This window comes from Budorcas taxicolor, chromosome 6 (genome assembly GCF_023091745.1).
Source record: "Budorcas taxicolor isolate Tak-1 chromosome 6, Takin1.1, whole genome shotgun sequence".
Lineage (NCBI taxonomy): Eukaryota > Metazoa > Chordata > Mammalia > Artiodactyla > Bovidae > Budorcas > Budorcas taxicolor.
In genome coordinates, this window is record NC_068915.1 from 112,667,649 (window position 1) to 112,793,851 (window position 126,203).

Consider the following 126,203-nt stretch of genomic DNA (forward strand, 5'->3'; position numbering starts at 1 on the left):
TGAGTAGTAGTGATGAGAGTGGGCACCCTTGTCTTGTTCCTGACTTTAAGGGAAATGCTTTCAGTTTTTCACCATCAAGGATAATGTTTGCTGTGGGTTTGTCATATACAGCTTTTATTATGTTGATGTATGTTCCTTCTATTCCTGCTTTCTGGGGGGGGGGGGCGGTTTATCATAAACGGATGTTGAATATTGTCAAAGGCCTTCTCTGCATCTATGGCACCCCACTCCAGTACTCTTGCCTGGAAAATCCCATGGACGGAGGAGCCTGGAAGGCTGTAGTCCATGGGGTCGGTGAGGGTTGGACACAACTGAGCGACTTCACTTTCACTTTTCACTTTCATGCATTGGTGAAGGAAATGGCAACCCACTCCAGTGTTCTTGCCTGGAGAATCCCAGGGATGGGGGAGCCTGGTGGGCTGCCGTTTCTGGGGTCGCACAGAGTCAGATAAGACTGAAGCGACTTAGCAGCAGCAGCATTGAGATAATCATATGGTTTTTATCTTTCAATTTGTTAATGTGGTGTATTACGTTGATTGATTTGTGGATATTGAAGAATCCTTGCATCCCTGGGATAAAGCCCACTTGGTCATGATGTATGATCTTTTTAATATGTTGTTGGATTCTGTTTGCTAGAATTTTTTTAAGGATTTTTGCATCTATGTTCATCAGTGATATTGGCCTGCAGTTTTCTTTTCTTTTCTTTTCTTTTTTTTTTTTTTTTTTTTGTGTGGCATCGTTGTCTGGTTTTGGTATTAGGATGATGGTGGCCTCATAGAATGAGTTTGGAAGTTTACCTTCCTCTGCAATTTTCTGGAAGAGTTTGAGTAGGATAGGTTTAGCTCTTCTCTAAATTTTTGGTAGAATTCAGCTGTGAAACCGTCTGGACCTGGGCTTTTGTTTGTTGGAAGATTTCCGATTACAGTTTCAATTTCCGTGCTTGTGATGTGTCTGTTAAGATTTTCTATTTCTTCCTGGTTCAGTTTTGGAAAGTTGTACTTTTCTAAGAATTTGTCCATTTCTTACAAGTTGTCCATTTTATTGGCATATAGTTGCTGATAGTCTCTTATGATCCTTTGTATTTCTGTGTTGTCTGTTGTGATCTCTCCATTTTCATTTCTAATTTTGTTGATTTGCTTCTTCTCCCTTTGTTTCTTGATGAGTCTGGCTAATGGTTTGTCAATTTTATTTATCTTCTCAAAGAACTTTTAGCTTTGTTGATTTTTGCTATGGTATCTTTTCTTTTTCATTTATTTCTGCCCTAATTTTTAAGATTTCTTTCCTTCAACTAACCCTGGGGTTCTTTATTTCTTCCTTTTCTAGTTGCTTTAGGTGTAGAGTTAGGTTATTCATTTGACTTTTTCCGAGTCTGAGTGAACTCTGGGAGATGGTGATGAACAGGGAGGCCTGGCGTGCTGCGATTCATGGGGTCACAAAGAGTCGGACACGACTGAGCTACTGAACTGAACTGAACTGAACTGAAGCCTGTAGTGCTATGAACCTTCCCCTTAGCACTGATTTTATGGTGTCCCATAGGTTTTGGGTTGTTGTCTTTTCATTTTCATTCGTTTATATGCATATTTTGATTTCTTTTTTTATTTCTTCTGTGATTTTTGGTTATTCAACAGCATATTGTTCAGCCTCCGTATGTTGGAATTTTTAATAGTTGTGTTTTTTTTTTCCCTGTAATTGATGTCTAATCTTACTGCATTGTGATCAGAAAAGATGCTTGGAATGATTTCATTTTTTTTAAAAATTTATTTATCAAAGCTAGATTTATGGCCCAGGATGTGATCTATCCTGGAGAAGGGTCCATGTACACTTGAGAAAAAGATAAAATTCATTGTTTTGGGGTGAAATGTCCTATAAATATCAATTAGGTCTAACTGGTCCATTGTATCATTTAGGGTTTGTGTTTCCTTTTAATTGGCAGTTTTAAGTTCAGAGAAATAAGTGAATTGCTCAGGCCACATTATTCATCAGCCATGGAGAAAGGATTCAGTCACCACCGATGCAATGTCAAGGTCACCATTTTCCCACAGCAGGATTACACTTCTTGTGAGACTTCCAGGGCTCCTTCGCAAGACTCCTGCAGATAGCTGTTCAGGTTGAACCTCACCCACGGGAGAATTGCTCACATCTATCCCATCCTCCACTGACCTCTTGTGGCCTGATCCCTGCAGATGCTTCCACCAGAGAAGATGCTTTTTCTTCCTGTTCACCAAGGTGCCTGGCAGACTCACAGCACCTCAACCCAGTCCATGAACAATCAAACTGTTAATCATAATATTACTTTATGACATTGGTTATCAGGGTTACAGTCTGTGATCTACTTCCTGGTAGTCAGTAGTTTTTTCTGGTGTTGGTGGTGTTGTTCAGTTGCTAAGTCATGTCTAACTCTTGTGACCCTATCGACTGTAGCACCCCAGGCTTCTCTGTCCTTCACCATCTCCCTGAGTTTGCTCAAACTCATGCCCATCGAGTTAGTGATGTCATCCGACCATCTTATCCTCTGTCATCTTCTTCCCCCATTGCCCTCAATCTTCCCCTGCATCAGGGTCTTTATCAGTGAGTTAGCTCTTTGCATCAGGTAGCCAAAGTATTGGAGCTTAAGCTTCAGCATCAGTCCTTCCAATGGATATTCAAGATTGATTTCTTTTTGAATTGACTGGTTTAATCTCCTTGCAGTCTAACGGACTCTCAAGAGTCTTCTCCAACACTGCAGTTCAAAAGCATCCATTTTTCAGGGCTCAGCCTCCTTTATATTCCAACTCCCACATCCATACATGACTACTGGAAAAACCATAGCTTTGACTAAACAATGCACGTCATGAAATATCCTTCCTGCCCTTGTTGTCTGTGCTCCACAAAGGAGGGAATTTTGTGAGTTTCTCTCTGCTCTTTCCAAGTTCTTGCACAAGCAGTTCCCTGATAAACACTAAATAAACTATGAAGTAAGTTATTGTACACCTCAGATTTGTCCCTGAATGTCTGTACTGTGATGGGTTAAATTGCGTCCTGTCCCAAATTTGGATATTAAAATTTCAATGCCTAGTGACCATGTTTGAAAATAAAGTCTTTGCAGATTTAATTCTTTAATCAAGGTCTTGAGAGTGAGTCCCTAATTCAATTTGACTGGTGTCCTTACAAGGAGTGGAAATTTGGACACAGGCCTTGGGAAGATGAAGGCACAGAACAAGTGATGCTTGTTGCAAAGATGGCCCATTCATCTCCAGAAGCTGGGACAGAGGTGTGGGACACATTATCCCACACAGACTCAGAAGGCAGCTGCCCTGCTGACCCTTTGATCTGGTCTTTTCTATGGCTTAACACACCCAGTTTGTGGCTTTCTGTTATAGTAACCACAGGAAACCATTATACGAATATCTGTTGACTGATTGATCACTCTCTAGGTTAGGTATAACTTGCACACAATTCCAGATATTGAATTTTGTTATCATATGTTTTATCATCATCAAACACATATTGTGTAGAAACCCTGGCATTAAAGAAAAGCCAGTGAAGCACCAATACGAAATTCCATATAGTGGCTACCTTACATAGTGGGGTGTGTGAGATCCTGATACAGTGTGATATGGTATCATAGACGGCTTCTAATATACTAGAAAATTTACCAATTCTGGACATTCTTCTAAACATGATTCCACAGTATGCATCTTTCGTGTCTGCCTTTCTTCACTAAGTACCGTGTTAGGAGATTCTTTGTTCTTCTTAAGGTGGTGTAACGTTATGACCAACCTAGACAGCATATTAAAAAGCAGAGACATTACTTTGTCAACAAAGGTCTATCTAGTCAAAGCTTTGGTTTTTCCAGTAGTCATGTATAGATATGAGAGTTGGACTGTGAAGAAAGCTGAGCGCCGAAGAATTGATGCTTTTGAACTCCGGTGTTGGAGAAGACTCTTGAGAGTCCCTTAGACTGCAAGGAAATCCAACCAGTCCATCCTAAAGGAGATCAGTCCTGAATATGCATTGGAAGGACTGATGCTGAAGCTGAAACTCCAATACTTTGGCCACCTGATGTGAAGAACTGACTCATTTGAAAAGACTCTGATGCTGGAAAAGATTGAAGGCAGGAGAAGGGGATGACAGAGGATGAGATAGTTGGATGGCATCATCGACTTGATGGACATGAGTTTGAGTAAGCTCCGGGAGTTGGTGATGGACAGGAAGGCTTGGTGTGCTGCAGCGCATGGGGTCGCAAAGGGTTGGACACGACTGAGCAACTGAATTGAATTGAATGGTGGTGTAATAGTCCACTGTGTACATAACGAAAGTTTTCCAGTATCTAGGTATCTTAGATGGGCACTTGAGTTGTGTCGACCTTTGGTCATTGAGAATAATGCTGCTGTGTATATGCATGAAATAGCTTCTGGTGGTTGAATGCTTTAAACCTTTGGGCACACTCCTAGGAGAGGAAGTTGCACTTTTCTTATCATTAATAATTCTCATACTAAATGTCCTCCATTTCACATGCTGTGGTTTTCTTTCATCTTTTGGTGGCCCGAGTTTCAGGGCCTTCTTGCTGGACAGGTGTGCCTGGGGCAGGGGAAGAGTCTGGGGTTGGACTCCCAGCTTGATCCACACACCAAGCTGGCACAGAAGCTCCCTTCACTGTACAGTAGGCAGAGCCAGGCCCTTGCAAGGGTGTTGCCACCCTGAGGTGGGTGCCCAGCATGCAGTAATGGACTTGCTGAGATCTGGCAAGGTTGCAGGCCTTTTGGTGTCACTGGGGATTATTCCTTCTGTCTTTGGGAGAACTTTCTGGCTTTGACTCTTGCAAGTGAAGCAGGAGTGTGAGCGTGTGTGAAGCTACCTTCTGTGACAGGAGAGGAGAGAGAGGGCTGGCTCCAGTGGGCAGAGGAAGACATAGGTCCTTAATGCAATTTTATTTAAGAAGTCAGAACACCGCCTATCCATCCATTTCCTGCCCTTAGCCCACCAGATTGGCAGCTTTCCCCTCATCCCTCTAGGCTGCTTTCCTGTGTCCTGGGAGCAAGAATCTGCCAAGGGCTCAGTGCTCTTGAAAGTGAATGAAGAACGTCCGGATCTCCTTCGGGTAGATGGTGACCTCGGGGCTTCCTGGCGATGGCGAGGGCCGACTGGAGTTGCCTGGGAGCAGAGAGGGTCTGTCCAGCACGGCCCCTGGACCACCTGCTTCCCCAGGTCCCCTCCTCCCAGAATCCCCCTGGCAACACAGCTCCTGCTGCGTCTGTAGCTCCCACTGTGGTCACAGCCTTCAGCGGTCCCCTCTTGACAGGACTCCACTTCTGGAGGGCCTCTTTCATTTCTGGCCTCCCCTGAGGGCACAACACTTTGAAGACATGTACAGGGGTCCTTGCCCCACTTGGCCTCATATTTCCATGGGTTGCAGCACCATATATGTGCCTAAGAGCCTTCTCACTGAGGCCATGAGGGGGCCCTGCCCTTGATCTCAATGGGCTCTCCTTAGACACACCCTGGGGTTTAGGCTTCATGCTTGGGATGGAAGTATTTCATCCATTCATCCACACCTGCTGCCATCCATCTGTCCATCCATCCATCCCTGAATCCAATTCTTCCACCCATCTATTGTTGTCACTGCATCCAAACTTCAGTCTTCCATCAACCATCCAACTTCTTTCCATCCATCCTCTCGTCTATCCACCCATGCATACATCATCCATCCATGTTCCTTCCTTCCTTCCATTCATCTTTCATCCATCCATTATCCAACCATGTATCTTCCTGCATCCATACTTTCCTTCCTTCCTTACATCCTTTTTTTCCAACTAAATACCCTTAATTCCATCAGTCTACAATACGCTGGCTAGGTGTCTACCAAAATCACTGCAGATGGTGACTGCAACCATGAAATTAAAAAACACTTGCTCTTTAGAAGAAAAGTTATGACCAACCTAGACAGCACATTAAATAGCAGAGACATTACTTTGCCAACAAAGTTCTATCTAGTCAAAGCTTTGGTTTTTCCAGTAGTCATGTATAGATGTGAGAGTTGGACTGTGAAGAAAGCTGAGTGCTGAAGAATTGATGCTTTTAAACTCTGGTTGTTGGAGAAGACTCTTGAGAGTCCCTTGGACAGCAAGGAGATCAAGCCAGTCAATCCTAAAGAAATCAGTCCTGAATATTCATTGGAAGGACTGATGCTGAAGCTGAAACTCCAATATTTTGGCCACCTGATGTGAAGAACTGACTCCTTGGAAAAGACCCTGATGCTGGGAAAGATTGAAGGTGGGAGGAGAAGGGGACAGCAGAGGATGAGATGGTTCGATGGCATCACTGACTTGATGGACATGAGTTTGAGTAAGCTCTGGAAGTTGGTGATGGACAGGGAAGCCTGGTGTGCTGCAGTCCATGGGTTTGCAAAGAGTCAGACGTGACTGAGTGACTGAACTCAACTGCAGTGTCTACCTACATACCCAGACTATGCTGTGGTGCAGTAGATAAAGAAGAGATAAACAGGTCAGAGCCAATTGATGAAGGAGGAGCAGAGGAGGCACCTGGCTCAGACATGAACCTGAGGGAGCCTGACTAGGAGCTGGTCCAGATGAAGATCAAAGGCAAACCAGGTGGAGGGGGGAGCAATGGTAAACGCTGGGAGGCAAGAAGTAGCCTGGGATTCACAGGAGTAAATGTCGGGTGTGCAGTGTAATGCACACCATGGAGGGTATCACAATCCCTCGGGGTACACATGCAAATCTTGGGTTTATCTAGACCTGGGTGGCATGTGTGGTCTTGAACACACATGTGCACAAACATTCACATAGCCACACACACATAGACACATACATTCTGTGTGGAGCCCTGGCAGAAGGAAACTGAACTGGAACTTAAGAGTCTACGATCTTCTTTGGTTGATTCAGGAAGACTGAGACCCAGAGAAGGAGGATGGTCAGCTCCAGGTCACACAGGACTTAGGGGCAGAGCTGGGGTCTGGCTGGGGGTCAGCCTGGGGACCCGGGGCAGGGTCAGGACCAGAGCATCCGAACCTCTGTGGCGGTGAGGGTCCCCCGTGCTCCAGGTCCAGCGATACATCTCGTTCACATCCCAGGTCCCTGTGAGTGAGCGCTCTTCCACAGACACCATGGAGCCCAGTCCCCTCAACACAGACTGCAGGACAGAGCACAGGGAGGGGTGAGCACCCGGACCCCAAATCTGAGCAGAGAATTCGACAGCAGCAGGGCGGCCGCACCAGGGCCCACGGCCCAGCATCCCCCACATTCATTGTAGTGCAAGTCCGTGCAGGAGGAGGGGCAGTCCCATTTTACAGATGAGGAACTGAAGCTGGGGTGGGGGGTGGTGGGGAGCTGACCACCCAGGGCTGAGGTGGATCAGGACTCCCAGCAGGTGACAGGCACGTTGAGCCACTCCAACATCGAGTGTCTGTCTCTCCGTGATGCTCCCAGGAGCCCTGCACGGCCCTGGCATGATGTCAGTTATGTTCCGCATCCCCTTGCCCCGAATGAGCATCAAACCAGCCTCCAGGCTGAGAGGGGAGGTGGGTGAACACTCTTCCTGGGAAGGAAGGACAGGCAGCTGCCCTGAGAGCAGGGGTTGTTTTGCAGGAGCTTTCCTGACCTGGGTGAGGGGAAGGCATGGAGGGCAGGCTCCCTGTGCTGCTTCTATCTGCCCTCTGCCTTTACATCTGCTCCTGAGGGCCATGCAAGCTTGAGAGGACAGGGGTCTGGGACACTGACGCCCATCAGGTGTGCTAAGTGCCAGGCACCTGTGTGCACACAGTCCCACCCCAGCCTCTCAGCATCCCTGTGGGCAAAGACTCTCTCCTCCCCATTTACAGGTGAGGAGACTGAGGCCCAGAGCCCATGGGCCCATGAAGCCCAGAGGAGGCATGCAGACTTGCCCCTGGACTGTGTGACTCTGATCGCCCACTAGAGAGTCTGTGCAAGAATCTGTTCACTTTCTTATTAAGCATTTAACTTCTGTGTTGTGTAAGAAGATGTACTACAAGAAAAAATGATAAACAAAATACATATGTGCTACATGATGGTAAATCCAGAAGACCACTGTGAGGGAGGGTGACGGACTCCCAGTTCCTTTGTGAGACCACCCTGATGCGGTGTTTGCCAGGTGCCATCTGAGTCTGGAGCAGTGGCTGCACTTTGCTGGAGCAGCCGTGAAGAGATACCCCACGCCCAAGGTAAGAGAAACCCAAGTAAGATGGTAGGTGTTGCAAGAGGGCATCAGAGGGCAGACACACTGAAACTATACTCACAGAAAACTAGACAATCTAATCACACTAGGACCACAGCCTTGTCTAACTCAGTGAAACTAACCCATGCCCTGTGGGGCCACCCAAGACAGGCAGATCATGGTGGAGAGGTCTGACAGAATGTGGTCCACTGGAGAAGGGAATGGCAAGCCACTTCAGTATTCTTACCTTGAGAACCCCATGAACAGTATGAAAAGGCAAAATGATAGGATACTGAAAGAGGAACTCCCCAGGTCAGTAGGTGCTCAATATGCTACTGGAGATCAGTGGAGAAATAACTCCAGAAAGAATGAAGGGATGGAGCCAAAGCAAAAACAATACCCAGTTGTGGATGTGACCAGAAATAGAAGCAAGGTCCAATGCTGTAAAGAGCAATATTGCACAGGAACCTGGAACGTCAGGTCTATGAATCAAGGCAAATTGGAAGTGGTCAAACAAGAGATGGCAAGAGTGAATGTTGACATTCTAGGAATCAGTGAACTAAAATGGACTGGAATGGGTGAATTTAACTCAGATGACCACTATATCTACTACTGTAGGCTGGAATCCCTCAGAAGAAATGGAGTAGCCATCATGGTCAACAAAAGAGTCCAAAATGCAGTCCTTGGATGCAGTCTCAAAAATGACAGAATGATCTCTGTTTGTCTCCAAGGCAAACCATTCAATATCACACTTATCCAAGTCTATGCCCCAACCAGTAATGCTGAAGAAGCTGAAGTTAAACTATTCTATGAAGACCTATAAGACCTTTTAGAACGAACACCCAAAAAAGATGTCTTTTTCATTATAGGGGACTGGAATGCAAAGGTAGGAAGTCAGGAAACACCTGGAGTATACAGGCAAATTTGGCCTTGGAATGCAGAATGAAGCAGGGCAAAGACTAATAAGAGTTTTGCCAAGAAATTGCACTGGTCATAGCAAACACCCTCTTCCAACAACACAAGAGAAGACTCTAAACATGGACATCACCAGATGGTCAACACCAAAATCAGATTGATCATATTCTTTGCAGCCAAAGAAGGAGAAACTCTATACAGTCAACAAAAACAAGACCAGGAGCTGACTGTGGCTCAGATCATGAACTCCTTATTACCAAATTCAGACATAAATTGAGGAAAGTAGGGAAAACTGCTAGACCATTCAGGTATAACCTAAATCAAATCCCTTGTGATTATACAGTGGAAGTGAGAAATAGATTTAAGGGCCTAGATCTGATAGATAGAGTGCCTGATGAACTATGGAATGAGGTTCATGACATTGTATACGAGACAGGGATCAAGACCATCCCCATGAAAAAGAAATGCAAAAAAAGCAAAATGGCTGTCTGGGGAGGACTTATAAATAGCTGTGAAAAGAAGAGAAGTGAAAAGCAAAGGAGAAAAGGAAAGATACAAGCATCTGAATGCAGAGTTCCAAAGAATAGCAAGAAGAGATAAGAAAGCCTTCTTCGGTGATCAATGCAAAGAAATAGAGGAAAACAACAGAGTGGGAAAGACTAGAGATCTCTTCAAGAAAATTAGAGATACCAAGGGAACATTTCATGCAATGATGGGCTCGATAAAGGACAGAAATGGTATGGACCTAACAGAAGCAGAAGCTATTAAGAAGAGATGGCAAGAATACACAGAACTATACAAAAAAGATCTTCATGACCCAGATAATCACGATGGTGTGATCACTCATCTAGAGCCAGACATCCTGGAATGTGAAGTAAAGTGGGCCTTAGAAAGCATCACTACGAACAAAGCCAGTGGAGGTGATGGAATTCCAGTGGAGCTATTTCAAACCCTGAAAGATGATGCTGTGAAAGTGCTGCACTCAACATGCCAGCAAATTTGGAAAACTCAGCAGTGGCCACAGGACTGGAAAAGGTCCGTTTTCATTCCAATCCCAAAGAAAGGCAATGCCAAAGAATGCTCAAACTACCGCACAAATGCACTCATCTCACATGCTAGTAAAGTAATGCTCAACATTCTCCAAGCCAGGCTTCAGCAATACATGAACCGTGAACTTCCTGATGTTCAAGCTGGTTTTAGAAAAGGCAGAAGAACCAGAGATCAAATTGCCAACATCTGCTGGATCATGGAAAAAGCAAGAGAGTTCCAGAAAAACATCTATTTCTGCTTTATTGACTATGTCAAAGCCTTTGACTGTGTGGGTCACAATAACCTGTGGAAAATTCTGAAAGAGATGGGAATACCAGACCACCTGACCTGCCTCTTGAGAAACCTATATGCAGGTCAGGAAGCAACAGTTAGAACTGGACATGGAACAACAGACTGGTTCCAAATAGGAAAAGGAGTATGTCAAGGCTGTATATTGTCACCCTGCTTATTTAACTTCTTTGCAGAGTACATGATGAGAAACGCTGGACTGGAAGAAACACAAGCTGGAATCAAGATTGCTGGGAGAAATATCAATAACCTCAGATATGCAGATGACACCACCCTTATGGCAGAAAGTGAAGAGGAACTAAAAGCCTCTTGATGAAAGTGAAAGAGGAGAGTGAAAAAGTTGGCTTAAAGCTCACCATTCAGAAAACGAAGATCATGGCATCTGGTCCCATCACTTCATGGGAAATAGATGGGGAAATAGTGGAAACACTGTCAGACTTTATTTTTGGGGGCTCCAAAATCACTGCAGATGGTGACTGCAGCCATGAAATTAAAAGACACATACTCCTTGGAAGAAAAGTTATGACCAACCTAGATAGCATATAAAAAAGCAGAGACATTACTTTGCTGACTAAGGTCCGTCTAGTCTAGGCTATGATTTTTCCTGTGGTCATGTATGGATGTGAGAGTTGGACTGTGAAGAAGGCTGAGCGCCAAAGAATTGATGCTTTTGAAGTGTGGTGTTGGAGAAGACTCTTGAGAGTCCCTTGTACTGCAAGGGGATCCACCAGTCCATTCTGAAGGAGATCAACCCTGGGATTTCTTTGGAAGGAATGATGCTAAAGCTGAAACTCCAGTACTTTGGCCACCTCATGTGAAGAGTTGACTCATTGGAAAAGACTTTGATGCTGCTAGGGATTGGGGGGAGGAGAAGAAGGGGACAACAGAGGATGAGATGGCTGGATGGCATCACTGACTCGATGGATATGAATCTGAGTGAACTCTGGGAGTTGGTGATGGTCAGGGAGGCCTGGCGTGCTGCGATTCGTGGGGTCGCAAAAAGTCAGACATGACTAAGCGACTGAACTCAATTGATCTGAGTCTGGGTAGTCACACCAGGGTTTGTCTCCTGAGGGTGCCTCCTCCTGGGGGCCTGTCTCAGTGATGTCGGAGTGGGACATGGGAAGGGCAGGTTACCCGCAGGTTCACCGTCACAGGCCGAGACAACACCGGGTCCTGGTCCACCTCATACAGGTGCTGGAGCCGCAGCAGGACACGGTGGAGGTCTGCCTTGGCCTCGTCCTTTTGGTCTTGGGGACAGAAGGAAGGTGGCATGAGGACACAGTCTTGGCCTGGCACTTTGCACTCTCACCTCCCTTTCACATCTTCACCCTCCCTCGGAGGCAGCTAACACAGCCCCACTTTGCAGATGACCAAACAAGGCTCAGAGAGAGGCAGGCACTTGCCCAGACACACAGCTGGTGTGCATAAAGGAGGGGGGAGGACTCCAACCCAGGTGCAGCCAAAGTGGTCACCTCCCACCACCCACACTGGGGCCGTTGCTGAAGTGTGGAAAGTCTTCGTTCTTATTCACTGGTGAGGTCCTCATTGGGCCTGTCCCTCCAGCCTCCTGTTCTCTGGAAGATTCTCTCTGCCTCAGCCCCTGTGAAGCGGGGTGTCCTTGTAACCCTGAAGATGAGGCACCATCACAAATGTGACTGTACACAGTCCCTGCAGTGTTATTTCTGCCACCAAGACATAGGAAACGTGTTATAATACAGCCTCCATCTTCTGGTCCTTTGAGACCAGATGAGGAGGGCAGTCCTGCCAATCCCACAGAACACGGGGACAAAATGACCTATGCTGTGGGAGAACAGTGATGCCGTGGGCTCCTTGTTACTGCAGCCTAAGAGGTCTGCAAATTCTCTTCTCTCCATTCGTAGAGCCAAGGTTAGGGACTGGAGCTCTAGAATCAGGGAAGGACTTCTCGGTGCAGAACTTGAAGTTGACGAGCATAATGGTGATGAAGATGGTGGTGACAATAATGATAATGATGTCAGTGATCATGCTGGTGGTGATTCCTTGAGGTTTCAAGCAACATGAGGGGCAGCAGGCCTCACCGCATCCCTTGTGGCTGTGGCTCCCCTGGCTCAGTCTATACCAATCTCTCTCTAACAGGATGGACTTGACCAGCCCAGCCACTTTCATCTACAGAGTTGAGCCAGCAACTCAGCAACACCCCTCTATCAGGAACAAAGATGACCTTTGGCTTCTGCCTCTTTTTCCTCCTGCTCATTCCACAGACACTTACACTGGAGGGTGACAGCCCTTGGTGGGTCTCTGAGAGCAGAAGGCAGATTGAGGCATAGTGAGCCATGCCATTGAGATACATGCAGTGTAACAGAGCAGGTACGGTGGAGCAAACACCTTGGTGATATGAATAATGGGTACCTGGCAGTTGTTTCCTCCTCCAGGAAGCCGTCCCTGATCACCTGCTGGGGGCTTCCCTCTGTACACAGTCACTGCATCTGTTATTATCCAGACCCACCTTGTTCCTGCTTGCTGAGTGACCTGCCTCCCTGTGGGCCTCAGATCCCTCATTGGGCAGATAAGGAAACCAGGTGACCTCACAGAGCCTGGACGACTCTGAGGAGGGCCCTTTGTCTGGTGAAGGGTTTGGGGACTGGGCTGACATGGGGAGGCAGGAGTGAGTCTGGACACCTGAACACCTGCTGCACCTTTCTGGAGAGTATGCAGGTGCTCTGTGTGGTTTGAGCTGTACTTCCAGCTGGGGATGCTGAGGATCTGCAGGTGGACGCCTGGGGGCAGCGTCACAGCCTTTTGCTTCCAGGGATCTGAGCCACGTGGGGCAATCTCTGAAAGGCAGATGGACAACAAGGAGATGGGCCAAAGTCTCCTCCTGACTCTCACAGCTTGCCACACTAAGTGCCCCACTTCATCTGATCTCACTCCCTCCCACCTGTGGCCCACACGGCAGGCAGCCTGAAGCACCTGTTGGTGCAAAGGCCCCAGCCTGCCTTGAATCTCTGGTCCAGTCAGTTCAAACTGCAGACTGGGAGATGGGAGCAGAGAGAAGACGCCATTTCTTCAAGAACTTGCAGGAAGTTCACACAGAGACCTGCTCTATGAACTAGGTCTCAGACGCCAGCTCCTGTGCTGTCATCTATCGCTGCCTCTGCTCAGAGGGACTCAGCCGTCCTCCTCCAGGAGATGCTCTGTTCAACTCTGGGCTCCAGCTGGAGCCGCCATCTCTTGACAACTCCCAGGCCTCAGTGGTCAGGCTTGGGTAACATGATTTGATCTGGGCCAATCAGAACCTCTCCCTGGCATCTCTGCTCTTGAAACAGGAGTCTCAAGACTCCTTCCCTGGGGCTTCCTTGGTGGGTCAGACGGTAAAGAAACTGTCTGGAATGCAGGAGACCCGGCTTCAATCCCTGGATCACGAAGATCCCTGGAGGAGGAAATGGCAACCCATTGCAGTATTCTTGCCCAGAGAATTCCTTGGACAGAGGAGCCTGGTGGGCTACAGTCCGTGGGGTCGCCAAGAGTCAGACACAATTTAGCGACTAATACACACACACACTCAGCTGTATGACCTTTAACGAGTCATTGAACCCTCTTTGCACCTCAGCTTGCTCACATTTAAAATGAGAGGCCTGCATCTGAGGCCCCTGGTCACTTCCTGCCCCATAGTAGCCCAGATCCCTGCGGGCACCAGCTCAGCCCCAGTGATAGACAGGTCAGCTCACCCAGGGCAGTGATGACAGGTGCACTGAAGGGACCCCTCACCTCACCGTTCATCTCTCTGAGCATCACGACAGGCCGGTGCTGCAGCGCCAGCCCACTCCTCTGGTGCAGACCACTGGTGAGGGCCCTGGATCCCAGAAGGAGCCAGAGCACTGGGTGGACGACCGAGGTGTTGTTCAGTGTGAGGTTGTTGCCCAGGGCATCCTTGTCATTGTTCCACAGCCGCCGGTGGAGCATGACCTGCAGGGGACAACTGTCTGACTGGGCCTGCCTGGGCCCTGGGGTCCCCGAGAGTGACCAGCAGGGCCTCCTCCTACCTCCACCTGCCCGTTCCTTTGGCTGGAGACGCCGTGTGCCTGTGTGGAGTGCAGCACCAGCCTGCTGCGTCTGTCCTGGATGAAGGCTGATTGGACCATGGGGTAGTAATTCTGTGGACAGAAACATTGGCAGGTTGGTGGTGGGGGCAGTGGGCCAGGTGAGCCAGCAGGTCCGGGGTCTCCCTCTGGCCCCAGGTGGCCTCCTGCATGGGCGCAGCAGCAGCCCAGGGTGGTGTGGTAGTGAGGGGAGGGGCTCGGACTTGTGAGATGGACACACTTGGATTCAAATCCAGCTCCACTGCTTCCTGGCCTTATGCCCTGGGGGACTCAGCCTGCCAAGCCTCAGTTTTCACATCTGTAAAATGTGCCCCCAAGGTCCCCCTAGTGCAGGGAGAGAATGAGACATTTGTGCCCATCCAGCCTGGGATGCCCCCAGCCAGTGGTTCCCAAGTAGAAAGGGGCTGGTGTCTGGGCTGGAAAGGGCTCATACAATCTTTTGTTCTATTTGTTTGTTCTATTGGAGCAAAATGACCTGCGTTGATGGTCCTGGACTCTCTGGATCCCAGACCACAGTGGGTGAGGACCAGCCACAGAGATGAAGGGACAGAAGCTCACGGAAGACACAGCAGGGAGGAACCACACCCCTTCTCAGGGCCCCGGTGGAAGGAGAGACAACTAACAGGGACAGAGGCTCAGGAGGCGCCCAGCACGGCGCTGCCCCTGGATCATCCCAGCACTCAGCACAGATCTGGGGGAGGTCACTGGCTTCCCAGGAGAGCACCAAGGCCCAGGGACACCCTGGGACGCACCCAAGGTCACGCTGATGGAGGGCAAGGCCCTGGGAGCTGATTGAATTTGGAATTCAGCCCCTGCTCAGCTCTCCCTGGAAGGCAGGCTGTGGCTCAGCTCAGAGCAGCCAGGGAGGGTCACACCCTATTCAGGCCTAGACAATTACCATGTGCTTAATCCTCAAGCAACCCCCAGTAGGTCACCCATTGACCGAAGAGAACCTGTGGGGCACCCAGGAAACCTCAGGGACACACCTCATACGTGGTGGCTCCAGAACTCTGAGACCAGGTCTGAACACGCCTGGGCCACAGGCCTGAGGGGCAGACACCCTAGGGGAGATGCTCTGGAGCTTAAGGGATCTCTCCTGCCTTCTGAAAACCTGCCATCAGGACTCTATCTCTGGCTGCTGTGCCCCCAGGACAGCTCAGGACGTACCCGAGCGATGGTGTTGCTCTTGTAGTGCCTGTAGGGCCTGCGCTGCACCTGGTAGCCATTGTTGTCCGAGTAGAGGACCCGCCTCGTGTCCAGCTTGGAGCTTGTCCTCAGGATGGCCTCGCGGTTCAGCTCCAAGGGGCCCACCTGGTACTCCTGCTCTATGCGATGGCAGAGCAGCTCCCCGTCAGAGCCCTGGGGTCCATGGGCCAGCCGGGAGTAGATGGCGAACGTGGACTCACTGTCGTTCACCTCCCTGGAGGAGAAGCAGGACAGGTAGGTCAAGCCTGAGGAGTCTTCTGGATGCCCTGCCCTTCTCCTTTCTTCCTTCCTCTCCTTCTGTTTTCCCCCCTCCATCCTTCCTGTAGGTTGGGGGCCAGGTAGCCTGCTTGGGCAATAGAACAGGAGGGACCCTGTCCTCTGAAGACTGGTTACCCGACCAGGCCTGGGGGCTCTGTCTGTCCTGCTCATGAAAACACAAGAACTGCTCTCGTGTCTAGGTCACTGCCACCGTGGGCTCCTGTCCCGCCTCTGGACTTAGGTCCCACCAAGGTGACACAGCGCAGGCAAGCAGAGCAGGACGGCAGAGACTGGAGCAGCTCATGACTTCATCGAACTTCCATGGAGGAAGAACCGTGTGCCAAGCCCAGGTCCAGGAGCTGGGTGTCTGAAGCATGACGGGCCCTCATTTCCTCATTCCCCTGCCTGTGAGCACCTCCATGAGCTGAGCACAAGCAGGGGGCCGCCCTCACCTGTAGAAGTACTGCCGGATCTCAGTGACCAGCGGCCCCTCCACGATCTCCATCCTCACAGCCTCCCATGCTGGCTCTGCTCTACCATTGGGTGTAAACACATAATTATCTGAAATGGGGCCGTGATTGACATCACTCTTCACATGATACTCCATGAAACTCTGGGTCACCAGTACTGTTCGGTTACTCTGCCTGCACAGAAAGGAAAGAGAAAAGAGTGTCATCGTCATGGACGATGTGCCATCCTTATGCTAGAACCAGGCTCACAGAGCCTCTATGGACATGCCAGCCTGGAACCAGGGGTGGACACAAACAACCTCCTCAGCTCTTCAGTGACAGCTATGAGGTCACTGAGTGAAGTCCACACACTTGGCTTGGAGGAGAGCTGGCTGGACCCACCAGAGCCCACGCAGCATCAGACCCTATCTGTGTCCAGGACTGGATTCCACAGAGGAGGGCACACAGGCTTCAGTGCAGGCTCCTGAGGATACAAGTAGAGTGTATCATGTCTGCAGAGGCGTTGCCTTCATTAGCCAGGCCCCATTATCCTAGATGCCAGCAGGGGGATACCTACTCCTTCAGGAGGTCATCAAGCCAGGACATCGTGGAAGTCTGTCACACTGGTGCTGTCCCCATGTCACTTGCCAGGGCCTTCAGTTAACCCTTCATCCTTTTCTCTGGACCCTCAGAAGTAGGGATTATGAACACATCTCAGGACAGAGGCATAGCCCTCTGGGAGATGCGACCTCACTTCCTGAGATCCCACACACAGGAAATGCCAAGAACTCAAAGTCACACTCCATTCTCACTCCCTTAGGTTAGGACTGGTGGCATGGATACACTGGGGATAAGGGAGGAATCGGCTCAGAGCCTTGCACACATGGGTTTGCGCTGTCGCCCTGGGTGTGGCCTAAGCAAAGACAGCTATGCACTTATATCCCAGCTGGCCCTGTCTGGCAGCAGGGGTTGAAGAAGTGACATGTCTGTGCTCCTTTGCGGATTTCTGTAGGGTTCTTGTGGCCAAGGAAAAAAGAGGTCTTGGAGGAGTGCCCTCCTGAGCTCCTTAGAAGAAGGGAGCAGGAAAAGAACCCTTTTCATTAGTCTGGCACCCAAGACTTTCTCATCTGACCCCAGGCCCCCACCCCTGGCTTCCTTGCATAAGAGGTCCTCTCAGTGCCATGTTGAAACTTGCAAGTCAAGCCCCACTATGGGAGACATTCCCAAGTCACGCACCTGATGATGGATGTGTATCTAAAAATAGGAAGAACTCATATTGTTGTTGTTCAGTTGGATAATACATGTCCAACTCTCTGTGACCCCATGGACTGCAGCACAACAGGTTCCCCTGTACTCCACTTTCTCCCAGAGTTTGTTCAGATTTATGTCCATTGAGTCAGTGGTGCTATCCGAGCAACTCACCCTCTGTCACACCATTCTCCTTTTGCCTTCAATCCTTCCCAGCATCAGGGGCTTTTCCAATGAGTCGTTTCTTCACATCAGGTGGCCAAGGTATTGGAGCTTCAGCTTCAGCATCAGTCCTTCCAATGAATATTCAGGGTTGATTTCCTTTAGAATGGACTGCTTTGATCTCCTTGCAGTCCAAGGGACTCTCAAGAGCCTTATCCAACACCACAGTTCAAAAGCATCAACTCTTTGGCACTCAGCCTTCTTTATGTTCCAGCTCTCACATCTGTACGTGACCACTGGAAAAACCATAGCTTTGATATATTTTGGACTTCCCTGGTGGCTCAGATGGTAAAGCATCTGTATATAATGCAGGAGACCCGGGTTCGATCCCTGGGTCAGGAAGATGCTCTAGAGTACTCTTGCTTGGAAAATCCCATGGACAGAGGGGCCTAGTAGGCTAGAGTCCATGGGGTCACAAAGAGTCAGACATGACTGAGTGACTTCACTTCTACTTCTTCTTCTTGATATATACGGACCTTTGTTGGCAAAGTGATGTCTCTGCTTTTAATACACTGTCTAGGCTTATCAAAGCTTTCCTTCCAAGGAGTAAGCATCTTTTAATTTCATGGCTGCAGTCACCATCACAATGACTTTGGAGCCAAAGAAAATCAAATGTGTCTTTACTTCCATTTTTTCCCCTCCTATTTGCCATGAAGAGATGAGACCAGATGCCATGATCTTAGTTTTTTGAATGTGGAGTTTCAGGATGGCTTTTTCACTTTCCTCTTCACCCTCATCAAGAGGCTCTTTAGTTCCTCTTCGCTTTCTGTCATTAGAGTAGTATCATTTGCACATCTGAGGTTGTTGATATTTCTCTCAGCAATCTTGATTCCAGCTTATGATTCATCCAGCCCAACATTTTGCAAGATACACCCCGTATGTAAGTTAAATAAGCAGGAAACAATATACAACCTAGATGTACTCCTTCCCCAGTTTGCAACCAGTCCATTGCTCCATATCCACTTCTAACTGCAGCTTCTTAACCTGCATACATATTTCTCAGGAGAAGGATAAGGTGGTCTGGTATTCCAATCTATTCCAGAATTTAAGGCTTTAATGTAGTCAATGAAGCAGATATTTTCCTGGAATTCCCTTGCTTTTCTATGATCCAATAAATGTTGGCAATTTGATTTCTGGTTCCTCTGCCTCTTCGAAACTGAGTTTGTACATCTGGAAGTCCTTGGTTCGCTTATTGCGGATGTCTGTCTTGAAGGAATTTGAGCATAACCTAGCTAGAGTTGGTGCAAAATAATTGTGCCTTTTGCATTGTTGAAATTTGCTGTTTGATACTGGAATACATTCTTTAATGAATGAAGTTATATGTCATTTCAATGTGGATTTCTCACTTTATGCTTTTCTGCTAATGACGTTACTTCCTGTTTGTTTTATATTTATTTTAGGCTACAGAAATGATGTTAGATAAAAAGCAAATTTCAACGATTTTCTTATTTGAGTTCAAAATGAGTTGGAAAGCAGCAGAGACAACTTGCAACATCAACAATGCATTTGGCCCAGGAACTGCTAACAAATGTACAGTAATGTGATGGTTCAAGAAGTTTTGCAAGGTAGATGAGTGTCTTGAAGATGAGGAGAATATTGGCTGGCCATCCAAAGTTGACAACAACCAATTGAGAGCCATTATTGAAGCTGGTTCTCTTACAACCAGCCAGAAGTTGCCAAAGAATTCAATGTCTGAAATCTATCATCATTCAGCATTTGAAGAAAATTAGAAAGATGAAAAAGCTTAATAAATGGGTGCTGGCAACCCACTCCAGTACTCTTGCCTGGAAAATCCCATGGACAGAGGAGCCTGGTAGGCTACAGTCTATGGGGTCGCAAAGAGTCGGACACAACTGAGCAGCTTCACTCACTCATGAGCTGACCAAAAATTTAAAAATCAGCCTTTTGAGTCTCATCTTTTCTTATTCTATGCAACTACGATGAACCAATTCTCAATCGAATCATGAAGTGTGGCGAAAGTGGATTTTGTATGACAACCATCGATAGCCAGCTCACTGGTTATCCGAGAAGAAGCTACAAAATCTTCCCAAAGCCAAACCTGCACTAAAAATGAAAAGTCATGGTCAACGTTTGGTGGTCTGCTGCCCATTTGATCCACTACATCTTTCTATATGCCAGAGAAACCATTACATCAGAGAAGTATGCTCAGTAACTCTCAAATGCTTCCACAACCAGCAGGAGACAGAAAATGCTTTCCAAGAATTCATGATATCCTGAAGCACAGGTTTTTATGCTACAGGAATAAACAAACTTTTGTTCTCATTGCCAAAAATGTGTTCATTGTAATGGTCCCTATTTTGATTAATAAAGATGTATTTGAGCCTAGTTATAATTATTTAAGGAGCTTCCCGGGTGGCACTAGAGGTAAAGAACCCACCTGCCAATTCAGAAGATGTAAGCCACGTGGGTTAGATCTCTGGGTTGGGAAGACCATGTGGAGGAAGGCTCGGCAACCTACCCCAGTATTCTTGCCAGAAGAATCCCACGGACAGGGGAGCCTGGCAGGCTATGGTTCACAGGGCCGAAAAGAGTTGGACATGACTGATGTGACTTGGCATGCATGCACGCACATAAGGGATTTAAAATCCACTGTCTGAAACCGCAAATACTTTTGCCCCCCAAAAACGAATTGTTTGTGAAATGAGCACAGTTGTACAGTAGCGGGAACATTCTTTGGCATTGCTGCTGTTAGGGACTGGAATGAAAACTGACCTTTCCCAGTCCTGTGGCCACTGCTGAATTTTCCAAATTTGCTGACATATTGAGTGCAGGACTTAAACAGCATCATCTTTTAGGATTTGAAACGGCTCAGCTGGATTTTCATTACCTCCACCAGCTTTGTTTGTAGTAATTCTCCCTACGTTGAAAGAACTTTTACAACTCCATAATAAAGAACAACCCAGTTTTGAGATGGGCAAAGGATCTAAAAACACATTTCACCAGAGGAGATGGACAAATGGCCAACAGGCCCATGGAGAGATGTTTAACATCTGTAGTTCTCAGGGCATGCAAATCAAAGTCACAATGAGATGCCACATCATATCCACTAGCATAGCTATATCCAAAAGGCAGATAAACCCAAGTGTAGGTGGAGATGTGGAGAAATTGGACCCTCATACACTTGGATAAGAATGCAAAATGGTGCAGCAACATGGGAAACAGTCCAGCCGTTTCACAAAGAGCTTAACATAAGAGTTTCCTGTGACCTAGTAATTCCACTCCTAGGAACTAACCCAAGAGAAAGAAAAGCTTTTGTCCACACAAAATCTTGTACATTCATATTCACAGCAGCCTTTTCCACCATAGCCCCAGAGTGGAAACCACCCACATGCTCATGAGATGAGGACTGGACAAATGAACCAAGGGATATCTGTCAGAGGAATATTATTGGGCCCTGAAAAGAAATAGAGTTTCACTCACACTGCATTGTGGATGAAACTTGGAAAAGTCAGGAAGATAGACAGCAGGACATGAGTTCTCCTCCTGGGAGGCAATGTGTGGGGTTGTGGCTTAGACGTGAGGCATCTGAAGGTGGGCAGGGAGGGGTTGGGAGCTGAAGCTGGTCTTTCAGGGGTTCTGCAAGAGGGGCATGGGGCCTGAGAAGGTGGGCAGGAAGGGGTTGGGAGCTGGAGCTGGCCTTTCAGGGGTTCTTCAGAAGGGGCATAGGGCTCTGATGACAGCTCAAGCTGGCCTGCAGACTCCATCCTTCCCTGCCAGACACTGGAATGGGGTAGCACTCAGAACCTGCTGCAGTGAAACCCCATTTCTGCTGCTCCCCCACACTCTCTGCAGTCTATCCTGCCTCTGTGCCTCATGCCCTCTCAAGAAGGACTTGTGGGCTGACTGGAAGACCGAGCCCCATCGGGGGCAGGGGTGTCCTGGTCTGTTCTTTCAGACTGCTGACAGATGACGGGGCTGAGCTCCAGGTGACACTCACTTCACACCAATGCACCCTGCCTTTCTCCCCTTCTCTGTCTGCCTCTTCCTTCTCTTTCCTTACCTCACTTTCTGCCAGATGCTCCCCCAAGCTTCCTGTCCACTCCCCCCACCCACAGACTTCTGCTTTGTTAGGAGACCACATCAGGAAACAGATGTGGATGTGTTGGGCAGGAAGCTGAAGAGGAATAGAAACTGCCTGGGATGAAACCTGAGCATGCACAAGGAGGCTTCAAACTCTGGGGAGACTTTCCTGGGCTCAGCTGCCAAAGAGTGCTGGTGAGTGAATAAATACTTGAGTGGATGAATGGATGGATGGGTGGATGGATGGATGGAAGGATGGATAGAAGGATGGATGAATGGATGGATGAACAGGATGGATGGATACATTGATGGATGACGGATGGAAACGTGCAGGGTTAGGTGCATAGATGATTGGGTGGGTGGGTGCATAGATGGATGGGAGTGTGGGTGAATAGATGGATTTTTGTGGCTCTGAATATTAAAAAGTAGATAATATGACTATTACCAATTCCCAGGATGTGATTTGCAATGCCCCATTTTCCGTGAATCAAACTCTTTGGAATAAACAAATTCAAGAACGGCTATATGGATCTGGCCTAGATTCTCGCTACTAAACATACACCTGATTGCACTGCAGGGAGCTTCCCCACCATCACACCGTCACTCTGCAGCTGAGGAAATGGAGACCCAGGAAGGGCATTACTTGCCCAGGTCCCAGGGTCCTCCTGGCCTCAGAGGCAGCAACAACTGCACCTCACCTCTCCCAGATGCTGTGCATCAAGTTGGTGTCCTTGTCTAGGAATACGGTGTAGCAGTCATTCTTCACAGGCACTAGGCTTCCGCCCACCCGCTTGCCACTTCTCCTGAGTCTAAGTCCAAACTGCCTGGAGCTGGCCAAGGAGGTCACAGGCTCCCCAGTGGGGGAGCCTCCCTCATGGGGCCTCCTGCTGGCCTGGATGCTGTAGTGCCTGTAACTGAGTCCTGGGATCGTGGTCAGCACGTGCAGGTCATAGGCAGAGGGCATCTCCTTTGATCTTTGGAACTGAAAGGCATGAGGGACAAGATGAATGATGGATGTCAGATATGGAAGATGCCTTAGTCTCCTTGGAAACCCTGGGCTTACACACCTGGTGAACGGAGTGCTTGCTCTGCACAGAGATAGCTGGGTCGTCCATCACTGGGCTGAGCTGCTTTCCTCTCCTGCATCTTCTCTGCACAACAGAATCAGTCCTCTTCCCCCTTCTTCCTTCTCCAGCAGGGCTGCAAACCGCAGTGTGGGCTCCTCCCACACCCCTTCCTGTTCCTGCCTCTGAGCCTTTGCTCATTCTGTTCGTTCAACCTGGAAGCCTCTTCCTTGGAGGGTGGGCTCTTGTCTCTTAATCCTCCAATTTCCCTGAGGAGGGAGGCTTCCAGGTCACCCCTGCAGGCCTTTCTCCATCTCCACGTCATCGGATTCAGGCAAGGGAATTGGGTGACACCACTGAATCCACGTGGGGAGTGGGGGATGGGGCTCACTCGATAGGGAACAGATGTCATCTCTGGGTCCTGTGGCGAGGATTTACGGAGCTATGAGCAAATTCATGTTGCTTCTTACAGCCTCCAGCCTGGCCTTTCTCTGAACTAGCAGACACCCTGTCCCCACCCCACACGCCATACCTTTCCTGAAGGTTTTCCTTCACCACACTTATTATCTGTCCCTTTCTACACTTTCTTATTTTCTTCCTGCCTGGATCCCCCACTAGAATAGGAGCCCCCCGAGGGCAGGGACTTTTGTCTACTTGGTTGTTAAAGTTTCTCCAGTGCCTAGAGTAACGCCTGACACATAGTAGGTGCTCAAGAATATTGAAGTGCATTGACACTTAGAGAGTGCTGCCTTTGGGTGGGGTGGGGGATGTTTCGTGTTGGGTCAGCTCAACCCACCCCCTCCCCACACCTGACCACAACAGAGGAATCTTCCTCTGCTGTCTCAGTTAAGGACTGCTGCCCTGGCCAACAGGTCATCACTCCACACTTCAGCTCTCTATATCTGTGTCTGTTCCTTGAATTCCATGGGGACTTCAGTGTCAGGGACAAGCACTCAGCTAGGGGCCACACCAGAACAGACATGCAGTCGTGTTTACTGAATGGCTGACTAATGGCATCACCTCCTCCACCTCATCTGGGAAGGGCTGGCTGGGTGACAGTAGGGTCACCTTTAGACAAGTCTAGCTCCAGGTCTGGGAAGGCCATGGGGAGGGACAACACAGGATGTGGGTGTCTTAGAGAGGCGGTTGGGCCCTACCTGTAATACAGCACCTCCATAAAGATGCACATTTAGGACTTCTGATAGACTTCTCATGCAAAGTGGATATTTTCCTGAGAGCATATATGCTCTCCATGTATCCCAGACCACTGTGAGACCTTATAGGGTAAGCACAGCAGAAGGGACTTCTGGTCAACTCAGATGCCCAAAGCCTAGGGTCAGACCCATGGGTGGATCCACTGACCCTGATGGTGACTCACCCCATGACACTGTCCTCACAGTGAGGGCAGCGTGTCACATGTTCCCTTTAGACACCCTATGTCTGGGGGCCCCACGCAGAGCAGGGGCAGCAACAGGGCATGCACCATAGGCGGGATGTCCCCCTCACCTGTGCAGGCACAGGGTGGCCTGACTCGTCTGTGATGCTGACATTGGGGAATTCCACAGTCAGGGTGATGATGGTGACCGTCCAGGCCAGCGGGTTGTAGACCACTGCAAAGTGTCCCCCACACTCTGGGCCTGCACACAAAGAACAGGCTCTACTGACTGCTGGACCTGACCCACATCTCATCCCTGATGCCCCTCAGAACAAGAGAAACTGAGGCAGGTGAGCCTGGCCTGCAGAGTCCAGAGGGAAGGACAGGCAGACACATGGGCTCCCACGTGCAACTTCCTCCTCATCTGTTCAGGCTGTGTCCTGGATCCCAGGTGGGGTGGGGGAGGCATCCCCCAGAGATGAGCTCCTCACTCATCTCTTCCTGTCAGCCCACTTTACTGGTGAGGACACAGGTCCAGAGCAAATGGTCAGCTGTCCAAGGTGACCCATGTCCTAAGGCATGGCTCCAAAGCTTGAGTGCTTGGCAATGTAGACAGAACTCTCTGGACCTTGGAGGGTCAGGGTCAATCACCAAAGTCAGCACTGGAGCACTCTTTGGTATGAACCTGGTTTCCCTTTCCACTCCTTCCCCACCCCATATGCCCCAGGCTATGACCATGTTTGATGACCTCTGGATCTGGCCTCTGCCCAGGTAGTTCCCATGGCTGGATGCCTTTCTGGGGTCTCCACCTGCCCCTTCCTTGGGGAGCTGCCCCTGTGAGCTCATGGGAATGGCTGGCCTCACCAGACACTGGAAGGACCCAGTTCTACCTCCATTTCTATGCCCATCATCCCCTCCCCACCCCAGTCCCTGTGGACAGGATTCCAGCCTGCTGCACTCCTGACCCCAGGGCTCTTCCAGAGTCTGAAGGTAAGATGGGACTGTACACAGAGCAGAGGGCAGAGCTGGGCAGGTGAGGGGAGGGGTAGGGTGGGGAGGGCACAGTGAGAGAGCAGGGTGAGTGTGGACCCTGGGAAGGTGGGCGGCCCACATGCTCCTGCAGGGACAACAGTTGTCTCTGTTGGCCCAGGATTTTCAAGGATGAAGCCCGTCAGCTGCAGGCGAATGGGGTGATACTCACTCTCCACCTGTGTAACCCTCATAGACAAAGAAGCGGTCACATGGCCGCCCAGATGTGATGTGCCTCCAAGCTGAGCTCAGGAGGGAGTGCAGGGGCCAGACTGGCCAAGGTCCCTGAGAAAACTGCATGCGGTCTGCAGAGCTGGGGAGCACTTGGCTAAGGGTCCCAGTCCAACCTGTCTGACCCTGGGCAGGGCCATGAGCTGTGTGTTGTGCATGGGTCCTCAGCTATGAAGTGAGGACAGTGACCGTTTCAGCTTTCAGGATGTGTGATTCCTGTTAAGTCGCTCAATAGTCACACACTATTGAGACCCCATGGACTGCAGCATGCCAGGCTTTCCCATCTCTCTCCATCTCCTAGAGCTTGCTCAAACTCATGTCCACTGAGTTGATGATGCCATCCAACCGTCTCATCCCCTGTCATCCTCTTCTCCTGCCCTCAGTCTTTCTCAGTACCAGGCTCTTTTCCAATGAGTCAGCTCTTCACATCAGGTGGACAGACTATTGGAGTTTCAGCTTCAGAATCAGTTCTTCCAAAGAGTATTCAGGGTTGCTACCTTTTAGGATTGACTAGTTTGATCTTCTTGAGTACAAGGGACTCTCAAGAGTCTTCCTCAGCACCATACCATAGTTCAAAAGCATCCATTCTTTTGCACTCTGCCTTCTTTATGGCCCAGTTCTCATATCCGTACATGAACACTAGAAAGACTATAGCTTTGGCTACATGGACCGTTGTCAGCAAAGTGATGCCTCTGCTTTTTAATACCCTCCCTAGGTTTGTCAAGGCTTTTCTTCCAAGAAGTAAGGGTCTTTAAATTTTATGGCTGCAAGTCACCATCTGCAGTGATTTTGGAGCCCAAGAAAATAGTCTTCCACTGTTTCCATTTTTCCCCATCTATTTGTCATGAAGTGATGGGACCAGATGCCATGATCTTCATTTTTTTTGAATGTTGAGTTGTAAGCCAGCTTTTTCACTTTCCTCTTTTACCTTCCTCAAGGAGCTCTTTAGGTCCTCTTCACTTTCTCCCATAATGGTGGTATCATCTGCATATCTGAGGTTATTGATATTTCTCCTGGCAATCCTGATGCCAGTTTGTGCTTCATCCAGCCCAGCATTTCACATGACGTATTGTGCATGTAAGTTACATAAGCAGGGTGACAGTATACAGCCTTGATGTGCTCCTTTCCCAATTTTGAAGCAGTTCATTGTTCCATGTCCGATTCTAAATGTTGCTTCTTGACCTGCATGCAGGTTTCTAAGGAGGCAAGTAAGGTGGACTGGTATTCCTATCTCTTGAAGAATTTTCTGCAGTTTGTTGTGATCCACACTGTTAAAGGTTTTAGTGTAGTCAATGAAGCAAATGTAAATGATTTTCTGGCATTCTCTTGCTTTTTATGATCCAAGGGATGTTGGCAGTTTGATTTCTGATCCCTTTACCTTTGCTAAATCCACCTTGTACATCTGGAAGTTCTCCATTCACATATTGCTTAAGCCTAGCTTGAAAGATTTTGAGCATAACCTTGCTAACATGCAAAATCAGCACAACTGTGTGGTCATTTGAACATCTTTGGCATTACTGTTCTTTGGGATTGGTATGAAGACTGACTTTTCCAGTCTTGTGGCCACTGCTGAGTTTTCCAAATTTGATGGCATGTTGGGTACAGCACTTTAACAGCATCATCTTTTAGGATTTAAAAGAGCTTAGCTGGAATTCAGTCACCCCCATTAGCTTTCTTCATAGTAATGCTTCCTAAGGCCCACTTGACTCACACTCCAGGATGCCTGACTGTAGGTAAGTGATCACACCATTGTGGTTATCAGGTCATTAAATGTTACATTTAATTGTGCAAACAATATGTTGGCAACATCCAGAATGTGTTAGCATTTTTTCCTCCCTCTAGGAACAACAGCCCTTCCTCAATCATAGAGAGGAAACAGGGCTCAGAGAAGTGAAGGCACCTGCCCAGCTCACACTGAAACGAGGGCCTCCACTGAACGGGACTTGAGTCTGACGTTCAGATATCCTGGTCCATCCCCTGACCCTCAGGCTCTCTTCTCAGAATGGGGCAGATGCCTGCCATGGCCCACTGTGCCCCCAGGGGCCTCACTTACCCGAGTGGGCTGGAGACCTGTCCTGGAGGATCGAGGCCATCAGCTTGTGCACCCCTTCCATCCTGGTGCTCAGGTTCTCTACAAACATGTCACCAACCTTGACAGCGTGAGTCCCAGTGACGGCGTCGTGGTGCTGGACCTGGGCCCCCACCAGAGCAGAGCAAGAGTGGGGTCAGGCCGGCCTCTGCTCAGCACCTGCTGTCCTGATGCCCACTGGGCCCTGACTCCCCTTCCCTCTCAGCAGCTGCTGCTGGAGAATTGGGGTTTTCTCATCTGTAAAGTGGACCTGTAGTGACCAGGGACTTGGAGGTGTGCTGGGTTGGGAAGGGGGAAGCACACAGCCCAGGAGGGTCCAACCCTGTCCTGTCTCTACGAGGCATTGCGTTACCTCGGAGACTGCCCAGTGGAGCTGCTGGAGCTGCTGCAGGCCCCAGGCCGGGTCCAGGAACCGGTGGGGAGCCAACAGCATGTAGCGTGTGAACACGGACTCCCCGGCGTACAGCAGGGCGCTGGCTCTCCTCGCCAGCCCCTTGAGACCACTTCGGGAGGTGTAGAATCCGGTCCAGGCGTGAAATAAATCTAGGAGCAAAAGGCCAGGAATGGGTGTCAGGTCCTGCCCACGGAGGCCCCTGAGCCCCATCTGGGAAATGCTGAGGAAGATGAGGTCAGAGATGGATCTGCCTGGGTTCCCGTAGATACAGTCTAGGCCTGGGATGATCTCAGGGTTCCTGGTCCAGCCAAGTTAGCAATGGTACAAGATCCCTGGAAGGCCTGGGCAGCTGGTAGGGTCAGGCGGGGCTGGGGCAGGCCTGGAGAATCCCAAGTGCTGAAGGACTGTGGCAAGGACAAGACACCCAGTGTGCACCTGGGCCCCTGGAATGGCCTGTGGGGAAAGGCCCTGGAATGGGGGATGATGGCAAGACCCAGAGGGAAGGGCTGGAGTGTGGCAGCCCTGTATACCTCTGAGGACAAAAGAGATCCTTTGCTGGCCTGCATCTCAGTAGGTCCCTCTGTCTGCCTATCAGGAATGAATGGCAGGGGGGGTGGGAGCTGGCACACACCTGTAGCTACTTCCCTGACCCTGGACAGAGTTCAAAGCAGGATTGGGAGGAAACATGCCAAGCACATGAGGTCTGAGCTGTCTCTCAGCAAGTGTTTCATCTCCCACTCTTCTCAACTCCTATGGCTTCTGCAGACTGTGCTGTGCCTTCACTTCAAACACTCTCTTGCTGAGTGCTCCCAGTTAGGCCCTAGTGTTGGGCAAAGGTGGCTGGGTGGCAGGGCCTGGTCAGGGTCCCTGGGCTGCCCTGGCTCATGGAGTCCTGGCCACAGTCTCTCCCCACGCCCACACCCCTTAGCTCCTCTTTCTCTGCAAAAGGGAGCAGGACTACAAGGATCTTTGTAGGATTCTGGCATTGTATGCAGTAAGGGTTTCAGATGTTCAATAATTTCACCAACACCTTCCCCCGCAGATGCCCTGAGCAAGGGCTGGACTGGGCTGTGGAGGGCATTTCTGTCTCCCCAGCTGTCAGTGGGAGGCTGTGTGTGCATAATTCCTGTCTGGCTTACAGATAGCAGAGCTGGACCTTCTAGAGGGTCTGCTTGGAGGTGGGTGGGGCTGGACAGGGAAGAGGCACTGATGCTGGGCTTCCTTCAGGGCAATCAGGCCCCGGGCTAGCTTCCTCAGCATGGAGTGCCCACAGCATGTCCAGGATGGCACCTGGCCTCCCAGGATGGAGATGCTGCTGTCAGTGTTAACAGCTGCATCTGCTGAGCTCTGGCTCTGGCCCAGGCACTAGGCTAAGGGCTCTCCTCATCTCACTTCATTCTCACACTGGATGCGCTAACCAAGATGAACGTCCCTGCTTTCCTGACACAGAATGGTTCCACGGTGCACACAACCCACCACAAGGCTCAGTCCACGACCTTTCACCCTGAGCCTTGCTGGCCACAGCCAAACCCGTCCTGGCCTCCAGGACACAGGCTTGTGGGAGACAAGGTCCCCCAATAATGCCTCTGTGGCAATAGGTGAAAAGCAGGGCCCTGAGGGGAAGAGGAGACAGCCGATCGAGACTTAAGGTCAGGAAAGGCTTCCTGGAGGAGGTGACATGCATGCATGTATGCTCAGTCGTGTCCGACGCTGCGGCCCCACGGACTGTAGCCCACCAGGCTCCTCTGTCCATGGGATTTCCCAGGCAAGAATCCTGGAGCGGGTTGCCATTTCCTCCTCTGAGGGATCTTCCCTACCCAGGGGTCCAACCTGCATCTCCTGCGTCTCCTGCATTGGCAGGTGGATTCTTTACCACAAGCACCACGTGGGGATCAGAGGAGGCGACACTACAGGACAATCGGGACTTTGCAGGAAGAGGAGGTGGGCACGGGCCAGTCCTCCAGCAGCACTGCAATAAAAGGCAGAGACGGGACCTGCTGCGTGTGGACAGCGTGAGAGGCTCCGGGAGCTAGGAAGTGGGCAGAGTGTGGAGGGCGTCAGGCAGGAGGGTCAGGGCCTGTACCTCCCCCAGGGCCCCTAGCAGGCTCCAAGCAGAGGCCTGAGCAGGCACTGAGTTTGGGGGCCCCTTTCCTCCCTGGCACCGAATCCCTCCCTGATCCCCCACCAGAGGCTCCTACCTGAGGAATAAGGCAGGAAGTCTTGGTGGTCTCGGACCTTCCAGGAGAGCTGGTGAGCATGCACAGCCTGGAAGTAGTTGCCCAGCGTAGCGTGCTGCACCGAGATGCCGTGCTGGTATGTGAACTTGTTGACCTCCTCCATTACATGGTCCATGTTGGTGAATTGCAGTGAGGCGTTGAAGAACTGCCTGTCACATCCCTGCAGGCCCGGGGACAGAAGCAACGCCCTGCCCTTCTGGGTGCAGAGCCCAGCCTGCACGCGGAGAGCCCCTCCTATCCCCATGACCACCCGCACTCCCCACAGCGGGCACGGATCCCAGGCCCTGTGCTGGGTGTGTCTGCCTCTCTGCCATGTTGAGGGTGTTTCCCTGGCACTGGCTTGTCTTACAGCTGCAGGTTTGTACCCTTTCACAACATTCCCCAATTCTGCACACTCTCCAGGGCCACCTTTGGCTGCCGAAATCTGATCTCTTTCTCTATAAGACTTGTGAAATTCCGCATGTGAGATGATTCAGGTTTTGGCTTTCTGTGTCTGATTGACTTCACTTCTTGACTGTTTCTTAAACCCCAGGACATTACTAGATATTAATAACCTTAATTATGGTAAGATACTAAACGTGAATAAAAAGGATAATGGCTTACTTGAATTTACTGACCTTAATTACATCCTCTGAAAGATACCAAAGTATAAAAACCAATAAATTCTTGGAAATATATAATCTAAACTATGCATAAATAGAAAGAATGAACAATGGATTCCTAGTAATAAAATTGAACCTGGATTCAGATACCTCTCAAGAAACCAATGATCAACTCTCAGTGGAAATTTCTATCAACTATTGAAGAGGAACTGATACACATTCTTGTTAGTCTGTCCCATAAACTAGAACTGGACAGAAAATTTCAATATAATTTCTTGGTCAAATACAAGGCCAAGATCACCCTGACATGAAACTAGGCAAAGAAGCCTCAATATCTCCCAGGAACATAGACACAAAATCAACAATACATTAGCAAAACAAATTCAAATACATGAAGACAATATTATACCATCTTCAAGCAGGATTTATTCCAGGAATGCAGGGACTGTTCAACATCCTCAAATCAATCCATGTACTACAGCACACTAAGAAAATGCAAGATAAAAATTGTATGATCATCTCAACAGATGCAAAAAAAGCATATGACATAATTCATCTTCCGTTTATGATAAAAACTCTCATCAAAGTAGAAGTGAATGGGAAGTATGCCATCATTTGAGAGATCGTATATGACAGCTGACAACTGACCTCAATTCAAGGATGAAAAGATAAAACCTATTCCTGTGAGAGCATGAAAAAGACAAGGGTGATCCCACTCACCACTTATTTAACATGGTTTTATAAAGCATAGAGAGCAGCAAATAGGAAAGGAAAAACATGTAAATTGGAGCAGAACCAGTAAAACTCTCACTAATGGCAATTAATAGAGATCATATAAAACCCAAAAGACAAATCTTGAATGAATAACAGCAGTAAAGTTGCAAGATAAAAATATCAATGCACATAATCACCTGCTGTGGTGTTCCCACACACTAATAACTAATCATCAGAAAGAGAAATGAAGGAAACAATCCTATTTATAGTTATATCAAAAAGGTAAAATACCTAAGAATACATTTCATGGAGCAGGTGACAGCCCTGTACACTGAAAACTAGATGACACAGTGATGATAGAAATGGAGGAAGACACAAGTAAGTGGGAAAACACTTTGTGCTCACGGCTGCAAGAAGAGGGCCTCCTTTTCCAAAGCCATCTACAGATTCAATGCAACACCTATGAAAATTCCAAGGACATTTTTCACAGAAAGAGAACAACCAATCCTAAAATTTGTGAGAACCACAGAAGACTCTGAGTAGTCAGAGCAATCTTTAGTGGGAAGAACAAAACTCGAAGCATCGTGCACCCTGATTTCAGACTTCACTGCAAAGTCACAGCAAGCCAAATAGTCTGGCACCAACAATAAAAGATACAGATGGATCAATGGGATAGAATAGAGAGCTCAGGAACAAAGCCATGTGTGTATGGTAATTATATTACAGCAAAAGGGCAAGAATATAAACTTGGGAAAGGACATCTTCTACCAGAAATGGTCTGGTGAAAACTGAACATCCTCATGTGTAGAATGAGGTGGGACCACTGCCGGACACGGTACTCAAAGAGTAACTCAAGTTAAGCAAAGACTTGATTGTAACTTCTGGAACTATAAGGGCTTCCCTGGTAGCTCAGCTGGTAAAGAATCCACTTGAAATGCAGGAGACTCTAGTTCAATTCCTGGGTTGGGAAGATCCACTGGAGAAGGAATAGGCTACCCACTCCCATATCCTTGGTCTTCCCTGGTGGTTCAGCTGGTAATCTGTCTGCAGTGCGGAAGACCTGGGTTCGATCCCTGTTTTGGGAAGATCCCTTGCAGAAGGGAACGGCTACCCACTCCAGTATTCCGGCCTGGAGAATTCCATGGACTGTGTAGTCCAAGTGTTCACAAAGAGTAGGGCATGTGAAACTTTAAAACCTCCAGAAGGAAGTGTAAGCAGTAAATTCCTCATCCCTGGTCTTGATGATGAGCTTTTGGATTGGCACCACGTGGACAAGCAGACTACATCAAACTAAAAGCTTCTGCACAGCAAAGAAACACCATAAATAAAGACAATCTAGGAAAGGAGAGAAAATATTTGCAAGTCATAAATCTGAAAAGGGTTAATATCCAAAATATATAAAGAACACACACAAATCAGTAGTAGTAATGCAAACAAGTCAGGTAAAAAATGGACAGAGGTCTTGAAAAGACATTTGTCCAAGGAAGACATGGAGATGCCAACAGATGTGAAGAGATGCTGAACAAATAAAATTAGACAGAGGTACAACCTCACAACTATTAGGACAGCTATTGTTTATGAGAAAAGAAACAACTGACATATGTCAGGATAAGGAGAAAAGGAGACATTCATGCGCTGTTGGCTTGAATGTAAATTGGCCCAGCCATGATGAAAACAGTATGGAGATTCCCCCCAAAATCAATAAAAGAGCTGATTCAGCCATCCCCTCTCTTCATACTTATTCAAAGGCAACAAAAATACTATTTTGAAAAGACTTTTGTATCCTCATGTTCACTGCAGCATTATTTATAATAGTCAAGGCGTGGAATCAACCAACCATCAATGGATGATCAGATCAAGAGAACGTGCTTTACGTACACAGTGTTATTCACCATCAAAAGAGGAAATGCTGCCATTTGCAACAACATGGGTGGAACTTGAGAGCATTATGCTCAGGGAAACAGTCAGACAGAGGAAGATGAAATACTGTTGGTGTCATGCATATGTGAATTAATGGAAAAGAGAAAACATGTGAAAAATGGGTTCATGTACAGAGAGAACAGATTGGTGGATGCCAAAAACAGGAGGGTAGGGTGGATGCATGATGGAGGCCGTAAGGTACAAATTGCCATCTACAAAGTTAGAAGGTTGTAAGGTTGTACTGCACAGAATGGAGGCTGTGGTGAGCAATACTCTATTGTTGAATTGAAAGTTGTTAAAGGTAAATTTTAAAGTTTGCATTACAGGAAAAAATTGTGTAACTATTTGTGGTGACAAATATTAATGAGATCTTTGTAGTGATCATATTATAATACATATATATGCATACATAAAAGTGAAAGTCAAAGTGAAGTTGCTCAGTCATGTCCGACTCTTTGCAACGCCATGGACTGTAGCCTACCAGACTCCTCAGTCCATGGAATTTTCCAGGCAAGAATACTGGAGTGTGTTGCCATTGCCTTCTCCAGGGGATCTTCCCATCCCAGGGATTGAACCTGGGTCTCCCGTATTGCAGGCAGACGCTTCACCGCCTGAGCCACCAGGGAAGCCTCATAAGCATACATACATAAATATAATTCTTGAGACAGTAAACATTTCACTGTTTCTTTTTTTAACTGCCTACATATATGCCTGTCAAGCTGCCAAATATTAATATATTTTGATTTAAGTTATCATACCAGTTTGCCTGTTTACCTAATATATACAATTTTGGTCAAAAATTTATTAATATTTGCTCATATATACTGGAGTAGGAAATGGCAAACCACTACGCTATTCTTGCCTAGAGAATCCCATGGACAGAGGAGCTTAGAGGGTTACAGTACACAGGATCACAAAGAATTGGCCACAACTGAGTGACTAACACATACATACACACACACACACACTCATATATTAAAAATAACTTAACTCCCCCCCCCCCCAAAAAAAAGAGACAGTTGTATGCAAGGAAAGCAGGCTATATAGCTTTTCTGATGGCCTGAGCACAAATTCCACTTTCCTAGCTGCCCTGCTAAGTACCTGTGTGGCGTCAGAAAGATTCCCTAACCTCTCTGGCTCTCGGTTCCTTATGAGTAGCAGACAGGGCACCATAGGGCCTGCCCCTGTGCCCAGTTGGGCAGAGAAAATGGGGGAGACTCATGCATCCCATAGAAGAGTACCAGGCACGCATTGGGTGCTCCATACAGTTTAGCTGTGACAACAGTGGTGACTGGGTGTTGGGCACTGTCCCCTGGGGGTGTCTTTCCCATCTTGACCTCAAATCCAGCCTATGAAGCAGGTCCTGTCATCATCCCCATTTCACAGACGATAAAAGTGAGGCCCAGAGGCTCCCAAGTCTCACAGCCCCTGAGTAGGGAGCCAGGATTCAGGCCCAGGCCTCTGCTGCCAGCATTGAGAAGGAGAAAGGAGGGGAGAGCTGGGGAGAGGCTGGAGCCTGCGTCGGGGAGGGGATGCCTCAGAGGCGGAGGTGGTGGGGGTGATCCAGGGTTGGGGGAAGAGCTGGTAGACTGGGTGAGGACTTGGGAAGGAGGACTGAGCTGGGGCTGGGATGGCCCATTGCCTGGATGGACACTGGCCTGGCTAACACTGAGCACCAGTCCCGAGTGGACCCATGTGCTGAGATCGGACGCATGACAGCACGCCCTGGGCAGAATTGAGGAACCAGGGCCTGGTTGGGTCCCCAACTTACCCAGGGCCAGAGGAGGTGTGGTGTCTGGAACCAGGTGGCTCGTTCCCCCATGTTGTACAACATGGCCTCAACAAAGGACTGGAGTCTTTTCTGAGTGACAGGTAATTGAATGTTGGGGTACCAGCCATCCGCAGGTGGATGTGGGAAGATGGGTTCACCATCCCAGTAAAATCCTTCACTGAGAGAGGGAGAGGAGTGTTAGGGGGCCCAGCCCTGAGAAGGGCAGCAGCCTGAGGTCTGGGAGACAAGCAGAGCTCAGCAAGGTCAGAGCATTGGAGCTTCTGTTGCAGACAGGGTGGTGGTAGGCAGATGAGAGCTATGTGGACAGAAGGTGCCACATTTCAGTCCTGCAGGACCTTGGCCACATTACACTGAAAGGCCCATGATTTTTCAGCTGTTCTGTGGAGCACACACCCTCTGCGCCCCAGTTCCTCCACATGAATCAGGATTCATGTGATCATTCATTCTTTAGGTGACCTCTGGGTCCATCAAATCTTATTCCAAGAACCCCGAGCAGGGCTGTGACCTAAACGACGCAAGTGAGATATTCACCTTTGCACAAAACTTCACACTTGCAAAAATCTCAGCATCACCATGATGAGATTTTCACACTTTTCAAATAAAATATAATGAAAAAACATCATGATGAACAGAATCACAAAATTCTATACAAAGATAGAGCAGTAGCACAAAATCCTCAGACTCCAATATAGCCTGGGAGGCTCTGACCCCAGGAAGGAACCTCAGGGCTCTGGACAGCCACCGGTGAGGGTCTCGCCATTCATGCTGGGCAGCAAGGAATCACATAGGAGGGCCCATTGACCAGCCCACAGGAATGACCAATTTGAAACACTGTGAACCTCAGTCTCCTGATCATAGAATGTATGAAGATCACTAAGAGGACTGAGTGAAAGCACTGGTGGAAAAGCTGAGAAGCAGTGCCAGGTGCAGAATGGAGCCCAATGTCAGTAACCTGCTAGTGAGTCCCCCCAGGTTCTTCTCCAAGCTGCCCCTTCATCCCACTTCCCCTGTTCATGAGGGCTCAGCCCCTGCCCACAGCCTCTCAGGCACAGAGGGCAGAGGGGACTGGAGGTAGGGCTGCCCACAAGACAGCCCACAGGGGGGCTGAGGACACAAAGGCCTTGATACTGCCTCCAGAGCCCAGTGCAGCTGCCCCATGGCTAATGCTGCAGGACCTTGGCTGCACGTCCAGGCCTCAGTTGTTCTTTCTGTAAGATGGGTGCTCAGTGCGTGCCCTCAGGGCTGGCCATGAGGGGTGTGGCTGAGGTGGTCCAAGGAGGGTGCTGGGATGGGGACTGGCCCGAGGCAGGTGCTCACAAGCAGTAGCCGAAATGGTCCAGGACGTGTGTGAAGATTTCCTGCTGCGCCGACAGGGATCTGGACCCTCGCCACACGAACTGCAGCTGCTGCAAACCCGGAGGGATGGAGTGAGTGCCCAGGAGCAACATGGCTTACAGCTCCCCCCATCCAGGCCCAGCCTGAGTTTCATCGCTCACTGCCCCCACTGCTCTCAGAGGTTCAGGTCAAGATCCTCCTCTGCTGCCCCTTCCTCAAGGTTCCCCCTGACCTCCCAAAGCCACAGGAGGCAGAGGAATCAGCCCTCCAGATGCTGCCTATCTGCACCTTCATCTGACCCTCCTCAGGGCAGGACTCTCTGCCAGGGCCTGCCAGCCAGGCTGTCTGTAACTCGGCTTGAATGTCCCCAAACATTGTGGAGCTCATTATGGATCATTATAGGTGCAGAAGTGTTTTTCAGTTCTGATGGTTAGAACGTGGATGAGTAGATGCAGCTCACGACTCACCTGGTTAATCTGCATGGCCTCCTTCAGGTCGTAGTCAATCCTGGAGATAACATGGGCATTGAAGCCCGCCAGGGCAAAGAGGGTGGGGGTCGTGGCAGATGCACCAAATGGGTCGACCTGCCAGGAGAATTGTGGTCGAATCCCAAATGTTTCATAGAGAAAGCTGTGTCCTTCTGCAAAGAGATAAAGCTCCTCAGTGACTGAATGGTGGCAAATCACCCCCTCACTCTCTCAGGCTTCGTGCCCTTCTCCAGGGCTGAAATTCTATTCCAGACTAAGCAGGGTCTTGGTGAAACAGATACGAAGTCAAATGGCCCATTCCAGAATTACCTAAATATTCATCTATTTATTCATGATTTTCATGGCATCCTTATGTGCAGAGATCAAGGTGACTGCAGAAGTCCCCAGATTTGAGAATCTATTGGTTAAACTTCCCAAAGATGCTCCTGAAATATAATACCTGAATACTCTGAGCTGGGGCTAAAGTCTGCATGTTAGGATGAGAGAACAAAGCCTCAATGAATTCAAGTGCCTGGTGCCAAGTCAAACTGCCCTTCACTGATGAGCTTACCAGTCTGGGACACTGGCTCTGGCCCAGAAGATTCCAGGGTTCTGGGGCAAAAATGAGATCAGATCCACAAACAAGGCCCAACCAGGAGATGGGTGACTGCTGGGAGGCTGGGGGGAGCCTGGAGCAGACTTGGGGTCTGGTGAAGAGGAGGTGATGAAATCCACCAGGTGGCTGGACTTGGGGCGGGCTCTGAGGACTCAGGGACCAATGGGAGCAGCATATGGTGTGTATGAAACAGAGGAGACCAAGAAGGAGCAGCTGGAGAGGAGGGGGAAGACCTGGGGATGGTGGGTCTGAGATTGGGGGGTCAGTAAACTGTGTAGAGCACACCTTGACCCCAGATGGTCTGTCTGAGGAGGGCAGGCCCGATGGGTGTTGATTTGGTGGCCCCTAATTCCACATTCTATTCTTGTCTGGAGAATCCCATGGACGGAGGAGCTTGGTGGGCTACAGTCCACGGGTCGCAAAGAGTCGGACATGACTGAGCGACTTCACTTTCACTTTCACTTTCAATTCCACCTTCAGAGTCTTTACTTCCTTCAGGGGACACAAACCCAGTCTAAAGGGATGACTTATCACTAGTCTCATAGGTCATGGCAAGATCATTCACATCTGCCAGACTTTAAACACAAAGAACAAATATTAAAAGCAGCAAGGGAAAAGCAACAAATAACACACAAGGTGTTTCTCATAAGGCTAACTTCACATCCTTTAACAGAAACTCTGCAGACCTGAAGGAAGTGGCAGGATAGACTTAAAGGGATTAAAGGAAAAAACCTGCAACCAAGATTACTCTACCCAGCAAGGACTGCATTCTGGAAAAATCAAAAGCTTTCCAGACAAGCAAAAGTTAACACAATTCAGCAGCACCAAAGCAGCTTTACAACAAACGCTAAATGAGCTTATCTAGACAGAAAACACAAGAGAAAGAATAGACCTAAAAGAAACCCAAAACAAGAAAGTAAATGGTAATAGGATCACAGGTATCAATCATTACCTTAAATCTAAATGGACTCAATGTTCCTACAAAAAGATAGGGACTGGCTGAACTGATACAAAAACAAGACCGCTGTGCATGCTATCTACAAGAGATCCACCTCAGACCTAGGGACACACACAGACTGAAAGTGAGGAGCTGGAAAAAGATACTCCACACAAATGGAAATCAAAAGAAAGTGAAAGTAGCAATACTCATATCCAATAAAATAGACTTTAAAATAAAGCCCTTTACAAGAGACAATGAAGGATCCCACATAATGAGCACGGGGCCAATCCAAGAAGAAGCTACAGCAAGTATAAGTATATACGCACCCAACAGAGGAGCAGATCAATACATAAGGCAAAGGCTAAAACCTGTTAAAGGGGAAATCAACAGTAACACAATAACAGTGGGTGAATTTAATACCCTACTCACACCAATGGACAGACCATCCAGACAGAACATTAACAAGGAAACAGAAGCCTTAAATGATACATTGGACCCTTTGAACTGTTTCATCCAAAAGCAGTAGTTTTCACATTTTTCTCCAGTGCACATGGAATATGCACAAGATAGACCACGTCCTAGGTAACAAATCAAACCATGGTTAAGTTTAAAAACCGAAATCATTTCAAGCATCTTTTCTGACCACACGCTATAAGAATAGATATCAATTACAGGGGGAAAAAAAATCTATAAAAACACAAACACATGGAGGCTAAACAATATGTTTTGAATAACTAAGAAATTACTGAAGAAATCAAGGAAACATAAAAAAAAAAAAATACCTAAAAGCAAATGACAATGAAATCATGACAACTCAAAGCCTATGGGTTTCAGTAAATGCAGTGCTAAGAGGGAAATTTACAGCAAAACAAGAAACAAGAGAAAAAGAAAAAAACAAGAAACAAGAGAAACATCAAATAAACAACCAGACCTGACATATAAAGCAAATAGAAAAAGAATAACAAAAAATACTCAAACTTAGTAGAAGGGAAGAAATCATAAATATCAGAGCAGAAACAAATTTAAAAAGAAATGAAGACGGTAATAACAAAGATTAAAAAAAAAAAGACTAAAAGATGATTCTTTAAGAAGATAAACAAAACTGACCACCCATTAGTGAGACTCATCAGGGAAAAAGGTGAGAAATACAGAGACACATATACCCCAGTTTTCACTGCAGCACTGTTTACAATAAGTAGGACATGTGAGCAACCTGATGTCTGTCAACAGATGAAAGGATAAAGATGCTGTGGTGCATACATACGATGGACTATTACTCAGTCATAAAATAGTGCATTTGAGCCAGTTCTGATGAGGTGGATGAACCTAGAGCCTATTATACAGAGTGAAGTAAGTCAGAAAGAGGAAACCAAATATATATTAATACACATATATATGGCGTCTAGAAAGATGGTACTGATGATCCGGTTTCCAGAGCAGCAATGGAGATGCAGACATAGAGAACACACCTGTGAACACAGCAGAGGAAGGAGAAGGTGCGGCGAATTGAGAGAAGCACTGAAACATATACATCACCATATGCAAAATTAGATAGCCGGTGGAACTTTGCTGTATGATGCAGGGAGCTCAAATTCAGTGTTCTGTGACAACCTAGAGGGGTAGGAAGGGGTGGGTGCATGGGGAGGGAGTTTCAAGAGGGACCAGACAAATGTATGCTCATTAATGTTGACATAAGGCAGAAATCAATGCAATATTATAAATCAATTAACCTCTAATAAAAATTAAAACTTTTTAAAAGACATGCCTGAGAAGCCATGCTACAGCAGCAGAAGGTCACAGGCCTGTCCTCTCCCAACAAGATCCTGCCCATTCTGACCCCTACCTGAGAAATCATCTTGACCTTAGACTGAGCCCATGTTGACCTCCTTGCTTCATTCTTCCTGTCCAGAGCCTGACACTCAGCAGGGGCTCAACAAAGGTGAAGAGGAGGGAATGGATCCAGGACCAGTGAGGTGTGGTCCAGCATGACCCACCCATAACATCAGAGAAACATGGCACACTGTGGATATAACCACAAGTGGTGGTCCAGGAAATCAGGGATGGTGGTTTAAAAAGGTCCCACTGAAAGTAAGATGTACACCCCTGCCCCTACACACACACACACACACACACACACACACACACACACACACACACTCACTCACTTGGGGGCACAAGTTACACAGCAGGACCAGATGGGCCCGGCTAGAGTCATTTGACTGCTGGCTGCATGGACGTCCTTGCAGCTCTCTGTGCCTCAGTTTCCTCATCCTGAAAACGGGGCTTGAACACCACCACCTGCCACCAAGCTGTTCAGAGGCCCCCAGGAGAGAACAGATAGGCAAGCACTTGCTTCACCCTCCTGAGAGAGGGGCTGAGCTCTCAAGCACATTACTGACTGGGCCAGGCTTGGTCAGAATGAGCCCCTCACCTGCTGGCAGCAGGACTCGGGTAAGACTCAGCAACTTTTGAGCCTCAAATTCGACCTCAATGAGTGGGAGTTTGTAAGACCCCCTCATCTCTAGGACTGCCTCTTGGACTGAAGGACCGAAGGAATTAAGTGAATGCCTTGTTCTTAGAACAGGAGGTCATCACGAGATGAAGTCAGACCCATCCTCTAGGGTCCCGGCAGCCTGGCTGGTGTTGGAAATGGAGCCCCAAAGAATCCCCTGGGGAGGATCCAGGGGTCCACATCCCTTCCTGTCCCAGTCATGGGAACTCGACTTTGCCTGAATTCTGGCTGCTGTGGTTAGGCCAGCAGGGTCAGCCCTGGGGTGTTCAGGACGGTGGGCATCATGGGCTGAGATCAGAGGCGAGGGATGCTTCTGCTGTGGGCACCTGGATGAGGACGGCTCAGTGCTTACTCCCTCCCTCTGTGCCCACCAGCCCTGGTCAGCCCTGGACTAAGTCCTGGGGACCCAGAGAAGAATCAGACTCTGGTCACTGTGGAAGCAACCTGTAGTTCATGGTGAAGACGGGAGGTGCTCGAGTATTGTGGCCCCAGGGAGAGAGCCTGGACCATGAGACTCATCAGCTGAGTCTGGGTGGAAGCAACAGGAAAGCTTGTTCTGAAAGCACAGAAGACTCTGATATGGGAGCTGGTCAAGGGAAGCAGGAGGCAGAAGGAACAGGTGGTCAGAAAGTGATCCCTGAGGCTGCATTTTGCAGGCTGGGGAATTCATATGATAAAACTTAAAGCTTCTCTTGGAAGAAAAGCTATGGCAAACCTGGACATTGTATTAAAAAGCAGAAACATCACTTTATCATCAAAGTGCCACAAGTCAAAGCTATGGTTTTACCAGTAGTCAAATACAGACGTGAGACTTGGAGCATAAAGAAGGCTGAGCGTCAAAGAATTGATGCTTGCAAATCATGGTGCTGGAGAAGACTCAAAAATCTTGGAAAGCAAAATCAGATTAAACAATCCTAAAGGAAATTACCCTGAATATTCATTGGAAGGACTGATGCTGAAGCTGAAGCTCCAATACTTTGGTCACCTGATATGAAGAGCTGACTCATTGGAAAAGATCCTGATGCTGGGAAAGACTGAGGGCAGGAGGAGAACGGGGTGACAGAAGAGACGGTTGGATGGCATCAACGACTCAATGGACTCAATGAGTTTGAGGCAACTCCGGGAGATGGTCAAGGACAGGGAAACCTGGTATAATATGGTCCATGTAGTCGCAGAGTCAGAAACGGCTGTGAGGCTGAACAATACAAACTCTACTCAGTATGCTCTGTTTGAATTATCCCAGTTTAATCTTCATAACACTCCTTTGAGATAGATCTTCCATCACCATCAAGCACTTTCACAGAGGAGGGAACCGAGCCCTAATGAGGCTGCATCATGTGCCAGGGTCACAGGGTTGGGAGTTAGCAGAGTCAGGAACCAGCCAGGCTGGCTCGTCTAGAATCCACACCCTCAGCCCCTGCACTCAGGCACACATGGGCATGGCGCCAGCAGTCACAGTGCTGACTGGTCAGTCTCCCGCTGAGAGGGGAAGATGGACTCCAGGATGAGGGCTCAGACACCCAGTCCCAGCCCCGCAGGAGGCCACAGGGACCCTGATCTGGGGAACGGTAATCGAACCTGTGAGCTGGAGGATCTGGTCATCAGAGTGGGTCACGGCCTCATTGTGCATGACCTGGCCTCCAAGGACAAACTCCAGGCGACCTTCGGCCACGAGCTGGCGGACCTTGGCATAGTGGGCAGAGAGAAAAGGCCAGGTTACACCTCCCAGGCTGAGCCAGTTGTATTTTCTGGGCACATGTCCATAGCATCTCATGGTCCTTCCTTCAAACTCCACAGCCTCATTTATTCTGCAAAAGCAGAACGCTGTCTGTCCTGGTCAGCACTGCGTCCAGCTCCGAGAACAGCACCCGTCCCTGGCTGCTGCTTCGTCAGGCGTATACACAGGTACATATGTTCACAGCTTTTGCTTTTGAATGATGCCAAGATTATGGAAAACTTGCAGGAACTGTACCAAAAAAACTCCCATAAATCCTCCAGATTATCTCATTGCTAATATTTTTTACCTCTTTATGTTAACACTCCCCCATGTCATTACACACAGTAAGTTTTTTCTAAGCCATTTGAAAGTACAAGTTAGCAACTGTATGCCTTTATCTGAATAGTTCAGGTCATTTTTGAAAGAAAAAGATCATTGCAACTGCTCTAGAATGATCACCACTCAGGCTATTTCACATTAGTAACGTGAGCATGCATTCATGCTCAGGTTCTCAGTCATGTCTGACTCTTTGCCACCCCGTGGACTGTGCCCCACTGGGCTCCTCTGTCCATGGGATTCTCCACGCAAGAATACTGGAGTTTATCCTCTAATTTCCAACACTTCCTGAGCATTTCTGTTTCATATTTTTTATGGTTTCAGGCTAGTACGTTTGTAGAATGCTCTTCAAATTGCATTTGGCACATGCCTTCCTGGCAAATATTTTAGAATGCAGGAATGAATGAAATTTCGTGGGACTTCAGTGTGTAGGATGCACTTTCAGTGCTGAGGATGTGACTCTGATCCCTTCTTGGGCTTCCCTGGTGTCTCAGGTGGTGGGGAATCTGCCTACAATGCAGGAGATTCAGGTTTGATCCCAGCGTTGGGAAGATCCCCTGGAGAAGGGAATGGCTATCCACTCCAGTATTCTTATCTGGAGAATTCCATGTACATAGAAGACTGGCGGAGAAGGCAATGGCACCCCACTCCAGTACTCCTGCCTGGAAAATCCCATGGACAGAGAAGCCTGGTGGGCTGCCATCTATGGGGTCACACAGGGTCAGATACGACTGAAGTGACTTAGCAGCAGAGAGAGAAGACTGGCAGGATACAGTCCATGGGATTGCAAGGAGTTGGACATGACTGAGTTGCTTTCCTTTAACTAGGGAGCTAACAACCCACAGACCTCATGGTACAAAAATAAAGTATATCGATGAAAGAAGGGAAGAGCGGAAGCATAAATACAGTCAGAGACCGTGACACTGAGCACACCATGCTCCTGGCAGACTGTGGCGTGGATCTGATCTGAAAGGACTGTCTTTGCAGACCATTCGTTTGAGAAATGTGGAATGACACCTGCTGCGTACTGTTTCAAATGTGCACCTGCTTCATGTTGGGCCCCATCCAGGACCTGGAGTCAGTCCACACAACTCACGGAAAATTGCTAGTTTCCAGGGACTTCCCTGGTGGCTCAGACGGTAAAGTGTCTGTCTACAATGCAGGAGACCCGGGTTCAACCCCTGGGTTGGGAAGATCCCCTGGAGAAGGAAATGGCAATCCACTCCAGTACTATTGCCTGGAAAATCCCATGGACAGAGGAGCCTAGTAGGCTACAGTCCATGGGATCGCAAAGAGTCGGAGGCTACAGTCCATGGGATCGCAAGGAGTCGGACACGACTGAGCGACTTCACTTTCACTTTCAGGGACATATTGAATTTCCTGTCTAGGTCTTAGCCAGCACACCTAGCTGTGAGAGGAGGATAAAGGGACTTGTGTCTGGGCATGTCCATATAAAGAAGGAAGAACTGCCCAGTGGACACCAGAGAGCTATGCTTTGATTGACAATACTGACCCAGAACCCACCTGTCAGGTATAAGCTGTGTGACCTTGAGCCAGATGCCTGCCCTCTCTGAACCTGGACTAGCTCTGTGCAGTAGGATAAGGGTCCTCACCATGCAGGCTGTGGGGAGGAGTCACTAGAGTAACCTGTACAAACCTGAGCCCAGCACCTGGCCCACGGCAGAGCCCATCAGATGGGAGGCTCATCCTCTCGGCTCCACAGGCTGCAGGGTCACATCCCCTCTGGGGACCTGGTGGACACCTGGCTTGACCGTCTGAGCTCTCTGCCTTGAGCAGGTGGCTGAGCCTCTGAGTTTCACCATCAGTGACTGCTCTGAGGGCAGGTGATGCCTGGAGGGGACCATGTCCCAGGCACCCTAGGTGCTTACATCCTGGGCACACTCTGGGCACAGCCTCTCTGAGGAGGGAGGACACTCTTGCTTCCAGATGTGGGACATGCAGCTGAAGAGACAGCCCCACCCCTGACCACACAGGGACTGGGGAGGACCTGGCCCCAGGCTGCCCCTCCATGGACCAGGGCCTCTGATCCCCTGTGATATGGAGTTAATCAGCCCCAGAGGCTAATCCACAGGGATTCCTGCACCCCTGGTTGGTCCTGGGCTCTGGTGCCCATGGGGGCCACTCAGATCCACAAATGAAGTCAGAAGGTGTGGACACGGGGTCACCCCAGAGCACGCAGTGTCAGAGGTGACCCCATTCACACCACCTGAGTGCCTGGCTCGGCTGCCAGAGCTTCAGTTATTCAGGAGAAACCAGAAAGGCAGGATCAAACACAAACCTGTCCCCTAGGCAAGGGGCTGACCACAAACCTGTACTAAATGGACCCTGGAAACAGCTAAGCCAGGTTGGGGCCTCCTGGTTTATGCAGCCCCACCCTGGACTCATGGAGCACAACCTAGGAGCTTCCTGAAGGGTCATCCCCGGGACTCCCAGGGCATCTGCTCTCAGCTGCCTGGTGAGGACGCCCTGAGGGCAGCATTACCTGGCCTTTCTGCCCATCTGAGGCGACGCCATGCCACCACAGCCGGAAATACTCCTGCTCCATGGCGATGAACCTGAGCCTCCTCTCAAGGGTCAGTGCCTCCACCACGGAGTTGTAGACACTGGTGACATAAGCCTGCATGCTCTCCTGGGGTGGGGAGGGGGAGAGACCATCACTCCAGACCCGTGGGGGAAACCACAGGGCGTGGACCAGGGACCGAGGGGGAACGTCCAGGGAGACATGGTGTCTGGGGGCCACCGGCGCTCCCCCCAAGCCTGTCCAGGCCCTGCAATCAGCTCCCCCTGCTCCTCAAACAAGGGAGCCTGGTGTCCACTCTGTGATGGACACATGGTGAGCCCTGCACTAAGACAAGGACCCAGGCGGACCCCCTTTGATGGGAGCCTGCCCCTGAGGAGCGTCATGAGGAGACAGACACTCTATGTGACAGACGGTTGTGCCAGTCCAGCCAAGGCCCCGGGCCAGCCCAGAGGGGCGTGCTGCCCATTCCTGCCGTGGAGGACAGACCAGTCGACAACAGGGCCCTGGGAGTGAGGTCCAGGGACCCTGATGGGCCTTCTTGGGATGAAATGATGGGGAAGCATGTGTCAAGGGCTGAGGCTGAGAGGAGCTGACAGCTCGAGCATCTCTCTGGATCGATCTCCCCCTGCACCCCGAGGCAGGGAGTCCCCAGGATGGAGCTCTGTCTGCTCCCATCTGGATCAGGCTGGCTCAGCATGGTTCCCAGAGATGCTGATAAAAGAATGCAAGGAGCCTTGGGAGGGGGTGAGCGGGCAAGGTGGTGATGTGTGCTGACTTGGGCAGCACCCCAGCCCAGGCTACACTGTCCCTTCTCTAAACTGGGGGTGACAAGCATGCTTCCCTGCATGTCAGCAGTTCCACACACAGGTGGGTGACCATCCACAGAGGCTGCCCAGTGAGCCGGAACGAGACTCAACCCTCAGCCTCAGGGCCTCTTGCTGCCCGACTCCCTTTAAAATGAGTGCCTCACTTATTAACGTCTCATGGAAAGCATTGTATCCATGATCACAGAGTGGTCGTATTCACTTATTTCCTTCCTCCTTCCAGAAAAGAGCTTGGGCAGGCCTGGGTAATCATTTCAGTTACCTGCCCCAGAAACTTATGGAAATCAGTCCTGACCTCTTTTCCTCTGCTCTGTTTCATTCGTTCACTCAAGGAATATTTGAGGAATACCTTCCACCCATTGCAGCAGGGGACACATTCTCACCCCTGCCCACAGCCAGCCCATGTGAGTTGCTCATCGTGTCCAACTCTTTGTGGCCCCATCGACTATATCCTGCCAGGCTCCTCTGTCCATGGAATTCTCCAGGCAAGAGTACTGGTGTGGGTTTCCATTCTATTCTCCAGGGGAACTTCCTGACCCAGGGATCAAAGCTGGGTCTCTGTCACTGTAGGCAGATTCTTCACCATCCGAGCCACCAGGGAAGCCCTCAGCCAGTCCATAGCCCAGTAGTGATGGATCCCAGGCTGAGACTCCTGATGGCAGAGACCCAGGACACAAACCCACTCTGGAGTCCAGATGGAAAAAGAACTGCAGCTTCAAGAGGTGTGCAGGGGTCACTCGGGGCACCTACCTGTACGGTGTGCAGCCAGCCCACGTCCATGTGGCTGTGGGGAACCACAAATACCCTCAGTCGGGGCTCAGAAAGAGCCCCCAGGGGCCACATCAGGCCCAACTGCAGGAGCAGAGGCAGCCAGCCCCGCGGCTTCATCTCCTCGGCCAGCTCAGGGGCTGGAGGACGTCTGCCTGCCTGCAGGGTCCAGCCTCCTGCCAGCTGACTGGGCCTCAGCCTTTGGTGGATGCAGTGGGAAGGAAACCAGGAGAGACACCCACACAGATGCTGTCACCTGAGCAGTGCAGGCAGGTGGCACTCGCTCACTGCCTGGCAGCGCTCTGCTCCCATCTGCGGTTTCCTGACCATCTGCCTTTAGACAAACCCCAAATACCACCTCCCCTGGGGGGACTGCCAGCTTCCCTCTGGCAGGGCCTGGCTCTCCTCACCCCAGTCCTCATGCCTTTCCCTTAGGCCTCTCCTGGTATTTCCCACTGGACATCTTACCCTTCCCTGCCCCCAACCCACTGCACTGGCTCCTTGACACTGCCCTGCAAAACGTAACACTCAGTGTGGGGCCTGCCACCACCAGGATGCCCACCGTGATACACTCTCCTTCACATGAAACCCCAGACTGAGCCTTTCAATAGCAATTGTAATATCTCTTTTAAGGAGAAACGTTGGCTCCCACAAATAGGACCTGACTACCCAAGGATGCAATTACAAACAAAGCTCAAACTACCGCACAACTGCACTCATCTCACCCACTGGCAAAGTCATGCTCAAAATTCTCCCAGCCAGGGTTCAGCAATACATGAACAATGAACTTCAAGATGTTCAAGCTGGTTTTAGAAAAGGCAGAGGAACTGGAGATCAAATTGACAACATCCACTGGATCATGGAAAAAGCAAGAGAGTTCCAGAAAAATGTCTATTTCTGCTTTATTGACTATGCCAAAGCCTTTGACTGTGTGGATCACAAGAAACTGTGGAAAATTCTGAAAGAGATGGGAATACCAGACCACCTGACCTGCCTCTTGAGAAACCTATATGAAGGTCAGGAAGCAACAGTTAGAACTGGACATGGAACAACAGACTGGTTCCAAATAGGAAAAGGAGTATGTCAAGGCTGTATATTGTCACCCTGCTTATTTAACTTTTATGCAGAGTACACCATGAGAAACGCTGGGCTGGAAGAAGCACAAGCTGGAATCAAGATTGCTGGGAGAAATATCAATAACATCAGATATGCAGATGACACCACCCTTATGGCAGAAAGTGAAGAGGAACTAAAAAGCCTCTTGATGAAAGTGAAAGAGGAGAGCGAAAAAATTGGCTTAAAGCTCAACATTCAGAAAACGAAGATCATGGCATCTGGTCCCATCACTTCATGGGAAATAGATGGGGAAACAGTGGAAACAATGTCAGACTTTATTTTTGGGGGGCTCCAAAATCACTGCAGATGTTGACTGCAGATATGAAATTAAAGACACTTACTCCTTGAAAGGAAAGTTATGACCAACCTAGATAGCATATAAAAAAGCAGAGACATTACTTTGCCAACAAAGTTCTGTCTACTCAAGGCTATGGTTTTTCCAGTAGTCATGTATGGATATGAGAGTTGGACTGTGAAGAACGCTGAGCACCAAAGAATTGATGCTTTTGAACTGTGGTATTGGAGAAGACTCTTGAGAGTCCCTTGGACTACAAGGAGATCCAATCTGTCCATTCTAAAGGAGATCAGTCCTGTGTTCTTTGAAGGAATGATGCTAAAGCTGAAACTCCAGTACTTTGACCACCTCATGCAAAGAGTTGACTCATTGGAAAAGACTCTGATGCTGGGAAGGATGAGGGGCAGGAGGAGAAGGGAAAGACAGAGGATGAGATGGTTGAATGGCATCACCTACTCAATGGACATGAGTTTGGGTGAACTTTGGGAACTGGTGATGGACAGGGAGGCCTGGCGTGCTGCAATTCATGGGGTTCCAAAGAGTCGGACATGACTGAGCGACTGAACTGAACTGAACCCAAGGTTGCACAGCTAGTGGAGGGGCAAAAAGGCCTGAAACTCAAAATTACATCTGGATCAGGGATAGTGACCTTGGCAGGAAACCTAAGCTCTCTGGGTCTCAGCAGCCCATCTGTAAAATGGGACGCCCTTACAGGAGCTGGGGCCCCATGAGGGAATGCACATGAGATGACAACCACAGGATTTCCTTACTGGAGGACAGCTGGCACGGAGGTGCACCTGCAGGGTCCAGAGTGTTGCCTGGGGGTCTCTGTACCCCTCGCTCAGGAGCAAGGGAGTGGGCTCTTCTGTCTGATATGCAAATGCCTGAGTGGCTCTTAATACCACTGCCAGACCTGAGACTCACTGTCCCTTCTGGCCACCGTGTCCTCTCCCCCAGCAAATACATGTGGAGAACACGGTCTCCAAGCAGGTCTCCATCCTCTCTCTCCCATCCCCTCCCTGGCACCCACCTGACCTGATTTGACCTGCACTTTCCTCCCGTTGAGGGTCTTAAACAGTAGACATGTATTATCTCACAGATCTGGAGACCAGAAGGCTCCTGGAGAGTTAGGGCTTAGGGCAGCTTCTGTAAGAACCTCAGGGCTCGCTGTGCTTCACTGGGTGCTTGCTAAATCTCTTTAGTCAGGTCCAATTCTTGGGGACCCTATGGACTCCAGGACCTCTGTCCATGGGATTCTCCAGGCAAGAATATTGGAGTGTGTTGCCATGCCCTATTCCAGGGTATCTATCCAACCCAGGGATCAAGCTTGAATTGCTTGTATCCCCGGCATTGACAGGCAGGTTCTTTACCAGTAGGTGGCTGAGATGGTAAAGAATCCGCCTGCAACACAGGAGACCGTGGTTCAGTCCCTGGATAGGGAAGATCCCCTTGAGAAGGGAATGGCTACTCACTCCAGTATTCTTGTCTGGAGAAATCCATGGACAGGGGAGCCTGGTGGGCTACACTCCTTTGGATCACAAAGAGTCAGACACGACAGAGTGACTAAGACACTTCAAGAGGAGGTATCGGTTCCTTGCAGGGACAGGCTACGGCACAGGGGCGGTTCTTTCTGGATCAGGCTCTGTCATGCTGAGTGGTCCAGTGGAGGCTACTTGAGGTTCTGGGACACATGACCTTGGTTCCTGGCAGCAAAGTGTTGTCAAGCGAAAGGGCAGGTGCACATGTGTTCAGCTCCAACGAGATGCACCAGGAACTGCACACTGAGCCCGGGCACCATGAGAACACATGGTCCTGGCAGGACCCCACAGCAGTGCCAGCTTGTTCCCAGTGTCACACATGGGTGTGCGGCCTGTGACCTCTTCCTGATCTGGGCCAGAGTGAATCCTGAGAGCGTGAAGCATGACTCGTGCTGGGTGTTCCAGAGAAAGAACGGCCCGACCCTCCTCTGTGCTGCGTGGGAGTTTGTAAGATGGACCCACCAGTACCACTTCCGTGTGGTCTTTATGACATAGCGCTGTCTGTCCTCTAGGGCGTGTGATCAGCCTGGGGGCTCAGGATGCCCTGATGGGCAGACTGCCTGGGCTACACCCGGTGCCAAGATCCACCCAACAGCAGCAGGGCCCCGGCATCCTCTAGCTTCCAGCCTTCCATGGCTGCCCTGTCTGCCCTCTGGGAGCCTGACCCGAAGCCTGCACCTAGGCCCTCCAGCACATGTCTCCCCCTGCCTTTCTGGCCTCACCTCCCACCCACTCTTCTGCTCAGTCCGCCCTGAAGCTGCTGGAAGCTCCACTGCCCCCCATCCTCACGACCCTTTTCCTCTGCTGAGTCCTGGCCTCTGTGCTCCTGGCCTGGAAGGAGCCCCGTCCTCCCAGCACCACAGCTGCAGGCTCAGGGCCTGCCTGCAGGTTGAGCCCTTTCCCGGGTCAGGCCCTTTGAGGCGCTGCTCCCTCTGCTGGGAAGCATCTTCCCCCGCTTCCTGTCTGGCAGGTGCCATTCCCCCTTTATGTCGCCTCATCTCTGAGAGATTTTCTGTGGGCCTCCCATCCCGCCTCCATAGCATTTACTGAAGAATATTTTTCTCTATTAACCTGTGTGTTTGGTCCACATGGGTCCCTTATGTCCTTTGCAGGATCAGCTCCAGGAACAAAGCAGGACCTCTTGATCTTTTGAGGGAAAGAACTCAGGGATGTAACTGCCGTGGACATGGCTGCCCCCTTCTACCATGGACGACATGGGTGATACCCACAGCACAGCATATCAAGCTCAGCTCAGCAGCTCCTCCCAACTGTGCCTCCACCTGCTGTGTGACGAGCCCCTCACTCCTGGAGCAGGGCAGTGCACACCTCCTGACAGCCTGACTCAGAGCCCCGGGCTCCTGCCCTGCCCAGTGGGCACTCGTAGGTCTGTCCATAGGGTGGTTTGGATACTAAGCTGCTGGAGATGTAAGTGCCCCACCAGTGCCTGACCACAGAGGTAACTCTCCTCATACACAGCAGGTCCACCCCACCCCAGGCTGCAAGGCTGCCTGCACCCCATTCTCAAGTTTTCATCAGTTAATAGCCACTGAACCCTGACTCTGTGCCAGGCTCTGTGCTGGAGGTGAGGGGACAGGAGTTGTGCTGCCCCCAGGATGTCCTTGTGGGGAGACAGGACTTGGCCGCGGTGGCTCTGACCACAGGAGAATCTGCTCTGGTGGTTTGGACATGCTTGGAGGACCCTCGAGGGCTTCCTCCTGGAGGGGTGGAGAGCACAGGGTGCTGGGGAGATGGCTGGTCCTGGGCCAGGGTGTGGTAGGAGAGCCAGGGCAAGGCTGGGTCTTGTAGGCTCTTTCTCTCTCTCTGCTTTGGCTTCCTCTCTTTATAACTCCACCTGTTCCCTCTCCCTGGCCATCTCTCCTCTAATCTCACTCTGGGGCTGGGAGATAGGTAGGCAGGGTTTTCAAGTCCATCCACACTCCTGCACTCTAGGGGTCATTAGTGTCCAGAGGGGAGGTTATTGTTCTGCACTGGGTGAGGCTGCTGGAATCAGAAGGTCAGTCCTCCACTCATCTGTCAAGATCACACGGGGAGCAGCTCTATTTTCCTCCTTGGAACTGGCTTCCAGGGCTTTGTCCAGCTCTACAGGGCATCCCTGGGGAGCAGGGGAGTTCAGACAGCTCTCCCCCGAACCGAGGGCATTTGGGGCTGGAGAGAAAGAAAAGTTTTTCAGGGCAGAGTCAAACATCCACAGTTTGAGAACCTTCCTCTCTACCCACTCCCATTCAGTTTGTCTTGCATAAAATGCGCTTTATACTAAGGCAGGCAACCCCAGGGCAGAACCTGGGCACAGAGGCCACAGCTGCATGGCATGACACGCTTGCATATGGTCATCTGCTCCTGCCATCTCTTCTCCCCTTCTTGTGCCAACCCTTTTGAGGGTACCCACCAGCTCCAGAGCCCCTCCGTGTCCTGCTCTGTCTCATAATGGTCACCAGAGGCACAGAGTCCTGAGGCAGCTGCTGTTCTTGGTCCTGAAATTATGAGGCCAGTGGGATCCTTAATATTAATAATCCTTACACTGGGTTTTCCGTGTTTCACTTGCTACATGATTTCCTTCCATCTTTGTGGCCTGAGCTGTAGGAACTTCCTGTAGGGCAGGTGTGGCCAAGCGCCAGGGCAAGAGTATGAGATGGGACGCAGAGCCTGGCATCACACATCCGGGTCAGTAGGCCAGTGCTGTAGCTCCCTCCCATATATCTTAGGCATATCCCTCCACAGCAGGGGCGTCTCCACCCTGGGATGTTTCCATGACGGTGCCCAGGTCACAGCAGGGCCAGTGTTAACACTGGTGGACTTGCTGAGATCTGGCAGGAGGCAGGCAGATGCATTTTGCTATCCCTGGGGATTGTTCCTTCGGTCTTTGGGAGAACTTCCTGGCTTCGACTTTTGCAAGTGAAGCAGGAGTGTGAGCGTGTGTGAAGTTACCATCCGTAACAGGAGAGGAGAGAGAGGGCTGGCTCCAGTGGGCAGGGGAAGACATAGGTCCTTAATGCAATTTTATTTAAGAAGTCAGGACACCCCCCATCCATCCATTTCCTGCCCTTAGCCCACCAGATTGGCAGCGTCCCAGTCATCCCTCTAGGCTTCTTTCCTGTGTTTTCGGTCCAAGAATTTGCCAAGGGCTCAGTGCTCTTGAAAGTGAATGAAGAACGTCCGGATCTCCTTCGGGTAGATGGTGACCTCGGGGCCTCCTGGTGGTGGCGAGGGCTGACTGGAGTTGCCTGGGAGCAGAGAGGGTCTGTCCAGCACGGCCCCTGGACCACCTGCTTCCTCAGGTCCCCTCCTTCCGCATCCCCTTGACAACACGGCTCCTGCTGCATCTGTGGTCTGTGGTTACAACCCTCAGCTGACCCCTCTTGACAGGACTGCACTGCCGGGGAGCCTTTTTCATTTCTGGCCTCCCCTGGGGGCAGAGCACAGTCAAGCCAGGTACAGGGGGCTCTGGCCCTGCTTGGTCTTGTTTCTCCATGGGTTGTGGACCTGGGTATGTTCATAAGAGCTGTCTCACGGAGGCCAGGAGGGGCCCTGCCCTTGATCTCAGTGGGCTGTCCTTAGACACAGCCTGGGTGTAGGCTTCCTCCTGGGATGAAACTTGCTCCTGCACCCATCCCTCTCTCCATCCCTCCCTCTCTCCACCCATCCCTCTCTCCACCCCTCCCTCTCTCCACCCCTCCCTCTCTCCATCCCTCCCTCTCTCCACCCCTCCCTGCAGACACCCAGTCACCCTCCACACACCCTCCCCGCCCTTTCCTGCTGCCCTCCATCCTGCATCCTCCTGTCCACCTGTTCAACCTCCATCTACACAACCGTCCATCTGCCGTCCATTTCCTCCCTTTCATGCACCCTTCACTCATTCCCTTTCCTTCCTTCCTTCCTCTTTCCATCCATCCATCACTCAACCATTGTCCTGTCCATCATCCATCCACTTTTTTTCCTTCCCTCCATCTTTTTTCTATCAAACCATCCCTTTATCCATCTGTCTATCATACATTGACTACGTGCCTACCTATGCAGCCAGACTATGCTGTGTGCAGTAGACAGAAAAGGAGATAAATGGGACAGAGCAAAGTGAGGGAGAGGGGAGAGCAAGGGAGGCTACTGACTCAGCCCTGGGCCAGATAAAGGGACAAGGGCTTTCCAGGCAGAAGGAACGGCAGAGGCAAATGTTTCCAGGCAAGAAGCAGTATGTGCGTGCAGCACAACGCAGAGCGGGGCAGCCGTCACAACACCTGGGGCTGCACCTAAAGTCTGGGGTCACTCAAGGCCGCAGAGGGTTGTAGTCTTGGACACACAAGTGCATGCACGCACACACACAACCTATCTGTGGCTCTGGCACGTGGAGACTGACCTGAAACCCAGAGTCTATAACCTTCTGCGGCCGATTCAGGAAGACTGAGACCCAGAGAAGGACGGCCAGCTCCAGGTCACACAGGCCTTAGGGGCAGAGCTGGGGTCTGGCTGGGGGTCAGGCTGGGGACCTGGGGCCGGATCAGGACCAGGGAGCCCGGACCTCTGTGGTGGTGAGGGTCCCACGTGCTCCAGGTCCAGCGACGCATCTCATTCACGTCCCAGGTCCCTGTGAGTGAGCGCTCCTCCACGGACACCACGGAGCCCAGTCCCCCCAGCACAGACTGCAGGACAGAGCACAGGGCGGGGTGAGCACCCGGACCCCAGATCTGAGCAGAGAACCCAACGAAGAAGGCCAGCCACACTGGGGCCCGGGCCCAGCATCCCCCACGTTCACTGTAGTGGAAGTCCCATGGGAGGAGGGGCAGTCCCATTTTACAGATGAGGAACCGAGGCCGGAAGGAGCTGCTCCCAAGTGCCGAGCTGGATCAGCACTCCCAGCAGGTGGCAGGCAGGTGGGGCCACCTCAGCAAACACCCAAACACCAGGGTTTGTCTCCCAAGGGTGCCTCCTCCTGGGAGCCTGACTCAGAGATGTCGGAGCGGGACACGAGAGGGGCAGGTTACCCGCAGGTTCACCGTCACAGGCCGAGACAACACCGGGTCCTGGTCCACCTCATACAGGTGCTGGAGCCGCAGCAGGACACGGCGGAGGTCTGCCTTGGCCTCGTGCTTTCGGTCTTGGGGACAGAAGGAAGGTGGCATGAGGACACAGTCTCGGCCTGGCACTTTACTCTCTTACCTCCCTTTCACATCTTCACCCTCCCTCAGAGGCAGCTAACACAGCCCCACTTTGCAGATGACCAAACAAGGCTCAGAGAGGGGCCGGTACTTGCCCAGACACACAGCTGGTGTGCATAAAGGAGGGGGGAGGACTCCAACCCAGGTGCAACCAAAGCTACTGCCTCCCACCGCCCGCACTGAGGCCGGTGCTGAAGTGTGGAAAGTCTTCATTCTTATTCACTGGTAAGGTCCTCATTGGGCCTGTCCCTCCAGCCTCCTGTTCTCTGGAAGATTCTCTCTGCCCTGGCCCCTGTGAAGGGGAGTGTGGCCTTGTAACCCTGAAGATGAGTCACCATTGCAAAGGTCATGTGTCAGGTCATTGCCACCGAGACCTAGGAAACGTGTCGTACTAGAGCCTCCATCTCTGGTCATTGGAGAACAAATGAGAAGGGCCACCCTGCTGGTCCCACAGAGCAAGGGGTCGAAATGAACTGTGCTGTGTGAGGCAGAGAGCGTGTGGGCTCCTTGTTACTGCAGCATAAGAGGTCTGTGAAGTCTCTTGTCTCCATTCAAGTGATGGGTTTAGGGACTGGAGCTCGAGAATCAGGGAAGGATTTCTGGCACTGGAAAATGATGCTGGAGATGATAATGGTGATGCAGGTGATGATGATAAGGGGGTTGTTTGTTTCTGGGGAGGCAGGCGGCCCTCTTGCCATCCCCTGTGCTCCCCTCACACAGCTTCTTACACACACACACATACACATACACACACATACGTTGGAGCCAAATGACTCTGCTGCTGCTGGGAACCCTGTCCACCCCGTCAGATGAGTCAGGTGGGCAGTGGTGCAGGGATGCTGGACGTCAGGGTCAGTAAGCCACGTGGCTGCAGGCATGAGCCAGCCTTTCATAGATCCAGTTTATCAGGCACAAAGGTAACTTCTGGCCTTGACCTCTTTCTGTTCCTCCTTCTTAATTGGGCTGACACTTATATGGGAACACCCTAGGCCCTGAGTGCAGCTTTAGGGACACAGCAGTGGCTGGGGCACTGTCAGCCCTGTCCTGGAACTGCTCAGAGCCTAAAGAGGCAGGTAAGGGGTACAGGACCTATTCGTTTCTGGAAGGTGTTGTCTCCACCAGGAAGCCCTCAGTGATGCCCAGCTGGGACTTTCCTCGGATCAATGTCATTGCTCTCTGATGAACTGCCTGCTTCCCTCTGTAGAGAGAGGCCCCTCGAGCCCAGGGATGTTTCCTGTGTCATCCATGGCTCAATCCGCAGTGTCTGATATTAGAATCATTTTTCAAGGCATGAACGGAAACTCATCAAAGTCATGCCTGAGCCCAAAATTCAGGTGGGACATCGGTGTAAGTGGCTCCAGGAGAAGACCCTGGAAGAAGCAAGACCTCACAGAGCCTGGACGACTCTGAGGAGAGCCCCTCTTGTCCAGTGATGGGCTGGGGGACCGGGCTGACATGTGGAGGCAGGAGTGAGTCTGGACACCTGAACACCTGCCGCACCTTTCTGGAGAGTCCGCAGATGCTCTGTGTGGTTCGAGCTGTACTTCCAGCCGGGGATGCTGAGGATCTGCAGGTGGATGCTTGGGGGCAGCGTCACGGCCTCCTGCCACCTGGAGCCTGAGCCACGCGGGACAATCTCTGAAAGGCAGATGGACAAGGAGAGGCTTTGGGCCAAACTCTCCTCCTGACTCACAGCTTGCCACACTAAGTCCCCCACTTCATCTGATCTCACTCCCTCCCACGTGTGGCCCACACGGCCGGCAGCCTGAAGCACCTGTTGGTGCAAACGCCCCAGCCTGCCTTGAATCTCTGGTCCAGCCAGTTCAAACTGCAGACTGGGAGATGGGAGCAGAGAGGAGACGCCATTTCTTCAAGAACTTGCAGGAAGTTCACACAGAGACCTGCTCTTGAACAAGGTCTCAGACGCCAGCTCCCGTGCTGTCGTCTATCGCTGCCTCTGCCCAGAGGGACTCAGCCCTCCCCTTGCAGGAGATGCTCGGTTCAACTCTGGGCTCCAGCTGCAGCCGCCATCTCTTCACAGTTCCCAGGCCTCAGTGATTGGCCAGGCTTGGGTCACGTGATTCGATCTGGGCCAATCAGAGCCTTTCCTGGGATTTCTGCCCTTGACGCAGGCGTCTCAGAGTTGTTCCAAGAGTTGTTCACAGCCACCTCCCAGACAAGAGGAGAAACAAGGTCTGCAGACAGAAGCTCAGGTGACAGAAAGAGAGGGTGGACAGCCGCATGAAGGGCCCAGCACCCGAGGAAGCAATACACGCTACCCTTCTCTCGGGTGCGTCTGCCCCAGAATAAACGCTCCTCTGGCTCCATCTCAGTACCTTTGGTTTTTCTCTTTGCAGGTGGAAGAGCCCAGTGCCCCAACCTGGGATGGAGCTGGCCACAGCCATGGACAGGACCGTGGATGGAGCTGACCACAGTCATGGAGCCTTTTCACCATGGCAACATCCTCTCTGCTGCCAGGAAGGAACCACTGACTGACACAGGAGCAGCCCCAGCCCAGCCGCCCAAACCCATCCCTCTCCTCAGAGTCTGCCCCTGGACATAGGCGTGGCTGGGCAGGCAGTTCCTGACAGTCCCAAAAGAGACGGACATGACCACCTTCTCCCAAGAGGCTCAGAGCTACCCTGTCTCCCTCCTGCCCCAGCCTCTTGTCCAGCTCATCCTTCCATTCCGCTTGCTTCCCCACACCCAGCCCAACTACCTGCGCCTTCAGTTTCTTTACTGCCAAACAAGAGAACGTCAGCTGTTATCTCTTGAAGTTGATCACTGTACACCACCTGGTCTGGGGTTGCAAACTCCACCAAACAGACAGACATCAGGTCTCTTGTGACGTCTAATTCCTCTTCACCCTGAAGCTGGATCCCATGACTTGTTCCCCAGTAGAGCCCCTGAGAAATCCTTCAGGACAAGAGCTGGGTCAAATGCAGTAACAGTCTGCAGCATATGTCAGGCACTCAACAAATGCTCAGTGAATGAGTCAGCTACCACCCACCTTCTTGCTAATGCCTTGTGAAGGTCTAGCCTAAATCTCAAACAGGGAAAACCTAAAATCACACCCTCATCAAAACTTCTGCAAGTGATGAGAAATAGAAAACAGGTTAAGGATTACAGGCAAAATTTGGAATTAATGTGAGTTTGACTCCATCCACTGAAATAAGTCAAATATTGTAATAAAGCCAGACACAAGTGTCTTGGATTCATAGTGCATATAAAATTTATGTTTATACTTTAGTATAATCTATTGTGTGCAATAGCATTATGTCTAAGAAAAAGTTTATATATACATTAGATTTTAAAAGCTTTCTTGTTAAAAAAGTTACCTCAGGTGAGACTTCAGTGATTAGCAATCTTTCTGCAAAAACAATCACAAAGATCACTAATCCTATAGTAATTATAGTAATAATGAAAAATATTTGCATACTGTGAGAAATAGCAAAACGTGATGCACTGATGTTCACTGATGTGAACTGAGCAAATGCTGTTGAAAGAGCAGTGCAGATGGACATGCTGCATGCAAGGTGCAGCAAACCTTCAATCTGTAAACAAGGCAATATCGTCAGTGCTCAAAAAAAAAAAAGGAAATGCATATATGCCTATAATGGACAAATACACACTGTGTTTCTGTCTATAAAATTTAAAAGATTCTCAATAGTAGCATCTTCAAATACTTTCAAACGCACTCACTGTTTAAAGTACTTCATGTCCAACTATTTAGCTATGATACCCAACTGTAGTGAAGGAAATTTATAGAAGTCTCAGGAGAGGCAACTCGTAAAACTTGCAGATCAGGACAGAGTAGAGTCACCCTCACTTGGTGACAATGCACTTAATTCAGATAAAGCCAGCCTTTTAAATGCTGAGCAACCAGACCTGAATGGTGACATATATCATAGGAAGAAGTAGAATGTGTCCTCAGAGAAGGAAATAGAGGAGATTGAGGAGAAAGAGGTGAGGAGGGGATTGCAGTAAGTCCCCGCTGTGAACCTACTAGCTGTATGACCTTGAATGAGTCACTGAACCTCTGTGCACCTCAAGTTGCCCACATTTAAAATGAGGGGCCTGGATGTGAGTACTCTGGTCCCTTCCTACCCCAAAGTAGCCCAGATCCTGGCAGGTACTGAGAGAGTTAATCCTTAGATGGATTGATAAGCAGCCCAGGGTCCTTGAGGAGAAGAAATGGACAAACATTTTTTCTTCTACATTTCTTTGTCTTAGACCCAAAAGATGTTTTTACTTAAACTCTGAGGTGTTATGACAGCAATCTTTAAGACTAACTTTCTTTAAGCCCAGAGCTAATGATTACACAACAAAACTCATCTTGCTCAAAAGTATGTTCTTCTTTAAACTCTGTACTAATGATTAGATAATAAAAAAGTATCGTGCTCCAGGACATGTTTCTCCTTCTTAAGAAGCACCTTCTGACTAATCTTATCTTAAGACTTCCTTGTGGCAGTCAGTCTGGTAAGACCTCTCTCTTGTTGGTTCTAACCTTGTTCATTTAAGATGTCACTTGTGGGAGTGGGTCTGGTGAAAGTATATAAGTCCTTGATATGACTACCAAGTGGGGTTCTCCCCCTCCGCCTTCTGATGTCCATGTCAGAGGCTTTCTCTGTCATTTTACAGTGTAATATAACTATTGCCACACAAAAGGTCTGAGTGATCAAGCCTGGGCCCTGATCCCAAAGCTAAATCTTCATCTTCAGAGATCACAAATCAACATCATTCACCCTTAGCTATCAATACGAGCTCAGCCCCATCCCTGGAAAGGTGGGCTCCCCTGGGGGCAGTGAAGGCAGGTGAACTGAAAGGACCTCCCCACCTCACCGTTGATCTCTCTGAGCATCACGACGGGCCGGTGCTGCAGCGCCAGCCAACTCCTCTGGCGCAGGCCACTGGTGAGGGCCCTGGATCCCAGTAGGAGCCAGAGCACTGGCTGGACGACTGAGGTGTCGTTCAGTGTGAGGTCAACAACCATGTTTCCTGGATCGTTGTTCACCAGCCGCCGGTGGAGCATGACCTGCAGGGGACAACTGTCTGACCGGGCCTGCCTGGGCCCTGGGGTCCCCAAGAGTGACCAGAGGGGCCTCCTCCTACCTCCACCTGCCCGTTCCCTTGGCTGGAGACGCCGTGTGCCTGCTCAGACAGCAGCACCAGCCTGCTGCGTCTGCTCTGGATGAAGGCCGATTGCACCATGGGGTAGTAATTCTGTGGACAGAAACATTGGCAGGCTGGTGGTGGGGGCAGTGGGCCAGGTCAGCCAGCAGGTCCAGGGTCTCTCTCTGGCCCCAGGCGGCCTCCTGCATGGGCACAGCAGCACCCCAGGGTGGCACAGTAGTGATGGGAGGGGCTCTGACTTGTGAGATGGACACACTTGTATTCAAATCCAGCTCCATTGCTTCCTGACCTTATGCCCTGGGACAGCCAGCCTGCCCAAGCCTCAGTTTCCCCCTCTGTAAAATGTGCCCAAAACGTCCCCCTGGTGCAGGGAGACAGTGAGGCATTTGTGCCACTCCAGCCAGAGATGGCCCCCAGCCAGGGGTTCCCAAATAGAAAGGCGCTGGTGTCTGGGCTGGAAAGCACTCACACAGCTCTGCCCTTTCCTGTTTTGAAGGAAGATGTCCGGGGCGGATAGCCCTGGACCCTCTGGAGCCCAGGGCACAGTGTGTGAAGAACAGCTGTAGAGATGAACTGACAGAAGCTCAAGGAAGACAGAGCAGGGAGGAACTACACCCCTTCTCTGGCTCCCTCTGGAAGGAGAGACAACTAACTAGAGGAAGGCTCAGGAGGTGCCCAGCACGGCGCTGCCCCTGGATCATCCCAGACCTCAGCACAGCTCTGGGGGAGGTCGCTCTCTTCCCAGGAGAGCACCGAGGTCCAGGGACACCCAGGGACTCACCCAAGGTCATGCTTCTGGAGGGCGAGGTCTGGGAACTGAATGATTTTGGAATCCAGCCCCTGCTCAGCTCTCCCTGGAGGACAGGCTGTGACTCACCTCTGAGTAGCCAAGGAGGGTCACACCCGGTTCAGGCCTAGACAGGCACCACGTGCTTAACCCTCAAGCAACCCCCAGCTGGTCATCCATCTGACCGAGGAGGACCCGCGGTGCACACAGACCTCAGGGACACAGCTCATCCGCGGTGGCCCCAGAGCTCTGAGACTTGGTCTGAATACTCCTGGCCACAGGCCCGAGGGGCAGACTCAGGGCAGTGAGTCTCAGTGGGGCTCAGTCTCAGTGGGGCTCCAGAGATGATCTGGCCCTAAGGGGACTCTCCTGCTTTCTGGAAATTGGCCATCAAGATTGGGTCTACAGCAGCCACACTCCAGGACAGCTCAGGACGTACCCGAGCGATGGTGTTGTTCTTGTAGTCCCTGTAGGGCCTGCGCTGCATCTGGTAGCCGTTGTTGTCCGAGTAGAGGACCCGCCCCGTGTTCAGCTTGGTGCTTATCCTCAGGATGGCCTCACGGTTCAGCTCCAAGGGGCCCACCCGGTACTCCTGCTCTATGCGATGGCAGAGCAGCTCCCCGTCAGAGCCCTGGGGACTGTGAGCCAGCCGGGAGTAGATGGTGAATGTGGGCTCACTGTCGTTCACCTTCCTGGAGGAGAAGCAGGACAGGTAGGTCAAGCCCAGGGTGCCTTCTGATGTACCTTCCTTATTCTTTCGTTCATCTCCTTCCATTACCCTCCCTCCATCCTTGCTACAGCCAGCGGGCCGGGTAGCCTGCTTGGGCAATAGAACAGGAGGGACCCTGTCCTCTGAAGACTCTGGTTACCCGACCAGGCCTGGGGGCTCTGTCTGTCCTGCTCATGAAAACACAAGAACTGCTCTCGTGTCTAGGTCACTGCCACCATGGGCTCCTGTCCCACCTCTGGACTTAGGTAGCACCAAGGTGACACAGTGCAGACAAGCAGAGCAGGACGGCAGAGACTGGAGCAGCTCATGACTTCATCGAACTTCCACGGAGGAAGGACCGTGTGCCAAGCCCAGGTCCAGGAGCTGGGTGTCTGAAGCATGACGGGCCCTCATTTCCTCATTCCCCTGCCTGTGAGCACCTCCATGAGCTGAGCACAAGCAGGGGGCCGCCCTCACCTGTAGAAGTACTGCCGGATCTCAGTGACCAGCGGCCCCTCCACGATCTCCATCCTCACAGCCTCCCACGCTGGCTCTGCTGCACCGCTGGGTGTAAACACATAATTGTCTGAAACAGGGCCTTTCCAGACATCACTGTTTGTGTGATACTCCATGAACTGCTGGGTCATGTATACCTTTCGGTTACTCTGCCTGCACACAGAGGAAAGAGAAAGCAGTGTCATCATGACAGAAAACATGTCATCCTCATGCTGAAACCAGGCTCACAGAGCCTCCATGGAGATGCCAGCCAGGAGCCAGGGATGAAGAGACCCTTCAACAGGACGAAAGTGGTCTATCTGTACAACAGAATATTATTGAGTCTGCAAGAAGAATGAGGGGTCTCATTCACCCTTCAACATGCCTGAAAGTTAGAAACATGACGAGAATTGAAAGAAGGCAGCCTGCCAAGTACCACATATGGAATAATCTCATTGCATGATATGTCAATGTAGGCCAGTCTGGAGAGACAGAAAGGAGGTTCAAGTCACCAGGGCTTGATGGAGGTGAAAGATGCGTGGGGCTTGAGCCATGATGGATCCTAAGTCCACACACTGACTGCACCTTTCCCAGCCTGACCAGGGAGACTCAGAACGTTCTGGGGCTGCACTCCATTTCTGCTGCTCCCCACACCCTCCCCCTGACCACCTCTGCTGGATCCTGTAGGTCCTGGCTGCTTCTGGGTCCTGGCCTAGACTCACACACTTAGAAATACAGCTCGATGCACTACAGGGAGCTTCAGTACCATCACACCCTCGCCCTTTGGCTGAGGAAATGGAGATCCAAGTAGGCATTACACGCCCAGGTCCCAGGGTCTTCCTGGCCTCAGAGACAGCAATGACTGCACCTCACCTCTCCCAGACGCTGTGCATCAGGTTGGTGTCCAGGTCCAGGAAGACGATGTAGCAGTCATTTTTCACAGGCACCAGGCTCCGGCCCACTTGCCCGGCAAGTCTCCTGAGCCGGCCTCCAAACTGCATGGTTTTGGCCACAAAGGGCTCAGGCTCCCCAGTTTTCTCCTGGGAACTCCTGCTGGGGCGGATGCTGTAGTACCGGTAACTGAGTCCTGGGATTGTGGTCAGCACATACAGGTCATAGGCAAAGGGCATCTCCTTCGAGGGCTGGACCTGAAAGACCCGAAGGACGGGATGAATGATGGCTGTCAGGATGGAAGGTGCCTCCGTTCCCTTGGAAACCCTGGGCTTACACACCTGGCAGATGGAGTGCTTGCTCGGCACGGAGACAGCTGGTCACCCAACATGGGGCTGAGCTGGCTCCCCTCCTGCACCCTCCCTGCTCAACCAGGTCTAATCTCCTCTCCCCTCTTCCTCCTCTCCTGGGGCTGCAAACCACCTGCCCTCCTCCCACACTCCCCTCTGTTCCTGCCTCTGAGACTGCTCACACTGCCCCCTCGACCTCTTTAGAGGGGGCTCCCTTGTCTCCTAGCCCTCTGATTTTTCCGAGGAGGGAGGTTTCCAGGTCAGCCTGCAGGTCTTTCTCTACCTCTGTGTCATCTGACTCAGGGAAGGGATTTGCATGAGGACACTGGGTCCATGCAGGAGGTTCCTCAGTCTCTAGGAAGCAAGTGTCACTTCCAGGTCTTGTGGGAAGGTCTGGGGCACTACGAGCAAGCCCATGTGGCTCCTCACAGCCTCCAGCCCGGCCTTTCTCTGAACTAAAGCAGACACCCATCCCCACCCCACACCCCTAACCTGTCCTGATGTTTTCCTCCACCACAGTTGTCATCTGTCACTCCTATCCTTTCTGATTTTCTTCTTGCCTGGATCCCCCACTGGGATAGGAGCCCCCCAAGTGCAGAGACTTTTGTCTATTTGGTTATTAAAGTTCCTCCAGTGCCTAGAGTAACTCCTGACACATACTAGGTGTTCAGTAGTATTTAAGAAAGAGCATTTGGGCTTGGTGGGTGGTGCCTCTGGGTGGGGAAGGGAGATGTTCCATGTCGGGTCTACTTCACCCAACACCCTTCCCTCCCCTGACCTTGACATAGAGGAATCTTCCCACTCTCTCTCAGCTAAGGATCGCTGCCCTGGCTGCCTGATCATTACCCCGCGCCTTAACTGTCCATTTCTGTGTCTGCTCCTTGAATCCCAGGATGGCTCCCGAGTCCAGGGATGAGCCCAGCACAGGCTTCAGGAATGTTTGCTGAATGGCTGACTGATGGCATTACTCGATCCATCTCCCCAAGGAAGGGCTGGCTTGGTAACAGGAGGGTCACCTCTGTAATCAAGTCTAGCTCCAGGTCTGGGAAGGAGATGAGGAGGGACCACACAGGATGTGGGTGTCATAGCTGGGGCCTGCCCCTATGACAGCACCTCCATAAAGATGCACAGCGAAGACTATTGCTGGCTTCCCCATGAGAAGTAGATATTGACACAGGGTTATATACATATACACCAAGTCACCTCAGTGTTGTCTGACTCTTGGTGACCCCATCGACTGTAGCCCGCCAGGCTTTCTGCCCATGGGATTCTCCAGTCAAGAGTACTGGAGTGGGTTACCATGCACTCATGCAGTGGATATTCCCGACCAGGTATTGAACCCATGTTTCTTGTGGCTCTGCATTACAGGCGGATTCTGGTCAACTCAGGTATGCAAAGGGCAGGGTCAGTCCGCTGGGTGGATCCACTGACCCTGATGGTGACTCACCCATAGGACACCCCTCACAGTCAGGCAGCGTGTCACCTCTTCCCTTTAGATGCCCACTTCTGGGGGCCCAGGGCAGAGCAGGGGAAGCAACAGGGCATGCACCATAGACGGGATGTCCCCCTTACCTGTACAGGCACAGCGTGGCCTGACTCGTCTGTGATGCTGACTTTGAGGAAGTCCACAGTCAGGGTGAAGATGGTGGTGACCGTCCAGGCCAGCGGGTTGTAGACCACTGCAAAGTGTCCCCCAGGCTCTGGGCCTGCACACAGAGAACAGGCTCTACTGCCCTACCTGACCCAACCTTCACCCCTGGTGCCCCTCAGAACAAGAGAATCTAAGGTAGGTGAGACCAGCTCTGGAGAGGCCAGGGGGAAGGACAGACAGACACATGGGCTCTGATGTCCAACTCCCTCCTCATCTATTCAAGCTGGGTTCTGATTCCTAGGCAGGATGGGGGAGCGTGCCCCTAAAGATGAGGGTCCTTGACCTCCTCACTCATTTCTACTTTTCAGCCAACATTACTGGTGAGAAGACTGAGGTCTATAGCAAAGGGTTAGTTGTCCAAGGTGACCCATGTCCTATGGCCTGGCTCCAAAGCTGGAGCACTTGGCAATGTACAGACAATTCTCTGGAGCTTGGAGGGTCAAGGTCAATCACCAAGGTCAGCACTGGAGCCCTCTTTGGTATGAACCTGGATTCTTTTTCTGCTCTACCCCCCACCCCAGGTGACCGTCTATGACCACATTCAGTGACTCCCAGATCCTTGAACACTGCACACATAATGTCCAGTCCCCGGTCTCTGCCCAGGCAGTTCCCATGGCTGGATGCCTTTCTGGGGTGTCCACCTGGCCCTTCCTTGGGGAGCTGCCCCCGTGAGCTCATGGGAATGGCTGGCCTCACCAGACACTGGAAGGACCCAGTTCTACCTCCCTTTCTATGACCATCATCCCCTCCCACCACCAGTCCTAGTGGACAGGATTCCAGTCTGCTGCACTCCTGACCCCAGGGCCCTTCCAGTGTCTGAAGGTAAGATGGGACTGCACACAGACACAGAGCCGAGGGCAGAGCAGGGCAGGTGAGGGGAGGGGGAGAGTGGGGAGGGCACAGTGAGAGAGAGCAGGGTGAGTGTGGACCCTGGGAAGGTGGGCGGGCCACATGCTCCTGCAGGGAAGGCACCTATCTCTGATTGCCCAGGATTTGCAGGGGTGAATCCCCTCAGGCAAACAGGGTGATCACTCATCCTCTACCTGTGAAACCCGCAAAGTCAAAAGAACATGTGCATCCTGTCTGCGGAGCCAGGCAGCACAGGGGTATGGGTATCATCCTCCCTGTGTGACCCTGGGCAGCTCAGGAGTACGGGGACCATTCCTTCCTGTGTGACCCTGGGCAGCTCCACGATCTCTGTTCCATGTGTGCCCTCAGCTATGAAGTGAGGACAGTAACACTTCCAGCTTTCAGGATGTGTGAGGTTTTACACTAAATTGTGCAAGCAGTGTGCTTGGCAACATCCACACTGCATTACCATTTATTCCTGCCTCTAGTTGGAGGCAGGAACTAGGCCTTCCTCAATCACAGAGAGGAAACAGCTCAGTGAAGTGAAGGCACCTGCCCAGCTCATGCCGAAATGAAAGCCTCCCTTGGACGGGCCTCGAGTCTGAAGCTCAGGTGTTCCAGCCCGTCCCCTAACCCTCAGGCTGTCTTCTCAGACTGGGGCAGACACCCGCCATGGCCCACACTGTCCCCATGGGCCTCACTTACCTGAGTGGGCTGGAAACCTGTCCTGGATGATGTGGGACATCAGATTGTGCACCCCTTGCATCCCAGTGCTCAGGTGCTCCACAAACATGTCACCCACATTTGGAACATGAGTTCCAGTGATGGCGTCATGGTGCTGGACCTGGGCCCCCGCAGGAACAGGATAAGAGTGGGGTCAGGCTGGCCTCTGCTCAGCACCTGCTGTCCTGATGCCCACTGGGCCCTGACTCCGCTTCCCTCTAAGTAGGTGCTGCTGGAGAACTGGGGATTTCTCCCACTTTACAGAAGAGAAATCTGAGGTCAGAGAGGCTGATGATCTTGCCCCAAGTATTGTTGACCTTGGGAAAACACATAGCTATGTCCCAGATGCTGTACAGAAAACAGAATTCTGGAAAGGACCCTGCCCAGCTTCCCTCTGTGACCCACTCATCCCAGAATTGAAGATAACCTGTTCCAGACAAGCCACACACATGGCCTTGTACTCATCTGCACCATGTAGGATGGATGGTCTCCTCTTCCCAGAAGGGAAACATGGCCCTGTGTGGTGAAGCCACGTGTCCACTCACCCTGATGGATGCTAAAGTCTATCCCATCACACACCCACACAATGACTGGTCCTGCCAGCAATTCCCTTTAGTGACTATGAATCTCATGGGCCGTGAGGCCCATTTCTGACTGGAGAGGAGACAAGTTATAGGAGATCTTTTGTCTCAGTTTTCCCATCTGCACAGTGTGGAATAAGTAAGATGCAGATTTATGAACAGCTTTATTTGTGTCAGCCACAGAGCCCACCAGCATATGTGTATTATCACATTCAACTGTCCCATTAATGTCCTGAGTGAGCATGTAGTTCTCATTTTTCAAGGAGGAAATTAGAGCTCAGAGAGGGGAATCCTGAGCTCATAGAGCTGAGCTGAGATTTGACTCCAGCCAGGACTGTTGGACACCAATGCCGCTCCACTTCGCCCTTACTGCTCTGGGACAGTCTGGCTTTAAATCTTACTGAACCACAGCTGGACCCTGGCAGGCCATGGTCCTAGCCTTGGGGCAGCTTCATCATGCATGGTCTTGTGATCTACGGTGACCTCAGTGTTCTCATCTATAAAAGGGACCTATAGTAACAAGGGACAGGGAGGTGTGCTGGCCTAGGGAGGGGGAGGCACACAGCCCCGGAATATCCAATCCTGTCCTGTCTCTGGGAGGCACTGTGTTACCTCGGAGACCGCCCAGCGGAGCTGCTGGAGCTGCTGCAGGCCCCAGGCCGGGTCCAGGAACTGGTGGGAAGCCAACAGCACATAGCGAGTAAACATGGACTCCCCAGCGTACAGCAGACTGCTGGCTCTCCTTGCCAGCCCCTTGAGCCCACTTCGGGAGGCATAGAATCCAGTCCAGGCATGATGCATGTCTAGGAGAAAAAGGCCAGGGGTCAGTGGAAGGGCCTGCCCTTAGAGGCCCCTGAGCCCCACTTGGGAAATGCTGAGGAAGATGAGGTCAGGATGGATCTGCCTGGTCCCCAGGGACACAGCCTAGGCCAGCAGGTGATCTCAGGGTTCCTGGTCCAGCCAGCTCAGCAATGGTATGAGATCCCTGGAAGGCCTGGGCCACTGACAGGGTCAGGCTAGGTGGGGGCAGGCCGGGGGAGGCCTGACACTGTGACGAGGAAAGAATCCCAGTGAGCACATGGGCCCCTGGGATGGCCTGTGAGGAGGGGCCCTGGAGGACTTCAGAGGAGGAGGAAGAGGGATGAGGGAAGTCAGGACACAGAATGGAAGGGCTGGAGTGCTGGCCGCCCCTCTGTGCCTCTGAGGAAAATCAGGGTCTGGAGAGGCATGCCTTCCACCAGGTCCCTCTGGTTGTCCATGGGGGCAGGCTGGCAGGGCCATTGGGAGCTGAGATCCCTGAAATCACTCTCCTTACCCTGGACACAAAGGTCATGGTATGACGAAGTCCCCAAGGGGCATGACCAAGCCCCGCCAGTGCCCCAGCGGAAACCCAGGCTGCCTCTGGACATCACTCAAGCCTCTCTTGTGAAAGAAAGGAACCGGCAAAGGAACAGTGGACAACACTGAGCCCGCCTGTATCTGTCCCCACCCTAGGCAGTCCACATGAGGCAGGCGGGTGAGGTAGGGCTGTCTGACCCAGTGGCCCTGTGGGCTCCACTGGCAGAGCTGAGGAGACTGGGAAACCACATGTCACTGCTTTGGTGACATCTCCCTTGCACCGAATCCCTCCCTACCCCCAGAGGCTCCTACCCGAGGAATAGGGCAGGAAGTCACGGTGGTCTCGGACCTGCCAGGCGACTTGGTCAGAGTGCACAGCCTGGAAATAGTCGCCGAGCGTGGCATACTCCATTGATAAATTGAACTCCAATGAGTGACTATTGATGTAATCCATTACAATGTCCATGTTGGTGAATTGCAGCGAGGCGTTGAAGAACTGCCTGTCACATCCCTGCAGCCAGGGGACAGAAACAATGTCCAGCCCTTCTGGGTAAAGAGCCCAGCCTGCATAGCAATAGCATCTCTTCATCTGCAGGATGGCCCCCCTCTCCGCATGGTGGACACTGACTCCGCACGGGGCTCACAAGCTCTCTCCTCTGGGAGCACAGCAGGTGCTCCATCCGGTTTGGCTGGGACAACAATGGTGACTGGGTGTCCAGCACTGTCCCATGAGGGTGCCTTTCATTATAAGAGAAATTCAGCCAATGGAGCAGGTCCTGTCATCATCCCCATTTCACAGAAGAGGAAAGTGAGGCTCAGATTGTCCAAGTCTCACAGCCCCTGAGTAGGGAGTCAGGATTCAGGCCGAAGCCTCTGCCCCCAACATTGAGAATAGGAAAGGAGGGGAGAGCTGGGGAGGAGCTGGAGCCTGTGTAAAGGAGGGGCTGCCATGGAGGCGGAGACTGTGGATCCAGGGTCGGGGGAGAAGCTGGTAGACTGGGTGAGGACTCCAGGTGCAGGGAAGGAGGACTGAGCCAGGGCTGGGATGGCCCACTGCCTGGGTGGACACTGGAATGGTTAGAGGTGGACACACAATCCTGGGTGGAGTCAAGTGCTGGGGTCAGACCGAAGAGAGCAACACCTGCACAGAGTTGAGGAACCAGGGCCAGGGACCCCAACTTACCCAGGGCCAGAGGACATGTGGTGTCTGGAACCAGGTGGCTCGAGTCAACACATTCTTCACCAGGAGACTGGTAAATATTTGGATGTTGTCCTCGGTGACAGGGATTTGCATTTGGAGGTACATGTCATCCAGGGATGTACCTGGGAAGATGGCTTCGCCATCCCAGTTAAATCCCTCACTAAGGGAGAGAGGAGCATTAGGGGGCCCTGCCCTGAAAATGGCAGCAGCACAAGGGCGGGGAGGCAGGCAGGGCTCAGGGAGGCCAGAGCATCGAGGCCTCCATCTCCCATCAGGGGCTGGACAGTGTGGTGACGGGCAGACGAGAGCTGTGTGGACAGAAGATGCCCCTGTGTGAGCCCTGTGGGCACTTGGGCACCTCACCCTGATCCTACAGGGCACCCAGAACCTGCTAGTGAGTCCCCCTTGCTTCTTCTGTCAGCTGCTGCTTCATCCCACCTCCTCTGCTCACCAGGGCTCAGCCCCCACCCACAGCCCCCCAGGAACAGAGATCAGAGGGACTGGACGCAGGGCCCCCCACCAGACAGCCCATAGGAGGGCTGGTGCCAGAACTCGGAAGTTTTGACTCAATCGCCTGAGCCATTCCATCTGCCCCATGGCTGCTACCGCGGGACCTTGGCTAGGTGTCCAGGCCTCAGTTATTCTTTCTGTAAGATGGGTGCTCAGTGCATGCCCTCAGGGCTGGCCATGAAGGGCGTGGCTGAGGTGGTCCAGGGAGGGAGCTGGGAAGGGGGCTGGCCCGAGGCAGGTGCTCACGAGCAGTAGCCAAACTGGTCCAGGACGTGTGTGAAGATTTCCTGCTGCGCCGACAGGGATCTGGACCCTCGCCACACGAACTGCAGCTGCTGCAAACCCGGAGGGAACAGGGTGAGGGCCCAGTTCCCCTCCGCAGGCCCCACCTGAGTATCCTCTCTGCACCCGCTGCTCTCAGGGGTTCAGATCCCCCTCTGCTGCCCCCCCACAAGGTTCCCCTGACCTCTCAAAGCCACAGGAGGCGGAGGAATCGGCCCTCCAGATGCTGCCTGTCTGCACCTTCATCTGACCCTCCTCAGGGCAGGACTCTCGGCCAGGACCTGCCAGGCAGGCTATCTCTAACTCTGCTTGAATGCCCCTAGACACAGGGGGATCATCACCATCACTAACGGTACAGAGCTTTTTCCAGTTCTGATGGTGAGAAAGTGGATGAGTAGATGTGGCCCACCACTCACCCGGTTATCCTGCATGGCCTCCTTCAGGTCGTAGTCGATCCTGGAGATGACATGGGCATTGAAGCCCGCCAGGGCAAACAGGGTAGGGGTCGTGGAGGATGCACCAAATGGGTCCACCTGCCAGGAGAACTGTGGCCGGACCCCAAATGTTTCATAGAGAAACCCATGTCCTTCTGCAAAGCGATAAGTTTTGTCACTCCCTCAGTCCCTGTGCCCTTCTCCAGGGCTGGGATGCCACCTAACAGGCAAGGAGGGGTTTTGAAATAGATGCTAATATTAGGACCTCTTCCCAGAATCATTGGTCTATTCACATCTTAATGCATGATTTATAAGCCAGCCCATAGAAGCACGAATCTGGTGACTGCAGAAAGTCCCAAATTTGATATGCCATTGATTCCAGCTCCCCAAGGGTTTCCCCTCAATATAATCTAATCTCTGGCCAACCCCCCACCACATCTTGGCTACACATACACTGGCCTGGTTACACTCAGATGGGCTATCTTGGCTGTTGTCTGCCCTTTATGACTCACTGCTTCTACTGCGGTCAGGACTGTGCTCAGGAATGCACACAGGCACACGAAAGACGGATGCTTCCCCTAGGAGCCCTAGCTTGGGAAACATTCTGGGGAAACTACTCTGCTCCAGCCCGGATGGCATTAGAGAAAAGGGCCAATCAAACAAAGGTGTTGGTGGTATGGAGCTACATCAGCCTGGGATGCTCTCAGGTCTACCCCCTGTGCATCTCCACCCCGCCTCAGTGGCAGAACCGAGAGGGACGAGGAAGATGCCTGCGTCGGTAAGGGACTGACAAAGTCTGACCAGGGAAGAAAAGCTTTGGTAGAGAGTCTGCATACACCCTCATCTAGAGCAGGGAAGGACGCCTCTGGTGGAAAAAAAAAAACCATGGTTGTGGATGGCGCTTTTTTCTCTCTAACAGATGGGAGCTAGCAGTTCCAGAACCACTCCCTTAAACTGTTTTTTTGTTGTTGTTGTTTTTAATGCTGGGAGAAGTTGATCCTCATATCAGATCAGATCAGTCGCTCAGTCATGTCCAACTCTTTGCGACCCCATGAATCGCAGCACGCCAGGCCTCCCTGTCCATCACCATCTCCTGGAGTTCACTCAGACTCACGTCCATCAAGTCAGTGATGCCATCCAGCCATCTCATCCTCGGTCGTCCCCTTCTCCTCCTGCCCCCAATCCCTCCCAGCTTCAGAGTCTTTTCCAATGAGTCAGCTCTTCACATGAGGTGGCCAAAGTACTGGAGCTTCAGCTTTAGCATCATTCCTTCCAAAGAAATTCCAGGGTTGTTCTCCTTCAGAATGGACTGGTTGGATCTCCTTGCAGTCCAAGGGACTCTCAAGAGTCTTCTCCAACACCACAGTTCAAAAGCATCAATTCTTCGGCGCTCAGCCTTCTTCACAGTCCAACTCTCACATCCATATATGACCACAGGAAAAACCATAGCCTTGACTAAATGGACCTTAGTCGGTAAAGAAATGTCTCTGCTTTTGAATATACTATCTAGGTTGGTCATAACTTTTCTTCCAAGGAGTAAGTGTCTTTTAATTTCATGGCTGCAGTCAACATCTGCAGTGATTTTCGAGCCCAAAAAAATAAAGTCTGACACTGTTTCCACTGTTTCCCCATCTATTTCCCTTGAAGTGATGGGACCGGATGCCATGATCTTCGTTTTCTGAATGTTGAGCTTTAAGCCAACTTTTTCACTCTCCTCTTTCACTTTCATCAAGAGGCGTTTTAGCTCCTCTTCACTTTCTGCCATAAGGGTGGTGTCATCTGCATATCAGAGGTTATTGATATTTCTCCTGGCAATCTTGATTCCAGCTTGTGTTTCTTCCAGTCCAGCATTTCTCATCATGTACTCTGCATAGAAGTTAAAGAAGCAGGGTGACAATATACAGCCTTGACGTACTCCTTTTCCTATTTGGAACCAGTCTGTTGTTCCATGTCCAGTTCTAACTGTTGCTTCCTGACCTGCATACAGATTTCTCAAGAGGCAGGTTAGGTGGTCTGGTATTCCATTATCTCTCAGAATTTTCCACAGTTGATTGTGATCCACACAGTCAAATGCTTTGGCATAGTCAATAAGGAAGAAATAGATGTTTTTCTGGCACTCTCTTGCTTTTTCCATGATCCAGTGGATGTTGGCAATTTGATCTCTGGTTCCTCTGCCTTTTCGAAAACCAGCCTGATCCTCAGAGGTTAGGAAAACATGCCTGATCTTCTTCTGTGATATTGAATGGTCATGTTATCCTATGAAAGATGGGGAATTCTGGGCATTTGAAGGGTCTCTTAACTATGATACTATTTTACAACTAGACCGGTTCTGAAGAAAACAAGAGAAATGGGTAGAACTGCCATCTCTCTTGCTCTTTATCTCTCTGCGAGACATTCCAGACTTGTGTCCTATGGGTACAGATTTGGGTGGGGAACCTACAGCTCCCTCCTGTTCTCTTACTTTGCCCCTGTATCTGGGGCTCCAAATGAACAGGCTGAGAATCAGGGCACCCTTCTAGGAGGGGTTGCCTCAGTCTCAATAGAATATTTAGAGGATCCAAAAGGTACATGGAAGACTTTGTGGGACTAACTTTACCTTATGACCTTATTTGGTGAGATGTAATGCAAGGAGATCCAACCAGTCCATTCTAAAGGAGATCAGCCCTGGGTGTTCTTCAGAAGGAAAGATGCTAAAGCTGAAAATCCAGTACTTTGGCCACCTCATGGGAAGAGTTGACTCATTGGAAAAGACTGGTGCTTGGAAGGATTGGGGGCAGGAGGAAAAGGGGACAACAGAGGATGAGATGGCTAGATGGCATCACTGACTCGATGGACGTGAGTTTGAGTGAACTCCAGGAGATGGTGATGGACAGGGAGGCCTGATATGCTGTCATTCATGGGGTCACAAAGAGTTGGACATGACTGAGTGACTGAACTGAAATGAATACATGCCTTAGGACAGATGCTGACTCCTGACTCGAGAGCTTGAGTTTTGGGGGAAGTTACTACTTTTGGAGATGAGTAGTTTAAGGTAAGGAGAAAGTGGGAACACGAAATAGCCCTCCTCCCTACTTGCAACCAAGCACTTCCCATAACAGACTCTCTTTGCTGGATGTATTCGTTCATGACTCAAGTGAGTGTGCACTGACTTTTAAATATGCTAAGTTGGATGACATAGAACAGGGAGAGAAGGAAACTCCTGGTAAATTCCTAGTAATTATGGGAGGCTCTCTACACATTTACTGATGTTGACCCTAAAAGTTCAGATGGAGAAATGGTCCTTGAAAATAGATTCCTCACTCAGTCAGCTCCAGATATCTGCCATAATTTACTAAAACAGGCGTTTGGACCAAATCAGTCTTTAGAAAAACTGTTGCAGCTGGCTCAGACAGTATGTTATGGCAGAGAAGATGAGGATGAAAATACAAAAAAAGAGCCAGGCAGAAGACTGATGCCCCAACAATGGCTGTTAGACCTGCTCTGAAACTGCCTGAGAAAAATGCCCAGACGGACCCAGGTAAAAAGGGATGGGCTTGCTATTACTGTGGAAAGGACAGACATCTCAAGAAGGATTGCCCTCAGGCATCTAAGCTGCCTTCAGCTCCATGTCTAGTCTGCAAAGGAACATACTGGAAAAGAGACTGCCTTCTGAGGTGTAGGCCCCAGGGATCATGACTGAAGGTGTCTTGGGCCCCACACAAGCTCCCCTCCTAATTACACCTGAGGAACTCAAGGTATTAATAACTGTGACAGGCCAATCAGTCGATTTCTTTTGGAAACAGGAAAATTTCTCTGTGCACACTGAAGACCTCGTCCAGTTTCCTCCCAGTCCACTACTGTAATGGGACTGTCAGGACAAGTCATATGCTATTATTTCAGTCATTCTTTAAGCTGTAACTGAGACTCTGTGCTGTTTTCTCACAAGTTTCTGATTGTGATGAAGTCTCTCTCACCCCTTCTGGGGAGGAATATACTGAACAACGTCCAGGCCTCTGTTTTCGTGCATATGGAGCTTTCTCTTTCTCTCCCATTAGTTAAACAAAATGTAAATCTCAAAGTGTGGGCTGATGGAAAAACTGTGTGTTGAGCACAAAATGCTATTCCTGTCTTTATCAAGCTCAAAGACTCACCCATTTCCACATCAAAAATAGTGCCCACCAATGCCCAAAGTTAAGGAAGGTTAAAGCCAATCATTAAAAATGTAAAGGAACAAGGACTATTAATTCCCTGTAACAGTCCATACAACACTTCTATTTTAGAAGTAAATAAACTCAAATGATAAATGGAGACTTGTTCAGTTCAGCTCAATTCAGTCGCTCAGTCATGTCCGACTCTTTGCGACACCATGAACTGCAGCACACCAGGCCTCCCTGTCCTTCACCAACTCTCAGAGTCCACCCAAACCCATGTCCATCGAAATCGTGATGCCATCCAACCATCTCATCCTCTGTCATCCCCTTCTCCCTCTGCCCTCAATCTTTCCCAGCATCAGGGTCTTTTCAAATGAGTCAGCTCTTCACATCAGGTGGCCAAAGGATTGGAGTTTCAGCTTTAGCATCAGTCCTTCCAGTGAACACCCAGGACTGATCTCCTTTAGGATGGATTGGTTGTATCTCCTTGTAGTCCAAGGGACTCTCAAGAGTCTTCTCCCACACTACAGTTCAAAGGCATCAATTCTTTGGGGCTCAGCTTTCTTTATAGTCCAACTCTCACATCCATACATGACCACTGGAAAAACCAGAGCCTTGACTAGACAGCCCTTTGTTGGCAAAGTAATGTCTCTGGTTTTTAATATGCTCTCTGGGTTGGTCATAACTCTGCTTCCAAGGAGTAAGCATTTTTTAATTTCATGGCTGCAGTCACCACCTGCAGTGATTTTGGAGCCCAGAAAAATAAAGTCAGCCACTGTTTTCACTGTTTCCCCTTCTATTTGCCATGAAGTGATGGGACAGGATGCCATGATCTTAGTTTTCTGAATGTTGAGCTTTAAGCCAACTTTTTAACTCTCTTCTTTCACTTTCATCAAGAGGCTGTTTAGTTCCTCTTCACTTTCTGCCATAAAGATGGTGTCATCTGCACCTGAGGTTATTTATATTTCTCTCGGCAATCTTGATTCCAGCTTGTGCTTCCTCCAGCCCAGCATTTCTCATGATGTACTCTGCGTATAAGTTAAATAAGCAGGGTGACAATATACAGCCTTGTACACTTTTTCATATTTGACTTCTTCAAGATATACAACTAATAAGTGTCTAATCCTTATATTTTATTGTCTAAAATTTCTGAAGGAGAAACATTTTTCAGTCATTGATTTGATTGATAATTTTTAGAGTTAAACCTATATTAAGTCATCCCCTACCTATGACACTAAGACAAGAGAGGATTTTTAGGAATCAGGCAACTGCCCCATTTGGATTCTGGGTTATGCAGAACTTACCTGGCCGTTATATTAACTTACAACTGAGACTCAGCAGGTCCAAACTGACAAGCTGGTTTGGTCCCCAGAAACTCAAAAGGCTTTTAAGATTCTTTAAACTGCTCTCTGGCAGGCTCCCGCTTTGAGCTTACCCACAGGATCAGAGTTTAATCCCTTTGTTACTGAAAAAGAGGCCATGGCTGCATTGCTTAAAGGATAATTGACACTATTGTTTTGCTGTTGTGGTCCAGCCCCAGCAGGATCCAGGGGTACCCTCAGGGCAGACAGCGTTGGCAAGAGAGATTTAGAAAGAGATAAAGATAGAATGTTGCAGATAAGAAAATAGAGGAGAGAAAGAGAAAACCAATAAAGCCCCAGCACGGGACTTGTTCTGTTCACGTAGGCCACAGGCACCTTCTTGATGGGGAGAAGGTGCAGAGCACCTTCTCGAGAGGGTCTTAGAAGCCTGGGCAGGAAAGTGAACTCAGAGAGCCCCTACACTTCAAGGATCAGCCTGAAATAGAAAGGGAGAGAGAAAAAATGACATGGGGTGACCAAGCTTTGGTGAGCGAGGCCGGTAACTTTATTTTCAAAAGGAACTTTTATACCTTGACTTGTACGTAGAGGGAAATGAAAGATGCAAAGTCATGCAGAGTCAGCCCAAACATTACATCTGTTTTGTCTTTATCAAAATCAGGATTTTTTCTGTATACCTTTTCCATAAACAATGTTGTGTACATTATCTTCCAGCCTTGGAGGCCTGTGGACATTTTATGACCCTCTTTTGATAAAGGCTGCTCAACCAGAAAACTTATATTCCCTTAAAGTGTTTTTTCTTTATATTTTTAATCTGTGTCAGCCTCAGATAGTATTAAACAGAGTTACATCTTCACGGAGCAAAGGTGCAGCGAGTTACAACAAAGAAAGAACCAATTAGCTCAAAGGTCTGATGTGGTTAATTCCAAGGCTACTACTTGTTTTTCTTACATTCCAACTATGTTAACTATTGCACACCCAGGTGCACAGTGGATAAGGGATATGGGAGCTTGGCAGCAAGCATTGGCTCAACAATGAAATCCTACACCAGCACTACTCTAATAGTTTTTAACTCTTCAAAAGGCTCTATATTTTAGAATGTTTTAGGCTTCCCGTGTCTCTCACAGTTGGGAGGCTGTAAACAATCACATGCATAGCTGCAAGAGTCTGGATAAACCAGCCAAGCAAGCTAGAATGCCAACAAAAGGGGTTTGAATTGAAATATTCCTTTCATGCCTAAGAGACTTATCAACTAGAGCCCTAAGTTGATTTTTTCCAGAGAAAGGTGGTCGGAGATAGCCCCCTATTAATGTCAGAAGAGTTGGTGATAGGCACAAAATAGTAAGACAGATTCTGGTTTGGGGGTAGATGCTCGAGCAGGTCTAGGGGGTCCCTCAAGTCCTGATCCGCCTTGCTCGTCAGGTCTCTTCCACATGACCTTGTCATGGGTGGGATCTCCCATGCTGGCTCCTGGCATTTTCCTAAACCTAAAGCTCCTAAGCTTATTAATAGACAAAATCTTACTGTACTGACTTCTCATGATGTAAGTGGGATCTTAAACTCTACATCTCAGAGTGACAATGGCTCCATCTTTAAAACTACTGTAACTCAAGTGGTGTCAAAAGTTCTAGGAATAGAATACCACTTCACTGTTCCTGGAGACCCCAATCTTCAGAAAAAGTTGGAAAAGCTAATGACATTATTAAGAGGCATCTGTGTAGGAAACTCAGAAACATGAGACAGTTGGTTTAATGTTCTCCCTGTAGCTTTAATGAGGGCTCAAACTCCCCCTAAGAAGGACCTGTCTCTATGACAGACTGTTTTTGTGCACAGATAGTGTCATAGACCTTGAAGCCTTAAAATTAACTATGTGACTCAGCTTTCAGCTTGTCAACCTCCTCATCAATTGAGGGCTTCCCATGGTGGGTTTCTCTGCTTCAAGGAAAAGACTTTCTTCAACTCTTCTTCATCTGATGACATCAAAAAATTCTAAGAAGGACTGATAAAACATATTGACCTTAACTGTGGACAAAATGTAACTTTTAATTTTGATTATGCTTTAACTTGGTTTAATGCCTATTTTGCCTTATATCTGTTACTGTTAAATGGGATTTGTTTCTGTCTGAAAGCTGAGTCGGGTCCAACTCTTTGAATTCCCTTGGACTGCTCATATCAGGCTTCCCTGTCTTTCACTGTCCCCCAGAGTTTGCTCAAACTCATGTCCATTGAGCTGGTGGTGCTGTCCATCATCACATTCTCTGTTGCCCTTTTCTCCTCCTGCCCTCAATCTTTCCCAGCATCAGGGTCTTTTCCAATGAGTTGACTCTTCAGATCAGGTTGCCAAAGTACTGGAGTTTCAGCTTCAGCATCAGTCCTCCAAAAGAACATCCAGGGTTGATTTCCTTTAGGCTTGACTGGTTTCATCTCCTTGCTGTCCAAGGGACTCACAAGAGTCTTCTCCAACACCACAGTTTGAAAGCACAAATTCTTCAGCCTTCAGCCTTCTCTAATTCCCTCAGCCATACATGACTACTGGAAGAACCATAGCTTTGGCTATATGGACTTTTGTCAGCAATGTGATGTCTCTGATTCTTAATATTCTGTCTATTTGTCATAGCTTTTATTCCAAGAAGCAAGTGTCTTTTAATTTCATGGTTGCAGTCACCTTTGGCAGTGATTTTGGAGCCGAAGAAAATAATCTGTTGCTCTTTTCCATTGTTTCCCCATCTATTTGTCATGAAGTGTTGGGACTGAATGCCATGATCTTAATTTTTGGAATATTGAGTTTTAGGCCAGCTTTTTCACTCTCCTCTTTCATTTTCATCAAGAGGCTCTTTGCTGCTGCTGCTGCTAAGTCGCTTCAGTCATGTCCGACTCTGTGCGACCCCATAGGCGGCAGCCCACCAGGCTCCCCCATCCCTGGGATTCTCCAGGCAAGAATACTGGAGTGGGTTGCCATGTCCTTCTCCAATAAGAGGCTCTTTAGTTCCTCTTCATTTTCTGCCATAAGGGTGGTGTCATCTGTGTTTCAAGGTTACTGATATTTCTCGCTGCAATCTTGATTCCAGCTTGTGCTTCATCCAGCCTGGTATGCATGATGCATTCTGCATATGAATTACATAAGTAGGGTGTCAATATACAGCCTTGGTGTACTCCTTTGTCAATTTGGAACCAGTTTGTTGTTCCATGTCTGGTTCTAACGGTTGCTTCTTAACCTACATACAGGTTTCTCAGGAGTCAGGTAAGGTGGTCTGGTATTCCCATCTCTTGAAGAGTTTTCTGTTTCCTATAATCCACACAGTCAAAAGACTTAGCCTAATCCATGAGACAGATGTAAGCGTTTTTCTGGAATTCTCTTGCTGTTTCTATGATCCAAAGGATGTTGGCAATTTGACCTCTGCTTCCTCTGCCTTTTCTAAATCCAGGTTGAATATCTGGAAGTTCTCAGTTCATGTACTATTGAAGTCTAGCTTGAAGGATATTGACTGTTATCCTGCTAGCATGTGAAATTAGAGCATGGTAGTTTCAACTTTCTTTGGCATTACCCTTCTTTGGGATTGGAATAAAGGCTGACTGTTTCCAGTCTTGTGGCCATTGCTGAATTTTCCAAATGTGCTGGTCTCAATGAGTCAGCACTTTAACAGCATCATCTTCTAGGATTTTAAACAGATCAGCCAGAATTCCATCACCTTTACTAGCTTTGTTTATACTACGCTTCCTAAGGCCCATTTGACTTCACAGTGCAGAATGTCTGGCTCTAGGTGAGTGACCACACCATAGTGGTTATCCAGGTCATCAAGACTTTTTTCTCCAGTTCCTTTGTGTATTCTTGCCACATCTTCTTTAATCTCCTCTATTTCTGTTAGTTCCTTATCATTTCTTTCCTTTATGTGCCAATCTTTTTGCAAGAAATGTTCCCTTGGTATCTCCAATTTTCTTGAAGAGAGCTCTAGTCTTTTTTATTCTGTTGCTTTCCTCTTTCTTTGCTTAAGAAACCTTTCTTGTATCTCTCCTTGCTATACTTTGGAACTCTGCATTCAGAAGGACATATCTTTTCATGAACTCTGCATTCAGATGGGCATATCTTTCCATTTCTTCTTTGCCTTTCACTTCTCTTCTTTCCTAATCTATTTGTAAGACCTCCTCGGGCAACCATTTTCTGTGGTGCATCTCTTTCTTGAGGATGGTTTTTGTAACTACCACCTGTACAATGCTATATATTGAGCCTGTAGGATGGGTACAATCACAATATAATGAAATGCCATCCCCATGGGGTAAGGTTCTCCACGAACTGGGGAACAGTAATACCAAAGAAGCCCTCCCACTTCTGTGAAGGTTCTCAACCACATGTCATGCTTCTCAGTCTGGGGAACCAACAAAGGACATGGAAATCCCCAGGAAATCTGACCTTGAAGGCCAGTGGCATTTGATTATCAAACTTCCACAGAAATGGGGGGAACAGATACTCCAGCCTTGAAAGACCCAAACAAAATCTTGCACACACAGAGGCCTCCAGGAAAGGAGCAGTAACCCTACAGGATGCTGAGCCAAACTACCTTTTAATGTTGGAGGGTCTCCTGAGGAGGCCTGGGTCAGCTGAGGTTCACCTCAGAGGCAGAGGCACTGAGAGCCACAGTCCTGGAAGGTCCCCCTTGCCGTAAATCCTCTTGGAGGTCGCCATTAACCCTACCATAGACCCTGTAGTCCACAGTGCTTGGCCACTTCAGGACAAACAACTATCAGGAAGGGAGTGCAACCCTACTCATCAGCAAATAATTGGATTAAAGCTTTACTGAGCAATGATCTGCCCCCTGGAGCAAGATCCAGTTTTCCCCACTGTCAGTCCCTGCCATCAGGCACCTTACCCAAGCCTCTTGGCCTCTTTCATCAGAAGACAGACAGGAAAAGCAAGAAGAGACACAGTTCCACAGTGGCTAGAACAAAAACCACATTACAGAAAGTTAATCAGGATGAAAGGCAGAAAGATATGTTCCAGAATAAGGGAGATTATAAAACCCCAGAAAGACAACTAAATGAAGTGGAGATAGGCATCCTTCCAGAAAAAGAATTCATAATAATGATAGTGAAGATGATGCAGAATCTTGGGGAAATAATGGAGAAGAGGCAAGAAATGTTTTCCAAAGACCTAGAAGAACTAAAGAACAAACAGTGATGAATAATACACTAGAATAATCGCAGAATAACTGAGGAAGAAGAATGGAAAAATGACCTGGAGGACAGGATGGTGGAAAACACTGCCACAGAACAGAATATAGAAAAATGAATGAAAAGAAATGAAGGTAGCTTAAGACACCTCTGGGACATCATTAAATGCAGCAAAATTTGCATTATAGGGGTCCCAGAAGGAGACAAGAGAGAGTCCCAGGAAAGATAAACCCAAAGAGGAGCACACCAAGATACACAGTAATCAACCTGACAAAAATTAAAGACTAAGATAAAATATTAAAAGCAACAAGGGAAAAACAACAAACAACATATCAGGGAACTCCCATCAGGCTATCAGCTGATTTCTCCACAGAAACTCTGCAAGCCAGAAGGGAATGGAATGATACATCTAAAGTGATGAATGGGAAGAAACTACAACAAAGAATACTCTACCAGCAAGACTCTCCTTCAGATTTGATGGAGAAATCGAAAGCTTTCCAGACAAGCAAAAGTGAATCTCTTCACTTTTTCAGTTTTTCAAAAGTGAATCTCTTAGCACCATCAAACCAGCTGGTTTTTTTAATTGGAGGCTAATTACTTTACAATATTACAGTGGTTTTGTCATATATTCACATGAATCAGCCATGGGTGTACATGTGTTCCCCATCCTGAGCCCCCCTTCCACTTCCCTCCCCATCCCATCCTCTGGGTCATCCCAGTGCACCAGCCCTGAGCACCCTGTCTCATGCATCAAACCTGGACTGGCAATCTGTCTCACATATGATAATATACATGATTTAGCGCTATTCTCTCAAACCATCCCAGCCTTGCCTTCTCCCACAGAGTCCAAAAGACTGTTTTATACACCTGCGTCTCTTTTGTTGTCTCGCATATAGAGTTGTCATTACCACCTTTCTAAATTCCATATATATGCGTTAGTATACTGTATTAGTGTTTTCCTTTCTGGCTTACTTCACTCTGTATAATAGGCTCGTTTCATCCACCTCACTAGAACTGATTCAAATGTATTCTTTTTAATGACTGAGTACTACTCCATTGTGCATATGTACCACAGCTTTCTTATCCATTCATCTGTTGATGAACATCTAGGTTCCTTCCATGTCCTGGCTGTTATAAACAGTGCAGCAATGAACATTGGGGTACACGTGTCTCTTTCAATTCTGGTTTCCTTGGTGTGTATGCCCAGCACTGGGTTTTCTGGGTCGTATGGCAGTTCTATTTCCAGTTTTTTAAGGAATCTCCACGCTGTTCTCCATAGTGGCTGTACTAGTTTGCATTCCCATCAACAGTGTAAGAGGGTTCCCTTTTCTCCATACCCTCTCTAGCATTTATTGTTTGTAGATTTTTTGATAGCAGCCATTCTGACTGGCGTGAAATGGTCCTTATTGTGGTTTTGATTTGCATTTCTCTGATAATATGTGATGTTGAGCATTGTTTCATGTGTTTGTTAGCCATCTGTATGTCTTCTTTGGAGAAATGTCTGTTTAATTTTTTGGCCCATTTCTTGATTGGGTCGTTTATTTTCCTAGAATTAAGCTGAAGGAGTTGCTTGTATATTTTTGAAATTAGTTGTTTGTCAGTTGCTTCATTTGCTACTATTTTCCCCCATTCTGAAGGCTGTCTTTTCACCTTGCTTATAGTTTCCTTCGTTATGTAAAAGCTTTTAAGTTTAATTAGTTCCCATTTGTTTATTTTTGTTTTTATTTCTACTACTCTGGGAGATGAGTCATAGAGGATCCTGCTGTGATTTATGTTGGAGAGTGTTTTGCCTATGTTTTCCTCCTGGAATGTTATTGTTTCTGGTCTCACGTTTAGATCTTTAATCCATTTTTAGTTTATTTTTGTGTATAGTGTTAGAAAGTATTCTAGTTTCATTCTTTTACAAGTGGTTGACCAGTTTTCCCAGCACCACTTGTTAAAGAGATTGTCTTTTCTCCATTGTATATTCTTGCTTCCTTTGTCAAAGATAAGGTGTCCATAGGTGCATGGATTTATCTCTGGGCTTTCTATTTTGTTCCATTGATCTATGTTTCTGTCTTCATGCCAGTGCCATACTGTCTTGCTTACTGTATCTTTGTAGTATAACCTGAAGTCAGGCAGGTTGATTCCTCCAGTTCTATTCTTCTCTCTCAAGATTGCTTTGGCTATTCAAGCCTTTTTGTATTTCCATACAAATTGTGAAATTTCTTGTTCTAGTTCTCTGAAAAATACCGTTGGTAGCTTGATAGGGATTGCATTGAATCTATAGATTGCTTTGGGTAGTATACTCATTTTCACTATATTGATTCTTCCAATCCATGAGCATGGTATATCTTGCCATCTATTTGAGTCATCTTTGATTTCTTTCATTAGTGTTTTATAGTTTTCTATATATAGATCTTTTGTTTCTTTAGGTAGATATATTCCTAAGTATGTTATTCTTGTCGTTGCAATGGTGAATGGAATACTTTCTTTAATTTCTCTTTCTGTTTTCTCATTGGTAGTGAATAGGAATGCAAGGGATTTCTGTGTGTTGATTTTATATCCTGAAACTTTACTATATTCATTGATTAGCTCTAGCAGTTTTCTGGTGGAGTTGTTCAGGTTTTCTATGTAGAGGATCATGTCACCTGTAAACAGTGAGAGGTTTACTTCTTCTTTTCCAGTCTGGATTCCTTTTATTTCTTTGTCTGCTCTGATTGCTGTGGCCAAAACTTCCAAAACCATGTTGAGTAGTAGTCGTGAGAGTGGGCACCCTTGTCTTGTTCCTGACTTTAAGGGAAATGCTTTCAATTTTTCACCATTGAGGATAATGTTTGCTATGGGATTGTCATATATAGCTTTTATTATGTTGAGGTATGTTCCCTTTATTCCTGCTTTCTGGAGGGTTTTTACTCATAAGTGGATGTTGAATTTTGTCAAAGGCTTTCTCTGCATCCATTGAGATAATCATATGGCTTTTATTTTTCAATTTGTTAATGTGGTGTATTACGTTGATTGATTTGTGGATGTTGAGGAATCCTTGCATCCCTGGCATAAAGCTCACCTGGTCATGATGCATGATCTTTTTAATGTGTTGTTGGATTCTGCTTGCTTTTGTTAAGGATTTGTGCATCTATGTTCATTGGTGATACTGGCCTGTAGTTTTCTTTTTTTGTGGCATCGTTGTCTGGTTTTGCTATTAGGATGATGGTGGTCTCATAGAAAAGTTTGGAAGTTTACCTTCCTCTGAAGTTTTCTGGAAGAGTTTGACTGGGATAGGTGTTAGCTCGTCTCTAAATTTTTGGTAGAATTCAGCTGTGAAGCAGCCTGGTCCTGGGTTTTTGTTGGCTGGATGATTTCTGATTACAGTTTCAATTTCTATGCTTGTGATGGGTTTGTTAAGATTTTCTATTTCTTCCTGGTTCAGTTTTGGAAAGTTGTACTTTTCTACTAATTTGTACATTTCTTTGATGTTGTCCATTTTATTGTCATATAGTTGCTGATAGTAGTCTCTTAGGATCCTTTGTATTTCTGTGTTGTCTGTTGTGATCTCTCCATTGTCATTTCTAATTTTGTTGATTTGATTCATCTCCCTTTGTTTCGTGATGAGTCTGGCTAATGGTTTGTCAATTTTCTTTATCATCTCAAAAGCCAGCTTTTAGCTTTGTTGACTTTTGCTATGGTCTCTTTTGTTTCTTTTTCACTTATTTCTGCCCTAATTTTTAAGATTTCTTTACTTCTACTAATCCTGGAGTTCCTCACTTCTTCCTTTTCTAGTCGCTTTCAGTGTCGAGTTAGGTTATTTATTTGATCTTTTTTCTTGTTTCTTGAGGTAAGCCTGCATTGCTATGAACCTTCCCCTTAGCAATGCTTTTACAGAGTCCCATAGGTTTCGGGTTGCTGTGTTTTCATTTTCCTTCGTTTCTATGCATATTTTGATTTCTTTTTTTATTTCTTCTGTGATTCGTTGGTTATTCAGCAGAGTGTTGTTCAGCCTTCATATATTGGAATTTTTAATAGTTTTTCTCCTGTAATTGACATCTAATCTTATTGCATTGTGGTCAGAAAAGATGCTTGGAATGATTTCCATTTTTTTTTTTTTTTTTTGAATCTACCAAGACTAGATTTATGGCCCAGGATGTGATCTGTCCTGGAGAAGGTTCCATGTGTGCTTGAGAAAAAGGGAAAATTCGTTGTTTGGGGGTGAAATGTCCTATAGATATCAATTAAGTCTAACTGATCCATTGTATCATGTAAAGTTTGTGTTTCTTTATTAATTTTCTGTTTAGTTCATCTATGCATAGGCATGAGTGGGATATTAAAGTCTCCCACTCTTGTTGTGTTATTGTTAATTTCCCCTTAGCATTTGCCTTACTCCTATGTTGGATACATGTATACTTATAATTGTTATATCTTCTTCTTGGATTGATTCTTTGATCATTATATAGTGTCCTTCTTTGTCTTTTTTCACAGCCTTTATTTTAAAGTCTATTTTATCTGAATGAGTATTGCTACTCCTCCTTTCTTTTAGTCTCTATTTGCGTGGAATATCTTTTTCCAGCCCTTCACTTTCCATCTGTATGTGTCCTTTGTTTTGAGGTGGATCTCTTCTGGACAACATATATAGGGGTCTTCTTTTTGTATCCATTCAGCCAGGCTTTGTCTTTTGGTAGGGTCATTCAACCCATTTACATTTAAGGTAATTATTGATAAGTATGATCCCTTTGCCATTTACTTTGTTGTTTTGGATTCGAGTTAAACACCCTTTCTGTGTTTCCTTTCTAGAGAAGATCCTTTAGCATTTGTTGGAGAGCTCAACCAAACCAGCTTTATAGCAAATGCTAAAGGAACTTCTCTAGGCAGGAAACACAAGGGAAGAAAAAGATCTACAGAAAATAAACCCAAAACAATTAAGAAAATGGTAATTGGATCAAACATATTGATAATCACCTCAAATGTAAATGCATGAAAAATACCAACCTCCACTTACCAGGTCAATCTGCTTAACCCATGCAAATAATTTGCTCCTATTTTATATTGTTAGGTTAATCATGTTCCCAGAATCGTTTGTAATTGTAATTATCTTTTATTTTCTCTCTGGCTATTGATTGTGAAAACTGATAAGATCTTTTACCTTTGTGATTATGTAACTTACTCAATACTATTGTGTCACTATTATTCAACAGAATTATTATAGAACTCTATATCACCAAAACTACCATTTGATAGAAAACTCTGTAATTACTTTTTAACTGCAGATATGTATCAGAATTTTCCTGGAATTTTTTTTTAATACAAATGACCAATATTGCTGTTTTTCTTCCAGAGCTCAAGATATGTTTCTAATGAACCATCATAGTTAAAAACAACTGGACTATATGATGATCTTTTACTTTTATTTGGTTTGTTTCACTTTTGCTATTTAATATTCAGTGCTCCCATTTAATTTAAGTTTTGTTTTCCAATTTCTTCATCTCTTTTTTCTTCTTTTTCACCCTTTATTGAATTGTAGTAGCAATGCTTTTGTGTGTGTGTGTGTATATATATATATATATAATATGTATAACATATACTTATATATCTTAGAATATTCATGAGTTTCTGCCTAAATAAAAAATGTATGACATTTTGATTTCAGTTGTTTGAGTAAGTATGAATAGAATGCTAGATTTTTAATTTAAAAAATAGATATGCAACAAACAAGAAAGGTGTGCTGTCCAGCACAGGGAACTTCATTTAATACTTCATAATAACCTATAATAAAAAATCATTTCAAGAATAATATGTGTGTGTATGTACACCTGAATCACATTGCTCTGCACTTAAAACACTGTAAGTCAACCGTACCTCGATAATAAATATAATAAGGAAAAAGTAAATAACTTTGTTAAAAAAGACTGAGACCATCACCTGCTGGCAGCATGATTAATGTAAACTTCAGCAGCATTTTTGCCTCATGTTCAACCTTGAAGAATGGGGTTTTGTAAGTCTCCACATCTCCAGGTCTGCGACCAGGACTGAAGGAAGGAAGTGTATGCCTTGTTCTTAGAACAGGAGGTCGTCATGAGATGAAGTCAGGGCCCATGCTTTGAGGCTCTCAGGAGCCTGATGGTGTTGGAAACGGAGCCTCAGAGAATCCCCTAGGCAGGATCGAGAGGTCCACAGCCCTTTCTGCCCCAGTGATGGAAACTTGTGTTAGCTTAGATTCTGGCTCCTCTGGTCTGGCTTGCAGGGTCAGCTGTGTGGTGTTCAAGAAGGTGAGACTGGTGGTCTGAGACCAGAGACGAGGAATGGTCATTCTGTAGGTACCGGGAGGAAGACAGCTCAGTGCCCTTTCCCTCCCTCTATGCCCACCAGCCCTGCTCTGGTCAAATCCTGGACTGAGCCCTGGGGACCCAGACAAGAATTAGACACCGGTCACTGCTAGAAGCAAACTGTAGGTCACCATGAAGAGGAGAGGTGCTTGAGCACTGTGGCCCCAGTGGAAGGTTCCTGGACATGAGACTCCATAGGTGAGTCTGGCTGGAAACAACAGGAGACCTTGTACTGAACCACAGGAGGCCTTGTCTTAGGGGCAGATCTGGGATGCAGGGAGCAGAAGGAACAGGAGGAAGACAGGAGGTGAGGCCTGAGGCTGCATTTTGCAGACGGGGGAGTTTATATGGTCACACATAAAGATTCCCATGAGCTTATCACTTACATCCAGAAATAAGGCAGTAGAAACTCAGAGGGAAGGAAGCACAGATTAAAGAGCTGGAAGGAGGGACGGTAAGAAAATCCAAAGAGAGAGCCCAGTGCCATCGTGATGTCCTGCACAGGGTCCGACTTTAGTGGAGTAGCAATGGGCTGGAGCCCAGCCCACACTGCAGCCAACCTGGCTCTCCCAATGACACTTTGCACTTCTTGTAGCTTTCGTCTTAGTGTCTCTTCTGCGAAAGAGACTAAGAGCCTGATGCCCTCTGGACACCCTGCCTTCTCGGGTGAGTGAAGTGATGCCTGTGAAAAACACCTGTTAAGTAGAGGAGAATGTGCCCTTCGTGACAGTATGTGTGGTGATGGAGGTTGTGAAGGTGATGGTGGTGCGACAGTGGTGGTGTTAGTGATGCATATGGAAGAGACGATGGTGGTGGTAGTGGTGGTATTGACGATAGCTGTGTTGGTGATGATGGCTGTGATGACAGTGGTTGTGGTGTTGACAGGGATAATGATGATGAGAATGGAGTTGATGGTGATGATGATGGTAGTGAGGATGGTATAGGCGGTGGTAACGATTATCAGTTTCCTGTTAACACTGTTGGCATGGATGATGGTGGTTGTCCAGTGGTGGTACAGTTAGCCCTGGAGGTTTCAGTGGTGCTGCTGGAAGTGATGGTGCTGGAAGAGGTTGGAGTGTTAGAGGTCACCATGAAGGTGATAGTGCTGGTGATTCTGGTGGTGCTTGTGGTGGTGGAGATAGTGTTGTTGGTGGCAGAGGGGGAAATGTTAGTGGTAGATGAGCTGCTGTTGGTTTTCATGGTGGTGAAGGTGATGAGATTTGGATGATAGTAGAGGTGTTGGTGTTGTGATGGTGTGGATGTAACAGTTGAGAGAGTGCTTGTATGCACTGGTGTTGGAAGTGCTATTGATGTTGGAGGTGAAATGAGAAATGGGGAAATGGGAAACAAATATATTTTAAATAGGTTTCCCATATTTTTCTTTATTTCCTAATTTTTATCCCCATTCTCTTCAAGAATGGTGTTTAAAAAAATTAATACTCTTTTAATTTTGATGGTGGTAGGAATGTGAATAGTGATAAAGAATGTGGTGGTTTTGGAAGAGGTGCATGATGGGTAGGCTGTGGTAACGGTGGTAATTTTGGTGTTGCTGTTGGAGGTGTTGGTGTTAGAAGTGATGCAATGATGGCCTGAGGTGTTAGTGGTGATGATGGTGGTGCTGGAGGATTCATTATGGACTTGGAGGCAGTGGTATTGGAGGTGGTACAGGTGGAGATAGTGATGGTGACATTGGTAATGGTGGTAGTGATGATGGTGATGGTGCTGATGTGGGAGGTATTGGTATTATAGATTATGCAATGATATGCCAAGATGTTAGTGGTGGTGATGGTGGTGTTGGGGCATTCATAACAGACTTGCAGGTGGTGGTGTTGGAGCTGATACAGGTGCGAGTATTGCTGGTGGCAGTTGTAATGTGGCAACGGCAGTGGTGTTGGAGGTGTTGGTATTGGTTGAACAGTTGGTGGTTGAGGTGATGGCAGAGATGGCATCTGACCCTTATTGATCATTGATTAGAGACCCACATGCTGTACTCAATGTGATCTATCTGAATTATTTCTATTTCAACTTTATAACACCCCTTTGAGACAGATCATACATCATTATCAAATATTTTTATACAGGAGGCAGCTGAGGCTTATTGAGGCTGCATCACTTGCCCAGTTTCACAGTGTTGGGAGTTAGCAGAGTCAGGAACCAGCCAGGCTGGCTCATCTAAAATCCACACCCTCATCCCCTGTACTCAGGCACACACGGACACATGTCAGTAATCACAGTGTTGACTGGTGATAGTCTCCTGCTGAGGGCGGAAGACAGAGCCCAGGACCAGGGCTCAGACACCCAGTCCCAGCCCCGAAGGAGGCCACAGGGACTCTGGTCTGGGGAAGAATAATCAAACCTGTGAGCTGGAGGATCTGGTCATCAAAGTGGGTCACGGCCTCGTCGTGCATGACCTGGCCTCCGAGGACAAACTCCAGGCGACCTTCAGCCACAAGCTGGCGGACCTTGGCATGGTGGGCAGAGAAAACAGCCATGTTACACCTCCCAGGCTGAACCATTTTTGTTTGCTGGTCTCATGCTAATGCATCTCCCGGTCCTTCCTTCAGACTCCTCAGCCTCATTTCTTCTGCAAATATCAGACACTGGCTGTCCTGGTCAGCCCTGTGTCCAGCTATCAGAACAGCACCTGGCTATGGCTAATGCTTCATCAAGCATATATACAGGCACATATGTTCACAACTTTTGTTTTGAAGGAATTTCAAGGTTTTGAAAGCATTGCAAGGATTGTAAAAAACACTCCCCTCCCATAAATGTTTCCACAGATTGTTTTTCAGTTGATCAGTCATCTCTGACCCTTTGTAACCCCATGGACTGAAGCACTGCAGGCTTCCCTGTCATTCACTATCTCCCAGAGTTTGCTCAGTCAGATGTCCACTGAGTTGGTTATGCCATCTAAGCTCCTTCTCCTCTGTCATCCCCTTCTCCTCCTGCCTTCAATCTTACCCCGCATAAAGGTCTTTTCCAATGAGTTGGCTCTTCTCATCAGGTGGCCAAAGAACTGGAGTTTCAGCTTCCCCCAATTCTCTCACTGTTAATATTGTTTACCCATTTCCTTAGCACTATTTATTTATTTAAATCCAAGATATGGTTTACTTAAACCAATTGAAAATAAACGTTAGCAGCTTCATGTCTCTAATTCCATAGTTCACTAAGTGTTGAGCAAGAAGATCATTATAGCTCTTATATAATCAACTAAATCAGGAATTTAATCATGCTACCAATGATTAGTTCACGTTGACATTCTAGGAATCAATGAACTAAAATGGACTGGAATGGGTGAATTTAACTCAGATGACCACTATATCTACTACTGCGGGCAGGAATCCCTCAGAAGAAATGGAATAGCCATCATGGTCAACAAATCAGTCCGAAATGAAGTACTTGGATGCAATCTCAAAAACAACAGAATGATCTCTGTTCATTTCCAAGGCAAACCATTCAATATCACAGTTATCCAGTCTATGCCCCAACCAGTAACGCTGAAGAAGCTGAAGTTGAACGGTTCTATGAAGACCTACAAGACCTTTTAGAATGAACACCCAAAAAAGATGTCCTTTTCATTATAGGGGACTGGAATGCAAAAGTAGGAAGTCAAGAAACACCTGGGGTAACAGGCAAATTTGGCCTTGGAATATGCAATGAAGCAGGGCAAAGGCTAATAGAGTTTTGCCAAGACAATGCACTGGTCATAGCAAACATCCTCTTCCAACAACACAAAAGAAGACTGTACACATGGACATCACCAGATGGTCAACACCAAAATCAGACTGATTATATTCTTTGCAGCCAAAGATGGAGAAGCTCTATACAGTCAACAAAAACAAGACCAGGAGCTGACTGTGGCTCACATCATGAACTCCTTATTACCAAATTCAGACTTAAATTGAAGAAAGTGGGGAAAACTGCTAGACCATTCAGGTATGACTTCAATCAAATCCCTCATGATTATACAGTGGAAGTGAGAAATAGATTTAAGGGCCTAGATCTGATAGATAGAGTGCCTCGTGAACTATGGAATGAAGTTCATGACATTGTACAGGAGACAGGGATCAAGACCATCCCCATGGAAAAGGAATGCAAAAAAGCAAAATGGCTGTCTGAGGAGGCCTTACAAATAGCTGTGAAAAGAAGAGAAGCAAAAAGCAAAGGAGGAAAGGGAAGATATAAGCATCTGAATGCAGAGTTCCAAAGAATAGCAAGAAGAGATAAGAAAGCCTTCTTCAGCGATCAATGCAAAGAAATAGAGGAAAACAACAGAATGGGAAAGACTAGAGATCTCTTCAAGTAAATGAGAGATACCAAGGGAACATTTCATGCAAATATGGGCTCGATAAGGGGCAGAAATGGTATGGACCTAACAGAAGCAGAAGATATTAAGAGGTGGCAAGAATACACGGAAGAACTGTACAAAAAAGATCATGACCAAGATAATTGCGATGGTGTGATCACTCACCTAGAGCCAGGCATCCTGGAATGTGAAGTCAGATAGGCCTTAGGAAGCATCACTATGAACAAAGCTAGTGGAGGTGATAGAATTCCAGTTGAGCTATTTCAAATCCTGAAAGATGATGCTGTGAAAGTGCTGCACTCAATATGCCAGTAAATTTGGAAAACTCAGCAGTGGCCACAGGACTGGAAAAGGGCCGTTTTCATTCCAATCCAAAAGAAAGGCAATGCCAAAGAATTGCTCAAACTACTACACAATTGCACTCATCTCACACGCTAGTAAAGTAATGCTCAAAATTCTCCAAGCCAGGCTTCAGCAATACGTGAACCGTGAACTTCCAGATGTTCAAGCTGGTTTTAGAAAAGGCAGAGGAACCAGAGATCAAATTGCCAACATCTGCTGGAGCATGGAAAAAGCAAGAGAGTTCCAGAAAACATCTATTTCTGCCTTATTGATTATGCCAAAGCCTTTGACTGTGTGGATCACAATAAACTGAGGAAAATTCTGAAAGAGATGGGAATACCAGACCACCTGACCTGCCTCTTGAGAAACCTGTATGCAGGTCAGGAAGCAACAGTTAGAACTGGACATGGAGCAACAGACTGGTTCCAAATAGGAAAGGGAGTACGTCAAGGCTGTATATTGTCACCCTGCTTATTTAACTTCTATGCACAGTACATCATGAGAAATGCTAGGCTGGAGGAAGCACAAGCTGGAATCAAGATTGCCAGGAGAAATATCCATAACCTCAGATATGCAGATGACACCACCCTTATGGCAGAAAGTGAAGAGCAACTAAAACACCTCTTGATGAAAGTGAAAGAGGAGAGTGAAAAAGTTGGCTTAAAGCTCAACATTCAGAAAACGAAGATCATGGCATCCAGTCCCATCGCTTCATGGCAAATAGACGGGGAAACAGTGGAAACAGTGTCAGACTTTATTATTTTTGGGCTCCAAAATCACTGCAGATGGTGATTGCAGCCATGAAATTAAAAGATGCTTACTCCTTGGAAAAAAAGTTATGACCAAAATAGACAGCATATTCAAAAGCAGAGACATTACTTTGCCAACAAAGGTCCGTCTAGTCAAGGCTATGGTTTTTCCAGTAGTCATGTATGGATGTGAGAGTTGGACTGGGAAGAAAGCTGAGTGCCAAAGAACTGATGCTTTTGAACTGTGGTGTTGGAGAAGACCTTGAGAGTCCCTTGGACTGCAAGGAGATCTAACCAGTCGATTCTAAAGGAGATCAGTCCTGGGATTTCTTTGGAGGGAATGATGCTGAAGCTGAAACTCCAGTACTTTGGCCACCTCATGCGAAGAGTTGACTCTTTGGAAAAGACTGTGATGCTGGGAGGGATTGAGGGTAGGAGGAGAAGGGGACGACAGAGGATTAGATGGCTGGATGGCATCACTGACTCTATGGACTTGAGTGTGAGTGAACTCCAGGAGTTGGTGATGGACAGGGAGGCCTGGCGTGCTGTGATTCATGGGGTCACAAAGAGTCGGACACAACTGAGCGACTGAACTGAACTGATGCTACCAATGAATTCACATGCAGCTGAAGAGGTCAGTCCCAACCTTGATGACACGGAGAGGGGGAGAGGACCTGGCCCCAGACTGCCCCTCCCAGGACCGTGGCCTCTGACCCGCTGTGATACAGAGTTGATCAAAGGTTAATCCACACAGACTCCTGCACACCTGGATCGTCACTGGCTCCAGTGTCCGTGGGAGCCACACAGATTCATAAATGAAGTCAGAGGGTGTGGACACAGGGTCACCCTGGTGTGGCCAGGGTCAAAGGTGACCCCATTCACACCAGCTAGTGCCCGGCAGGGTTGTCAGAGCTGCAACTTTTCGGGAGGCACCAGCAAGGTAGGATCATACAGAAACTTGTCCCCTGGGCATGGGGTTGAACACAAACCTGTACTAAATGGACCCTGGGCATAGCTCAGTGCGATTGGGGCCTCCTGGTCTATGCAGCGCCAGCCTGGTCACACAGAGCATAACCCAGGAGCTTACTGCAGGGTTGCCCCCAGGACCCCCAGGGCATCTGCTCTCAGCTGCCTGGTGAGGACCCCCTGAGGGCAGCATTACCTGGCTTTTCTGCCCGTCCGAGGCAACACCATCCCACCACAGCCGGAAATACTCCTGCTCCACTGCGATGAACCTGCGCTTCTTCTCAAGGGTCAGTTCTTCCACCACGGAGTTGTAGACGTTGGTGACATAAGCCTGCATGCTCTCCTGGGGTGGGGAGGGGGAGAGACTGTCACTCCAGATCCGTTGGGGAAACCACAGGGCATGGACCAGGGACTGAGGAGGAACGTCCAGGGAGACACGGTGTCCGAGGGCCACTGGCGCTCCCACCAAGCCTGTCCAGGTCCTGCAATCGGCTCCCCCTTCTCCTCAAATAAGGGAGCCCATTGTCCACTCTGTGATGGACACATGGTGAGCCCTACACTGAGAGAAGGATCCGGGTGGACAACCTTTGATGGGAGCCTGCCCCTGAGGAGAGTCATGAGGAGACAGACACTCTATGTGACAGAGGGATGTGACAGCCCAGCCAAGGCCCGGGCCAGGATCCCAGTGGGGTGTACTAACCACTCCTGCCTTGGGGCACAGACCAATTGACAACAGGGCCCAAGGAGTGAGATCCAGGGACCCTGATGGGCCTTCTTGGGATGAAATGACGGGGAAGTGTGTGTCAAGGCTGAGAGAAGTTTATCCCGCGAGTCATCTCTCTAGATCTATCTCCTCTCCAGAGGCTGGGAGCCCCCAGGATGGAGCTGAGCATGCTCCCATCTGGGTCAGGCTGGCTCACCATGGTGCCCAGAGATGTTGATAAAGGAATGCAAGGAGCCCTGGGAAGGGGTTAGCGGGCAAGACAGCGATGTCTGTGACTTGGGCAGCACACCACCCCGGGCCTCAGTGTCCCATCTCTAAACTGGGGGTGATAAGCATGCCTCCCCACATGTCAGCAGTTCCACATGTAGGTGGGTGACCACCCACAGAGGCTGACCAGTGAGCCAGGACCAGACTCAAGACAGCCTCAGGGCCTCTTGCTGCCCGACTCCCTTTAAAATGAGCGACTCAGTTATTAACATCTCATGGAAAGTATTGTATCCATGATCACAGAGTGGTCCTATTCATTTATTTCCTTCCTCCTTCCAGAAAAGAGCTTGTGCAGGTCTGGGTATTCATTTCAGTTACCTGCACCAGAAACTTATAAAAATCAGTCTTTCCCTCTTTTCCTCTGCCCTGGTTCATTCATTCACTCAGTGGAATTTCGAAGGACACCTTCCACACTCTGTGGCTGGGGACACATTCTCACCCCTGCCCACAGCCAGTCTACCATAGTTGCTCTGTCATGTCCGAATCTTTGTGACCCCATGGACTATAGCCCACCACACTCCTCTGTCATTGGGATTCTCCAGGGAAGAATACTGATGTGGGTTACCATTTCCTTCTCCAGGGGATCTTCCTGACCCAGGGATCGAACCTGGGTCTCCTGCATTGTAGGCAGATTCTTTACTATCTTAGCCACCAGGGAAGCCAACATCCAGTCCATAGCCAAGTACAGGTGGGCCCAAGGACAAGTTCCCTGACGGCAGAGACCCAGGACACAAACGCACTCTGGAGTCCAGATGGAAAAAGGACTGCAGCTTCAAGAGGTGTGCAGGGGTCACTCGGGGCACCTACCTGTACGGTGTGCAGCCAGCCCACGTCCATGTGGCTGTGGGGAACCACAAATACCCTCAGTCGGGGCTCAGAAAGAGCCCCCAGGGGCCACATCAGGCCCAACTGCAGGAGCAGAGGCAGCCAGCCCCGCGGCTCCATCTCCTCGGCCAGCTCAGGGGCTGGAGGACATCTGCCTGCCTGCAGGGTCCGGCCTCCTGCCAGCTGACTGGGCCACACCCTTTGGTGGTTGCAGTGGGAAGGAAACCAGGAGTGACACCCACACAGATGGTGTCACCTGAGCAGTGCAGGCAGGTGGCTCTTGCTCACTGCCTGGTAGCACTCTGCTCTCATCTGTGGTTTCCTGACTATCTGCCTTTAGACAAACCCCAAATGCCGCCTCCCCTGGGGGGACTGCCAGCTTCCCTCTGGCCATCCTGGCTCTCCTCACCCCTGTCCTCATGCCTTTCCCTTAGGCCTCTCCCAGTATTTCCATCTGGGCATCTTGCCCATCCCTTTCCACAACCCACTGGACTGACTCCTTTACACTGCCCTGCAAATCATAACTCTCAGTGCGGGGCCTGGCACCCCCAGGAAGCCTGCCCTGATACACTCTCCTTCACATGAAACCCCCAGTCTGAGCCTTGCGATAGGAATTGTAGTTGCTCTTTTAAGGAGGAAAGTTGGCTTTCACAAATAGGACCTGACAACCCGAGTTTGCACAGCTAGTGTAGGAGCAGAAGGCCTGAAATTTTCAGAATTAGGTCTGGATCAGGGATAGTGACTGTGGCAAGATGCCTAAGCTGTCTGCATCTCAGCAGTCCATCTGTAAAGTGGGATGCCCATAGATGTGCTGGGGACCTGAGAGGGAATGCACAAGAGATGACAATAGCGGTGTCTCCTTCCTGGAGGATGCCTGGCACAGGGTGCAGCCTACAGGGGTCAGAGTGTTGCCTAGGGGTCTCTAACACTGACTCAGGAGCAGGGGTCTGGGAATGGGCTCCTCTCTCTGACCTCCAAATGCCTGGGTGGCTCTTTCTATTGCTGCCAGACCTGTGACTCACTCTCCCTTCTGGCCACCTTGTCCACTCCCCCGGCAAATATGACTGGAGAGCACAGTCTCCAGGCAGCTCGCCATCCTCTCTGTCCCATCCTGTCCCTGGTATGCACCTGACCTGACTTGATCTTGACTTCCTCCTATTGAGTACAGGATCTGCATGTTCTCCCTTTGAAGCTGGTGAACTTGTGACTGTCTAGGAACCAACAGAATGGAGAAAAGATGCCCTGTGTGACTTGGAGGTTGTCAGAAGTGGCAAGACACAGTTTGCCTTGGTCCCTGGTGGGCTCATGTGTGGATCCTGGCGCGCCCAGCTGCAGGGAGCCCTAACCAGGCCCTGTGGAAGGAGACGTGCAGCAGCCCTAGGAGCCCTACAGAGAGAGGGGCAGGCCAGCCCCGCTGCTCCAGCCCCTGCCCCACGCGCCTGCACCCATGGGGAGATGCCGTCCACATCCCACAGGTGTCTACCATCGTCCCTTCCACCAGGCCTGTGCATTAGCTGTTCTTGTAGATCATGCGGGATGTGGAAGATACTCATGTCCCTACCTACCATCCATCTCCTTTCACCTCCAGTGTGCACCTGTGCTGGTATGATGCTGACCCGGTGGTACCCAGAGCCTCTTTCCTGAGGGCCTGAACCTTGGTCAGCATGCCTTTTGAGCCACAGCCCCTACCTGTCCATTCAGCATCCAGATGAAGAATAGTAGACCAGAGATGCCCATGTGAACTCCAAACCGAGTCTTCTCGGCCTCCTTGTACTCAGCCGACCTGACCTACCTCCTCACATGGTCTGGGTCAGTTTTCCCCACTACACTGCTGACTCTTGTCTGCTGGCCTTTTGGCAGGAGTAACTCATAGTGACCAGGCCAGCAAGAACTTCTCACATGGTGGAAGCATCCCCACTTTGAATGCCCAGACCTCTGAACCGGCAGTGTCCAGAGTCGTGTATATGAGATTCCAATTCCCAAGTAGGTCCCTGCAAGTGATGACAAATGGGCCCCACCTGTTTCCTTCCCACATATTCTACCCCTTGGGAACACCTGGCTGTGGTCGTTGGTTTGGGGTGTACATGCCTCCTAGAGGGCAGTGCCCCGGTGTCACAGGTGCCATCTCCAAGCCCCTGCTCAACAGAACCTCCACTGGTTGCTCCATTTCTCTCTCAGTCTGGCAGTTCACAATCGGACCAGTAGTCCTCATGGTTGTGTACCCACTGCCACACCTCCTTACTAAAATCCATGCCACTGACTGGCACCCTTTACCTCCTAACCCATTCATCCTTGATTCCTTCTCAGAGGCCAGTGTGAGGGTCACCCATGTCATCCGTTCATCTACTTTGCCCCTAAGAGTCCTGGTTCCTTGTAACCATCTCCATAGCCCAGAGTGGGCTTGCTGCCCCTTTTTTCTTGAAACATCACAGTAATTTATTGACTTTCCTTCTGACAACTACGTTCAGACACCTTACTTCTGATTCTCGCATCGTATTACCTCAAGTGCCACCATGGAGCCACTTCTGTAATCTTGTGTCTACCATCAGCCCCGGTCTACAGCCCAGCCCTGTGTCTGAGCTTGTTGGTGATACTAGTGCTCAGTTTGTGGAAGGTCCTCTGGGCCTCTGACCTCACCAACCACCACCATCCAGCCTATTCCTACATCCCTGCATCTTTAATCCTCCCTCCTCCACCTGTCATGGCAGAGTTGGCATCTCTTTTTCACTCAGTGTAGACCAACCCTGTCCTCCTTCCAAGTACTCTGCAAGCTGTTAACGTGCCTCCTGCTATTAAATCCTTTGTGATTGGTGTTTAATCTGACATAACAGGATACCAGAGAAAGGACATAAACAGCAGATGTATCTTATCTTACAGATCTGAAGATTGCAAGGCCCGCCTCGGGAGGCTATGAGTCAGGGCAGCTTCTATGTCAGCCTCAGGGGCTCACTGTTCTTCACCATGAGTTGGCATTTCCCTGCAGGGACAGGCTACAGCGCAAGAGCAAGTCTTTCTGGAACAGCCTCTGTCACGCCCAGCTTGAATAGGCTACTTGATGTTCTGTGATTCATGACCTTGTTTCCTGGAAGCAAATTGTCGAGCAAATGGGATGGTTCCGCATGTGTTTTGGCCGCTCCAGTGAGATCACCAGGAACTCCATATTGAATCCAACCTGGTGAGAAGAACGCAGGGTGCGATACTTCCCCTGCAGCAAAGTCAACTTGTTCCCACCTGTGGGCCTGTGGCCTGTGCGCTCCTCTTGATTGGGCACAGCGGCTTGTGAGAGTGTGAAGCATGACTTGTGTGGGTGTTCTAGACAAAGAACAGCCCAGCCCTCCTTTGTGCTGCGTGGGAGCTTATGGAGTGGACACACGAGCACCGTTCTCATGCATTCTTTGTGGCATTAGCATTCTCTGTCCTCTTTGCTAAGTGAAATGTCTTGGGGAGTTCAAACTTGTCTTGATGAGCAGACTGCCTGGAGCTGCACTAGTGCCAAGTGCCTCCCCACAGCAGCAGGGACCCAGCATCCTCTAGCTTCTAGCCTTCCACAGCTCCTGTGTCTGCCCTCTGGGAACTGACCCTCAGCCTGTACCTCAGACCCTCTAGGACTCATCCCTCCTGCCTTTCTGGCCTGTTTACAATGAGAGCATTTTAAGAAATTTATTCCATCTAAGGATCCATCATCTCCCATTGACAAATACTATCTCAATAGCAATTCAAACCAATAAGAGGCAAGAGGCATCCCTACAAGGGAGTGCAAAGTATATTGCCTTCACAAGCTCTAGAAAACAGCCTAAGAAAGTAAAGGCCTTCATTGCTTAGCAGATGCAATGAAGGTTGAGATGACACAGGCCTTTATAGAATGGGACTCTGTATGACAGATTTCCCTGAGAGCCGACACAGCCAAGAGACTACTTGGAAACCCAGTTTGTCTGACCAGCTGGAAGCTGTACCCCATATTATGTGTACATTCTGGACTGCAGAGACCAAGCTCTCAAAATAGAAACAGGACACCTAGCAGTTCAAGTACAACATATACATCTCAAAGGCACAGGGAGATAAATTCAAGTTCCTCCCAAAAGGGCTTTTGTTCCTTTAAGATCAGAATTCTGAGAAGATATTTTATCAAGACAACTTTCTCTAACTGCATACACAAAATTCAAAATGTGCTTTGGAGTATCAACAGAGCTCCATCTTGGGTGAGTTCTCAATTAAGTGAGTACTTCCAAGTATAAGTCCTGTACATGTATAAACCCTGGGTTGGGGTGTAAGCTGAAGGCTGGCAACCTGTCATCCCTCTTCCTTTTAATTTGAAAGGTTTATTTCCCATTTTAAAGTTGGCTAGTCAGGATAAAATCATACTGATAGCTGAGTGATAGGCCAAGGTGCTACTTGTGAGCATAACTTCTCTCGGTATCACCCTAGAGTTGTTCAACTCTTTTACATTTCTCAGTTTCTCCCTCCTGCAGTCTAAAACCACGGTGAATGTTGAGAGCATTGGGTGTCCAACTTTTTCTGCGGGTCCCTGTGAAAGATTTAAATCTTAGGCAGGCAGTCCCTTTAAGGTGGAGATGAACATTCTCTCTCATGCTTTCCTTAATCCTTGTTCAATAATGTATCTTGCCTGAGAACTGGCCTTTCCTTAGGTCCGGAACTAATAACCACAGACCACAAGGTCTTACTCATGGAAATGCTTTTCTTAGGCTCCATGTTAATAATTATAATTGTAACAAATTTTGCCTGGGAACCTATTTCTCAAGACTTGTACCCCTGATTACACAGCAACAGTATATCTTGCCCAGAGACATTGACCAGAACCCATTCTCCCTGGCCAATCTTGTGCCAAAGTTATGTTAGGATGTATGCCTTGGGAAAGGCTCTGGTGGAACTCTTACAACCTTGAGGTATTTTTTTTTTTTTTTATCAATTCTCAGCAGCAAGTTGAGAAGTATATAAGGTCCTGCTTAAACTAGTGAGGCGGGTACTCTTTCTACCCCCTTATGGTGTCTATGTCAGAAGCTTTCTCTGTCCTGTCACTCTAAGTAAAACTTTGCACACAAGCTCTGAGTGACTGACCATCTTTGGTTCTAGAGTTAAACCTTCTCCTTCAGAGACCACAAATCTGGTGGTGCCATTCACTGTAAGCTATTATCTGCACAAGCAAATTTTAAATTAATAAATGAGTCTCTCTATGGGACCACTTGCACTCATCTCACATGCTAATAAAGTAATGCTCAAAATTCTCCAAGCCAGGCTTCAGCAATACATGAACCGTGAACTTCCTGATGTTCAAGCTGGTTTTAGAAAAGGCAGAGGAACCAGAGATCAAATTGCCAACATCTGCTGGAGCATGGAGAAAGCAAGAGAGTTCCAGAAAATCATCTATTTCTGCTTTATTGACTATGCCAAAGCCTTTGACTGTGTGGGTCACAATAAACTGTGGAAAATTCTGACAGAGATGGGAATACCAGACCACCTAACCTGCCTCTTGAGAAATCTGTATGCAGGTCAGGAAGCAACAGTTAGAACTGGACATGGAACAACAGACTGGTTCCAAATAGGAAAAGGAGTATGTCAAGGCTGTATATTGTCACCCTGCTTATTTAACTTCTATGCAGAGTACATCATGAGAAACGCTGGACTGGAAGAAACACAAGCTGGAATCAAGATTGCTGGGAGAAATATCAATAACATCAGATATGCAGATGACACCACCCTTATGGCAGAAAGTGAAGAGGAGCTAAAAAGCCTCTTGATGAAAGTGAAAGAGGAGAGTGAAAAAGTTGGCTTAAAGCTCAACATTCAGAAAACGAAGATCATGGCATCCGGTCCCATCACTTCATGGTGAATAGATGGGGAAACAGTGGAAACAGTGTCACACTTTATTTTTTTGGGCTCCAAAATCACCGCAGATGGTGACTGCAGCCATGAAATCAAAAGACGCTTACTCCTTGGAAGAAAAGGTATGACCAACCTAGATAGTATATTCAAAAGCAGGGACATTACTTTGCTGACTAAGGTCCGTCTAGTCAAGGCTATGGTTTTTCTTGTGGTCATGTATGGATGTGAGAGTTGGACTGTGAAGAAGGCTGAGCGCTGAAGAATTGATGCTTTTGAACTGTGATGTTGGAGAAGACTCTTGAGAGTCCCTTGGACTGCAAGGAGATCCAACCAGTCCATTCTGAAGGAGATCAGTCCTGGGATTTCTTTGGAAGTAATGATGCTAAAGCTGAAATTCCAGTACTTTGACCACCTCATGCGAAGAATTGACTCATTGGAAAAAAACTCTGATGCTGGGAGGGATTGGGGACAGGAGGAGAAGGGGACGACCGAGGATGAGATGGCTGGATGGCATCACGGACTCGGTGGACATGAGTCTGAATGAACTCCAGGAGATGGTGATGGGCAGGGAGGCCTGGCGTGCTGCAATTCATGGGCTCGCAAACAGTCGGACACAACTGAGCGACTGAACTGAACTGAACTGATGGGACCACTACCCAGTATGTGGGCTTGCCTCCAACACTCCCACAAGTTTCTTGGCTGCCTGAGAAAGCTGTCATCAGTTGGAAGATTTGTTTCATTTCTTTGAAGCTAGGAGCTCTCATTTGGTATCTATAATTTTTTCCAACAAATTCTATTAAAGTAGCTGAATATAGGAAACACATCATCTCAGCCTCCTATTTAATCACTGAATCCAAACTACGCCAGTGTCTCTCAACTGAGCAAGAATCCTTGTAACTTTAATCCTTGTAAATTTTAATTTACATTTTAATTGCATTTTAATCCCTGTAAATTCCAGGGTAACCCAGGGATTTTTTCTTGAAGTTAAATCCAAGGAAAGCCTACTCCTCAAAGTTAGTTTATCCACCGCCAAGTGATACTTAGCAATGTCACCAATTATAGACGATCCAGGGCACAGAAGGCTTCCCCTTTTTCCATCCTGAGTTCTCCTCAGGTGCACCAATGGTGGATAGCTTGATCCTTGTAGTACTGAAATAGCAGTCAATTTTTTTTCCTTTACAGTTAACTTTTAAGATAAGACCACCTGAGGCTACAGATGATCCTTTTCAGGCATCTTTAACTCCTTGGTCAAAAGCCAAACTATAGGCTGTAGTTAAAGAATTCCTTAAAACCAGGATCCTCAAGTTTCTGTAAATGGACAACTTCCTCAGATTAGTGACTAAATATATTTTAAAAGTAGAAAATAAGATGAGAGGCAACTGATCTGACTAAACTCATGATCACAGCTGATATTCAGAACCTGGTAGAAATTGTTTTAGGCCACCTCTCATAAATTAAAATAGAACTATATATCTAGAAGGAAAAAAAATGGAGATTGAGAATGATGTAGTTGAAGGGCACATGTTTCCAGATATTATAAAATGTATTCATAAATTTGTTAATCTAATTAATTCTGGTATGACAGACAGTTTATATGCCTACTTCTTAGTTTTTATTAGAAATTAAGGTGTCTAAAAGTTCAGAATTCTAACTAATGTATTTAATTAGGACTACTGGAAATAACAGAAGAAACAACTCTGCAAGGAAAGAAGGATGTGTCCTTGGCTAAGAAAAGTTATGAGATATGGGGATGTGATTTTGCTAAAAATAAAAACAAATCAAAGCTCCTCCTCCCCCTGCAAGTATTTGTCTCAGGATGAAACAGAGAAGGACAGATCACAGCATGCAGAACAGGGGGTGAGAAACTCACTATGAGTGGTCAAGCTGGCTAAAATTAAGTGAATTTGCACAGGTGCAGGAGGGCCAAGACGAGCTATCCCACGTTGAAGGTCAGGAAGGGCGGCAGTGAAGAGACACCCCCTCATCCAAGGTAAGGAGCACTGGCTGTGCTTTGCTGGAGCAGCTGTGAAGAGATATCCCACGCCCAAGGTAAGAGAAACCCAAGTAAGATGGTAAGTGTCGCAAGAGGGCATCAGAGGGCAGACACACTGAAACCATACTCACAGAAAACTAGTCAATCTAATCACACTAGGACCACAGCCTTGTCTAACTCAATGAAACTAAGCCATGCCCTGTGGGCCCACCCAAGATGGGTGGGTCATGGTGGAGAGGTCTGACAGAATGTAGTCCACTGGAGAAGGGAATGGGAAACCACTTCAGTATTCTTGCCTTGAGAACCCCATGAACAGTATGAAAAGGCAAAATGATAGGATACTGAAAGAGGAACTCCCCAGGTCAGTAGGTGCCCAATTTGCTACTGGAGATCAGTGGAGAAATAACTCCAGAAAGAATGAAGGGATGGAGCCAAAGCAAAAACAATACCCAGCTGTGGATGTGACTGGTGATAGAAGCAAGATCCGATGCTGTAAAGAGCAATATTGCATAGGAACCTGGAATGTCAGGTCCATGAATCAAGGCAAATTGGAAGTAGTCAAACAAGAGATGGCAAAGGTGAACGTAGATATTCTAGAAATCAGTGAACTAAAATAAACGGGAATGGGTGAATTTAACTCAGATGACCATTACGTCTACTACTGCTGGCAGGAATCCTTCAGAAGAAATGGAATAGTCATCATGGTCAACAAAAGAGTCCGAAATGCAGTACTTGGATGCAATCTCAAAAACAACAGAATGATCTCTGTTCGTTTCCAAGGCAAACCATTCAATATCACAGTTATCCAAGTCTATGCCCCAACCAGTAACGCTGAAGAAGCTGAATTTGAACGGTTCTATGAAGACCTACAAGACCTTTTAGAACGAACACCCAAAAAAGATGTCCTTTTCATTATAGGGGACTGGAATGCAAAAGTAGGAAGTCAAGAAACACCTGGAATAACCGGCAAATTTGGCCTTGGAACGCAGAATGAAGCAAGGCAAAGACTAATAGAGTTTTGCCAAGAAAATGCACTGGTCATAGCAAACACCCTCTTCCAACAACACAAGAGAAGACTCTACACATGGACGTCACCAGATGCTCAACACTGAAATCAGATAAATTATATTCTTTGCAGCCAAAGATGGAGAAGCTCTATACAGTCAACAAAAACAAGACCAGGAGCTGACTGTGGCTCAGATCATGAAATCCTTATTACCAAGTTCAGACTTAAATTGACGAAAGTAGGGAAAACCACTAGACCATTCAGGTATGACCTAAATCCAATCCTTTATGATTATACAATAGAAGTGAGAAATAGATTTCAGGGCCTAGATCTGATAGATAGAGTGCCTGATGAACTATGGAAAGAGGTTCATGACATTGTACAAGAGACAGGGATCAAGACCATCCCCATGGAAAAGAAATGCAAAAAAAGCAAAATGGCTGTCTGGGGAGGCCTTACAAATAGCTGTGAAAAGAAGAGAAGCAAAACGCAAAGGAGAAAAGGAAAGATATAAGCATCTGAATGCAGATTTCCAAAGAATAGCAAGAAGAAATAAGAAAGACTTCTTCAGCGATCAATGCAAAGAAATAGAGGAAAACAACAGAATGGCAAAGACTAGAGATCTCTTCAAGAAAACGAGAGATACCAAGGGAATATTTCATGCAAGGATGGGCTCAGTAAAGGACAGAAATGGTATGGACCTAACAGAAGCCGAAGATATTAAGAATAGGTGGCAAGAATACACAGAAGAACTGTACAAAAAAGATCATCACAGCCCGGATAATCATGATGGTGTGATCACTCATCTAGAGCCAGACATCCTGGAATGTGAAGTCAAGTGGGCCTTAGAAAGCATCACTACTAACAAAGCTAGTGGAGGTGATGGAATTCCAGTTGAGCTGTTTCAAATCCTGAAAGATGATGCTGTGAAAGCGCTGCACTCAATATGCCAGCAAATCTGGAAAATTCAGCAGTGGCCACAGGACTGGAAAAGGTCCGTTTTCATTCCAATCCCAAAGAAAGGCAATGCCAAAGAATGCTCAAACTACCGCACAATTGCACTCATCTCACACGCTAGTAAAGTAATGCTCAAAATTCTCCAAGCCAGGCTTCAGCAATACGTAAACCGTGAACTTCCTGATGTTCAAGCTGGTTTTGGAAAAGGCAGAGGAACCAGAGATCAAATTGCCAACATCTGCTGGAGCATGGAAAAAGCAAGAGAGTTCCAGAAAAAACATCTATTTCTGCTTTATTGACTATGCCAAAGCCTTTGACTGTGTGGGTCACAATAAACTGTGGAAAATTCTGAGAGAGATGGGAATACCAGACCACCCGACCTGCCTCTTGAGAAACCTGTATGCAGGTCAGGAAGCAACAGTTAGAACTGGACATGGAGCAACAGACTGGTTCCAAATAGGAAAAGGAGTACATCAAGGCTGTATATTGTCACTATGCTTATTTAACTTATATGCAGAGTACATCATGAGAAACACTGGGCTGGAAGAAGCACAAGCTGGAATCAAGATTGCCGGGAGAAATATCTAAAACCTCAGATATGCAGATGACACCATCCTTATGGCAGAAAGTGAAGAAGAACTAAAGAGCCTCTTGATGAAAGTGAAAGAGGAGAGTGAAAAAGTTGGCTTAAAGCTCAACATTCAGAAAACGAAGATCATGGCATCCGGTCCCATCATTTCATGGCAAATAGATGGGGAAATTGTAGAAACAGTGTCAGACTTTATTTTGGCGGGCTCCAAAATCACTGTAGTTGGTGACTGCAGCCATGAAATTAAAAGACGCTTCCTCCTTGGAAGAAAAGTTATGACCAACCTAGATAGCATATTCAAAAGCAGAGATATTACTTTGCTGACTAAAGTCCATCTATTCAAGGCTATGGTTTTTCCTGTGGTCATGTAGGGATGTGAGAGTTGGACTGTGAAGAATGCTGAGCGCTGAAGAATTGATGCTTTTGAACTGTGGTTTTGGAGAAGTCTCATGAGAGTCCCTTGGACTGCAAGGAGATCCAACCAGTCCATTCTGAAGGAGATCAGCTCTGGGATTTCTTTGGAAGGAATGATGCTAAAGCTGAAACTCCAGTACTTTGGGCACCTCATGCGAAGAGTTGACTCATTGGAAAAGACTCTGAAGCTGGGAGGGATTGGGGGCAAGAGGAGAAGTGGACGACACAGGATGAGATGGCTGGATGGCATCACTGACTCGATGGACGTGAGTCTGAGTGAACTCCGGGAGATGGTGATGGACAGGGAGGCCTGGCGTGCTGCGATTCATGGTGTTGCACATAGTCAGACACGACTGAGCGACCGAACCAAACTGAACTATAAAGCTTATGAAATTAAGCTTTAATATTAATAGTATATTTAGGTAAAAATGAAACTTTATTTCTTTTTTACTTTCATCTATTAAAGGACAAAAGTTTTATGGACTGTTGGACTGCTCCTGAAAAGATCCTGAAAGATTTTTCCCCCCTTTTAGGTAATCCACTTAGAGAGCCAAGGTGTTGTGTTTCATCAAAATAATTTTGCCTTTATCAGGTGTTTGACAGTTTCAGAAAACTAAGTCTTCCTAATATTAAGAGAGCTAAGTTTTGCTCACAACTATGCAACCTTTTGTATTTTCCTTTGAAATTTTTTTGTTGTCACTTTGGTCAAATAGGTGGTTACGTATTGTTTCATAATGATCTGTCATCCTAGTTAATCAAATATCCAAACCTTTTTATTTTTTTGACAAGCTATCCCAAATCAAATTATATATGAAGTCCTTTTGACCTCAAGTTTATCTGGAGACTCTTCAGAGGTCCCTGAAACATCTCAGAAGATTTTTGCTCTTTATGTAAAGAAAGATATTACATGAATTAGCCTTATTTCACATGTTAAGTTATATAGGGGAGACTGTCAAATAAGTCATGCTAAAACTTCCTTAGATTATATTTTTGTCACTTTCTTATTGGTGGTAGGGGAGAAGATCAAGATGGCAGAGTTAAAGCATGTGATACTCACCTGCTCCCCTGAACATACCAAAAATATATGCACATATGGAACAGTTCTCACTAAAAACTTAACTGGAAACTGACAGAAGAATTCATATATAATCAAGCCTATAAGAAAGATACACACATAAGATACACATATAATTGAATAGGAAAGGGAAAAAAGGTGATGTGGTCAAGACCAACGCCTGGGAGGGGACTCAGAGGAAAAGTGAGATTGCAGATGAGAATCCATGCAAAAGGAAATCAAAGAAAGTTGGGATAGTAATATTCATATCAGAAAAAAATAGACTTTAAAATGAGGATGATCACAAGAGACAGGAAAGGATACTACACAAGGATCAAAGTATCAATCCAGGAAGAAAATATAACAATTGTAAATATATGTGGACCCAACATAGAGGCACCTCAATAAATAAGGCAAATACTAACTGCTATCAAAGGGGAAATCAACAGTAACACAATACAACTGGGATATTATAACACCCTACTCACACTAATGGATCGATCATCCAGACCAAAAATTAATAAGGAAACACAAGCCTTAAATGACTTATTAGATCAGATTGATTTTATATCTACAGGATAGTCCGTCCAAAGGCAGCAGAAATTTACTTTCTTCTGAAGTGTACATGGAACATTCTCCAGGCTAGATCACACCTTGGGCCACAAGTTATGAATCGGCAAATTTAAGAATATTGAAATCATATCAAGCTTCTTTTCTGAACCACGTCACTGTGAGAAATCAATTATAGGGAGGGAAAAACTGTAAAAACACATGAACGTTTGGAGGCTAAACGATATGTTACTAGACAACCAAAGGATCAATGAAGAAATCAGAGAAATGAAAAAAAAAAAGTACCTAGAGACAAACAACAGTGAAAACAAAATGATTCAAAACCTATGGGACACAGCAAAAGTAATTCTGAGAGGAAAGTTTATAGCAACACAACCTTACCTCAGGAAACAAACAACAACAAAAAAATGCAAATAAACAACCTAACCTTACGCTTAGAGCAACTAGAGAAAGAAGAACAAACAAAACTGAAGTAAGCAGAGAGAAAGAAATCATAAAGAACAGAGCAAGAATAAATGAAATAGAGATGAAGAAAACAATAGCAAAGATCAATGAAACTAAAAATTGGTTCTTTGAGAAGATAAACCAAACTGATGAACCTGCAGCCAGACCCATTAGGAAGAAAAAGGAGAGGATCCAAATCAACAAAATTAGAAATGAAAAAGGGGAAGTTGCAACTGATACCTCAGGAATCCCAAGGATCATGAGACTACTATGGACACCTATATGGAAGTAAAACGGGCAACCTAGAAGAGATAGATAAATGCTTAGAAAAGTACAACTTTCCAAGAGTGAGCCAGCAAACATGAAAATATGAACAGACCAATCACAAGTACTGAAATTAAAACTGTGACTAAAAATACTCCCAACTGTTGACTAAAAAAATTAGTCACAACCTGAAAATAGAGAGTTATTTTATTTGGTGGGAATGTTAAGGACTCTGATCCAGGGAGGCAGCATCTTAGTAGCCCTGAGAAAACTGTTACAAGGAGTCAGGAGAGGGATTCAGGCTATATACAAGTTTGCAACAAAGGGGGAAGGCAGTATGAGCATCAAAGATTATTGTTGAGGAAGGAAAACCAGACACCAAGCTAAGAAACTTATCTGGAAACCCACTCCAGTACTCATGCCTGGAAAATTCCATGGATGGAGAAGCCTGGTGGGCTACAGTCCATTGGCGTCACAAAGAGTCGGACTCGACTGAATGACTTCACTTCACCTCACTTCTATGTGTGGGAAAATCCAAGCCTCCAGACTCACTGAATTCATTCCTTTCATATGCACCTCCAGAGCCAAATCCTTGATTGCTTCTTGATTGTTCCCACCCTTAATACCTTGTTCACCGAAGAAGTGAAGTGAACTCACTTGTGTCCGACTCTGTGACCCCACGGACTATAGCCTGCCAGGCTCCTCCATCCATGGGCTCTTCCAGGCAAGAATACTGGAGTGGGTTGCCATTTCCTTCTCCAGGGGACTTTTCCCAACTCAGGGATTGAACCCGGGTCTCCTGCATTGCAGGCAGACTCTTTACGGCCTGGGTGGATGGCTGCTGCTTGTATTCCCCTGAATTCCTCAGAAACCACCATGGGGGTGGGGATGGCAGCATCTGTTGGATCGCAGGCATTGTTTTCCACTTGGGGAGCCCTCATTCACGTTTGGAGGCCCAAAATTGCTGATGGCTGTGACATTTCTTGCCTGCTGACATGGCAGGAATATTTCATTTCACACAACAGACAAAAGTCCAGGACTAGATGGCTTCATAAGTGAATTCTATCAAACAATTAGAGAAGAGTTAGCATCTATCCTTCTCAAACTATTCCAAAAACTTGCAAAAGGAACACTCTCCTCGTTGTGTGAGGCCACAATCACCCTGATACAAAAACCAGATAAAAAGACCACACAAAAAAAATATGTATATATAGGCCAATATCACTGATGAAAATAGTTACAAATATCCTCAACAAAATACTAACAAACTGAATCCAACAACACATTAAAATGATCATATACCATGCGCAAGGGTCATTTATCCCAAGAATAACTGATGAAAAAAATCAAAGATGGCACAAACAGCAGGGAAGATATCTCATGTTCTGAGATTGGAAGAATCAGTATTTTCAAAAAGACTATACACCCAAAGTAATCTACAGATTCAATGTATTCCCTATCAAAACCAATAGCATTTTTCACAGAATTAGAATAAAACACTTTACAATTTGTATGGAGACAAAAAAAGATATCAAATAGCATGAGCAACTTTGAGAAAGAAAAATGGAGCTGGAGAAATCAGGCTCTCCAACTTCAGACCATACTTCAAAGCTACAGTAATCAAGAAAGTAAGGTATGAATGCAAAAAAAGAAATACAGATCAATGGAAGAGGGTAGACAGTCCAGAGATAAACCCTTGCACCCATAGTCACCTAATCTATGACAAACAAAACAAGAATATTCAACAGAGAAAAAAACAGTCTCTTTAGTACATGGTGCTGGGAAAACTGAACAGCTATATGTAAATCGAAGAAATGAGAACACACCCTAACAACCTACACAAAAATAAACTCAAAATGGATTAAAGACCTGGATGTAAAGCCAAATATTATAAAACTCTTAGAGAAAAACATAAGCAGAACACTCTCTGACATAAATCACAGCAAGATCTTTTTTGGTCCACCTCCTAGAATAATAAAAATAAAAACAAAAATAAACAAACAAGGCTTAATCAAACTTAAAAGCTTTTGCACAGCAAAGGAAACCATAAGCAAAATGAAATGACAACCCTCAGAATGGGAGAAAATATTTGCAACGTATGCAACAAACAAGGGTTTAATCTCCAAAATACACAAATACCTCATGCATCTTAGTATCAATTTAAAAAAAAAAAGCCACAATCAAACACTGGGTGGAAGACCTAAATAGACATTTCTCCAAAGACAACATACAGATGGTTTAAAACCACATGGAAAAGATGCTCAAAATCACCAAACATTAGGGAAATGAAAATCAAATGGCTGTTTGAGGAGGCCTTACGAACAGCTGTGAAAAGAAAGGACCCAAAAGCAAAGGAGAAAAGAAAAGATATACCCATTTGAATGCAGAGTTCCAAAGAATAGCAAGGAGAGATAAGAAAGCCTTACTCAGTGATCAACGCAAACAAATAGAGGAAAACAATAGAATAGGAAAGACTAGAGATCTCTTCAAAAAATGAGAGATACCAAGAGAACATTTCATGCAAAGGTGTGATCAATAAAGGACAGAAATGGTGTGGAACTAACAGAAGCAGAAAATATTAAGGAGAGGTGGCAAGAATACACAGAAGAACTATACAAAAAGAGATCTTCACGACCCAGATAATCATGATGGTGTGATCACTCACATAGAGCCAGATATCCTGGAATGTGAAGTCAAGTGGGCCTTCAGTTCAGTTCAGTTCAGTTCAGTCGCTCAGTGTGTCCGACTCTTTGTGACCCCATGAATTACAGCACACCAGGCCTCCCTGTCCATCACCAAATCCCGGAGTTCACTCACACTCACATCCATCAAGTCAGTGATGCCATCCAGCCATCTCATCCTTGGTCGTCCCCTTCTCCTCCTGCCCCCAATCCCTCCCAGCATCAGAGTCTTTTCCAATGAGTCAACTCTTCACATGAGGTGGCCAAAGTACTGGAGGTTCAGCTTTAGCATCATTCCTTCCAAAGAAATCCCAGGGCTCATCTCCTTCAGAATGGACTGATTGGATCTCCTTGCAGTCCAAGGGACTCTCAAGAGCCGTCTCTGACACCACAGTTCAAAAGCATCCATTCTTTGGCACTCAGCCTTCTTCACAGTCCAACTCTCACATCCATACATGACTACTGGAAAAACCATAGCCTTGACTAGACGGACCTTAGTCGGCAAAGTAATGTCTCTGCTTTTGAATATGCTATCTAGGTTGGTCATAACTTTTCTTCCAAGGAGTAAGCGTCTTTTGATTTCATGGCTGCAGTCACCATCTGCAGTGATTTTGGAGCCCAAAAAAATAAAATCTGACCCTGTTTCCACTGTTTCCCCATCTATATGCCATGAAGTGATGGGACCGGATGCCATGATCTTCGTTTTCTGAATGTTGAGCTTTAAGCCAACTTTTTCACTCTCCTCTTTCACTTTCATCAAGTGGGCCTTAGGAAGTATCAAACTAGTAGAGGTGATGGAATTCCAGTTGAGCTATTTCAAATCCTAAAAGATGATGCTGTGAAAGTGCTGCACTCAATATGCCAGCAAGTTTGGAATACTCAGCAGTGGCCACAGGACGGGAAAAGGTCAGTTTTCATTCCAATCCCAAAGAAAGGCAATGCCAAAGAATTGCTCAAACTACCGCACAATTGCACTCATCTCACATGCTAGTAAAGTAATGCTCAAAATTCTCCAAGCCAGGCTTCAGCAATACGTGAACCGTGAACTTCCTGATGTTCAAGCTGGTTTTGGAAAAGGCAGAGGAATCAGAGAGCAAATTGCCAACATTTTCTGGATCATCAAAAAAGCAAGAGAGTTCCAGGAAAACATCTATTTCTGCTTTATTGACTATGCCAAAGCCTTTGACTGTGTGGATCACAATAAACTGTGGAAAATTCTGAAAGAGATGGGAATTCCAGACCACCTGACCTGTCTCTTGAGAAACTTGTATGCAGGTCAGGAAGCAACAGTTAGAACTGGACATGAAACAACAGGCTGGTTCCAAATAGGAAAAGGAGTACGTCAAGGCTGTATATTGTCACCCTGCTTATTTAACTTATACGCAGAATACATCATGAGAGAAAGCACAAGCTGGAATCAAGATTGCCAGGAGAAATATCAATAACCTCATATATGCAGATGACACTACCCTTATGGCAGAAAGTGAAAAACTAAAGAGCCTCTTGATGAAAGTGAAAGAGGAGAGTGAAAAAGTTGGCTTAAAGCTCAACATTCAGAAAACTAAGATCATGGCATCTCGTCCCATCACTTCATGGCAAATAGATGGGGAAACAGGGGAAACAGTGTCAGACTTTATTTTGAGGGGGCTCCAAAATCACTGCAGGTGGTGATTGCATGAAATTAAAAGACGCTTACTCCTTGGAAGGAAAGTTATGACCAACCTAGACAGCATATTCAAAAGCAGAGACATTACTTTGCCAACAAAGGTCCATTTAGTCAAAGCTATGGTTTTTCCAGTAGTCATGTATGGATATGAGAGTTGGACTATAAAGAAAGCTGGGTGCAGAAGAACTGATGCTTTTGAACTGTGGTGTTGGAGAAGACTCTTGAGAGTCCCTTGGACTGCAAGGAGATCCAACCAGTCCATCCTAAAGGAAATCAGTCCTGGGTGTTCATTGAAAGGACTGATGTTGAGGCTAAAACTCCAATACTTTGGCCACCTGATGCTAAGAGCTGACTTTCCGGGGTCCAGCCACGGTGGATCCAGGGAATTCGAAGCGGGAACGGCGTTGAAGAGGGAAAAAACTTATTTATTTATTAATATAAGACTAGATTAGGAAGAAATAGTGTAGTAGGAAAATTAAGTGGAGAAAAGAGGCTGAATAACTTGGTTTACATGGAAAGCCAATAAAGTTCCAGACAAGGAGCTTGCACCATCTACATTAGGCCACAGGCATCCATTTGAATATCGCAGAGTGCCCCGCCTTGGGCTCTCTCTCTTTTGGATCTTAGAAGCCAGGACAAGTAAGTAGACATGGTGAGCCTCCATGCCCCAGATGGGAATTCAGCCTGAAATTAAAGAGGAGACACGGGGGAAACCAGTCCTTCCAATGACTGGCCCGGCCCCTATTGTCCGGAAAGGCCTTTTATACCTTTTTTTTGTACATAGACATCAATGGATAATATAAAATTATGCAGCATCAGCAGCCCTGACTCTTATCAAAATCAGGCTTTCTTTCTGCATACCTAGTTGTATACACAAGTCTTAGGTGATTTACATCATCTTCTAGCCAGAGGGCCAATTAACATTTTACGGCCCATTTCTGATAAGGGTTTGTCAACCAGAAGACTTATTTGTGTTGTTCTTCCCAAAGTCTGGTGCCTCTCTCAGAAAACACTAAATAAAGTTACATTCTTACATAGCAAAGATACAGCAATTTATAACAAGTAAAAGGAGTACAGTGATTTATAACAAAAGAAAAGTAATTAACTCAAAAGTCTAGGGTTGCTAACATCAAAACTACTATATACCCTAAATTTTACATAATGAAAGATACAGAGTCATGCAGGGGCAGCAGTCCTGACCCTTTCTGTATATCTTTTCTTATACAAAAGGTCTCAGGTGATTTACATTATCTTCTGGCCAAGAGGCTTGCTAACACTTTTTGGCTCTCTTCCTTAATGAATGTTAATCTCGTTTCCCCTGAAGTGTTTTTCTTTAATCTGCATCTCCTTAAAGCACTAAAGTTACATCTCTATAGAACAAAGGTGCAGTGGGTTATATCAAAGAAGGTACTTAACTCAAAGATCTAATGTTGCTACTTGTATTTTCTATATACCAACTATATCAACAAATAAAAGATATGAAAATTTGGCAGCAAGTATTGGCTCAACAATGAAACGCTTAATCAGTTTTATTCTAATGATCTTGACACCTCGGAAGCCTCTGCAATCCTAGGATTTTTTAAGCTTCCTGTGCTTCCTGTGGTCAGGAGGCCTCAAACAATCACATGCGCAGCTGTACGCGTCCTGCAGGCAGGCTAGAAAGCCATCAGAGGGGTTTTTGGCTTGAAACACTCGTGTTATGCCCGGGAGATTTATTATCTAAAAGCTCTAATTTTTCCAGAAAAAGGTGGTGGGGGGACAGCCCCCTGTTAATGACAGAAGAGTAGGTGGAAAGCATAACACAGTAAAGCAGACAGACTCTGGTCTTGGTGGGTGGATGCTCAGGAAATTCCAGGGGGAACCTCTGAAGCCTGATCATGTCCTTGCATTTTGTCAGGCTTCCTTCCGCATGACTTTGTCACGGGCGGGATTCCTCACGCTGGCCCCCGGCACTGATTCATTTGAAAAGATCCTGATGTTGGGAAAGATTGAAGGCAGGAGGAGAATGGGACGACAGAGGATGAGATGGTTGGATGGCATCACCAACTCAATGGACATGGGTTTGGGTGGACTCCAGGAATTGGTGATGGACAGGGAGGCCTGGAGTGCTGCAGTTCATGGGGTTGCAAAGAGTCGGACACGACTGAGTGACTGAACTGAACTGAACTGAAGTTAAAACTGAGATATCACCTCACAGTGGTAAGAATGGTCATCATCAAAAAATCTACAAACAGTAAATTCTGGAGAGGATGTGGAGAAAATGGTACCCTCCTACACTCCTGGTGGAAATGTAAAGTGGTACAGCCACTATGAAGAACAATAAGGAGGTTCTTTAAAAATTTATAAATAGAGCTCCCATGTGATCCAGCAATCCCACTCCTGGTCATATATCCAGTGAAAGTGAAAGTCACTCAGTTGTGTCCAGCTCTTTGCAACCCCATGGACTATACAGTCCACGGAATTCTCCAGGCCAGAATCCTGAAGTGGGTAGCCTTTCCCTTCTCCAGGGGATCTTCCCAAACCAGAGATCAAACCCAGGTTTCCTACATGACAGGCAGATTCTTTACCAGCCTAGCCACACCAGAAAAATATACAATTTGAAAAGAATTATACACCATAATGTTCATTTCAGAATTATCTACAATAACCAGGACATGGAACCAACCTATTATATATTCATCAACAGAGGAATAGCTAAAGAAGATGTGGTACCTATATACAATGGAATATCACTTGGAGAGATATTCAATGTCATTTGCAGCAACATGGATGGACCTAGAGATTGTCATACTGAGTGAAGTATGTCAGACAGAGAAAGGCAATGTCATATGGTATCACATATGTGTAATCTAAAAATGGCACAAACGAGTCTATTTACAAAACAGAAATAGAATCAGAGAGGTAGAAAATAAACTGATGACTGCCAAGGGGGAAAGAGGGGAGAGGGGTGAATTGGGAGATTGGAAGTGACACATACACACTACTCTATATAAAATAGATGACTTACTGTATAGCATAGAGAGTTCTACTCAATATTCTGTAATGACTTATATGGGAAGAGAATCTAAAAATACTGGATATATGTGTGTATATACATATATATGCAAATACAAATATATATATATATATATATATATATATAACTGATTCATTTGCTGTATTGCAGAAACTAACACAACTTTGTAAATCAACTATACTCCAATAAAATTTTAGAAAAATATCAGCAAGAATCAATTACAGGAGATTAAATGATTCAATGAGGATAACTATCATTTTTATGATTCTTTATGCTGCTTCTCTAATATTTTTTCTAGATATAAGGAAACTTTTCCTCTTAAGTTAAATATGACTTAAAGTAATTTGGTACCTTCTAACTTTGTAGGAAGAACTGAAACATTCATCTTATTCTCTCTACCTGACCCTTCCAGAATTTGGAAACTCTTAGTGAGTATTCTTATTTTTGTGGCAATATAAGTATTTGCATAATTTCTATAAGATTCGATTTTGTTTATAACAGAACATAATTGAAAACATTTTTTGTAGTGCCAACATTTTGGTTGGAATACCCAGTTTGAAAATGTTCATAAATTCAGATATAAATAGACAAACTTTAAGGAACTGACTGATGTTATGGGAGCATAAATGTCCTTAAAAAAATAAACTAGTCCTTTGCCTATAGGTTTCTCAGTGGCTTTAGCAGATGAGTAGGGAAGGTCAGTTCTTGGTGGCTGCAGGAACCTCAGGATATTTAGGAGACCTCAAGAAGAGAGCAATTTGCTCATATCTTTAGGCATTGAAGATGAGTCTGATGATAATCCTTTGGCTTGGCTTCCTGGCAGCAAGAGGCCTTTAAAAGTTCAATCTGAGACTCCTTATGAAAAAGTTTCAGCAAAGCAGATTTAAAAGACCCTATATGATAGTTTCAGATGGCTCACTGGTAAAGAATCTGCTGGCCGATACAGGAGACATATCAGATGCCGGTCTAATCCCTGAATCGGAAAAATTCCCTGGAGGAGTAAATGGCAACCCACTCCAGTATTCTGGCCTGTAAAAATCCATGGAACAAGGACACTCGTAGGCTATAGTCCATGGGGTCACAAAGAGTTGGACATACATGGGGAAACAGTGTCAGACTTTATTTTGGGGGCTCCAAAATCGCTGCAGATGGTGATTGCAGCCATGAAATTAAAAGACGCTTACTGCTTGGAAGGAAAGTTATGACCAACCCAAACAGCATATTGAAAAGCAGAGACATTACTTTGCCAACAAAGGTCCGTCTAGTCAAGACTATGGTTTTTCCAGTGGTCATGTATGGATGTGAGAGTTGGACTGTGAAGAAAGCTGAGCACTGAAGAATTGATGCTTTTGAACTGTGGTGTTGGAGAAGACTCTTGAGAGTCCCTTAGACTGCAAGGAAATCCAACCAGTCCATTCTAAAGGAGATCAGTACTGGGTGTTCTTTGGAAGAAATGACGCTAAAGCTGAAACTCCAGTACTTTGGCCACCTCATGTGAAGAGTTGACTCATTGGTAAAGACTCTGATGCTGGGAGGGATTGGGGGCAGGAGGAGAAGGGGACGACGGAGGATGAGATGGTTGGATGGCATCACCGACTTGATGGAGGTGAGTTTGAGGGAACTCCGGGAGTTGGTGATGGACAGGGAGGCCTGGCATGCAGCAATTCTTGGGGTCGCAAAGAGTCGGACACGACAGAGCGACTGAACTGAACTGAGCACCCACATACATACATATGATCTTTCACTATTCCTGTTGTGTGTAAGTCACTTCAGTTGTATCCAACTCTTTGTGACCCCATGGACTGTAGCCCACCAGGCTTCTCTGTCTATGGGATTCTCCAGGCAAGAATACTGGAGTCGGTTGCCATGCTCTCCTCCAGCGGATCTCCCCAACCCATGGATCAAACCCGCATCTCCTGTGACTGTGGCATTGCAGGCAGATTCTTTTACCACTGAGCCACTTATGAAGCCCTTTCTTGCTGCAATTATGTAAATAAAGAGGACAAATCTGCTGAACTTAGACTTAACTTGCTAACAAATTAGTCTTAATTTGGCTATCTTTGGTTAAAAGGGGGCTACTTCCAGAGAGAAAAATTACATTTTAGTAATAAACCTTTGTGGCTATTACATTTAAATGCTGTGCACAGTCTTTTAACATTCTGTTTTCCACCACTAACCTCAACTGGATCATGAATTCTAGTTTCCTCCTATTTGAGGACAACTCTTCAAACTAAAATTTTGAATTTTTCTCCCACCTTTCTGACATGGAATCATTAAGAACTAGGACTTCCCAGGTGGCTCTAGTGGTAAAGAATCCTCTTGTCAATACAGGAGATACAAGAGATGGAAGTTTGATCCCTGCTTCAGAAAGATCCCCTGGAGTAGGAAGTTGCAACCCACTCCAGTACTCTTGCCTGGAGAATTCCATGGACAGAGGAGCCTGGCATGTTACAGTTCAGTTCAGTTCAGTTCAGTCGCTCAGTCATGTCCGACTCTTTGCGACCCCATGAACCACAGCACACCAGGCCTCCCTGTCCATCACCAACTCCCAGAGTCCACCCAAACCCATGTCCATTGAGTCGGTGATACCATCCAACCATCTCATCCTCTGTCATCCCCTTCTCCTCCTGACCTCAATCTTTCCTAACATCAGGGTCTTTTCAAATGAGTCAGCTCTTCGCATCAGGTGGCCAAAGTATTGGAGTTTCTGCTTCGATATCAGTCCTTCCAATGAACACCCAGGACTGATCTCCTTTAGGATGGACTGGTTGGATCTCCTTGCAGTCCAAAGGACTCTCAAGAGTCTTCTCCAACACCACACAATTCAAAAGCATCAATCCTTCAGCGCTCAGCCTTCTTTATAGTCCAACTCTCACATCCATACATGAGCACTGGAAAAACCATAGTCTTGACTAGACAGACCTTTGTTGGCAAAGTAATGTGTCTGCTTTTGAATATGCTATCTAGGTTGGTCATAAATTTCCTTCCAAGGAATAAGCGTCTTTTAATTTCATGGCTGCAATCACCACCTGCAGTGATTTTGGAGCCCCCCCCCCAAAATAAAGTCAGCCACTGTTTCCACTGTTTCCCCATCTATTTGCCATGAAGTGATGGGACCGGATGCCATGATCTTAGTTTTCATAAGGTTGCAAAGTGTCAGACATGACTGAGTGACTGTGCACAAACACTCCAAACTAACATTTTAAATTTTTTCTCCCACTTTTCTGATGTAGAATCACTGAGAACTAAAACTGACCTTTTGAAAAGCTGTTCAAGGTAATGTTGGACAAATTGATGTAAACTGCCTAGAGATCAGCATAGTGGTTCATGTGTGGACAGTCTGTGCCTGCTGCTGTGTGGCTGCTCAGAAAGATGACTGGAGACATTCCAATTACAAATTAACAACACCTATCAATATGTCATTGTCTCCATGTCTTCACTCCATCTGAATGTCCTTTGAGCTGGACATCTAGAAATCCTGGCTGGTTTTCTTCAGAACTCAGAAACCAGGATTATAATTAGCTCCAGTCAGTATTGTTCCCCTTTAGTTTCCACAGAAATGCTTAGTTGCTCAGTTGTGTATGACTCTTTGCTACCCCATGGACTGTAGCCTGCCGAGCTCCTCTATCCATGCGATTTTTCAGGCAAAAATACTGGATTGGGTTGCCATTTCCTCCTCTAAGGGGTCTTCCCTTCCCAGGGATCAATGCCACATCTCCTGTGTCTCCAGAAATGCAGATCGATTACTTGCCCACTGAGCCATCAGGGAAGCCCTTCCACAGAAATGTCTCTTATTAAGTACCTGATTAGTTGTACCACAGTTCTAACTTTGGGAGCCTGCCTTCATCACCACCTCTTGAAATGAGACACAGCCATTTGACTGAACTGAACTATTCTGGGGACTAAGAGACTGGTTCAATAAGATGAAGCATCTACCAACTCAACTTCTGGACTGTGAATTTCTTGGAGAATTTTCAAAGGCTGGACTGAAGCTGATCAGAACAAGCCTCCACAAGATGTGCCACTTTGCATGTGGATTATTTTGAGCTAAAAGCTATCAAGACCCTGTAGGCAAGAGACACTTACACCCCTCACTTAACTACCTAGAAGAATTGAAATTGTGGGATGTGGGGCAGTGGGGGGGTGGGGGGGGGGGGGTAGTGGCGGGGAGTGGTGTTTCTCAGAATAAGAATCACTGCCAGTGATAAATTTTATCTGAGTGACCTATCTGTATAGCACATCACAGATCTCACTAACAAACACTTGTTCTTCTTCCAATTGTCTTGAATATCTCCCTTCGAAGCCCCAGGTCTCTTCCCAGTCCCCTGGCTCAGAAGGACATGTATACCTTATTTTACCTACTGTCATTGAATTTCTGAAGTATGCAGGGTTCCTGATGTCTGAAATTATTTTCCTCCTCTTATTTGACTGTTAGACCAGCTGAAAGAAACTTTGAAGGGTGGAGAAAGCTCTTCCCAACCTACTCCTGCATCTCCTCCCCCACCCACACGCCATGCCCCCCTCCCTTGATCTCCACCTCCTGCCTGTGACTCTGCTCCAAGCAGGGGATGGGGAGTATGGGGCACCTGTCAGAGGACAACTCCAGGGTTTGGTCACAAGGTGATGGGGAGGATGGAGCCTTGGGTCCCAGATGACAGTGCTCTGCCAAGTAGTCACTGTGACCACTTCTCCAATGCTCAGTGACAGTATCACGTGCCTATTTATGATTTCCATCTCATGGAGAAGACACTGAGGTGAGGACAGCGAAAAACAGAGCAGCTGGCCAAACCAGAACTCAAACTAACTGTTCCCACCCAAACATAATGCCTGCTGGGGATGGGGTTACAGTTCTCCCCACCATGATTTTGGCATAATCTACAAAGTGCAGCAAGGATTAGGAAGGCAATTAAGAGGAGGGAAAATAGAGGTACCTCAGAGTGATCCTGAAGGCCACGTGGTGGACTGCCTGTTCCCAGCTACCTCATTTAACATGACAGCAAAAGTCTATCATTCAAGACACAAATGTACCTAAAGTGCTGGGGTGGATGGACTTGAATACCTTTCCTGCCCCTCCTCCAGCCTCAGTAAAGAAGTAGAGAGGAGATGGGCAAAGCAGTTGGCCAGCTTCAGCTATGAAGAGAGGAAGGAGGAGCACAGGGGCAGAAAGAGCCTGCAAGACCCAGCCTCACCCCGGCTCTCCTCCAACACCCTGGCCCAGGACCAGCCATCTCCCCAGCATGCTGTCCCCTCCAAACCTCCTCCAGGAAGCCCTCCAGGGTCTTCCAAGCACCTCCAAACCACCAGAATAGATTCCCGTGTGGTCAGAGCCACCACGGCCAAGTCCTGTTTCCCCACAAGGACATCCTGGGGGCAGCACAACTCCTGTCCCCTCACCTCCAGCACAGAGCCTGGCACAGAGTCAGGGTTCAGTGGCTGTTAACTGATGAAAACTTGAGAATGGGGTGCAGGCAGCCTGGGGTGGGGTGGACCTGCTGTGTATGAGGAGAGTTACCTCTGTGGTCAGGCACTGGTGGGGCACTTACATCTCCAGCAGCTTAGTATCCAAACCACCCTATGGACAGACCTACGAGTGCCCACTGGGCAGGGCAGGAGCCCAGGGCTCTGAGTCAGGCTGTCAGGGGGTGTGCACTGCCCTGCTCCAGGAGTGAGGGGCTCGTCACACAGCAGGTGGAGGTGGAGTTGGGAGGAGTTGCTGAGCTGAGCTCTATATGCTGTGCTGTGGGTATCACCCATGTCGTCCATGGTAGAAGGGGGCAGCCATGTCCACGACAGTTACATCCCTGAGTTCTTTCCCTCAAAAGATCAAGAGGTCCTGCTTTGTTCCTGGAGCTGATCCCGCAAAGGGCATAATGGACCCATGTGGACCAAGCACACAGGTTAATAGAGAAAAATATTCTTCAGTAAATGCTATGGAGGCGGGATGAGAGGCCCACAGAAAATCTCTCAGGGGTGAGGCGACATAAAGGGGGAATGGCACCTGCCAGACAGGAAGCGGGGGAAGATGCTTCCCAGCAGAGGGAGCAGCGCCTCAAAGGGCCTGACCCGGGAAAGGGCTCAACCTGCAGGCAGGCCCTGAGCCTGCAGCTGTGGTGCTGGGAGGACGGGGCTCCTTCCAGGCCAGGAGCACAGAGGCCAGGACTCAGCAGAGGAAAAGGGTCGTGAGGATGGGGGGCAGCGGAGCTTCCAGCAGCTTCAGGGCGGACTGAGCAGAAGAGTGGGTGGGAGGTGAGGCCAGAAAGGCAGGGGGAGACATGTGCTGGAGGGCCTAGGTGCAGGCTTCGGGTCAGGCTCCCAGAGGGCAGACAGGGCAGCCATGGAAGGCTGGAAGCTAGAGGATGCTGGGGCCCTGCCGCTGTTGGGTGGATCTTGGCACCGGGTGTAGCCCAGGCAGTCTGTCCATCAGGGCATCTTGAGCCCCCAGGCTGGTCACACGCCCTAGAGGACAGACAGCGCTATGTCACAAAGAACACATGGAAGTGGTGCTGGTGGGCCCATCTTACAAACTCCCACGCAGCACAGAGGAGGGTCGGGCCGTTCTTTCTCTGGAACACCCAGCACGAGTCATGCTTCACGCTCTCAGGATTCACTCTGGCCCAGATCAGGAAGAGGTCACAGGCCGCATACCCATGTGTGACACTGGGGACAAGCTGGCACTGCTGTGGGGTCCTGCCAGGACCATGTGTTCTCATGGTGCCCGGGCTCAGTGTGCAGTTCCTGGTGCATCTCGTTGGAGCTGAACACATGTGCACCTGCCCTTTCGCTTGACAACACTTTGCTGCCAGGAACCAAGGTCATGTGTCCCAGAACCTCAAGTAGCCTCCACTGGACCACTCAGCATGACAGAGCCTGATCCAGAAAGAACCGCCCCTGTGCCGTAGCCTGTCCCTGCAAGGAACCGATACCTTCTCTTGAAGTGTCTTAGTCACTCTGTCGTGTCTGACTCTTTGTGATCCAAAGGAGTGTAGCCCACCAGGCTCCCCTGTCCGTGGATTTCTCCAGACAAGAATACTGGAGTGAGTAGCCATTCCCTTCTCAAGGGGATCTTCCCTATCCAGGGACTGAACCACGGTCTCCTGTGTTGCAGGCGGATTCTTTACCATCTCAGCCACCTACTGGTAAAGAACCTGCCTGTCAATGCCGGGGATACAAGCAATTCAAGCTTGATCCCTGGGTTGGATAGATACCCTGGAATAGGGCATGGCAACACACTCCAATATTCTTGCCTGGAGAATCCCATGGACAGAGGTCTTGGAGTCCATAGGGTCCCCAAGAATTGGACCTGACTAAAGAGATTTAGCAAGCACCCAGTGAAGCACAGCGAGCCCTGAGGTTGTTACAGAAGCTGCCCTAAGCCCTAACTCTCCAGGAGCCTTCTGGTCTCCAGATCTGTGAGATAATACATGTCTACTGTTTAAGACCCTCAATGGGAGGAAAGTGCAGGTCAAATCAGGTCAGGTGGGTGCCAGGGAGGGGATGGGAGAGAGAGGATGGAGACCTGCTTGGAGACCGTGTTCTCCACATATATTTGCTGGGGAAGAGGACACGGTGGCCAGAAGGGACAGTGAGTCTCAGGTCTGGCAGTGGTATTAAGAGCCACTCAGGCATTTGAGTATCAGACAGAAGAGCCCACTCCCTTGCTCCTGAGCGAGGGGTACAGAGACCCCCAGGCAACACTCTGGCCCCTGCAGGTGCACCTCCATGCCAGCTGTCCTCCAGTAAGGAAATCCTGTGGTTGTCATCTCACGTGCATTCCCTCATGGGGCCCCAGCTCCTGTAAGGGCGTCCCATTTTACAGACAGGCTGCTGAGACCCAGAGAGCTTAGTCTTCTTGCCAAGGACACTATCCCTGATCCAGATGTAATTTTGAGTTTCAGGCCTTTTTGCTCGTCCACTAGCTGTGCAACCTCGGGTTCAGTTCAGTTCAGTCACTCAGTCATGTCCGACTCTTTGGAACCCCATGAATTGTAGCAAGCCAGGCCTCTCTGTCCATCACCAATTCCCAGAGTTCACCAAAACTCATGTCCATTGAGTCAGTGATGCCATCCAGCCATCTCATCCTCTGTCATCCCCTTCTCGTCCTGCCCCTAATCCCTCCCAGCATCAGAGTCTTTTCCAGTGAGTCAACTCTTTGCATGAGGTGGCCAAAGTACTGAAGTTTCAGCTTTAACATCAGTTCTTCCAAAGAACACCCAGAACTGATCTCTTTTAGAATGGGCTGGTTGGATCTCCTTGCAGTCCAAAGGACTCTCAAGAGTCCTCTCCAACACCACAGTTCAAAAGCATCAATTCTTCAGCACTCAGCTTTCTTCACAGTCCAACTCTCACATCCATACATGAACACTGGAAAAACCATAGCCTTGACTAGACGGACCTTTGTTGGCAAAGTAATGTATCTGCTTTTCAATATGCTATCTAGGTTGGTCATAACTTTCCTACCAAGGAGTAAGCGTCTTTTAATTTCATGGCTACAATCACCATCTGCAGTGATTTTGGAGCCCAAAAAAATGAAGTCTAACACTGTTTCCACTGTTTCCCCATCTATTTCCCATGAAGTGATGAGACCAGATGCCATGATCTTCGTTTTCTGAATGTTGAGCTTTAAGCCAACTTTTTCACTCTCCTCTTTTACTTTCATCAAGAGGCTTTTTAACTCCTCTTCACTTTTTGCCATAAGGGTGGTGTCATCTGTATATCTGAGGTTATTGATATTTCTCCTGGCAATTTTGATTCCAGCTTGTGCTTCTTCCAGCCCAGCGTTTCTCATGATGTACTCTGCATAGAAGTTAAATAAGCATGGTGACAATACACAGCCTTGACATACTCCTATTTGGAACCAGTCTGTTGTTCCATGTCCAGTTCTAACTGTTGCTTCCTGACCTGCATATAGGTTTCTCAAGAGGCAGGTCAGGTGGTCTGGTATTCCCATCTCTCTCAGAATTTTCCACAGTTTATTGTGATCCACACAGTCAAAGGCTTTGGCATAGACAATAAAGCAGAAATAGATGTTTTTCTGGAACTCTCTTGCTTTTTCCTTGATCCAGCAGATGTTGGCAATTTGATCTCTGGTTCCTCTGCCTTTTCTAAAACCAGCTTGAACATCAGGAAGTTCAT

General features: G+C 47.9%; 2 protein-coding genes across 2 annotated transcripts; both read right to left on the reverse strand.

The window, feature by feature from the left end:
• Window positions 1–5,035: 5,035 nt before the first annotated feature.
• LOC128049709 (epididymis-specific alpha-mannosidase-like) lies at window positions 5,036–47,555 on the reverse strand. Its single transcript, XM_052642019.1, has 19 exons — window positions 47,418–47,555; window positions 45,805–45,951; window positions 42,827–42,932; window positions 37,181–37,353; window positions 36,696–36,784; window positions 35,358–35,535; window positions 30,312–30,510; window positions 28,072–28,262; window positions 27,684–27,822; window positions 24,502–24,632; window positions 22,630–22,913; window positions 16,424–16,615; window positions 15,675–15,927; window positions 14,451–14,561; window positions 14,181–14,373; window positions 13,104–13,241; window positions 11,563–11,675; window positions 7,011–7,131; window positions 5,036–5,133 (listed from the first exon to the last, which is right to left on the reverse strand). The coding sequence occupies exons 1-19, from the start codon at window positions 47,553–47,555 to the stop codon at window positions 5,036–5,038; spliced, it is 2,994 nt and encodes a 997-aa protein (XP_052497979.1).
• Window positions 47,556–53,528: 5,973 nt separating this feature from the next.
• Window positions 53,529–96,696, reverse strand: LOC128049708 (epididymis-specific alpha-mannosidase-like). The gene is given in 20 exon segments (XM_052642018.1): window positions 53,529–53,626; window positions 54,916–55,036; window positions 55,379–55,491; window positions 57,053–57,190; window positions 60,395–60,587; window positions 60,665–60,775; window positions 61,912–62,164; window positions 62,659–62,850; window positions 63,550–63,824; window positions 65,490–65,623; window positions 67,123–67,261; window positions 68,334–68,524; window positions 69,372–69,691; window positions 69,693–69,748; window positions 70,243–70,420; window positions 71,017–71,105; window positions 71,469–71,641; window positions 90,754–90,859; window positions 94,957–95,103; window positions 96,559–96,696. Coding segments are annotated over 20 exon segments (3,165 nt in total).
• Between the last annotated feature and the right edge of the window lie 29,507 nt (window positions 96,697–126,203).

Excerpts from the sequence above, each read along its gene's own strand:
- LOC128049709 (XM_052642019.1), bottom strand. The coding sequence starts at position 47,555 with ATGAAGCCGCGGGGCTGGCTGCCTCTGCTCCTGCAGTTGGGCCTGATG. Across the intron at positions 36,785-37,180 it reads AGGCCATGCAGATTAACCAG|CAGCTGCAGTTCGTGTGGCG; the intron begins GTGAGTCGTGAG and ends CCGGGTTTGCAG. Across the intron at positions 24,633-27,683 it reads CAGGTCTCCAGCCCACTCGG|GCCCAGAGTGTGGGGGACAC; the intron begins GTAAGTGAGGCC and ends CTTTGTGTGCAG.